Source organism: Cygnus olor, chromosome Z, assembly GCF_009769625.2.
Source record: "Cygnus olor isolate bCygOlo1 chromosome Z, bCygOlo1.pri.v2, whole genome shotgun sequence".
Taxonomy (NCBI): domain Eukaryota; kingdom Metazoa; phylum Chordata; class Aves; order Anseriformes; family Anatidae; genus Cygnus; species Cygnus olor.
This window is the reverse complement of record NC_049198.1, coordinates 15722961-15867139: the sequence shown is the minus strand read 5'-3', so window position 1 is coordinate 15867139 and position 144179 is coordinate 15722961. Positions and strand designations below refer to the sequence as shown.

At 36.5% G+C, this 144179-nt stretch overlaps 1 protein-coding gene across 6 annotated transcripts; it reads left to right on the top strand.

Moving 5' to 3' along the window:
• Nucleotides 1–64224: 64224 nt before the first annotated feature.
• FGF10 (fibroblast growth factor 10) lies at nt 64225–129448 on the top strand. 6 transcript variants are annotated; one of them, XM_040541011.1, is made up of 6 exons: nt 64256–64497; nt 64926–65000; nt 65099–65662; nt 122675–122778; nt 126632–126768; nt 127121–129448. In XM_040541011.1, the coding sequence occupies exons 3-6, from the start codon at nt 65326–65328 to the stop codon at nt 127146–127148; spliced, it is 606 nt and encodes a 201-aa protein (XP_040396945.1). In that variant the 5' UTR covers nt 64256–64497; nt 64926–65000; nt 65099–65325; the 3' UTR covers nt 127149–129448. The 6 variants fall into 6 exon arrangements, with proteins under 6 accessions (XP_040396942.1, XP_040396939.1, XP_040396945.1 ...); XM_040541008.1 differs by lacking the exon at nt 126632–126768 and having other exon boundaries at nt 64225–64497; XM_040541005.1 differs by lacking the exon at nt 126632–126768 and having other exon boundaries at nt 64246–64463.
• The last annotated feature ends 14731 nt before the right edge of the window (nt 129449–144179 follow it).

The following is a 144179-nucleotide window of genomic DNA, read 5'->3' as shown; positions in this document are numbered from 1 at the left end:
CATTTTTACTTATACCTCTGTTTCTTACATCTTCCTACAGAAAATGATTTTTTTTGATCCACAGGAAAAGCTGCAAAAACATATGAAATTATCTTTACCATCTCTAGACAGCTGACCATTTTCGCAGATACTGCATCAGCTCCCTAACTTGTGAAAGAGTAAAAGATACTCAGATTTCAAACTTTTTAATGTCAATTTGGTTAAATTAAGCAGTATATCTGTTACCCCCACAAGGCCAATCTAGAATTTCAAATTATTTTCCAATTACGTATATCATTTCCTTCTCGAATGTGAAACAGAACCAAGTGGAGTAGGTCAACAGTCAAATTATTATTTCTTGAGAAAGACCAATTCCTTGTCATCCAACCTAACCATTAAAGAAAGTAGCTGAATGCACTTCATGAATTATTTCACTACCTTTCTATATAAATTTATTTTATTTTTCAATGTTTCACTTGCGAAATACAGACTCTAGGATCTTGGTTTCCTCTCCCACCTTCCTTTAAATCCCTATATGCTTCCAGAGTAATAAGTATATCTGGTACAATCAGATGTAGCTATAACTTCCTGCAAACAATATTGTAGAGTGTACCTTATTACAGAAAATCAGATTTGCTTGAATTTTCCAATCACTACAAATAGAGTCTTCTATGAAACACAAAATACTTCAGAGATGCTGCCTAAATAATTGCTTTAAACCTATATATTCATTATTAAATTCATATACAACAAGATCTTTGGTCATAATAATTCTGTATCTTGTCCTAGACAAAACAAAACCCAGGAATTTATATCCTCATTAAACTTTCTGTATGGCTGAAGGCATAAAGCTATTATATCACTGCAGAAGGCCATGTGGGTCATGTTCTTCCTTTCAGTTTAATCCAAACTGATTTGAACAAACAGAAAAGTCTGCAATAAGCCATTTGTAAGCCAAGTCATTCACTGGGGTTTGGACTGATATGGATTCGAGAGTAAAGAGGAAATCCTGAGACATCTAGTACAAGTTTTCTTAGAAAGTGATATCTAAGAACCTTTAATTTATTTGGGTTAGAGCACATAGTACAAGATTGCTTACTGTTTAGATTACAGGGAAAAGGTAACCTCTCTAAATTTTTTTATACTTTGCAAACAACTGAAAATAGGCAAGTATTGAAACCTGGCTGAAAAAAAAAAAATAATAAAAAAAATAAAAAAATGTTGGGAGCCAGAAAACAGAGGTTCTCTGATGGTTCTCCATTAACTTGCAGTTTGTCATAAATAATGAAGGGTCTCTCAGGAATAGAAGAGTTTTGTCTTCTGAGACTCTTCACAGACTTTTTCTTCACCAGCATTTTTAACACAAAGTTAAAACAATTCTCATTACAATTCTCATTCATATAGCTTGACAATTATCAAATATTTAGCTAACAAATCCAGTACCACTTTTAGCGTGTATTTTATGTACTTGTGAGTGCACACATTTTCATACAGACTCAAGAGAAATTATTAAGTCCTGGATCTAAGCCAATCCTGGTACATATCCATGGAAATACTTTAGATCAGGCATGGACTTAGCCCTCTCAATATACTAGATTTAAGATGTTAAGAAGAGTCTATCCTAAGTTTAGGACACATTACTTTGCTTGTCATAGCTACTATATCAACCTGAGTAGGGACAGATTCTCCAAAATAGGAATTGAAGTAAGCATTATTTTCAACTCCGCTAACCCAGGCCTGTAGGCAAGCTTGTTTGGGAAGATGAATTCTACTAACTGAGTCATAACTAAAGAAAAAGCAGTTGTCAACTTAATCTGAGTCAGCCTGGGTAGAAGTGACAGAATTCTTCTATGATATAAAATTTTGACTGTGTTTTCCTCTTTTCCCCAGATTCACAAGGTTGTCATGTCAACGAACCAAGACATCACACCATAATGGTAAGTACATTTTAGTTAATTCAGAAGCCACACAGAACTTGAGGATTGAGAACTTGTATTATGCACTAAACATCTTAAAGCACTTGTGTAAACAAGGGCTTTTAGGATATAAGTAATAAAGAGAGGAGTTAAGTATTTAATTCACAAGTGCATTAATCTGTTGTTCCCTTTAAGCTGTAACATTCAGAAGCACAGTGATTTTATTTCAGCTTATGCTAATTCTACTCACAAAGAATTAAATCTCCTTTTCTTCTGAAAGAGGTCACAGCTAGCAGGTAAATCCATTAGTATTTTGTGCATTACTCTGGTTGATTAATCCTAACTTTTTCCTGTATAGACTAGGTTGAACATCATTTTTGGCCTCCTAATCAGGTACATGACTCATGTACCTGATCACTATGTTGATTTCTTGGCATACCTGTAACTTGGAGGAGTCCCAGAAAAATGAAACATTTCTAGGAAAGGTGATTATAGAGCTGTCCTCCACAAGATATCTTTTCCATTCCTGCAGCAATGGCATAAAATGTAACTCCATGAACTGTAATAGGATACCAATCTTAGGTCTGCTTAGAATAACAGCAAAATACGTATCTGTCAGCAATATGTTTTGCATTACATTGGACAGAACATAAAACTAGAAAAACAACATAAATCACTGTATGACATAAGAGGCATTGTAACAATGCTATAATTTATATCTGTTTTTCACAGTGCTTGACTTCAGTCCTGCTAGCCTTCATTTTCTTTTCTCTGTGGTCCACATTCTGCTTTGGATACACCTTACTAATTTTAATAGCAATTTCACAATTAACACCAGAGAGAGAGAAATGGCAGCAAGATGCATAAGAGAAGAGCTATGGGATGGCAACAATGAGGTAAGCCAGAAGAGAAAAGAACAAATGTTGATGGACAAAGTTAGGAAATATCAATCTCTTTTGTTTTTGTCAATCTCCCCTAGCGAAGGAGAGATGATAAGGAAAGCAATGAAGAAAGAAACATGAATAGAGTCATGGAGTGGGGCAGAACATTCTGATTTTGATAAGGCTGCGTGTTAGAACTGCACCCATAATTTAAAATTGTTAAGTTTGATCTATCAATCAAGTGAAGGACAAACAATAATCCTAGCAAAAAAGTCCGGTTTAAAAACGGGAATACGTTTTCTTCAGGGATGCTATTTCTTGCAGTTTCTATCCCCATTGGGTTTTCTGTTTTCATTCACCTTATAGTAGCACTTAGAGATAGGAATGCAATTGTATCACAAAAGAGGAGAAGTTCTGTGACAAATAATATGGCCTTCAGTTTACTTTGGAGTTACACATGTATCAGGCAAAAAGAAAAAGAAAGAAAGAAAAAAAAAAAAACGGAACAAAAGAATTAAATGTCTAAATATCTAAAGCAGACATTTAATTTATAGTTTGGTCACACAGAAGTCAATTCCAATCATAGACAATAAAGATATGGTTCTTTTCTAAAACTCTCCAGGATATACTCTGTGCCTTTCTTTGAATTATTCTTAGAGATTCTTTTAACAACTAGAAACTAGCATTTCCTTACACATTGTTATTTTCCCAATGACAAGTAAATTTTCACCTTTTTTATATGTTTAACATACATAGCTAAACTTGAACTGTCCTGGTTTTTTCTAAGGTTGCTTCTTGACATTACATCTAAACTCATCAAACCATAAACTTCTGTCAAAAGAAGCAATTTTGCTTTCTCTCCTCTCCCACCAGGAATTTACTACCACTTCTTCCTTCCTTCCTCCCTTCCTCTCTCTCCTTTCTTTCTTCCTCTTACATTTTCTCTTTCTTTTCCTTCTTCCTTTTCTTCGCTCCTCCTTTCCTTCGTTTTCTCTTCCTCTCACACTCTCCCTTTCTCCCTTCTGCTTCAAGGACCTCAGCAGGGCTGGGATGAGAGGCAGTGTCAGTGCATGAGGAGAAGGAAGAGCACTTTGCGAGCCCTGGCCTGGCTCCTCACCAGATGAACTACAATGCAGCAGCCTGGTTGTCGTTGCCGGCAGAGGGAGCGCACAGCATTGCTTCTGTGGGGCCCTCTGGTGAAACTACCTTTTGGAAGTTCAGAAAGTGATGGAGTAATACATGTAGTAAGAATAGGATTGCATGTGAAAGTCCTTTCCCATCTATTACGACATCAAAACTGAGATTTAAAATAAAAAATAGCTTAAATTGAATATCAGTTTTCCCCATTTCCTTGTAACAGGTTTCATACTCATCAATTAGAATAATTACTTTTTATTCAACTATTTGGTCAGAATTCAAATGTAGGATTTGCCGTAAACACACATGAAATCACTTCAAAAGAACAGGGAGGTAACTGAGTAACAGCTTTGGGAGAGCCAAAAGTAGCATTGCAGCTCTTACAACTTCCATAAAGCAAGTAAATTTATGTAAGAAGATGCATACAACCTTACGTGGATAATGCAACATGCACTCAAAAGTCAGGAAAGCCAAATATTAAGCTTTAACTTCCTCAGTTTTAACTCTTCACATTGTATATCCTGTAGTTTTTATGGTAGACCATAAATAACAAAATGATACATTAAGATTTCCATTTAATAAGGAAACCAGGAATAGAAAATAACACGTGTACAACTTGGCCAAGCAAACACTGTGGAAACAGTCTTAAATTTTAGTGTTTCCTGAGTCTGGATTGAGGATGTTTTAGACCCACATCTGGATCAAATGATGTGACTTGAGTCCTTCTCAGATATGAAACCATGGCATAAGAGAGATTTTTGTACTAAGATAACTCAGCTGCAATGGTTTAGACATTTTCTCAAGTTTGGCAAATTTTGGCATATTTAGACTTAAAAACAACAGTTATACATTTCACCTCCAAAGTAATTCATTTGGAAAAATTGCAATCCACTGGAAAAGGAGCGAGAAAATCAAGAGAAAACATCCTGTACTCAGAGAAGTTGTGCTTCTTGAGATATCCACGTTTAAACAAGTCTGTGCAGTAAATTGCAGCTGATAAGGACCTGTCCTGCATGAAATTGCAACAGCACTACTACATTACTTGCAAGTTAGTTGTTCCTGATTTACACAAGTACAAGTGAGATTAAAACAAGACTTTTGATTATATTTCAAATAGGATGCCATACTTTCCAAGAGCCAACCTCTTTGACAATAACATCTGCTCTGCCTTCATGGTACTCATAGCAGAAATCTTCCATAGTGAACTCTAGTTCTGTCTTTATTTGTATAAAATAGCTTTATCTTTTCTAGGACGCAGCTAAAGTCTCTGGAATGTGCACCTCTTGTTTGGTTCAGAGCTGTAACTTTTAAAGTATCTACAGTCAAATTTAAAGAAAGAGCAATATAGGTGCACATAAGCATAAGTACAGATGAATAATTGGAGTACATTTTTGTGACCCATGATAACGTAAAAAAAAATTAGAATGTATCTGGTATACTGTAAGTACACTGTAACATATCCTACACAAGTAACAGTCTTCAAGGGCTGCAGAATCCCTGAAAAAGAGTCAGAATCAGTTTTGAACCATTAGACACACAGAATAGGCACTGTAACAGTGATGGTTTCAGACATTATCACAACCACCTCTGCACATCATACTTTCCTCAAAGAGGAGGACTTAATAGGATTAGAAGGAAATGTATTTTTCAGCTTCCCAATCCTTTCCCACCTGGATACCAGATGGCCTCCAGGGGCCTAGTGGGTGTTTAAAGTTACACCAGCTTATATCATAAAGTCTAGTACATCATGTGAGGAATCAAGTGTATATCTTTGGTCATTCCAGCTGCCAGAGCTATTGGCTATTTTTGTTCTAAGACAATGAACTCTAAACAAGAGGTATATTCCACAGAGCCCACAAGATTTGCACCTTTAGAACACTGTGATTTGTTTCCTGACAGTCTGAAGACTGTCCAATTCCAGATTACATGTCCTTAATTTGAGCCACTTGCTCTAAAGTTCAGTCACTCACACCTTTGCTCAGATATTTTCCATGGAGGCCAAAGACATTTCCCACATATCCCACATTTCAAAACAAAGGTTTTACTCCTGTTGATCCAGAATCAAAGAGCGCTAGAGAGTTTCATTTGTGTAGTGGACCAGGAGCTTGGAAACATCAATGCTTTTGCCTCTGAAATATTTGAATTAAAGTTCTGACTACTTAGTTTCTGAAAGAAATCTGTTTGATAGTTATGAATAACAAGGAGTGTACAAAGCTAAGAAATAGTCACCTCTGAAGTTCACTTGGATCTTTAATTTGTTCTGGAAAGAACAGTTGCAAGTGTTCAATAAAATTAGCTATTTATTTGACATATTTTGACACCTCTCTCTGTCAGAACCCTAAGGACCTAAGGAATGTCTCGTCTAGAACGAGGATGGGACATGCTCAGAGGTGTCTTTCTGAAAGGAGCACCAAGTGCTAGCAGCTTCTTTAGGCCAAAATATTTGCACACGACTTCCCAAATACCAAGATGCCCTATTACATCACTATGTGCAATCCTAAGATATGGTCTGCTGAAAACAAGACTCACACACAGCAGACTGCACAGCATTGTCCAGCTCCTATGTGTCCAGCTGGCACAAGCAAAAGCTCCTTCAAAAATCTTCCTGTAAAAGACCACAAATGCAGCCTTAATTTGTTCTCTGTATACACAGACACACACAGCACACAGATCTTGCCCCCCTTCAGTAAAAGGATCCCAGAGACCTCTGGAAAACTGCTATCATTTATGTAAAAGTCATGAACAACAATAATAACAACATTATTTTTCTCTCTTTATTCATTTCTGTTCTAATCAGATATTCTCAGTGATTACTTCCTTTTCTTATCACCACAAAAATTGAAAGGTCCTTGCCAACCTGTCAGCTTGTTGCCCTTTTGCATTTTTCAAACCAACATGTCATTCTGATACAAATCAAAACTTCATTAACATTTCATGTAAATTCTCTCTAGAGACAGCAGATGTTTTCAGGTGGTTCTATTTCTAAACTATTGATCCATATAAAACACATCTGTGGTCATGCCTGCCAGAGCTTTGTAACTTAATGTGTAAGCACCACTTATACACACTAAAGTTTCCTAAGTGTGCTGTTGGCAGATTACAAGTACAGAGATTTTAACCAAGATTTTGTAGTGTTTTGGCAAAGAAAATATTTGTCTGGTGGATTTATTACACTCTATATTTCTTGCATATACTTTTATTTTCCTATATGTTCTGGCAGGGTTCGCAAACTTTCATACAAATTCATAAGGAAAACTAGAATACTTTTAAATGTGGAAATACTGCTTATTTGTTCCTTTCTTAAAGTACAACACTCAAAATGACAGCATAGGGGAACTTCCATGTAGAGGTTCTCACTGAATAATTCTACCGATAATTTTTATTCTACTGATAATAGCTGATGCTGTGTGAGTTTGATCCAAAGGGAGAGGATTGTCAAGGAAGAGACACAGACTGTGAAGAACTTTATACTTTGATGAGGTTTTTGTATGAACTCTATGGAGCCAGGAATGTGCAGTGCATGTCAGGTGTCATTGGTCTGAAGTTCTTTTTTTCCCACCCTGCATGGATTTTTCCTTCACTTCCCCCCAATAGCATGCTTTTTTTTTTTTTTTTTGTGTGTGTGTGTATGTGTGTGTGTTTGTGTGTGTGTTGTTGTTCTCAAGCCCGTGAGGGCTTATCCCTTGTGTATGAGCCCCTGCAGGAAAACGCCCAGAAGGAAACGGGGACGAGAAAAAGTGGTGACTCTGTACCACAAAGCCCAGATATTTCTCCACAGTTGCACATGGGGCAGCAGCAGATGTAAGCCCTTGTATGTGGGATACTCTGAGATGAACTTAGCTATTAGCTGTCTCCCATCCCCATGTATCCACTAAGAGGCAGCAGAAACTCAGCATTTTTGAAGGTCTTTGAGTTTTCTGTATCTCTTCAGGAAGCCTATTGCCTCAGCTGAAATCCCTCAGAACTGCCTCATGGCTGCTGCAGCTCCATAGATGCCTGCCCTGCTTCCCCCACACTGGGGGAGCCATATAGGATGTGCCCTAACAACTAGACATATAACTTTCTTGCCTTCTCTTCCCTTTTCTCTCCCTGGTGTGTTTCTCATGGTGTGGCTGCAGCTTGCCAGAATGCTTATGCCCTGCAGTTTTCCACCTTCAGGTACAGGATTGCTGAGCCCATTAGGTAGGTCTCATGCATTGTTTCTAGATGCTCCTGGGTGCTCTCACACAGCCCAACAGGGAGCACAAGTGCAGAGATACATCTGAACTCCACATCACTTTCCACATATCACTTTGAGCTGAGCCAGGTAAAGGTGACCTTTCCCTTTCAGTATCTGAGAACTACCTCATCAGTCATGTGCAACATAACCCCCTGAACAATTCTGTAGGATGGTCCCCAAAGTTCTCCACAGCTCCCCTTCCCTCCTCCAGAAAAAAAAACAAATAAATAAGTAAATAAATACATTAAATCAATAAATAAATAAAATTAAATAATTATTAAGTGTCAGCTTCACAAACAATCCAGTTCAAAACAATCTCTTAGTTAATTTGGAAATATTCAAGTTATCACTGAGATGCCTTAAAGATTTCACTTGCTGTCAGTAGGTAATTGTTATAGCTACAGTTAGAGGATGATGAGTGTGCTAATATATAGAAACATCAAATGCTCATAAAATGTTGTGGAGAAGGAAAAGAACACAGTTTCTGTTAGCCAGAAAGAGCAGCAGGCTAAAACAACATCAAGGAATTTCAGATTACGTGTTAGAAAGCACTTTCTCACAATAAAGTGTTACAGAACATGTTCCCTGGAGCCTCCAGTAGCAGCATGGAGAAGCAGATGAGACAGATACTTCTAGGATAGACAGAGATCTTGTCTGAGTTGGTGAGCTGCCTCTCTGCTATTTTCAGAGCTGCTTTCTCTGTCTGGAGGGCAGTACCTACAAAGAGAACCCAGCAGACCTATTGCTACTAAATCTTGCTTTCCAGGTTATATGCATTAGTATAAATTCTATTTTATGGGGTCTTTTTGTATTATTTTTAGTGTATATTTATTTTGTTTTCTGCAGTTTTAATATAGCAGAGGGAGTAATCAGTGTAAAATAGACATGTCCAACTCCATTCTTTCAAGTTAGCTGCGGTATGAATGGTTGTCTAGTTATTCAGTATGGCCTGATTTACCTTGCTGCTCTGGTGGGTTAAGTCTATTCAGAACAAACATATAGGAAGAGTCTGTAATTTATTTCTATTTGAAAATGGATTGGGAATCATTAACACATACTTAGCATTGTTTTCTGTACAATACTAATGAGGTTGCATTCTTTGTAAAGTTTTCTGAAAAATCTTGAAAAGTTAAAACTGGCTTGTTCAGCAAAACAGCAAGTGGAAGGCAGAAGGAAAGGGAGTATTTTAAATATACCATTGCTTCAGCGCTCCCTAGTGCCAGTGTTTTGGAAACATACTCTGCATTACACTCTCTCTATCCAATAAAAATTGGTGAGAATCCAAAACTCCAATCTTTTGTTTTTGAAAAGTATGCTCCTGTTAGAGCATTTTAGGTAATGAAAAGTTTAAACATTTAATAATAAGAAGTGTCTCTTTTAGAAGTCTCTCTCTCTCTCTCTTTTTTTTTTTTTTTTTTGCCACAGACACAGGGGTACATGGGACTTTTAAGGCCCCAGTTGCACACTTTTCAATCAGTGGATTTCTGCATCTATCCCAGGAATAATAATAATAAAGAAAAAAAAAGGCAGAAGCAGAAAAATATTACAGGTATGGAGTCTTGCAAGAGAAGCTGTCAATTCTGATGGCCAGTTTTTGGTGGGCTTCAGGTAGGGCATGAATAATATACACAACATAACTAGAATACGAAACATGAAATACAGGACAATGTTAAGTCAGGAAATAAAAATTATGCTTACTGCAGTAAAAATAATCTGTGCTGTGGGTAGAAGGTTATTAATGTGGAGAAGGACCTGGGGATCCTGCTGGACGACAGGTTGGCCATGAGCCAGCAGTGTGCCTGGTGGCCAAGAAGGCCAATTGGATCCTGGCATGCATAAAAAGGAGTGTGGCCAGCAGGTCAAGGGAGGTGATCCTCCCCCTCTACTCTGCCCTGGTCAGGCCTCACCTGGAGTACAGTATCCAGTTCTGGGCTCCCCAGTACAAAAAAGACAGGGATCTCCTAGAAAGAGTCCAGCGGAGGGCAACAAATATGATACGGGGCCTGGAACATCTTCACTATGAGGAAAGGCTGAGAGACCTGGGTCTGTTCAGCCTGGAGAAAAGAAGACTGAGGGGATCTTATCAATGTTTATAAATACCTGAAGTGTGGGAGACAGAGGGATTTGGCCAACCTCTTTTCAGTGGTTTGTGGGGACAGGACAAGGGGCCATGGCCACAAAATGGATCACAGGAGGTTCTGCACCAGCATGCAAAAGAACTTCTTCACGGTGAGGGTGACGGAGCATTGGAACAGGCTGCCCAGGGAGGTTGTGGAGTCTCCTTCTCTGGAGATATTCAAGGCCCATCTGGATGCCTACCTGGGCAGCGTGCTCTAGGGAACCTGCTTTGGCAGTGGGGTTGGACCCGATGATCTCTTGAGGTCCCTTCTGACCCCTACAATTCTGTGATTCTGTGAATGCTTTTGGAGTTGGTTCATATATTTAAAATTCAGCTAGCACAACAGAGTGGGAGAGTGAACTTACTGCTGGGAACAGAAAGGAGGAAAGTGTTAACCACAGCATTAGAGTAAGGCTCTCAATTTCAGGAGTCAGAGAAGTGGGCAGGGTCTAAAGCATTTTGAAGTCCTTTCTCATTCTTGCCAGTCCAGCAAATATTCACCTATACTGTCACAGATATATTTCACAATTAGAAAAAGAAGGGCTGGTAAGAGCCCCTCAGTGTGGATAGAGGGGAAGTGTTTTTCATTATCAGTTTTTACCTGTCTTGGATGTTGGTAACATTCATGATCATTTCTCAACATTATTTCAATCACACCATTACAGCACCCCAGAAAATTCAGTGATGCCAACTGTCAGGAAGGGTGAGATGAAGTGGAAAATTTCCATTCCTGTCATCACAAAGGAGCTGGGATCAAATACTGCAACAGGTTTATAATCTTCAGGCACTTAGTATTTTACTGTATCTAACATGGGGTTGGTAACTCCATTAAAAGCACAGTTTTTTATGGGAGGATATGTCCCCTCCCTTTTATGACTGAACTAAAAAGTGATAAATCTCTTTTAGGTTTGCTTTGCCTGAGATGTGAATATGGCAAGTCTCATCACGTTTTATGCAATGAACATGTAAAAACAAAAAATTCTGTCTGTTCCAAGTTTGCATCTTAAGAAAATATAGCTTTTAGTGCTGAGCATTTTTAGAGTGTAAAATAATGCAATTAGTTATTCTGGACTTACTGTGAATAGTCATAATATAACTGCTTCTGCCAGAATCCACTCTCAAATTGCTACTTTGACCAAATACATAAATAAATAATACTTTGCCTCTGAAGTTCTTCCTGTACAAAGCTCTCTTAGAGGCATACCGTACCCACTTTTTACAAGACAGATCCCTAGAGAAAATGAGAGGAAATTTCAAAAGCACTTTATTTCAACAGTTGGCTCATCATAAGCAATTGTCTTTAGTACAATTATTTGAGTTATCTGAAATCCAGAATCTTAGTAAACAGGAAAGAAAAGAAAAAAAATAATAAAGAAAAAGATATAGCAAAGCTTATATTAAAGCTTCTTTATTGTAGAATTATGGTCTATTTCTAAGCCTGGCATATCACGTAACTGCTGGATGATTACCCTAGAGAACCGGTCATTAACCTGAATATTTCTACATTCACTTTTTCATTCTTTTATGCCAAAACCCTGATTCTGAATCTAACTAAACTTGTAGGAGTGCCTTTTGAGGAATAGATTAACTCATTTTTACTCCTGCTTAATACATTTGTCCTAACCTGTTATGACTGTGAAGGTAAATAAAATTGCCCAAACCAGTATCAGGTTCACCACAGGGTTCATTCCTTGACAGCTACCCAGAGTGTTTGGCAGCAAAATCATTACTTTTTTGTCCAACTCCTTAATAAAGTTGGAGTTTTCAGTCTGTATTCTCACATTATGTTTTGGCTAAAGGACAAGCACACATTTTGCTCTATTGGGTGGCTTTTGTAGCAATACAAAGTTAGATCAGGAGTCCATAAAGAGCAAAAGCAGAACCAACAATAAATAGGAAAGGTATCATTTATCTCTTTCAGAGTAATTTTGACAAATTAATTTAAAGAGTGGTTGCTGGAACATGAATTAATTACTGGAGAGGCTCTTTCCTGTAATTTATGAGCTACAACTCTATAGTGGCTGAACACACTGCTCTTGGTGGAGGAGCTGTACTTGGAGCACGAGCTATTCCTCAGAAAAAACTTCAGTGCTCCCCACACCCTCAGGAAGTGGGGAGAGGGACACCAAAGCCATCTCCTCAACTTTCTTTCTGAGCTACTGACAATGATCAACTTCACTGGTCGCCCTGCTGAAAAGGAGACAAACAAGTAAATATTTCTTCCAGAGCAACCATCAATTGTAGCCCTTCTTTTCTAATCTGCCCTGTCAAATCTGCAATCCACATGCCTTTGTATGGCCAGAGCTGTTGTTGAAGCTATCTGCCCAGTTCAAATGCCAAGTTCAAATGGTAGTATCGTGCTTTCCATACTACTGCTTAGTTTTGCTGCTTGTTAGAGGTGGTAAGCTATATTAGATTATCCATTAGATGGTTTTGAGGAATTTGATGATTGGAAGAAGAATACATGATGGTGAAGGCAAAATAGTAGTAGTAGTAGTAGTAGTAGTAGTAGTAGTAGAGTAGGAGTAGTAATTTTCCATCTGGTTTGTTGTCTGCTATATTTTCATTGTTTAAAAGAACTGCATATTAACAGAATTTTGGAAAATGAATGTATTTTAAAACTATTGTTCCTAGATACTATTTTAGAAACGTAAATATTTTAAAATACAGTTTTGTTTATAAATATCTTACTAATTTATACTATAAAAAATATTACATATTACAACATGTTATCAATTGTCATTTATCTTTATTAAATTATATATAATATAAAATTATTTTAAAAGATGTCCTTCCAACATCGTTAGTAATTCCTTCTCATAATATGATCCTTCCTGGAAAAGTTTATGCCATGCAAATCTCATATTTTATTCTATTATATTTATTCAGTGTCACTAAAAGCACAGAGTGGGAGATATTAACATATTAATTAATTATATTCCTTGTATATAAGTGCAGAAGTGGTTTTTTTAATTTTTCTAACAACAACAACAAAAAAACCTGTCTAACTTTTTGAAAATATTCTGCGATTTTTATCCACCACATTACTGTTTGGCAACTGAGCAGACAAGGGCAACTTAGTAACCAGGAAAATATCATAGTAACATTTTAAGCAATTGTGTTTATGACAATTAATATTTTCATTATTAATAGGAATGTAATCATGAAATTGCAGATATTAAACTATTTATGTGGCCTTTAAATTTTTCAGAAAGATCTTGCCAGTGGTCAGGATTTCACAATCACTATCTAATAATTTCTTACACAACTAGATAAAGCTGATCCAAGACATAGCACTATTGCTGTTGAGCGCTGAACCATCATTTGGAGCCAGGTATATGTTATTCCACCAACAAAATCATAATTAACTCTTTCCTGTGCTGGGTTCCCTCTTGGACTATTCATCTTCCTGTGGATGTCAGATGCTACTCCTTGGAAATCATTAGAACAAATGAAATCTTGTTGTACTGTAACATTTAGGGTAGATATGCTGAGTAACACAAATTTTCACCAGGTATAGACAGTCACCTCTGGAATTTAATGACAGAGAGCTAATGGCTTTCAGTCATTTTCAGAGTGAAAATCGTCAGCTGATGCAGGTTAAATAGTCCCTGTTTCCCAAGCTATGGCCCAAAGTGATGGGTCTGAACTGCTTCCAAACAAAAAGTTGTCTCCAATAGAAGACCAATATCTATCTCCAATAGAAGAATAGAAGAGAGGTACTTGTGAAGAGGAATTTATTAAAGCTGGTTTGGAATTTTTGATTTTTTTTTTTCCAAGCAGAAAATTCTATTTTCTTAATAAAATAAAATTAAAATAAAATAAAATAAAATAATAAAAATAAAATAAAATAAAAATAAAAATAAAATAAAATAAATAAAATAAAATAAAATAAAATAAAATAAAATAAAATAAAATAAAATAAGAAATAAAACGTTTTCAGAGATAACTTGTGTGTGTGTGTGTGTGTGACTTGGGACAAAAACTTAGTTTCTCAATCCAGATCTAATTTTAATTAGCTCTAAAAGGCGTGGCACTGTCTTATTTCAATAAAAATGTTGAGTAACACTTGAATTTTACTCCTACCTATTCATTCATATGCTTGACTATACTCCTAAAAAGTTATTAGATTTTGTGCCATGCATATGTAGCAAAAAATAAAAGTATATGCTTTTCTTATAGAAAACATAACAAAGACCCATTTTTGTTAACCTGAAGCCATAAGTTAGTCACCATATAGAAAACGTGTGTGGGAGGCATTCAGTTAATCTATTTAGATACAAGGACAAGTACTTGATCTCAGGAAATTTTAGGCATGACTGAAAGAAAAAAAAAAACAACAGAAACATCTATTATATTAATAGAAGGAACCTGGGAAAAAATGGATGAAGAGCTGCTAGTACAGGACATGAAACCAGAGATGGCAGAAATAACAAACAGCTACTGTAACTGAAAAGCAAGCGTAGGATTTAGAGGAACAGACAAACACAATGATGAAAGTGCCAAATTGTACACAAGTGATGACAGAAATCAGTGAATAAGTGAATAAGATCTAATATAAATGAAACAAAATTGAACTGAGTCAAAAATTCAGTCTTTGATGAATAATGATAGTGCAAATTTATTGGAATTAACTTCTGTTAAAATAAATAAATTTATGTGAATCCTTTAGATTAGATTTCGATATAAACACAGATCTTGGTAACATTATTTTAGACATACTATTGCAAATTTACATCATTGTGGGAGACTATCACATTGGGTATCCAGCCTATTAATAACATAGTGCCTATTTAGTACTAGATGGGATACGGTATGTCCAGGGCAGTCGCCTGACAATCAGCAGCATCCATGAGAGGTGAGACTCTTTTAGACTTTGTTCTGGCAAGTACTCAAGTACAAAATAAATGATGATGAGTTGCTTTACTTTAAACAAATAAAAGTAGAAATACAATGAAGACTCTCAATTTCAGATGGGTGAAATGCAAAATTCTGTGAGCTAGTTAATGAAGATAAATGGACTAAAAATATAAGGAACTACATAGGAGACCTGAAATAAATAAAAACAGAGAAGCAGTTATTATTCATGACTTTTATCACAGACAGAAAAACACACTTTTAGGAAGTAGTGTTAAATTGTAATCCAGTAAATAAAGAGCTGAAAAGGGATATATTTTTCTGTTTGTGGGGAAGAATGTGGGGAAAAAACTTGCCAAAATAAGTTCAAATTTCAGAATTTTGAATTATTGAAATAAAGCAAGAAATATCAGAAGTCTGCAAACTACTTCAGAGAAGACTAATACAAATCACAGGAAGTTCTCTAGAGACATTAATGAAAATGAAACAAAAACAGAGTAGAACTGATATGACAAAAGATACAAAATAACATAAAATAACTATATTACAGCTCCAAAATTAAACAGATACTTCCCCTCAGTTTCCAGTAAAAGTTTTGATGTTGAATACCAGGAAAAAAAAGAAAAAAAAAAAAAAAAAGTATGACCAAAATGGAGGACTGAGAATGAAAAGGATCACATCCAAAGCAATTTGAAAAAAAAAATAATAGACTTTAGCATCTTACTTATGGGGAACAAGTAATAAACCTCACAGAATTCTAAAACTGAAATAAAACAAATGTTTTAATTCAAAAAGCTGCTGAGGCAGGATGTATCACCAGTCCTCCAGGCATTAAAGCTCTATCCAAAATATGAAGTACTTTGATGTATGTCTCTGCTTTGTATGAGCAAATTTGAAGCTGATTATATGAGTTCATTAGACCGTGTTCCACGATCACGGAATCATGAGGTATTATGGCTTGGAGATAAATGATAGCTCCAGTCCCTCATTTCCTTTTCCATGGTCAATAAGAGACTTCAAAATGAATTTAGTTTCCATTTTTGGACTTCTAGTGGAATTTGTTGAGTGGAAAGTATTTTGAACCATAAATGTTGCTAAGTTTTAATAAAACTAGTCCTCAATGCTTTCCGCGTCTTATCAACTGACAATGTCTAACTGTGTAATTCTAACCATACTTTGACATATATGTTGTACTTAAAAAGTTGTGATTAATGTTGGGAATCTCCGTGAATCCTTTAGATTAGATGAGATGTGGTATTTATAAAATTCACTTGTAAACCTAGAAATATGTAATCTTTATATGTCAATGGGAATTTGAAGGCCCAGCTTAGTTTGCTGTTGAATGATATGGTAAAATTCAGTTTGAAGGCTCCTAGTTCTAGATCAAAGATCCAGCAGCCATGAGTTACAAGGAGTTGTTGTAATATAAAATCACCCAACAGTTCAGGTACATTTCAAAAATATTGCTGAATTAACTTGTTACCTGTATATTTTATGTTAAATGCTGTCTTTCCTCAACTAGCATAAAAACAGAAGGTCAACATATATTTTGAACCTGAGTTGACAGCAAGATTCTGTGCCTGATCTAGAACTTATTTATATTTCTAGGAATTGAATGGTAAAGGCCTAGTGTTGATGCTGAAAAAAGTATACAGAATGACTGGAACAAGTTATGATGTAAGCCAACATTTATATATATTAAAAAAAAAAATACTGTGGCAAAAATCTCGATACAAATGATAGTCAAATCTAAGATAGTACAACCAAGCCTTCCTTTTTCATTTTATCTGATTCAGAAAGATTTGGTGCCTATTCACTATGCAGAGGTTCCCTGGCAGGTATTTTGATTCTCATTAGCTCTTTGCAGTGTACTGCTGACAGAACACTTGAAAGGATCCTAAGTGCAGGTGACTGACTGTTGAGACATTCATGACATTGCATCACCAAGTTGCTGTAGATATTAGTTTCCAGCATTGTATTTACAGCTGAACTGGAAAAGCCGTTCAGAGTTTTCCATCCCAGGAACAGTGACTGGCAACTTACACAGAAATGTTTATAGGTCTAAATTAGAAAATAAGAGAAATCAGAACTGACATAAGGAAATCCTTGTTGGAATTCCATTTAAACTCAAGTTTATTTGTGATTTTCAGATTTGAAAGAACATTAGGCTCCTCAAGTAGTTCAAGGAACTCTCATTGTAGAAAATTAAATGCCTTGATACCTCAACTTAAAAAAAAAAAAAAATTAATAATAATTCAGTTTTCTACTTTCTAATATTTTATTTTGCATTATGTCTGGAACCCAATGAGATAAATCAATAGTATCAAATCCCATGGAAACCCAAGTAGAATATACTGTACGAGATGTTATTATAAGCCAGCTGCAGAAGCAGACCAAACATCTATTTTGTCAAAATTTGTTGGAGCAGTAGCTTTCAGCAGTTTATTTAATCCAGTAGGATTTATCAAGACATGCTTCAGCAAAAGCTACTTATGAGTAGCACAAGTTGTTCATTCTAGCATTCTTCAGCCAAGCTAGTATTAATATCCATCTGATGGTATAATGTGGAGAAGCACTGCTGCCACTGAATAAGATGGTTTCATAAATATCTCAGTGGCAATCATACATATATATATGCATATACGCCCTTCCAGCTTCTAAACTCATTGTCTGTCAGTCTGCTGATTAAAGTAAAAGGGTTAGAAGCATGCAGCCTTTCCTTCCAGCCAGACTGCAGTCTCCCTGAACTAGATAAGAGTTTCTGGGTTTTGCAAAGTATAAGCCAGGTTCTGAACTCTCTTCTCATGGCTAAAATCTAGTATTAACACTACGATAAACATGGTGTCAATGACTTCAGAGAGAAATAGGTGGTGCAGCTAGTCTGTAAAAACATGTCTCTTCCACTAAATATCTCTTCAGCAGAAGCCAACAAACTGTCTCTTGTCTCCCACTTAACTGCTGTGGTGACTGTTATGAGAAACTGTTAGGAAGACAATTCAGAAATGAGATTACATTTGCCTCTTAATGTATTTAAAATGGTAATTGGAAAACTTGAGCTGTAAAGAGTTGAACTAGCTTCTGATTATAAACTATTTGTTCTGTTCTGCTTATTATCCATGATGGCACAATAATTGAGATGATGAGTTCTCCTATGATTAAGAAATCCAAGGAATGTTTTCACCACACAATTGTCAGATTTAATTTAGTGTAGCTCTTAAAAAAAAGGGGGGGGGGGGGGGCACTTTTTTTTCAGCTAGCTGGACACTAGCTGTTTCAAATATACTTGCACTCTTGTAAATCATCTTCTGCCATTTTTTGTTGTTGTTATTGGTGTTAGGAGCATCATGAGCTCATAAATCAGTGGATTTCTCACATTTTTAGGATTATCTCTAGAAAATCTTTATAACCCTAAAGATGACTCCCACAAAAGTATTTACCACACTTCATTTCATCATAAGATGTCTTATGGGATAGTCTGCCTGCACACATTTACATGACATGGCCAACCACTTCAAATGTGCATTAGAGAAATCCTTGATGCATTTGTTCTTACTAGGATCTCAGTGTCTGCTGTCTCCTGCCACCAGAGAATTTTCATGGTCTTTGAGGCAACTTAAAGAGAAGTGAGAGTTTCTTAATGTGGCTGTGTGACAACATGCTGGAGATGTTACAACATTGTCTTGCAGGACTTAAGTTTTGTTCCTAGTTTGATGCCTCTTCTCTCCACAGTCTCATCCAGAGTCTTCTGAAGCTATTAAAGCCTTTGATAATCTGTGGTTTATTTCATCATGTGGGTGTGCATCCTATAAATTGTGCTTCTTAGTGAATGACTTCATCTAGTGCAGACAGCAAATATCTAATGGTGATGTTAGCTAGCATCAACAGGAACTGGTTCATAACTTTTATCTATTTTTTCCTTTTTAAAATAAAGAATAAAAAGAAAGTTATCTCAAGCCCTATGGACCTTACAGCTACTAACAGTATATATATTTTTTTGCTCTTATACCAAATTATCAGAAAAGGAGGAGCTTAATGCTTAGCTCATGAGAGAGCACTGTTAGTATAAAAAAAAAAATTAAAAAATTGGTCTTCAGAGGAATTAATGAAAGATCCTGGGCTGAAAAAACTTTCTGGAAGTGGAGACTAGACAAAGAAAATTACACAGTTATTTCCCCATTTGGGGGAAGAGTGAATAAATGAAAGACAGTAAGACAGTTCATAACATACGAAGAAGGGTAGGATAATTGAAGGTAGTTAAAATGAAAAATTTCCCTCCTTAAATATTATGACTTAGATCAATGAAATTCTTATTCCTGATAGACAACTTGCAGTCTAAAAAGCTTTTAATTGTCCTTGATGAAATTAAGGGTGATGGTCTTTTGCTAAATTCTGAGTTTCAGCCATGGTTTATGTAAGTTGTTCACATTACTCACCCTATAATGATGTACTTGGCTTCATCGATTGTGATCTGGTTCTCATTTGTCTGGCATTACATTCTAAGATTGCAGTGACTCAGATTTCCTTTTGTTTTACAGCAGAAAGCACTAGCATGTATTGCATTAGACATCTCATATTTAATCACTTCTTTGTGGTCATCTTGTGTAGGGTTCTCAAGCAGGTGTATCCAGACACATAATTCTGCATTTTGAGGATAAATAGGAACTCCTTGTTGTAGTGTCACTATAGTGAATCTTTTGCTATATAAAGACTGACTTATATTTGAAGTTTTCCATGTAAATTGAAAAAAAATCAGACTGGAATGTTCCTGAGAAATGATTTAATCCTTTATTTTTAATAAAGATTAAGATCCATGTAGTTCTTTTAGAGCTTTTTCTTATAAAAGGCATGGAAGAGAAAGCCATGCTCATACTATACTATGTAGGAAAAAGAAAAAAAAAAGTACATAAACAATTTGTCAGTGCTTTCAGCAAACCTTGCTTAACCTTTATTTAGACAAAGCACTGCTAAAGCTGTTAGGTCTTTTACCCAGAGGAGGAAGGCAGGAGTTAGCTACTGTGGTGCTGCACAGTGTTTTCAGTTATTTATTAGAAACAAACAAAGAAACAAACAAAACCTATACTTTTTAATCAGCTTTAAATCAATTAGTATTTTCATTATAATCAATACAAAAGGCTACCCAAATCTTCATGCTGATAAAGTGAAATGGATTCAGGAATTATAATAGACTATGAGTTATGACTTCTATGTATACTCAGACAGTGTAAACAACCGTGTGAACTTCAGTGTATGCTAACCAAAGCATGTACTCAAATTTATTCAATAACCTATATTTTTACTGTTTTTCCATGCCTGTGGCTTCATTGTTATCGGGTTCACCCAGTATAAATAAAATTAAAAAAAAAAAATTAAACAATTATTTAAACTATAAAAATAAATTTATTTAAATTAACTCTGTGAATCATGTATGGTATTATCTCACCTTCCCTTTGTCACCCATGCACACCATCATAATACATGTCCAGTAGGAATAAGCCTTAAGAAAAAGGATGAACTGCAAACAGGTGCAGAAATTTTGGAAAAACTGCACGATCAGTTTCTCTGCTGGTCCTGGAAATGAGACAGAACTTGAAGAAATCTTGAATTTAATTCCTGGGCTCTATACTCCTATGCATATTCCTTCAGGCCTATGATTCCAAACTGATGAGCAGGGAAGGGAGAATGGAATGAGATATTGAAAGAAAACACATAATTTCTGAAAGAAGATTGCATGTTTTTCTGTCTTGGATGGAGAATATTCCTAGGACTGCAGAAACCCATCTCTTCAACAATCAATAAGACTTAATTAATAGGCTGAGCTCAGAGGCACTGTATAATAAATACAGAAGACTCTGGCTTTGACACTATGAGAAGTAACCCAATGGTAATTACCAAAATTACATTTTAGTAATAAATAGATTTTCTTTGTGCTTGAAAAGACTCAGTCATGTACTAGCTTTAGTTCTATGCATAATTTAACTAGAGTACTTAATTAGTCTGTTATGTTCAGCTCTAAATACAAATAAAATAAATAAAATAAAAATAAATAATAAAATAAATAAAATAATAGAATAGAATAAAATAACATAAAATAATAAACAGAATAAAATAAAATATAAAAAATAAAATAATAAAAGAAAAATATGATACAAGATTACCTTAATACTGCTCCTGATTTAGCAGCAGTTTGAGGCAGAGAGCAAAAATATTTTGATCAGGAACTGCAACAGCTCACCTTCAGTGGATAAGTAAATGTATAAACCTACTCAAAATACTTTCCAGGAAGTTTTGAAAAAAGAATGTTTTGAAACAACTCTATCTAGACAGTAACATTTGTTAAGCAAATTTTCATAGCTACACATGGACAGATCATCGACAGCAGGAATTCAAGATAATCTGTAAGATGATCTAATGAACTTTTCATCAAAAAAGACAATTTTAGGCATTTTCACGTTCTCTGATTATAGCAATGGTTTTAATAGAAGTTGTGTATTTCTTCAAATATCGAAGCATATGATCTTCCTGTACTGGCCAAAAAAAGCAAGTAGAAAATTGTAAGTCCTGCTGACCATGGAGAAGTTTATGTGTATGCCTGCAAGCTGTTGTTGGCTTATTCTGTTCTTTTTCTTCTGATACTCTCAGCACCGACCCCTAAAACCAAGTGCACACATACACACATAAACACACACACACACACACACACCAAAAAAATCAACAAAAACACACTCATTTTTCTTTCATTAAATGGTTAGTAACAAAAATAAACATAGTAGACATGATGGCCATTGCTCTGATTCATTTTGGCAGTTCATATAATCCTTTGTAAAATTCAGTTGGTTCCTAGAGTTTGACTGTACATCATTATTGATGTGTTTCCTGGGGTCCTGGCTTGAATTCAGTCAATCAACCCCTTAGGCATCTAATCTCCAAGCATTCCAAATCTCTTCTGTGGGGCACACTGATCTAAAACCAGTGTATTTTTTTTTTTTTTTGTCAGATATTGTTTTAGTGACATACCAAAAAGAACTTTACATCCTCACACATGAATTTGTAACATAGTGGATCACAGAATTTCAATGGACATTGCAAAGTGATGGTGATGAAAGCAATCAACTTTCAATTTTTTCAAATATAAAACATAATGGATCTGTAGCCAATGGAAAGTCTTACCCTTCTCTTTCCAAGGTCACTTTAGTTGGCTTTGGATTAGGCATCATGATTATTATTTTCCCATGAGGACAGAGGAAGGTCTGCATTCCTGATTCCATTATGCAATTCACCTTGACATGCTTTTGGCATTTGAAACTGTCCCAAAAATGTAAAATATGATAGTCTTGTAACATAGATGTTTTATCTTCAGAACAGCATTAACAGGAACACTAGAGTTTCAGGAAGAGCAATAAAAGTAAAAACACAGATTACATAATGTAGTTTTAAGAACCTGCAAAGAATTAGTTGGAGCTGTAAATACATTCAGATAGACTGTAGTAATTTTGAATCAGAAGATCACTAAAACTCAAATTTCATATGGGCAAAACTATTTTCCTAACTGAAATGAAAAGCCCTACAGGAGCCAGTGAACCAAGAGATAAGTAATTTTGTTATGCAGAACTTACAGAGAAAAGAACCATTTCCATGCTATTTCTTCTTAAGACAGACGTAAAAGCTGTCCTTCCAATGGTGATTATTTAGAATCACATCTGAACCTGTTTCCTTCTAATGCTGATTGATTTGCAGTAGCAGTGAACAAAAATGGTGAAAATTGAATGGGAAGGACCATCAGTTTTCCCAGACAGAACCATGGGATTAGGAAGATTCATCCTATGTGATGCAGCATCTCCACCTTTGTGCAAAGGCCGGTCCCAAAGGCAGTGACACCACATGGTAACACAGTACTATTGTTCTTTTGTATCTCTATATTCTACTACATACAAAATCAAGGCTGTAAAAGGCTATAACTTACCCTTGATTACATGTACCTTTACATACAGGACAGGATCCGATGTGTTTAAGTGTGTCTAAAATTCACTTAATGTGCAGTCTCCACCCATGGCTAGTTTGGCTCATTTGAGAGGAAGCCATTGTAAAATTCAGATGTGAAGCCTGACTTCAATCTTAAACTATGGAATTTGAAAAAAAGAAACTTAGTAATTAAGGATACTTTATGTTCCATTCCCATAACTTTAAAGAGGTGTCATATTATACAGAATTCTAACTATTAGCAGCTTGCAGACATTTTTTCTAAACTGTATCATTTAAAAAGTTTTCTTTTCCTCTATAACACCAAATAAAAGCATGTAATTTTAATAAACCCTATTACTCTACATCTCTTCCAGCTAGTACCACAAAGAACCATTTTTAAGATTAAGAATGAATAGAAATATTCCTTTATGAATATTATTGAACATATTTTTTTTGTATGAATAAAAATATGATCTGAGTCCATCAAGATAATTTCAAAAAAATATTCTCTTTACCGTATTCTGTACCAAGGAGTCAAAGTAATTATTCAATTAAATCCTCATTAAAGTTTATGATATTAAATACACAATCACCAATAAAAAATAATATATATAGAGAGAGAGAATACCCCCAGAACAGAATAACAAAATAATGAAAACTATCAAAATAACCTGCTATCCTCTCTTCATGTTATATTCACTAATATAATCTGACCTACTCTTCAGAGGGAAGTAGTGGTGTACTCTGGTGGTCTCTATAATGCATGATCAATTTTTGCATTGTCCCACTCCTTACCCCTATAATTTGGGCTAGGATAATTAACACCAGGCTTCACCATTTCTTCCTGTACAAGGCAGCTAAAGAGATGGACTGTGCACCTTCCACAGCCAAACTTCTCAACCGTCACACTGAGGGGGAGAACAGGCAAGAGTGTATCCTCATGAACAGACATCAGAGGCCATCCCTCAGTCCAACCAATTTCAAAAGTCAGTGGAAAGGCCAAAGCCACACTTACAGCAACCATTCTTGGCTGCAGGTCTCTGAGCATCACCTGCAGCACATTCATACTTGAAATCCCCTCTTTAACAAGAGCACCTATTGCAAGACAGAGGAGGTATGAGACCAGATTAGTCTAGTCCAGAATGCTGAAAAAGACAGTATGAGCTGTTCTTTGGACGAAGCTTCAGGAACACAGAGAAATCTCAGGAATGGCCTAAGCAGGCAAAAGAAAGAGCAAAAGAACAAATAAAGAAGGAACAAATGAAAGAAAGAAAAAGAAAAAAAAAATGAATGAATAAACAAATGAAAGAAAGAAAAAACAAAAGAAAAGAACACATGGAAGGAAGGAAGGAGGGAAGGAAGGAAGGAAGGAAGGAAGGGAGGAAGGGAGGAAGGGAGGAAGGGAGGAAGGGAGGAAGGGAGGAAGGGAGGAAGGGAGGAAGGGAGGAAGAAAGAAAGAAAGAAAAAGAAAGAAAGAAAAAGAGAAAGAAAGGAGAGAAAGAGAAAGAGAGGAGAGAAAGAGAGAGAGAGAAAAGAAAGAAAGAAAGAAAGAAAGAAAGAAAGAAAGAAAGAAAGAAAGAAAGAAAGAAAGAAAGAAAGAAAGAAAGAAAAGGAAGGAAGGAAGGAAGGAAGGAAGGAAGGAAGGAAGGAAGGAAGAGAGAAAGGAAGGAAGAGAGAAAGAAAGAAAGGAAGAAAGGAAGAAAGAAAGAAAGAAAGAAAGAAAGAAAGAAAGAAAGAAAGAAAGAAAGAAAGAAAGAAAGAAAGAAAGAAAGAAAAAGAAAAGAAGACAACATGTGAAAAACATCTCTCCTGGCGCCTTCTGTCCTCAAAACTAAGCATCGTCCAATGAGAAAACAAAGACAAGTAAAGATGATCTTGGAACGTAACACACCTGTGTCAGAAACAGATTACAGAAGTTGCGATTTCTTCCCAGAGAAACACACATAAGAAGTAGTCTCTCTCTAATATACATTTTGCAGCAGAAATAACAAGACCAACATATTATGACATCTGTAAGTTTTCAATATGAATGCTGGTCTTCTCTTTGACCTCTATTTTTCTCTAGAGGGAAATTCTTAGTGACGAGAAGCAGTGCATTATAGAAATACAACTGAAGAGGTCTGTCTAAAATAGAATGAAATAGAGTGGCACCATAAAGCTGAGCAATCATAGGCATGAATGTTCACAAGGCATTTCAACCACCTTTTTAAGTCTAACCACTTCTCTGAGTTCTAAGCCAAGTCTGGTTATGGCTTAGGCTATCAGATTTGTCTTTTTTTACTTTCCGGTTTTTAAAAAAAAACAGAAGTTTTAAGAGAAAACTTTTTTTTTTTTTTTTTTAATATAATGAGAAACTAATGTAGCTTCAAAAGCAGTTTTGATTAAATTTGTTCACAAAGCTCTTGGAATGATTCTAGCTGGAATCCAGATCTCTAAGTTTTTGGCCCAGAAGAGAGAACCCATGCTTGCTTTTGTAGCATTTGCTTGTACGGTCTGATCAGAGTTTAGTTTGTAGGATCCAAACACAATTGAGGAACATTTGATTATGATTATTTTATTTGATTTTCTGAAGTATTTGCACAAGATTATTGTTGCTTTGAAGATACCTCACTTCAAGCTGTTCAGCTTTTATTCAAAAAAGCCAAACATAATTTCTTTTTATGAAACACTGTAAATATAGAAAGCTGTAAATTAAGTTGCTTTGGAACAGAGAAAGCAATTTTATGAAATGTCAAGTGATATATCTAGCTTTGAAATCACTCTCCAGAGAAAGGAACAGGACGGACTTTCCTTATATTCCTGCCACAACGGGAAGCAAAAAGGCTAATTCAATTTCAGTCCAAAAGAAAGAAAATAACTGTGTTTACATTATAACACATACCAGTGGAAGAGATACTTGGGAAAAGAAGAATGGTGTTCATGACCACACAACGTATGTGTAGCATAAGTATTATCAGTGCACTCAATTTTTAAAGTTATGAATCAGTTACTGTTATACTACTTATTAGAATGTAAACACCAGAGTATTTCTGGAACTGTCTTAATAAAACTAAGTGATTAAATAATTATTCAAGAAAGCACATATATTACAGCAGTGTTATGAATGGGTCTGTTAAAGATGCAAACTATTCTTACTTTTAATATACCTTTCATACACTGAATCATCTAGCCAGTGCACTCTAGATATACATAAAAACTATTCTTCTGTATGAGCTGGTACCTATTAAAGCCTTAAAATGAGCAAAGATTTTGGAGCAGAGTTCTCCAAACTATGTTGCTGAGCAGAATTTGCAGAATTCCCCAGACAACGATGATAGATTACCTGATTTGAAGCACTTCTACACAAGCAGTTCCAGCTGATCCATGTTAATTCACTGCTGTGTGCTGCAGAGGTCACCTGTGCTTGGACCTGCTCTTCAGATCCAGTGTATGGGAGCAGAGCCAAGGAAAGCCAGCCTGCTTGGAGGCGGGAGCTGAGATGCTGTATAGAATCAAGGGTACAATAGCCTGGGCAAGGAAGCTGAGTGGATGGCAATGCACACAGAGAAGACAGGACCTTTGCAGTGGGGTTTGCAGGAAAAAGGTGGTGAGAAAGGCAGGGAGATGTTAGACTTCCAGTTCACACACAAAACCTGCATAAAACAGAAATGAGTAGATTTTTAAAAAGCCATCTGGTAAGGAAAAGATACAAGGCCAGTTTGGGAATATATGTAAAATGTTACATGTCCAAAACAAGTTGTAAAACAGTCACAGTGTGCTGGTCAAGTGGGTGAATTGCTGAAAGATAACAGCCTTAGAAAACCTGTACCTTATTCCCACAAAACTTCCAAATGAAGTTTTATTCTTCTAGGCTTGTCATTACAGGTTAGGTCAGTGGCAGGTACCTGCACAATAAGTTAAATTACCCTGAAAATTTAGTAAGAAATTGTGCCCAGAAGTTGAAAGAGATTTCTGAGAATGCAGCTACATAGACCATAATGAATATGATTCTGCTGTCTACTACACAGAGAAGTTCCTGTGGGGTTATATTACTTTCATCCCTGGTATTATTCATTGTGCTTTGGATCCTTCTTAACAAGATTTTTTTTTTTATTTGAGGGGAGTGGAGGGGTAGGCATGGGCAATATAAAACAGATAGTGTTCAATTTAAACAGCTATACAGTAAGAGTCAGTGATTTATACAGTAAGATTTATACAGTAAGAGTCAGTGATATACAGTAAGAGTCAGCTATACAGTAAGAGTCAGAGCAAGAGCATTATACCAAGGCAACCTTGGAAGTTATCTCCTAATCCCTGTATGAGCCTTGATGATCAGTCCTTTGACAGTCAAGCATGAAACCTATAACTGTTTACTATTACAGCCACATAGTATAGTTTTTCTATTCAAATGAAATAACTCATTAAGACATTACAGATAAACATCCCACTAGCACAAGCCGAATTTAATCTCCTTCCACCCAATCTTAATAGAAAAAAAGACATACTATGAAAGATGACAATGTTAGACAGCTAGATTTTGATACCTAAACTTCTGATTACAACTCCTTTTTCTACCACCCCTCCCTTTCATTTAATGATGATTATCTACAGAAGTTTTAATTTTATTGAAACTCTTGAAATCCAAATAGTTTCTCTCCTGAGTAACTTTTCTGTTCATTTGTTGCTAAATTTCTGCCAAAGAGCATTGGCTTTTCTTTGGTTGAGATTATCAGAAACTCTTAGCCAGATAATCAGCTGCAAGGAGACCTCTAATGTCCTGAGCAATTTCTCCTCTACAAGCCATTTCCAATTATGCATAAAAAATTTCTGGGATTGTTCCAAACTCCCTCTCATTCCCCCTGGGATGTTTCTCTGCACCAGGTCCTGAAGAACAACAAAGGGATGAGTTTTTGGTTTTGGAATCAACATGAATAAACAGTTTAGTTTCTTAATTATTGGGCTAGACTCTATCCAAAAGGGACTAAGTTTGGAATTCTTTTCCTGGCTACTTTTTCTAATCAAGAGCCAAGTGTTTGCTGCTCCCTGTATGGGTGCATAATTCTCTTCATTTCTTTTGGGCTTGTAGTGTCTTTACTTCCAGCTCAAAACTACCTTATAGTCAGGAATACTATGCTTAAAGCACAGATATAACACTGTGACAACCACGTAGAGAGGACTCGATTTTCTGTGCCTTCTGTTAAGGCACAGGAAAGCAGAAGTGCAAAAATAAGCTCTGAGAAATAATGGATAATAGAGCACTAGCAAAGACCACAAATGTTACTTTTTTATTCTAACATTTATAGTCTTCACCAAGACTTTAAGTGTTTAATTTGCAGCCTCCTCACTCCGCACCAATCAAGCTCAATTTATTCAAGTGCAAATCCCACAGCAACTTTTAACATTGCAAAAAAGTAATTTCCCATACAGAAGTTGCAAGTGACTAGGATCAATTTGGAAATTTAAATACAATCTAGTTCATAAAAATCCTTTCTTCACCAATTCAAACCCTTTTTGCTATTCCTCTGTCAAAAGTCACTTAATTATTTGTTACTACAATGGCATTGCCCGCTCATCAAAACTGCATACAAGTCTTCTGTACTCTCAAACCAATGAATTTTTTCCAGTCTTTAAGCTATTTCCTAGGCTTTTCTAATCGTCAGTTCTGTAATGGGAGCTGGAGAAGCACAGTTACAAATTACTTTACCTTAAACTTGCCTTGCGTTCCTGTGTTAAGGTGTGAACTCTAAATTGGGAACACACATTTGGATAGCTTCAGGATTCTTCCAGTTCCCACCTAACTTCCCTTCTCTATTTCATATAAGCAATTGAAATTTTCTAAGTATTTGAGAATGTCTTCCATGCCCAAAAACTTGGATTAGATTCACAGCTCATCTGTGAATCCAAAGAGCATTCCATAGAATTAAAGTTAGAACCATAGAATATCCCAGGTTGGAAGGGACCCACAAGGATCATCGAGTCCAACTCCTGGCACCAAACAGGTCTACCCAAAAATTCAGACCATATGACTAAGAGCATAGTCCAAAGGCTTCTTAAACTCTGACAGGCTTGTTGCTGTGACTGTGCCCCTGGGGAGCTTGTTCCAGTGCGTGACCACCCTGTCAGTGAAGAACCTCTCCCTGATATCCAGCCTGAACCTCCCCTGTCACTGCTTGACACCATTCTCACGGGTTCTGTCACTGGTCACTAAAGAGAACAGATTAGCACTTGCCCCTCTGCTCCCCCTAGTGAGGAAGCTGTAGACTGTGATGAGGTCTCCCCCCAGCCTCCTCTTTTCCACGCTGAACAGGCCAAGTGACCTCAGCCACTCCTCATACGTCTTCCCCTCTAGGCCCTTCACCATCTTAGTAGCACTTCTCTGGACACTCTCCAACAGTTTCACACCTTTCTTGTACTGTGATGCCCCAAACTGCAGACAGTACTCAAGGTAAGGCTGCACCAGCACAGAGCAGAGCAAGAGAGTTGTCCATGGTGAGTTTTTAATCAATCTTTACGTGCTACTTATAGCCAGAAACTGTATATTTTGTTTCTGTTTTCTGTTTTTTCTCCTGATGTTTTATACTATCAGCTTTATATTTTAAGTGTCTGCTACAGGAGAAAGCTATTAAGTATCTTGAACTAGCTGGGTATTAGGGATCAGGGTCATCATATGTCCTCCAGATTCTGCTATAATTTTAAAATTATTAGTGCAAAGGATGTCTAATCAGCTTGTTGTTTAGTTTTTTTTATCTTTAGGTAATACACCAAAAAATCCTATATGGTAACTTTCTGACAATAACACTGTAAACCAATGTTAACATACTGGATCCAGTGTTAACATGCTGGATTAAATTTCCCAGATTTTCTCTTACTTTGGAGAATATACTAGCAGATATTGAGAACTGTAGTTACAGTTGCTGTTACTTGCTTTTCCGGCTCCTGACTCCAAGGCGACCTCTAGATCTCTGATTCACAGCTGTTTCACTGCTCTTGTTCTCTTGCAATTAACCTTGCAGAACAAGGTATAGTGAACCCAATATCCTTGGTTTGGTTTCTCAGGGACTGATTCTTGGTCACCCTCAGTGTTCTTAACCATACACAACTCAGGAGTATAACTCTCCTCTGTAGTGCAAAGATGTTCGTTTCAAATGCCAATGAATTCACTGCCACAATCTAATGCCAATTTTATACGTTTGCACTTCTATTTCATTTACTTTGGTTCAAAAAGCCCTCTCACATTGAATTGGCCTTTTACAAAGTAGTCCCACTGACCTTGGAGGATCATTTTCCCATAGTTAGCAGTATTCTGTATGTGTAATGGCTGCAGAATTCACCCCTGACATGATCACCACGTCCTTTTCCCCCATGGGTTTTCTTTTACTCCTCACACACTCTGTAAACTACTGAGCTGTCAGTCTGTGCAGAACAAAAGAGTCAGTACTGAACAGAAGTATTTCACATGTACTTGAAGCTTCAAAAGGCTACAACATGATGAAGCAATATTAAAATGATCAGACAAATGATAAGATTTATGAACATCATTGATTAATTCAGAACTAGACAGGAAAGGACAAACAGGAACTGCATGAAAGCAACCGCTAGATCAATCCAAAACTAAAAACCCTAGGTAGGTAGTTTCACATCACTGTTTTTATTTGGATTAATCAAATCTGAAAAAAATATCAGCAAACAGTAGAAAGACAGGAAGAAATTTAGATAATTTAAAATTAGTATTATCATTGATTTATCTTCTAGAAATCTTTCTTGCTCAAAGAAATTAGGTTGTTAGATCTGAGCAAAGGAAAGAAAAATCTTGTTCCAAGACTTCATCAGGGTACTGTTTTTGAAAAGATCTTTGAGTTGCATGCATCAAGCACTTTAAGCACTTGATTTAGGTAGGCTAGAGCCAGTGAGAGTGTTCTCTGTCAAAGAAAGGCATTTTGACCATTAACATTTCCCAAGTCCTAAGAGATTTACAAGTTAAGATTTTTCCTAGAAAATAAAATGCTTTTACAAAAGCATCCTGTGTTTACAAACTCAGTTTTCTATGAACTATGAATACGACCAAAACCACTTGATCACTTCTGGTTGGACACATGGTGACATGTAATGAATTTCTTTCTAAAGTCTTCTAATGTTTCGCATTGCTATCCTGATGGAATTTGTAGATATTATTAACAAATAAATCTAGGCAAGGCTTAAAATATGTTTCTTAAAAGATGTAGAAATATTAACAGGACAATATCGAATTCTCAATGACAAAGAGAAGACTGTTTCTGGGCATTGCTCTGCAAGGGGAAAAATTTCAAATACTCTCTGAAGCAACTACAAGGATCATACTTAGGAAAACTATGCACTCACTGTATTTAATGTATGAAGTCATCATTTATTCAGAAACAGAAGCAAAGTAATCCCATGTCAGAAAGTTTAATCTCTTCTCTAATTTTCTCTTCACTGAAGCACTAAGAGGGTGTTTTATTGTGTTTAATAGCTGTATTACAGGTGTATCCAGCACGACAACTTCAACTTAAGTTTTAGTGTGCTTGGTGCTGCACAAACTTCAACAAAAATACAGTTCCCTTCACAGTCCTACAGTTTCATAATTTGGATAAGATCCTAAGAATACAATTCCCATTTAATTCAATGGTAAGCACATAACTAAAACCCTGTGCAAGGCATTGAACATTTAGCACAGTATTCACTAAGTAGATCCAGATGATGGGCCAAATCCAGCTCTGATGTAGGTGGGCAAAATGCCATTGAAATCATTTGAGTTGCGACACTAGAGTTGAATTTGACCTTATATTTTTTGAACATGATGCCAAATGACTGCAGAAACAATGTAGTTTTTACTCAAGTGCAAATGAATGCGGTGGTTTCATCCTAGCCCCTGGAGGACATGTATTCAGAGCACAAAAGCATTACACAGTTTGGCACAGCTTGTAACTGCTTTTCCGCAAAGATCCAGGACTCGAGCATTCAGGGCGTTGCAGGTCATGAGCAAAGGAGGCGAAGCAGAATAGCTGCATTGACATGGCTGCACACTGTTTGCCTCTTGCTAACCTCTTGCCAGCACTCGTTTCCTCATTTTCATCATTCACTTTAATGTTTCAAGAACAACAACAGCAATTTGAATTATTCTGAAGTCTCAATGGATGCACATTGTTCCTCCCCAGGGCCTACTGAAAGGCAACACTATAACTTTGTATTTATGCTGATAGAACTACAAGCTGAATTTGTCTTAGTGTGACTATTAACACTTGGCCTGTGTAATGTCTTACCTTCAAAGATGTCAAGGGTCTTTCTGAAGGCAAAATTATAGAAGACTGTGATAAATGGGAACAGTATTTTTAACACATGTACTTGTTAGCCGTTCATATTTTCATATTTAGACTTTGGCTTCCAGAATTACTAAGCATAAGGAAATGTTTTTTTTAGCTTCCTTGTGAACTGTATTCATCCTATGCCTCTAGGGGCCTAAATCAGGATATAAATCCAAGCCTTTAAAGTTGGCCTTCAAGTCAGTAGGAACATCTTTAATTAGCACAAATAATCATAAGACAGATAACAAACAAAAACAAACAGAAAAAAATAATACAAAAAAAAATATATACATATATATAGCCTGCAAAAACATTGCTTGGCTCATGAGATCCAGCAACTAAATATCGTGAATATAGTAAAGAAGGGCTCAAAATTCTGCCTTAAACTTGTGCCTTCCCACTGCTTTATGTAAGAATGCTTAGTAAATTTAGCACCAATGTTCCCAGTTGCTGCTTTTCTTATTCACCTTTTCTATTTTGAAGGTAATTAGAAAGCTGAAAGCTTTCCATGGAAAAGAAAATAATGGTGCGTGCGCGCACACACGCGCACACACACACACACACAAACAATCATGTCTTGGGGGAAATTTCCTCATTTAAATACAGCGGAGAGATTGGTGTCTAATAAGTTCAATATTCAATAAATAGAAGAAGAAGAGGCAAGCTTTCCGCTTTTGCTGGTATTTCATAAGAACAACTTTTGTTTTGCTATTTGTTCATCTCATTTGTACTCTTCAAACACTACTGTCACCAAAGAGACTTCCCTGAAAAAAATCACAAGGATAACACCCCAGGGCCACAGAATAGCTGAACAAATAATCTGCAGTATTGCTTGTTCTCTTCTCACATAGGAAATGTGAAAGATAATTTCTCCCTCACAGCCTTCTCCTCCGCTCTCTTAACAGTTTTTATCACCAACTTGATTCTTCCTTCCAGCATTTTCTAATCTGTCCAAATGAGATGTTACAGCAGTGTATAGATCTCATACTACTTCAACCTGCAAAATCAATCTACAAAGTAAGCTAAAAAACTGAAGTAAACCCAAAGCAGGTGTCAATGTGAAGTGAACATATGCAGCTCTTCGGTCATCTAGCTAGACTGTTAGGGTTTAATAATGAAAAACACAAGTGGAAGCTGAGCGTTTGTCAGGAACTTTCCCATAAGCAAAAAGTGAAATTAAAAGTCTAACATCATTAACCCAGTTTTGATCACCTTGACTTACTGCTTTTCAGACTTGACTTGGGAATTTTGATTTTAATACAGAATACATGCCATTCAGTATTTTCCAAGATATTGTAGAAAAGAAAGATTCAGATCTCAGAATTCAGAGTTAAATACTTTTCAAATAATCTACCCAACCAAATGCACATGTTTTTACATATTTTACATAGTTTGTCTGGTTACAATGACATTAGAATTAGATTATTCACAAGAACATTTAAACTCCTGTTGAATAAATATTTTAGATTTATCTTAAGATAGGTGGAAGATATATTCTTTCTTGCCCATTTCACTCCAAGTACCAGAAAAATGATACAGAAAACATCATTGAAAACAAGCAAAATATTTCTTCATGAGCCAAAACCCAGACTTTCAAAATAATAAGATGTGCAGCATAGTTCTTTTAAAAATGTACTTGATTATTTTTTCTCCTCTAACTCATTCTTTTTCTTACAGCTGGGATGTCTGGAAAACTCTAGTAAACTGGTTTCCAATTCCAGTAAGCCGCCCTAGGAAAGCAGCTTTCAGTTCCAGGAGAAAATTTTTACTTAGTGGCTAAAAGACTTCCAAGTTCATGATCCACACAGGCCAACAGCACTTAAAAGTCAACAACATCATAAATTAGCTAAGTAAAACTAAAGTACTTAAGTATCTGAGGTTGATTTGGTGGATATCAAATCAGAATTTAACTCAGATCTCCAACCCCTATTTAATATTCTTATAGAAATTATGTCTCAAAAACAATTTGTACCAGAATAATACCACATCCCACAAAAACCACCACTGAAACCTTGAACAGGCTTTTGTATTAAAAAGGCCAAACTTTTTTTTTCTTTTTTTTTTTTTTCCCTTGACCATTTCTTTTCTGAATCAGACTTTAAATAGAGAGTTTTCTGGGAGGAATTAAGAAACACACACAAACTGACCCCATTTTAGATGTACTTTGACATTTTATAAGGAAGTTAGAGCTAAGTCTAGCCAGATTTTAGGTGGATGACTTCCAACCCAGGATTCTGCAGAGCGTAAGGCTGGTCACATTCTTTCCTCCAGCCATTTAAACTGATGTCCTAATATGGTGATAGGTGGCGCTGTGTTGTGAACAGTCTTTTCACATAAATAAATAAATGCAACCCTTCATCACTAAATGCCACTGCACTTTTTGACAAAAGAATGCTGTTAACCCATTCCTTGGAAAAGCCAAGGCATGAGCTACTTTAGTCCCAAGCCTTTTCAACCAGCTGGCTCTGTAAGATCTGTTTAGATTTGTATGAAGAATTATGACAAAAATTAAGATCACTTTGCCTTATGCTATAGGTATTCCAGACTCATGCTGCCTTACTCCCTAATCTGCTGATGGCTGTAGGAGTATATGGATGATCTTTTCTTTGCACTGCACCTTTCATACCACCTGTTCCCTTCTTTCCTTTTGGTATCACTGCTGTACAAGAATCCATGAACAAGGATTCACTGAGATGGGACACTTGTTTATTTAGGGGACTGAAAACCTGAAACTTGGATTGCAGTAACAATTCTACCATTTATATTCTGTGAGAGCTTTAATCTGTGTGCCTCAGTTTCACCTAGAAGAAAATTGAGTTTATGGCAATATTTACCCATGTTTATGAAACATCAGTCATAACTGAACTGTGGGGTCCAAGTGTATCTTGCTATCCTTCCCCCTTTCCACAGATAAATAAAGTCCATATAAGCAAGCAGATTTCCTCTCCAAGAAATATAAAGCAGCAATAGAGAGGAGGGAAAAAAAATCACTTCCTTATCAAGTGATCTTCTAGGATTTCATTTGTCTTGATTTTGCAGTAGTTTAATGTAGTATCACATTCAGATAACACTTCTATTTGTTGTCACTTATAATTTCTGTGCCTTCCTGAGAAGACTCTTGAGGATACCAATCCTCAAACTCAACTTCTTACCATAGTCCAAGATTTCTAAAGAGCAAAGCTGTGAACCCCTAATAGAAGAGGAGACATTTTATTTTATTTTATTTTATTTTATTTTATTTTATTTTATTTTATTTTATTTGCCATCCATTCTTACAGCCAATCTGATGACATTCTGAAAATATTTGGCATTAGACAAGCAATGCAGTTGGTCTAATTAAGAATGATTTTCTTAAGTACCACATATGGAGGAACATCCTCCAATAACAGACAACCTGTTTTCATGAGAGACAAGGTCTTAGAACTCTGTAGTCACTACCAATGTATTTTCCAAATCATTTCAGGTTCAGTTTATTATAATAGGTTAATGTCAGGATATAATAAGATAATAGTTGATGCTGCATTCCCAAGTTTAGACCATCTTTATAAAAAGTGTAACACATTAAAATAGAAAGGTATCAGATTTATCACAACCACCTTTCATGGAAATGTGTTCTCTGTAATAATGGGAGGGATAAATACTTCAAAATCTTTTTTTTTGTTTTGTTTTGCTCTTTTCCTACCCTCTTCTATCTTTCCAGTTTGACTGTTTTCTTATGCATCCATCCTGTGGGAGGACATTTACCATTCCTCTTCCCTGGTCTCCAATTTGTCCATCTTGCATGAAGCACAGCAAGAAGGGGCCAGGTAACAAAGGGCAGAGCTCAGTGAGATTAAGGCCGCAGGAAGAATCACGGGCACCAAGCCATGCTTCCCTCCACAAGCCCTGCAGGATGCTCAGCTTTGCCTTCCTCTCCTGGGGGCAGGTTATGGCCAGGAGGAGGGGCAGCCCCCAAGTGATGCACTTTCACACTCCAGTCAATTTACAGACATCAAATGGCTCCACAGGGTTGTTGTGCTTATACTACCCCATTTGTTGTCATCTTAGGCTCTGGAGAAAACTTTTGAGTAACGCCGAGTTTATTTAGCTGCAGAAAGTTTGGTGAACTCCAGCTCATTCCATGGCCTGTTAACAGCAGGAAAAGTCCAGCCTACAGCTACAGAGGATTCACTGCTTGATGACATTAATAAGATGCAGATTCAAGAGGTAGAGACAGCTGTGATCTTCTGTATCCTCTGTCCTGCAGGGTGAGTATGCTAAAGATTTTCATCCCGTTTATAAAGTTCCCTCTCCCCACTCAAGTGCCAAGGGTGAGGGCAAAACAAGAGAAGCCGAAAGAAAATAGCACCCTAATTTTGCTTTAGCAGGAATTAGTAAACCACCACTATGCAGACAAAGCTTAGTGAGCCTGCTGTAAAGGTACTCCAACACCACCAACTTTTTAAACAGATATAGTCATTAAAACAGAGAAACAGCAACTTTCTACAGAGGGCAAACCCAGAAGATAGATAAAGATAAACATGAGCATAAGGAGTGTGAAACTGGGGTTCTTTGATAAAGTCAAGATTTTGGAAATAAAATAAAAAACATAAAATGACGGGGATGACAATTTCTGAATATACTTCAGAGATGACATTCCTGTGTCTACATTTTGTATTACATTAAAAATGCATTTCAAATGAACAGACACGTATTAACACAATTTTTAATGAAATGTCTTTGTATTTTTACATATCAGCATCATCGCTGAAAGGTATAATAAATGTATCTGAGGCAAAAATAAAACACTATGGCTCTTCAGCTTTTCTTAGCTTTATCTTTTCAAAAACTTCTTCCCTTTCTCATGTTATCAACTACATTAATGGCAATAGTTTGCTTAGTGTTACATATAATTTACATAAGTGTTATATATGAAGAAACTGCATGTCACAAACTATTCAGACTAAACAATTTACATTCTCTTCTCAGAAAACAGAGGTTCCAGTTCTAAAAGCCATGGTTCTTGGGTTGTTCATCTAAACAGAGGTTAGCAGGATTAAGTCCTAATCTGTGCACCTGACACCAAATCTTCCAGAAAAATCCACTCAGACAACAGTGTCTATCCTAAAGTTTAGCAGTGAGACAAAAGCCATATCAGAGAAAACACAAGAGACATTTTGAACTGTATTTATTATTGTGATGTAATATATACCTTTTATCTCATGTAATGTAATATATATTTAATTATATCTAATTTGAACAGGTGAAACAGTAAGAAATAGTTCCGTTAATAGTTTAATTTCAGGTGACATTGCTATAGTTAAAGGGAATATCAGCAGAAAGACCAGGAGATAAAATGAACATGTCATAAGTGACTGAAAGATAATAGTTATTGCTTTAGATCAGTTGCTTCCAGCAAAATATTTCTTTGGTTATTGATAGGTGTAAAACTAGTATCACTGAAACTTTCTAGTAAGATGTTGCCTTACTATCATTGTAAACACAATTAGTGATCCAGTTTCAAATAACTTTCATGGAATACAAAGATTTTACTGTATAAAATAAGTTCAGAAGGAACAACATAATTTAAACTAGCACACATTGTGTGATTTTTGTCTCCCTTCAGCATGTGTATTTCCAAAATGGGCATGAGCTACCAGGAATTTCAGTAGTTGTGTAATTCAAAGTTGTATCCATGTCTCTCTTTGACTTTAATCATCTGAGCAGTGAGCCATTAACATTTGTTGGGTGTCTGCATCATGCCATAGAGTTGGCATCTCATTTAGGTGTTGCATCGTTAACTTTGGTAAAGAGCATTGCTTTCAGAATGAAAGCAAAACCATAAATAAGGATTTGAATGTGAAGAAAGTTCAAATGTTGCGGATGGTTCTTGTCAAAAGACTGATATCTGGATATAGCTTTATTGGAAAGCTAAATATTTATAAAATAATTTGGGTTTGTATTTAAAGATCATCTCATTAAACAAATAAGTGACATTAAGTTAGTCACAAATGTTACTAAAATATTGTTGTTGCCATTTACATTTAGCCAATAGAAAGTTGAGTCATACTTCTCACATCTGACTGTTATTTTTTATTTTTAAAGCAATATAAGGTTTTGAGCTGTATCGGGCTACTAATATTTAAACAGGAATTGAGAATTGACTTTGAGTCATATTTGGCATGATGTTGTACTTTTCCTCCCAGTGGTAAAAATTATTGCTAAATTCCGTATGAACTTTCACAGCAATGTTCTTTGGACAGAACTGGACAAATTTTACCCAGATTTGCATTCTGTGGAATCCAAGCAAAGCCAATAGGGATGCAAAATACAGCCCAGCAGCTATCTGCCAAAAGGTGACATGCTGTGATGTGTCTGTTTGCCATCAGGATACTGCTGTGGTAAAAACTAATATTACAGTTATTGCAAACACCTTTTCAAAGCCACTACTCTTACTTTGAACGTTTAAGGCAATGTTTACTTCAGAGAAACACTAGTATGAATGTATGAAGAGTTAATTTGATCCCTGCGAATTAGCACTTTTGTAGTACAACATTTGTAAAGGAACAGATAACTTAGTGGCTTCAGAGGAAGGATTTTAATGAGATGGAGGGGAGCAGGGGGGGAAGGGTATTTTTCTTTTTTAAAGATGGTACCAGTTGTATCTAATCATTGTAGTACCCTGTATCCTTTTGTTGGTGTTGACAATTGTTTTTTCAGCTGTATTTAATACCTTCTTTATTTTTGCTATAGAGAGAGTAATTACATAGTCCTGTACTAAAGTGTTTGTCTATTAGTTAAATGTTGTGAATGTGGCCAACAAGCTATTACAAATTTTTAGCCTGATACAGCAACGTTTTATAAATTCTGAAGAGCATGGCTCTGGCAGGATGATACACACCAATTTCACTTTGTAGAGTTATTTTTCCTTCATAACACTATATGAAGGAAACCTGGCATATGTTCCTCTTGAGTTTGCAATGCTCACATCTAGCATCTTCAACAGGGTTTATTTTGATCTAAACTGACTTCAGTATGGAGGCCATTTTTGTTAGCATAGAACAGAATCAATAAAATCTGAATTATAATTGATTCTTCTTTTCCATTCTTGTCATAGCTCTGCTCCATAAATATATATATACATATATATATATACATGTGCCCAAATCTTTTTCTGTAGCACATGCCAGATAGTAATACATGGATTCCGGCTCCTGCTTCAATGGTAGTCTGCAGGAAAATTCCCATGGGTACAAAACCACATTGCATGGTATCCACTTGACACTATATAGCAATATCCAAGCATGCTTAATACTCTACATAATATATTTCAACATCTGAGCCACAATTTTTTTAGACATTTGATTCTCTAAGCCTTCCTATGTTATTGTAAGGACACTTCAGCCATATCATCCCCCGCCCTAAAGTAAGCTGGAATAATGCTTTGTAAGAGCTCAGAACTCATTACAGAGCAGAATTGAAGATTGCCATCAATTCCAGCAACCTACGGAGTTCCTCCTACTAGTGACATGCAGAAAGATGCTAAGATTTTCTGTCTGATACAAACTTAATAGCCTTAAAATATTTCTAAAGGTGAATTGGAGTGCTACTGTAATTTATCTATTTTATACACATTAAAATTCAAGTGGGACAGCAAAATGCCTGCCTCAGCTTTGTCTCCTTCTTTTAAGGATTTCAGTTCTTCCCCAATTAAAGGAAATTGCAAAACTCCTGCCCATTTCACTGGGAGAGGAATCAGATCTTTTCACATCTTTACCAGGGACAACACCCCTTTATGCATGTTTCCACATGAAAATCATCCATATCACCCAAAGTTACTTTTGCAATGGGAATTCATATCAAAAATGAGGCCCATAACACAGAATGCAAAGCAGCCAGTCACTATCATTTTCTCAACCTCTAACGTCTGGTCATCTTGTTCAGTCCCAACAGGCTTCCATTTCATAAGCTTCAGAATGTAGGAAAGATCCAACAGTCAACAAGATTTAGCTGGGGGGGAAAAAGCAACAACAACTATGTGAGTGAAGCAGGGTGTCTCACTTCCTTCATTAACAAACCTTAAACATATGTATTCTTATGTGAGTGTGATTCTCAATAACACTGTAGAGCATCGTAGTAACCAAGCTGCTCTCACCATAGATGCTTATCATCGTTGTCCTTATTAGTATGCTAGCCCTTCATCCCTGTAAAAATAGTCAAATTCTGCACTTAGGAACACCTTACAAAATACTGAAGTCTTGGTGTGCAACCATTTCTAACACTTCCATAATTAGCTTTCGCTCTTAGAGGGGCCTGGGGAAGGAGCAGGAGGAGAGAAAAAGCTTTGTGTTAAATATTGTAAGACTTCCGCCTTTTTATATGTAACATCATAAAGAGAGAACTTCTGCATAAGGTTGTTCTTATGGTTTTCATTATCGCATATAGTTAATCGAAAACACTTCAACCCCGGGCAACCATCACACTGCAAAGAGAATATTAAGAGGGTATAAAAGCGTCCTACTCACTTGGAAACTAATTAACTTTGTTAAAAATGAAACAGTTTTTTAAAAAGTACTGTAGCGTCAGTAAGGACTTGTTGATACCTCAGATTTACTATGTGTGCACACAAATGAAAGCCAATTTTGCTTTAGTTGAAGGTAATGGCAGTGGTTTCTTTGACTCCATTGCAGACAGATCAGGCATTTTGTACTACATCTGCATCTTTAAAGAAATAGGATAGCCTTTTATGTATTTATATTTTCAATATACTCTATGGATCTCGAACCTCAAAAATCCCACTTTAAGGATATCTCAGTTTCAGACCTATATATTTGCTCAGTTTTGTCATTGTAGCTGTTTTGTTGATTTTTTTTTGTTTTGTCATGTTTTGTTGTTGTTGTTATTTGTTTGTTTTTATAAGTAGCATTTAGGTTCCTGATGCTGGCTAAATAGCAATATAGATACTCAGTTCCAGAATAATAGCCCTGAAAATCCTTCAACAGCTTCCTGCACTTTGTAGGTGCTTCTACTATTGTAAATAGCTATTTTCATCTTCAGCACAGACTAAGTGGATTTTCTTAAAAAAAAAAAAAAAAGTTACACTGCTCCCTGCTTAGCAGTTTTCCATAGCAAGATATACACCCAAAGTTCTGGAACCAAGATCCTTCCATTGAACTGCAAGCTTTCATTCTCTGATCACCTTACTGAACACCAGCTGAAAGAGGATCTTGCAATATAACGCATTTAGAAGATGCTTGGAAGAACAATCCTCCCTTTTACACCAAGAGATCATAGCACACATGCAGATCATGAAAGAATAATTTTCTGCCTCAGAACATTTGAGTTCACATCCCCAAGAATGCCTACGCCCTCTAGGTTCTAGCTACCCTGATGACTGTCCAGTACTTGATGCTTTCAGACCCACTTGATGAAGTTGTTCCACTAAACAACAACAAAAAATAATAATCAAAACATATTGAAATGTTAAGAAAACAGCAAGGAGGATCAAGGCTCTAATGTTTTACAGATCTCATTTTGCAGCAAGGAGTACAAAACCCCGCTCTCCCAAGCAGACTCAAGAAGTGGGTTAATGCATCCTATCTTTTCTGCAGAAAACCAGCCCCTCAGCACAAGCCCACAATCCCACCTCTCATGAGATGGCCATAGCTGAGTGTCCAACCCACCTTGCAGCCCATGAGGTTTCCAAACTGAGATCCCTCCCTGCAATCCTGAGACACTTAAGAACATAACAAAACCCACCTCTGTTCACTGCATTTCACCCAGAATAGCTGAAGTGACTAATCTACTGGTTTGAATTCCATTTTGAGTTTTTTCTCTGTATGGAATTGGTATTAATTCTGGATCATTTTCCATTCACCAGTTTCGTAAGAGTGCAGCTTCCTGAAAGTGTGCTTAGCCTCTGCCAATTTCAGTCCTGAACTGGCACTGAAGTCTTCCTGGCTAAACCCTGTAGCTATATGGGAAATCAATGAAATTCTCAGCAAGTACCTTAATATGCTATGGGAGTCTATGAAGAGCAGAGGCCGTAATTTGAAATTCTCTCTGACATGGGTCAAAATTAGACTAAGCAAAGTAAATAAATATTTCTGTGAGAAATCAAATACTACGTTAGTGTATTTTTAGATATAACATCACAATGATTTAAACAATGATCTCAAAAGTTTAGGACCGAAAGGGTAATAAGTCCTTAAAATTGCTACTGATGTCTATGGAGTTCTGGGATATTTTAAGAGTTATTCTGTTGCACTGATTAATAATAAATAGAGAACATTAGAGTGGTTTTATTTACTCAGCTTTCTCTCACATGAAACTAATCCACACATGCATTATTGATAAATACTGTGCACCTCTCCAGTTCACAGTATCTAAATTATGCAGAATTAGGAACAGCTGACAAACCAATACACGTAACTGTTTATCCTAGAAGATATCACTATATTTGCTGCCAACATACTTAATGAACTGCAATTTTGAGTAAATCCTATGGAGGTGGACTTTTTCCCACAGATGCTACAATATTTGGCATTCAGGTTAAAACCATTCTCATTACTGTCGCTCAGATAAGATATAACAGAATTAACTTAAATATATACAGAAGCATAATTGAAAACAATAATACAATTTAATATTTTTGGTCAGGCTAATAAAAATCAAAAGTTCTGCAGTATTTTAGAGTATATTAACCTGCAGGTGTTTCAACACTTCATTTCACTATAGTTGTTTCATCACAATAAGTTATATCCTTCTACCAATGTTCACCTCTGACTTGTTTTTCTAATGCAGTTTATTTTCACCTAGGAACTAAACACAATATTGTCAAGCAACATCTCTCAACAGTCATGAAATATTTAGCACAATATTCACCTGAGAGCATCATCTAGCACAGATTTTTCAAAGCAATAATCTTAGGTTACATTTGCATTGAGTTTCCAAGAGGAAGTATGAGTTTTCTAATGCAAATACACAAGGCCAAATTCACCTCATCAGCTCACTTAATTCATGTCTGGAATAAATTTGGGCTATTCTCCGTTCAACTGTGTTCAATTAGACTTTGAATCTTCAGTTTTATTTAGATGGAAGTAATTACCTGAGAAAAGCCCTACAGAATATTCAACAGAAATATATTAGGGATGTTTCGCTTAAAATGTGGCAGAACCTACACTAAATGTTCTGCCCAAATTATAATTGGAAAACTTTAGTGAAAAATTCATAGGGCCAACTATGTACATTGTGGGGTTTGGGGCTTTTTTGATCACTGGGGCAATACAAATATGAGACGAAAGCTGAAAACCCTAAAAGCAAACCATTCTTCAAATACTGAAATCTAAATCCTATTTTATTATTCTGTCAATGAACTGCTGAGATTCTCCCTTGCTTGTTAACATGATAGCAGACAGATGAGAAGAAATAAAAAGTACTGGCCTGTGAAAGGCAAATCAAAAGGGAAGTTGAAGGGATTTCTCAAGTTACTCAGGTGAGTCTTTACGCCCCAGCCAGTGACCCAGCCAATGGTCAGAAGGGTGCAGGTTCCATTTGGTTGCCCTGAACGCTCAGACATGGGATCCAACTGTATGCCCAAAAAGGCTGAGAATTTGCAGTTTCTTTGTAAGCTTACTGCACAATAAACAAAAGAAGGGAATTTAATACTAACTAAACAGAGAGAGGATAGTCAATAACATTGTATAAACTTTTTCAAGTCACAAATCTTTATGCAGCAGGGACAACTTCATTACTGGATTATTTTGTATTTTTTTATTTTTTTGGTCCCTCCCCTCAGTTTTCAAGTGTAAAATGTATTTTTTCAAAATGAAACCTTCACCTGTTAGCAGATAGCTGCATCAAATTCCTAACATATGTAAGAGAAAGGTAAAGCATAGATTAAATGGAAGTTAAAGTGAATGAAGGAAATGGGAGAGCACTATGACTACAGAGATATTTAAATATTTTTCAGATCTGCAAAATAATCGTTTTATGTCTTTCATCATGGGTGGCATAATGTTTGTAAAATAAAAGATTCCAGTTTAAAAAATTAAATAAATAAAAAAGTATGTTTTTCCATTGTTGTATCTGTAATTCTTAAATTTAAAAAGGTATTTAAAGTACCCCAATCAACATTTTGGATAAAAAGTAAAATATGTTACAAGTTCTATGCTATCATAACAACTATTAAATGAGGTAGCATGTGAAAAATACAGGACAAAATGCAAACACAATGATATTTGTACAACAATTTTAAGTGCAGTCAACCAGAGTTTATAGACCTAAACCTGAATTCTCTTATGATGGAAACATTATTTTAATGTATCATGGTGTATATTTCTCAGAATGAGTTAGCTGTCAAGTTTAAGTAATACCTTACATGCCCTTTTCATAACTTGCAGAATTAGCTTTATGAAACCCAGCTGTTCAAAGTAAAGCCTGGACTAGCAGTGCCATCTAGCATCTTCAAAAAAAACTCAACAACAACAAAATCCCTGTGCACTTACAGAATTGGTAGGTTAGCATTTATTAAGACTATCAATCTTTGTAATAGATCTATGCATCAAGTTGTAACCCTCAAGTGAGCAACAGGACATGTTTTGATAATCAGTGTATTACCAAATACAACATCTGTACACGTCACAAACCATCTGGACAATAAAAGTGTCAGACAAAACCCTTTAGCCTTTGAAAGAGCTGAACCAAGACTGGGGAAAAGAGGGCTGCTCTTATTCATTCAGTGTTGGGTTATTGCACATTGATAGTGTGAACCTGTGATAGAGTGGGAGTAAGGAAGGGCAAGAGGTTTTCTTCCCCAAGCAATCTAGAATATGTAGACCACTTTAGATTACCAGAAAAAATATTTGCTTATAGGAGTAAAGAGAAACATCTGCTTCACGTGGCTTAATAAATTAACCCCCATTCTGAAACCTAGCAGACTTCTGCTCTGCACAGGGATATATTGACATGTAGCAATGCACATGAAATATATTCATTTGCTCCTCACTATATGCAGTTAAAAGGCTTAAGATTTGCAAAAGTATAACAGTGAGCAAAATTTCACCCACTTTTATTGTTTGTTGAACAGAATGAATTGCTTGGCATTGCATAAGACAAAACATGAAAACAAATACTGCCTCTCAGAGCCTACAGTATAGAAGACAGGCTCTGAAATGACAGGATGTACTGGGAAGACTTGAAACACGGTCATTAATTATCATCATTGTTAGAAGCAAGCCTTTAGAAAGAACTTGAGTGCAAACAAGGATGAAAAGACACTGTAGCATAAGGAGCTGCAGAGGAAGAAGTGAGATGAATTATTACAAGCTTAGCCATAGCAGTCCTTTAGCACAATGGTTCAGAGATGTAGATACAGGCACACACATTTCCTCCGTCGCTAAGAATCGGTTCTTTGAAGAGAAATAAATATCACAGTCACGGTAATTATATTATGAATCTTTCAGTTGAAGGTCCCTGAAGAACCTTATGTTATGAAAAATTATGAATGCCTTGGTGACTTTCAAACAGATTTCATTTTCTACTGTTTTCCCCAATTTCTGTGCATTTTTATGTGGACATTTCCCAAGAAAAGTTTTCAATGATTACAGCTATAATTTTAAGATATAGCTTGCAAAACTCCAGGTTATTCCATTCCTGAAAAAAATTATCCCCCACCTGAAAAGGTTTGATTCTCCTTTACGGAACAAGTGCCTTTTACCCATCAAGAGCCCCGCTCTAGTATTACCTACTTATTACTACTGGTATTACTTAAGATTTTGAGTTTCGGCTATAGCACAGCATTCAGCTGCATTAGATACAAACACTAAACACATATCTATGATATTCTCATTTTTCATATCAGGACTTGGACCATTTTTTACTGATATCTTAATTGTCTACTTCCCTGAAATATTTTTTCCGTAGTATGACTAGCTACTGCCCTGTAAGAGTAGTTATTTTTAAAATATATCATGTTTGCAGTACTTTCAAAGAGACCCACAGGGTTCACAGGGAACAGGAAAAGCAAACTGTCAATGCTTTAGTCTTGATAAAGTGTTCCTACACTTGTAAAGAAATACACAAATGGCAGCATGCCGTGTGTTTTCCAGCACAATCACCCTAACTTCAGACCTACCAACAGAAAGGAACAACACGCACTTTGAGAGAGTCTAAAGGAAACGTGAGAATGGAGACCTGGCAGATGTTTTACAGAGCCCCTTTCTGCCTTCAGTTGCTCATGTCAGGTTTGCTGGAAATGTTATGAAATGGTAACCCAGAGAATGTCTTCTTCTCAAACTCTTTTCAACTTCCCATTTAAATGTGAGTTTGCATCTTACTTTTTGTGTTTTAGTTAAGAAAGCTTCATTTTTCCCTCCTTATTTTTCATCTTTTGGGAATTCATTCTGGGAGAGTCTCTGCTTATAAACCAAAGGAGGCAAGATATACTAGTGTAGCTATTTATGCAGGTCATATGCATGTATTCAGATGACTAATCACATCCCTGCAGAGGCTCGGTGCTCGATATGAGAGTGCTCCCATTTGTTAAGCATTGCCCATTCGTGCTTAAAGTGTAAGAATGCTTCCAAAGGAAAAAATCAGCAAAAAATAAAATTCCACTCACCCACCTTAAAAAAAAAAAAAAAGGAAAAAACAAATCTAACTAGACTCATTCAAACTCAAACACAAAACAAACCCAGCACCACAAGGCTGATTAGCTGCCTAAGGCCACCGAAACCATAGGCACAGGATGTTTTTCTAAAGGGAGGAGGGGTTAGCTTGACCTTTTAATTTATAAAGGGAAACCACACACCCAGGTGTTGCAGCTCTGCTCTGTAGGAGCAATTAGGACATAATCTGGGTTGTTTATTTTGTTGGGTTCAGAGGTCCATGCTGAAAGATCAAAAAAGACTTATAGACACTCAGTAAACTCCATGCATGTGATGTTTTTCAACTGGCTTTTGTGTTGGTACTGTTTAGTTATTTGTTTATTTGGAGAGGGGAAAAAAAGAAAAAAAAAATCCTACTCTTTAAGTAGGAAATCCCACTTGGGCTCGTCTGCTCCAATGAGGCAAATTGCCCCTTCATGTTGAAGTTGGATTTTAAAAGTGAAGAAACTTGAAAGGAAATCTGTGTCTGTACAGTGAACAGCAACCCTTCAGTCAAAGGTGTATCCTTAACACTGGTAACAGATACTCTGTTCCTGATGAATATGCTTTTACTGAGTAGTTTGTGACTTAGGGTATACAGTTATAACTAAATTTAGTAAAGACACATATTTTAAACCAGTAGCAGTTTACAGAGGCTAGAATAATTCTATTTGCTATTAAAAGAGAAGTATAAAAGAAAGCACATAAGCCATCAAATTACAACAGGTGTTTTAAGAGACCCTTCTGGACAGCAGTAACACCATTGTCACAGCCAAAGTTGCACAATTACCCCTGCTTCTTCCCTAGAATGAGAGTCAAGCTTGCATGGTTCTTCTGACCAAGACTGTGCCAGCCTGGCAAAGGAAGTTGGGCAGTATTTCAAACAAGCAATAGAAAATGTTTCTGAGGCTGTCAGCACAGAACCAATAGTGAGAGAAATAGAATATATTGTGGTGTTCTCAACCTCTGGTACCTTGATTCTCTTCAAAGTCCTGCAGGTGCTGTCCCAGCAGTGCTTCCTTTTAGAATCATCTCAGGTTTCCTTAAAATGGTAATGCAGAGTAGATGTGCACAGTAGACCATTTGGCTGTGATGTTAATTCAAGGAGAAATCTGACTGCAGCAGCTGAAGACACCATTTTTTTTTTTTTTAAGTCCCTCTGTGGGACAAGACCTATCATTTATTATATGGATATGTAATATTTAACATAGTGTAAGGTCTTGGACAATCTTCAAGCAAGAAAGAGATTCTTCCCCTCTACTAAAGCGCTTGGTAGTTGATCTGTCATCAACTACCCACAAGAGAGTAGGAGGGTAAAAATAGCCATTCTTCACAACAAATTCTTTTCCAAATCTTTCAGATTCCCTGTCAGTGCCTTTTCTGTGGCTACTGTTCTTGCAGCTAAAGGGAACCCTGGCCAACAGGATGGCAGGCCAATCATACAGTGGAAACTCTGTGAAATCTTGATATTGGCACAAAAACATCTCAAAATTTGCCAACAGAGTTACATTACTGCAAGGACTAGCAGGCTGGGATACTGCAATCTACAAAGCCTTGCAAAGACTTGTACTCCATCTCAAATTAGCACGCTATTAGCCTGATCCAGAAGACACTGATGTTACTGTAGACCATTTCCCAGCCCATGTCATAGACCTTTGGATCAAAAATTGTGAATAGACAGGTTTGTGTGGGTAGGGCTTCCTCCAATGTGTGAATTTTGATTGTGAACCTTCTGATGGCAGCAACTACCTGGGACATTTTGGGATATGGCAGTCTACCAAGGAATTGATAGAGGATGCTTTTGTTCTTGAAATACCCTATTTATTTCTAATGTTTGTGGACATTTAATCTTACGTCAATAGGAAACTTAAAAAAAAAGATAAACTGACTGCTTAGACTTGTCTTCATTATTCAGAATTTTCCTTTCTAAGCTTTTCACAGAAATAAAAGAAAAAAAAAATTGAAAAAAAAATCACAAATCTAACATCCCAAGCTTCTAAAACAACCTATAAACCTAGACATGTCAATTTCTCTCTCGCTAGCTTTTTTTTTTTTTTTTCCTACAAAAATGAAGCGTGTTTTTCTAAAGGACATGGCATATGAAAAATTTAGCACTGTAAGATCTGATTCACTGCAACATCTTCTTCTATTCCATTCTGACTAACACAAAGACCAGTGATGTAGAAATGTCAACCCTCATTTTATATGACATTAATATTTTCCAAAGCTTTGATGTTTTGAAACAAAAATTACAACAGAATCAGTTCTGCTATCTTTAGATTTAATGAGGAAAAAATTCAGCATTCTATAAGATACACACAACTTTTTTTTCCTTTCATCAGAGCTAAAAGATTATTTGCCATGGCACAAAAAGGAAAGAGAGAGAGTATCTATTTTTGAATGCATCTGTTGATTATGATCATAAATTAAGCTGACTTTTTGTTCTTTAAAACTGATGGAAAAGTTTAAAATCTCAAAAATACAGTAAGAGCAGGAAAAAAATATGGCAGTTTCTTCAAAATTTCATCCAAAAATAAATGTCCTAAACTTAGAAACCAATTGCTTTGCTTTCATATGACTGGAATATCTTTCCATTGCTTCAGTTTTGATTTTTGGGGGGTACGGCTATTGTACTGATTTGTGAATTTCTAGTCCATAAGCCAGTGGATGTCATACCTGGGGCTTGTGCCTCATCACATTACTGATTCCACATTACTGTTGGAGGCTTCTAGAAAGTTCTTTTAGCCACCAGTTATTGGACTAGCTGCAAGAACTGTGTGCAAAATAGATACATGAAAGAGGAGCTTTTGGTACCCTACGTTAGAAAGAAAGTTAGATCTGATAGCCATTAGAGTTTATTCTTAGCCCTAATATTTATGAATAAAATAAAATAAAATAAAATAAAATAAAATAAAATAAAATAAAATAAAATAAAATAAAATCTTTATTGATTACGGATGTAAATTTTAATCCATATTTTAAAGAAATCCCAGCATATTCAAAGTTACAGATCTACAAAACTGGCAGTAATTTAAAAGGAAAGGCAAGATGTAATTGAGAAATAAAGAAGCAAATTCAATGGTTTATTTCTTAAAATTTTAAACTACATTAGATGAGCAAATTAACAAATGAACAAATAGCTGATGAGCATAACCTTATTTTGTCAGCTATTTTACAATTCAAAGTTAATGGACACTATGTGGGAAAGAGCTTGATGCATAGACGGAGTACCAGATGAGTAATCTGGAAATTTGGCTCTTACCCCTGCTACTGGACTTCCAGATAGCCTTTGGCAAGTCATTTCCATAGCTTGTACCTCTATTTCCTGGTATTTTCATAAACATGGATTTTCACTGAGATCTCCATTTTGAGATCTCTCGGTAATGCTCTCATAGTTCACTTGTATTGTTTTCATATTTTCCTGTGATTTTATCCTTTCTGAAAGCAAAATGTAGTCTGGGCATGTGGGATATAATTTATCCCACAGCACTACCCTCAAGGAAATAATGTTAACCCACAGCTATTTGAGGAACCTAAAATGGGGTGTAAGACAGGCTTATGCATCTAATTCTGAACTTTCAAAAACCTTTGCTCAAAGATTGTTTAAAGTTCATAGGTGTCTCAGGCATCAAAAAAGCCAGAAATCAACTTCTATCGTGTATAAAAGCACCTGAGCACCTAAAATTAAACAGGACCACACAACTCAGCACACCAGTGTATGTACACTCACTCATGTATCACAGAGCAGAGAGAGCACGTGTCATGCTGGAATCCTGAAACTAAATCTCCTTATCTCAGTGAGAGATTCAATCCAGTGAGTGTTAACAACTGTACCTGTGAAAAGAGAGACTTAAATTTCGGTGCTTGCTTGAACTGCTGCTTATTTATGTTGCATTAGACAGTCATAAAACACATAAACAGACCATGGAGCAGCAACTGAAACCCAGATCTTTATTTTAAAAACAATGTTTTAACCCTGAGTTACAGTGTTAGAATTGGTGTTTTTTCTGGACAACAGTCCATGCAAAGTGGAATAGCAACGTTATAATCAAGTAAGAAGAAAATGTCATTATTTTGACTAACATGGCTTATGCACTTTAATGGATTGAGATTTGAATCTAAATCTTCTTCAGGCAGAAGGATTAGAACTGAAAAGTCCCATCACATTAGTAATAACCTGGGGATGAAAGATCACCGCTTGTCCATTCACCTCTGTTTCACAGTTCTGATTCCTGCTTCATTTGACTGAAGATTTACCTGAAGTGTCTATAAATTCAAAGAAGAAAATGACGTTTCTCTTAGGTATATAGACAACAATGCATGTGCAAGATGCTATACCTTCTTCACCAGCAGTGAAGCATGCGGTACTTATGGAACGTGATGACAAACACCACAATGCCAAAATCCTTCATCATGATCAGATTATCATAGTAGTTATATTGCACAGAAACAGGCAGGAGCTCACATGTAGAAATGACCATGTCTACAGTCACTCTGCAATTTCTGGAAGCTCTGACAGTGATTCAGTTCTGATTCCAACTTTATAACATGCTTTTTCTAATAGAAATATATGGGAAGAATATTTAGATATCTTGCACTTACCAGTAAGAAATGACAGTATGATAGCCACATAAAGGCATAATCAGGTACTATTCTGACATGAGTAAAACATTGTCTCTGTTCAGGTCTATGTTCAGGTCCTTCTAGTTCAGGTCAGCTAAAAAATAAGATAATAATATTGTTAATAATAATAATAAAAAAACTACTACAATATTTGTTACAGCTAATTTCAAGAACATTGCAAAAAGCCATTTGTGAAACAGGGGATGTGTGTGTGTGTGTGTGTGTGTATGCACACACATTTCTGAAGAGGCTGATTCAGTCAGGATCTGTAGCAGCATAAATTACAACTTCCTGAGTTTTTATTACTGAGTTATTTGTTTGAAAGCCAACTATCTGAGGATATGACTCTTGATATAATTCCCTGATTTTCATAACTTTTATCTATACAGAAAATTCCACAAAGGCTGACTCAATAAAAGACAAAGACAAGACTACTTGAAACTGATGGAGTACTTACCTTTTTGACACAATTTTAAAGCCAGCAGGAGCTCTAAGAGTAAGCAAGCTGAAGAATTGGTCTAGGACCTGGATTTTAACTTAGCCTTGGCGTAGGGTGACAAATAAACATCATTATGACAGAAGAAGTCCTTGTGAGTCAGATCGGCTCTCTGACTTTCTCCCTTTCTGTTACAGTTGATAATATCACCAGCAAAATATCCCTTCCTCTAACTCAGCACCAGCAGAGTAAGAAGACCTTAGTCTACCCATTCTCTGTTACCAGCATCCCCAGCTAAATACCTTATTGAGCCAAGCACACCTCTTACTGCTGTCAAAGCAGACCAATGTCCAAGGCACTAGAAAAGGGGTAATTGAAGTCCTCTTTTTCTCAGCTGCAAAGATGCATTCTTCAGACTAATTGGTTACAAACGTTCACTTAACAAACAAAGTTATTCATATGTTACAGTAATGCAATAGTGAGTCTTGAAGACCTTAAATGTTGTTCACTTGTTTTCCTACATCAAAATCACACAGCAATTATTATAGGGAGAGAAAAAAAAAAAAAAAAAAAAAAGAAAAGAAAAAAAAAAAGCAGTGCTTAAATGAAATGTCATTTTTAATATGTGGGAAATTTTTATCCCAGAATTTAATGATTTTTGTTTGTTTGTTTGTTTGTTTGTTTTACCAGAGAGCAAAACCTCTATATGAATGAGTAGTATAGCTACAAAAAATAAAAAATAAATTTTAAAAAAATCAAGGATTAGAAATTAAATTAGAAGCCTTTTTCTGCTATGCTCTTGATTTTTTCTCTCAGTTGTGATCAAGCACTCATACTGTCTGACAGGTATTCATGCACTATATAAAAAAAGCTGCTACGTCAAGATCCTGGTGGATGTGCACACATGACACACGTACTACATTGCAAAATCTATAGGCAGGATGAAAAAAACTCAATGCAGGATGAAGGAGCATTAATTACTGTCTTCCTTAGTCTGCACTGGGAATTTCCAGGGAATTTCTAGAATTGCCACGCCCTGATATATTTTCTGCAATTTGGTCAGCGCAGGAAAACCACATAGAATCTGTTGAAGTCAGCTGCCCAGAATCAACTGAAATTTGAGTCCTGTTTATTCTCTAAGTTTTGCAGAATTAGAGTTTTAGAGAGAAAAGATCCTCATAAAAAAGAAATGGAAAATAAATTATTGTGAAAGGATGAGAGCTTGCCCTGTTCTTGCTTATGCTGTAGTTTCACAGATGTCACTTAGTAATGCAACTATTTTGTTAAGCTTTAAACAAGAGTTATTTGGCTACTTCAAAATCGTGAAAACTATAGAAAAGGAATTTAGTGATCACCTAAATTGACCCCTGCACTAGACCTGGTCCACCTAGAAAAACCTATCTAGAATCTTTGTTACTTTCTTTTAAATCTTCCCATGAAAAAGATCATATAACTTACCAGTTCTTTGTAAAGCTCATCAAAAGTAACAAACATTGTATCATAATAATGATCGTCTCCTGGGAGGATATATAACAGTTACTTTGGTACTAGTCTTTCAAGTTATGAAAATGTAAGTATCTTTCAGACTTGAAAATGTGTCATGCAAAAGTTGTCTTCTCACACTTTGGGTTGTTTTTAATCCCTCAAAAATCTTTATAATCTCACTCCTGATACCCAAAATTCTAGAAGAGAAATCCCACACCTAAGCTGGCTGAAAGTCTTAGTAAGCAAAGCTGAAAAACCCTGCCTTAGGAGTACTTAAACACACACTTAGTTTTTAGCATATATATGATCATCTTGAAATGTATTGAAATATTCAAATGATTAAACACCTGCTTAAGAAATTGACTGGTTGGCTGGCAAAGGGCTCAAAGTTCAGGGCCAAGCCCAGTTTTCTTTGAAGACCTGATAGATTAGAGCATCTTATTTATGGACAGTGCTTTCTATGTAATTTTACTAGGCAGAACACATTATGATTTGGTGAATGGACTTGCATTTGTTCCCCTCACATTCTTAGCCTCAGTAATTATCTCTTCATAGTAATGACATGCACATTGCTCCTGTTGAAGAAGACATTTTTACATATTAACTGACATTGATTGATCTGATTTTCCCAGAAATCCAGGATGAGCACAGTCATTCTCAGTGCCAGGACACTCCCTACCCCCAAACCTTCACTATTCAGAAAGATCTACACTTATCAGCCATCAATCAGTAAACTGGGGAGAGGACGTCCGAACCATCATTCATCCACTTCTCTGCAGATGCTCCATGTTGTGAATAGGATAGGCTGTTTTACAGGGTCCACCATACTATGCATATCTGACCAGATCTCAGATATACTAAATGGACAATTTTGCATTCTGTGGGAGGTATGGCTTCTCTCTAGCTCCCATTTGAGGATATTAAGCGATTGCAAGAGAAATGGAATGGAAAGGTAATCTTCCTGAAGACCAGTAGGGAACAAATTGTACAGTGGAGCAGCAAAGCAGGTCACAGTTTTAGACTGATGGAAGAGGACATTTTACTGCAAATTGCTGAGATAAAAAGACATTTATTCCCCTCACCCCTACACCCACAGCTCAGAAAGTAATCCTTTTCCTTTTGGCTGTGAGAGAAGAAAGATCTGACTTGTGGTGGTTTATCTGAGGATGTCATTTGCTGACAAATTTAAATGCATGTCCATAGGGAACCAAGACCAAAAAGACTGTTTTGTAATGAAATTGTATGGTCTAAGTAATATGTTATTTGTAAATGCTTTTTGATTTTTACTGAGTTATCACTATTGAGATGTCATGAATCTAACTAGCCTAAACTCATGCCTAGAGCTTTTTGTAAAGAATATTTTTTGACTCTTCAATAATTTACTAACTAATACAATTGTTAATTAATTGAACAGTTTGTCTGCCTTTAGGTGTACATCTGACACAAGCACCAATAAGTCACACTAACATGAGGCAAGCTGAAGAAAAGGTCACCACAGTTTTGTTAAATCATTTGTACAACAGATTCATAAAACTTTAGAAAGCATTAAAAGAACTAGTGTTGATGTAATTTTATACCTGCATAATCTGTGGAAATTGTATATTTCCACAAATATTTTATGTAGGTTTATCTGTTCAGCCCTTCCGTATGCTCTCCTCAGCTTTTTCTATTACATAGTACTTTTCCACGGAAGAGAGTCAACATTTGCTAGAGTTAAGTAACTTGCTCTTTTCTGTTTATATTTCTATCATTCAGATACACAATAAAGGTTCCAAGATGATATTCTTTTCCCAGTAATCACATGAATAGGGTAACTTGGTGATTCAGGGCTGGAAGTATTACCCGAAGCAAGGCAGCATCACAAGCACAGTAGAAGAGCAAGAAAGGGAGTGCCTCTCCTTTTTTGACCTCCCCTCTTCATTCTTTGGCTGCAAGATGCCCTTCTACGCTTTTGAAAGCTGTTCAGAATAAGCGTATACCATATACACAGGCTTCTGCTGCTTGTTATGATCAGTGACATCTCTTGGTTTGGCAGATTCCAGCCTTTTTTTAGGGGCTTGTATTCCTGAGCTGCACTGAAAAAAAATGCAGCAGGTTTTTTGTTTGTTTGTTTGTTTGTTTTAATATTTTAATATACAAGGAGGGTATTTTACCAGTTACTGGCATACAATAAAAGTGTCATTTTCAAAGATCTTCACTTTTAACTGCATGTACAGCACATGAAACATGATGCCATTTTTTGAGAATCTGACATTTAGGAGCTAATTATTATCATCAGTGACTGTCAGCTTGGTTAAAATCTGAAATAATTTGGATCTGTGTGGCCAGTTGTTACCCACATGTCATAAAGAAAAATAATTTCTTTAAGCTTGGCAGAATGGATGACTGCTCTTCAGAGCTGCTTAAAACTTTAACATGCTGTAAACATTTTAAATAATGCTAGAAGGAAGATACCATATTGTTTTCCTTTGACTCTGTGTTTTGATCCTCATAAAAAGCTAAACAATCTACTAATAAATATAGATCTAATTAAGCTGGATTTCCAAAACCATAATCAGCTATTGAAGAGTACTTTCTAATAGAAGAAAATCATCCTTAAAAAAATCACAACTCTGGAATATGCTACCTTTGAGGGACTCGTTTTTTAATAGAGAAAACAGCAGTAAAGCCCGTCTGTTCTTTCTGAACTCCAGGACTAAATAATAAGACTGCACACAGCTGAGAAATTATACCTTAGTCATGGTGTTCTTAGTAATGACATTAAGGGTACTAGGATACCCTACCCTAAGCTATGGCATGCTTTGGAAAAAAAATCCCACAGACTTCAACTGACTCAATTTAAATTTATTTCTTTTCTTCACGGTATCTTCAGTGAGACTCATTTGTCTGATAAGTACGTGAAAGAGGTATGGTTAAAGTCTTTGGAAAAGTGGTATCCAAATCTGCACAGATGGGATGTGCCCCAGTAAGCCACATTATGCCAGATATCTTCCAGGTTATAGCACACATAGGAAGGCTGACAGGTGCCCAGCCTAGCTGGTGGTGTCTCCAGTGCTGCCCGCTAAGCCAGAGGGGAATCAGGAGCTGTCTGTTGCTTTCGAGCGCCACTGAGCACTGCCCAGCTAGTGGAGGGCTTGCTTCCATCACCCTTCCTCACGCTGAGAGGTGCTTACTCACAGAAGTAATTCCAGTGACTGCTACAAATTAACTGACAAAGAAGAGGCAATGTGTGAGCTCCCCCTGCAATGTGTGAGCTATTAACTAGCTCAGAGGGAGCCCAGCTGGCTACCCTGGTTGCCTGTGGTGAGGCAAGCATGTTCAGCTGTTGGGCTGATGTTCCTAGCTGTCAGCTCTGTTTCAAATAGCTCCACAAGCAATGCCTAGAAGTGACTTCTTCACTCCCTTCCAGTAGCACTGAAGAAGGATGGAGCCTAGCAGAGCTGCAGATTTTTGGTTTGGCTTTGTTGTCTGTGTAAAAGGGATCTAGGTTGGATCCAGAAAGAGTACTGATAGTTAGCACCTTTCAGAATACACAATTCTGTTTAAAAAAAAAAAATATATATATATATATATAACTTTTTTTCATTTTGTCTCAGTTACGTCCCATATAAACACCTGTTCTGGTAAATTAAGAAATACAATACAAAGACATGAAGGTGGTTTTACACATTTAAGTACAAAATTGTCCATTTTTCTGGAAAGCTTCCTCCAAGGAACAGGAGCTTCAATATCATAAATAAGCCAACACCTTGTTTCAGTTGAAGATTTGGATCTTGTGAAGCCGTAGTGAAATGTTTACAGTGTATCTTCAGAAGTTGTATAAACAGCTAGAATAACCAGGTTGGAGGGATAAATTCACCAGTATCCCACTTTTATCCACATAAAAGGTCAGCTTGTCTTTTCCAAGTATTAACGCTGCACACAAGTTCATTTCAAATAATAATTTTGATTCAAGTCTAGGCACACCAAAACAGCTGAGGTCTGAAAACAGTGTGAGAGACTGCTATCAGGAAAAGGATAATAAAATCACACAGAGATTCGGTGACTAAATGTGGTAGCAATATCAATTACAAGGAAAACCCATGGGTGTATTGGCTTATGTGTAGAGAGTGACTATCAGAAGGCACAAAGTATTTCCTCAGCCATCATTGGTTTTCCAATGGAAAATTTAGATGAGACTGGGGAGGGGGCGGCGGGGGTGGGAGAAGAGTAAGGAAGGAAGGAGGGAAGGAGGGAGGGAAGGTGGGAAGGAGGGAGGGAAGGAAGGAGGGAGGGAAGGAGGGAAGGAAAGGAGGAGGGAAGGGGGGAGGGAAAGGGGGAAGGAAGGGGGGAAGGAAGGGGGAAGAGAGGGAGAGAGAGAGAATTCTGCAGACCTCACTGGCATTTGCCCCTTCCTGGCAGTTTCTTATGGTTTTGTTCTCAATCGCTCATATTTACAGACAATATTTAAGTGGCCTGTATTCTTGGTAGTTCTGTATGAAACTAGAAAGAAAAACAATCCTTTCCTTGAAAATATTGCCTTTTTAATTATTTTTCTTCTGCAAAGTAAAACTGGCTGCCAGCAGACCATTACTAAACACAGTCAGTGTCTAACCCGTGCACATAGCTGCTACTGCAGCTCAATGTCTGGGATCTCTAGTCTCCTCTAGATGACCTCTGTAGAATGCATGTTTTTACTTTTTTCTTTTTTAAGCTGTATTTATCAAACACAAATCACACAGATATTTTCAACCATCACACATACATTATTTACAGATCTCTTTATAATATATTTGCCAGGCATAGCATAACTATAAACATACTCCAAGAGAATAGCCATAATTAACATTTTAAGAAGAATAAACAGTTTTCTTAATCGTCTGCTTGAAGTGCATCATTCAGACAGCTTTTCCAATACATTAATGAGTGAAAAACACATCTTACTAATCTAAGTAATGAGGTAAATCACATTTACCAAATTCTGCTCGTCCCACAATTCATACATCTGTTCAGAAGAATATGACCCATGCAGTCCTAAGAGTTGCCATATTTTGATTCTGTGTTAAAACATGAGACAGTATGTGCTAGATGATCATTACCTATTGCCAGTGGCAGTGCTAGCCCAGCCAACCCTATGTGCTTCTACCAGATCTCTGAGACTAAGCACCATCCTGAGGACTATTAACAGCGTGGGCAAGGCACTTGACCATTCTCAGCAGTGATTCTGTATGCTCAGGGGGAACCAGGTTTACCTGAGCTAAATTCTGTTTATCTCAGGTTCTTTTTGCATTTGTCTACTGTTATGTCTGACCTAGAAATGCAAATGGTTTTGAAATAAAAAATAAATGCTGACATGTCCGTTTTATTAACCTCTGCGTAAACTCTGCTGGAGTTCTTTCCAGTTTGGATGCTTAGCTTGAAAGGAATGTGCACAAAGGAGCTCAGCCATGTATTCCACACACTACAAAATCCCACTACAGGCAGCTAAAATAGTATGCTGTCTTTGGATATCTTATTCCAGTTTCATATGGCATATGGATGAGGCTTATGGCATAACGTTGTCCCAATTTTCAAGAAGGGTAAGAAAGAAGACCCTAGCAATTACAGGCCTGTCAGTCTCACGTCAGTGCCTGGTAAAATTACAGAGAGGATGATTCTTGAAGTTATTGAGGCGCACCTGGGGGACAATGTAGTCATTGGTCCCAGCCAACATGGGTTCATGAGGGGTAGGTCCTGCCTAACAAATTTGATTTCCTTTTATGATAAGATCACCCATCTAGCTGACCAAGGGAAGCCAGTTCATGTGATCTTTTTGGACTTCAGCAAGGCTTTTGACATGGTTTCCCATAGGATCCTACTGGACAAAATGTCCAGTATACAACTTAACAAAACCATCATACGATGGGTGAGCAATTGGCTGATGGGCAGGGCTCAAAGGGTTGTGGTAAATGGGGCCACATCTGGCTGGCAGATGGTCACTAGTGGGGTCCCTCGAGGCTCCATTTTAGGGCCAGTCCTCTTCAATGTCTTCATAAATGATTTGGATGTAGGACTAGACAGTTTTTGAGCAAATTTGCCGACGACACCAAACTTGGAGGAGTTGTGGACTCAGATGAAGGTGGAAAGGCCTTGCAGAGAGATCTGGACAGATTGGAGAGCTGGGCAATCACCAACCACATGAAGTTTAGCAAAGGCGAGTGCCAGGTCCTGCACCTGGGACAGGGCAACCCTGGCTATATGTACAGACTGGGCAATGAGACGCTGGAGAGCAGCCCCGCAGAGAGTGATCTGGGGGTTGTGGTTGACAGCAAGTTGAATATGAGCCAGCAGTGTGCCCAGGCAGCCAGGATGGCCAACCGTATCCTGGGATGCATCAAGCACGGCATCGCTAGTCGGTCAAGGGAGGTGATTGTCCTGCTCTACTCTGCGCTGGTGTGGCCTCACCTTGAGTACTGTGTGCAGTTCTGGGCACCACAGTACAAGAAGGACATTAAACTGTCGGAGAGTGTCCAGAGGAGGGCGAAGAAGATGGTGAAGGGCCTAGAGGGGAAGACATATGAGGAGCGGCTGAGGGCACTGGGCCTGTTCAGCCTGGAGAAGAGGAGGCTGAGGGGGGACCTCATCACGGTCTACAACTTCCTCGCGAAGGGGAGTGGAGAGGCACGTGACCTATTCACTGTAAACACCAGTGATAGGACCCGCGGGAATGGTGTTAAGATGAGGCGGGGGAAGTTTAGGCTGCACATCAGGAAGAGGTTCTTCACCAAGAGGGTGGTCGCACACTGGAACAGGCTCCCCAGGGACGTAGTCACTGCACCAAGCCTGTCTGAATTTAAAAAGCGATTGGACTATGCACTTAGTCACATGGTCTAAACTTTGGGCAGACCTGTGCGGTGCCAAGAGTTGGACTAGATGATCCTTATGGGTCCCTTCCAACTCGGGATATTCTATGATTCTATGATTCTATATGGCATACACCTCCTTCAGTCTTTCTCTTTGACAATTTAAGGGATTATTTTATACCTTGTTCTATATGTAAAATTAGAATAATATTAGTATTTGGATACTTCTTAAACGGCATAGAGGTATGCTATGAGGTGAAAAAGGAAGACAAATATAATAATGATGATTCTGCAGATTTCTCAGAAGAAAAAAACTGTAATGATGATTTCTTTCAAGCTTCATGACATAGTTACCTTCAAGCTTTAAGGCACAGTTAATTCAGATGAAATGCTATGGCCTTTAATCTCTGCTGTAGCTGGCCACAAACTCTTTACCCAATGTAAAGATTTCATCAAACAGCATTGCAACCTGAATCAAATGGCTTGTCTCATTGCTGGCTGGCAACTGTGGACATCATGTGCTACTGCCTTTTCTTCACAACTGCGATTAGCATTTCACAACACAGCCAAGTTCAGCAGTTAGTCATATAGATGGAGGCATCTGAACCATCACTGTCATTTGGCATTCCTTGCCTCATTTCCAACAGGACTGTCTCTCTGTCGGTCATGTTCCTAGCCCAGATCTCTCTCAATGGAAACATTGGCAAATTTCCCAACACCTTGAATAAGAACAGAACTGGGTCCCATGACCAGAAGATGCATGTGCATCTCTCATCACACTGTAAGCAGCAAATGGTCATGATTGCTATCTAACCTAAGGGGCTGGTAATATCTGAGAGTTGATTATATTAACACTCAAAGGCATACACAGAACTTATTTACAACACCAGAAAAGATAAAGACTTGCCTAAGGGAAATCATATAAGGCAAAATCTATTCCAGCTACCTTAAAATACTCCTTGGATTCAAGTCAATTACTTACCATAGGAAAGAAAAACAACAACAACAAAATCCCCCCTTGCTGATCAAAAGCCAAAAACATGACATAATTGCTACAAGTATCAAAAAAATATTGTGTTGAGACTATTTTTCATTAAAATTTACCTGTGCAATTCATTTCCCTGAACATTCCTTGACAAGAAAAAAGCCCAAAAGGAAAATGCTTAAACCACATTTTCTACTTTTTTCACATTTTTTTTAGAAAGGTGTTTTCTTTATTTCATTCCCGGTGGGTCAAAATTATTCAGCATTTCTAAAATTGCAGAAGAGGAAACTTTTCACCAAATCTTAGAGAGTAGAAGTCAAAACAGAAGCACTGTTTTAGAAGCAGCAGGTACCATTTCTAGTCTAGGACACAGACTGAAGGTAGCTGCTTTTCAAACTTAGCAATGGAACAATTAATAAAGGAACCCATTAAGGTCTGATTGTTGCTGCTAAAAAGGAAGGTTGAATTTCAGTCCTTTGAAGTAACTGAGAATGATTCAGGCCTCATTACAGAGATATAATCTACATTCATACATTTATGTTAGTGATTCAAATCTATTGGGACAGATTGAATTCTGTTAAATAGTGCATCTTTCCTGTGGAACTTTTCTCAGGCTTTCTCAGGCTAACCTAAGAGGTGACCTAACAATACAAAGTAGTGGGGTATTTAGGGATTCAACTGTGCTGTAAAAGAAAGGGTATACAGAAAGTAGAAAAAAAAAGAATGAGACATAATCTAAAAAGCTATGTCAGCTTTTCATTCGGACTCCATTTTGTAAATGCCCTCCCTGTCATCACACAGGATAGAAACGCATTCCCTTATGCGTTGAAGTAGTTTTAAGTACTGCTCTGAATATTGCACTTGCCAGAAGCAAATTTAATATGAAATTCTGGACATGTAACTTTTGTATTTAACCATAAGATCTTAAAATCAATATACAACCCATCACAAGCTAGAAATAGGTCTAAGCAGACCTCTTCTTGAGAGGAATAAATTCAAGATAGTACCTGTTTTCAGAGGAGTAGGGGTTAAATATGTCTGTTTGACCTTGCTATTTTCTCTTGCCACCAGAGATCCTAAAATGCCAATTCACTGCATTTTTCAGCTTTTGACAGAAGAAAAACAAAAATTAGAGGTTTCTTCAAATGTATAATTTTAAGACATTATGGTGTTTATTTATTTTTTAATCTGCTGGAATGAAAAGCACTTCAGTTTTAGAGATAATATATTGTATTCATGACCTGGACAGCAAGTGAACATTGACAGTAGCTTTGCAGACATACACGTAAGCTGTCAGGCATTCACCAAGGAGTAGGCTTTTGCTTTTCATTTAGTTTTTATTTCTTTTTTTATTAGTTGCTACAAAAGAAAAGCCTAAGTCAGATTCACCAAAAATTTTCTGCATTGCTCTGCACTCACTGCAAATACGTGCAGAATAAATACTCTGAAGTACCATAAACAACATCATAAAACATATTGATTCTAACATTAAATGGTTTCATTTTTAAGGCTGTTTAAATGTCACCCCCAGAAGCTGAGAACATAAATTTAAGAGCTAACTCTCTCCAGAATAAACACCATAATTGGAGAAAATCATTTCTAATTTCTGTTGTGAAGTTAACAATATATTTAACATCCTAATCTAATGAATCAGTCTAATTTTAGAACTATTTGTTCTTTTCTGGATTTTCTGTTGTTTAAATTAAGACTGACTCCAAATGCCACATGTAATTGCACAGGCGGTTTTCCATTGCATTCCACTGATCTGCATTATTAAACTGCCTCTATTTCAAAAAAGTTCTGGTTTTACATATTGAGTAACTCCCTGTGTTTCTGCACCGGTTCACTTCTCCGCTGCTCTGTCCTCTTAGCGAATGTTCCACCTACTTGCATTCCAAAACAGTTATTTTACAATACTGAATAATGAACCAACATTCAACATCTAGCATGCTCGCCCATATCCTGTCAGTTCCTGATCCCGTGTTAAAAGATAGTACATCATATGGAAGATGCCTGTTAATTACTGGGAAAGTTGACAGTTCGGTGACGGGATAGAAATATGAATCTGTCATAACATTCAGTATGTGAAATGACAAATCCATTAGGAGAGACAGAATCAAAGGAAAAACCAACAACATATGCCCCTCCAGGAAAATAATAGCTTGAAAAATCGCTTTAAAATAGCCTTGAAAATGGAAAATGTGTTTCTTTCTGGCAAAGGAAACTACATTAGTTAATTAAAAAAAAAAAAAAAAAAAAAGACAGCAAAACATTCAGACAGATTTTATGGGGAAACCTTTGCAATCCCAATAAAGCCCCTTTTGCTTTGAAGTCAGACGCGTGATTCGGTAAATGACTCATGTTAGCAATTAGAAAATGGTCATTTAGGGCCCCAATTTCTTTTGAGACAAGGAGGGTGAGGGTGGGGAGAGAGACACAATAAATCTTGAGAGGCTTAAAAGGAATAGCAGGCTAAAGTGTGAACTTTTTATTTCAGCAACGGAAGCGAGAAATCAGTGATTCATTAAAGGAGGGAGAAAGACCTCCATGGAAGCTGGCAAAGAAGAAGGAAAAGGAGCTAATTATGTCTCTTCCCTTTTTACTCTCTCCGACCAGCATATAATCTGCTTTTCCAGGGTCTGCCTGTAGTATATACTTCTTTCCAGCCCCTCCACCAACCCCTCCTCCAGCAGGGGGGAGGGGGAGATCTAGCAGGCAACAAGCTCCAGGTGGCTTTCTCAAGCACTTCACTGCCAAAAAAATAAAATAAAATCCTTCGCTAGAAAACAAGTTTGTTTTTTTTGTTTTTTTTTTTCTTTCTTCCCTTGGAAGCGGGGGGCGAGGGGGGAAGGTAGCCTCCCTGGAGGGGATTGGTTCAGCCTGTAAGACAGGGAAATTAGTAAGGCATGAGTCTCCAAGCCATGCTGGTGGCCAGCACTCCGAGGAGAAGAACGCTTTAGGAGCAATTAGCAGCGAGCTGAAGGCAGCGGCGGCTGCTGCTGCCGCTGCCGCCCGGAGGAAGCCAGGGCAGCTCCCGAGGCTCCCTTCGCAGCAGGCACTGCTCGCTCCAACTGCAAAAGGGTTTCAGATGTCCCACCGCTGCTTGACCCCCTGCAAATAAGGGTTGACCACCAGAGGCACATCCCACCTCTGACTTGTAATCGCTGACATTTAGGCTACAGCTTCCAACCTGTTTACAACCAAAGGGGGAGGGAAGGGAAGGGAAAAGGAAAGGGAAGGGAAGGGAAGGGGGGGGGAGACAAGTTGGGATTTTTCCCTCTCTTTCTTTCTTTCTCTCTCTGGATTTTTTTTTTTTTTTAATACTGTTCTGGAGAATTCAAAGCAAAACAAAGAAACTGCCTCCTCTGGGGTTGTCAGTGAGAAAGGACGAGTTGTGCAACTGGTTTGGGATTTGCAAAAAGGCAAGGGGGTGGGGATCAGAAGAAGGTGCAAAGCCACAAAGTGTGAGTGCGAGTGTGTGTGTAAAGGGGTGTGTGTGAAAAATCCCTTCCAGCACCCCTTTCCGCTGGTTATTATTTATTTTTGTTGTTGTTGTTGTTCACTTTGCTGTCATCTATTTTTCAGACCTTTCTGCATCTAAGATGGTGAAGAAAGGAGTGAGGAAGAGAACAAAATAACTACTGGGAAGTCTCAAACCAGGTTGGGGAGTGTGTGTGTATGTGGTGGGGGGGGTGGGGAGGGGAAGAGAAAAAGGAAAGAGGATTAACCACAGCAACCCCCCCAAAAAAAACCAACAGCTCTTTTTTCTGAGGGAGGACTCGAAGGATTAAAAGGCAGCAACTTCTGAGGCGATTTGTCCCCTGAGTTATGGATGTTGGTGCACTTACTTCAGGCCAGATCAGAGCTCAGAGGGATCTAACCAGAAGCAGCAACCACCGGCTCTCCACTTGCCTTTTACCAGGTTTTACCCTTCCAGTATGTTTCTTTTGATAAGACATTTTCCAGCGCCCAGAGTTTCAGTACAATGTGCAAATGGATACTGACAAATGGTGCCTCAGCCTTTTCCCACCTGCCTTGTTGCTGCTTGCTGCTGCTCTTCTTGGTGTCTTCTGTGCCTGTCACCTGCCATGACCTCAGCCAGGACATGCTGTCCCCGGAGGCCACCAACTCTTCTTCTTCATCATCCTCCTCCTTCCCCTCGTCCTTCTCCTCTCCTTCCAGTGCGGGGAGACACGTGCGGAGCTACAATCACCTCCAAGGCGACGTGCGCAAGAGGAAGCTCTACTCTTACAACAAGTACTTTCTCAAGATCGAGAAGAACGGCAAGGTCAGCGGCACCAAGAAGGAGAACTGCCCCTTCAGTAAGTACGGCTCCGACGCCGGACCCCGGCTCCCCCGGCCGCGGATCCCCCGGACCCTGCGCCCGAGGCCCCGGCTGGGGAAGGGCCGGGGAGGGGGCTCGGGGCGGAGGTGGGGTGAGCTCCGCCGGGACCCCGCTGCCCGCCCGTCTCTGCCGCGCTCTCCGGCAGGCATTTGCTTTGCAAATGGCTTCGCCGAGCGCCGCTCGCTCCGCTGCCTGGCAGAAGAGCAAATTAGAAAATATTTGCAAAGGATGTGGCGCGGAGCGTGTGGGGGGGCGAGGGATGGAGGGTGGGTTGGCGGGACATTGTCTCCCGAGTCTGAAAATCATTATCCCCTGTCATTAACGTGCCTCGACGAGAACGCTATATTAAAACAATGCACCCATCTCCCCCCGTGCACACACGCTCTTCGCTCTCTGAGCCCCAACGTGGCCGCCTGCCCCGCGCCCCCCCGTCCCCGATCCCGGGGAAGGGGCTTTTCCTCCCGCCGCCGCTCCGCTGACACCCGCGCCGCACTCGGGTTCGCAGCAGCCTCGGTGCTGCTCCGCGCCCCATTGTAAACATCTGGGGCTGGACTCGCGCAGACCTCACACACATTTCATTGTCATTTTTTTTTTTTTTCGTCTTGAAGAAATGATTTCAAAGTAAAAGCCGTATGGCTGTTTCCATGGCTGTACTTTCCAGCTTTTCTGTGGTACTAATTAGGCTTTTAGTAATAGCGTGCTTCTGGTAATGTATTTCTGGCTGTCAGTGCTAGAAATGTAACATTTATTCGGTTTTCTTGCCTGTGCAGTCTCAAACTGAAGCAACTGTAGTAAATCACAATATATTGCATTGTAACTCTTAAGTGACTGCATCCCACTATAGGGACGTGCTGCAAAAGTAAGCTCTCTTACGCAAGTGTTGGAGTACCGCTCCTTGGTTCTTGGGTTGTTTTTCATAAATCCAGATAAACCTGAGGATAAATCTCCCATTAATTTAAAACAACTTAAAGTGACTTAAGTAGCTCCCCTGCTAGCTAATGTGTAAAGTACGGAATACTTGAGCAGGTTGCCCTGCTGTAGGATAGGCATTACTGTTAATTCCACTCTATTTCTATTAAATACCCATAATACAGGCGTACAAGAAGGGAGGAGAGGGCTGATGTATCATATGTTGCTGTTTCACTTGCTTCACCTAGCAAGTTCATACTTTATCATATGCTTAACGTTTGTAAAGGGTTTAGATGTCAAGGCAGCCGAATCTTACCACTTCCCTTTTATATTTCATAGGAAGCCAAATTCTTGAAAGAAAGAGCTATGATGAAGGTTTCACTTCAATGAGTGTGTGTGGAACTAGGTCCTAGCCTAGCCCTATTTCTCTGATAACTTGTATTTGCAGATGAGGATAGCGTGATTCCCCTCAAATGGGATTCTGCAAACATTGTGTGCATCACAGAAAACACAAAGGCATGCTGTGTAGAATATTCCTGCAGCACAGTCTTTTAGGGGCCAAATTGACAACGGTATATTCAGAGAAGTAAATGCTCGCCTGAGCAGCCCCACTTAGCCTGCAGAACTGTTTAGCGAGTAAAGTTGCAGACATGCATGAGTTTCTGCAAAATCTTGCCAAGAAGAGGTAGCATAATCTGCAATGTACATTACATCTTTCTACTCTTGGTCTATGTGCATCAACAACTCCCTGTAACTCTGGGATGTGATTCCTTTTTCCTAGAGTTCTAGCCAGTGTATCAGAAACAGAACTGGCATTCTGGGTGATGTCCTGGTTATTTTTCACATCTGCAGAATATTTATTTAAGGGGTGAAGAATGTTTTGTTTTGTTTTGTTTTTTTCATGTAAATGCTAACCAATGGTTGTGTCACACATAGACGTATCCTGTTTCTCGAGTTTACAAGTAGTGAAGAAAGGACTCCCATCGTCCTAGGGCATGTAACTTGCTAACCCCACAGTGTGATACAACAACATCTTCAAACACGAAATGATTACACTTTAGCTAGCAGAAGACAAGTCAAACAGTTATATCTTCCTGTTTAACACACACTATAACTTGCAGTGTGAAATTGTGTTTTCTGTAAGAGCACATAGGCTGAGACCATTCATGTAGACATTTACCATGTCTTAATTTCAAGGGTGTCTGTGTAGCAAAATGTTGCAAGTGACTCACTAAATCTGTGCTTTTCATCACTTCCACGTAGCTGTGTAATCAGAGTGCTGCCATAATCTCCAGCTGGACTGATTCCATGCAAATATGTGGTATCATTAAGATAGTCTAAAATGTGTAATTACATGTGAACAAATTTCTGCCATGCATAAGGGGCTAGTCAGCCAACCCACTAAATTGTAGCCTGTTTAACGTTAAAGGCTATCTAATCTTTAATAGAAGTTCCTCCTTCAAAATCATGCTTTCCTAAACAAATAACAGTGACTATTGACACACAAGACTTTGTTTGAAATCTAATTTGGAGGCTAATTTTCTTTTTCTCATATGCTAATGTTTAAAGTCCATTTATGCTGCAGTAAAGCCTTATCTGTAGGTCTCTAAGATCATGATATGTTGTGTAATTAGACAACAGCTTTCATGGCTGGCTGCCAATTAAGCACTGTCAAGTAAGAAGAACAGTGGGAGAAAGTCAGAATAAACATTCAGAAAATAGAACTTAGTCCCCAGACTTTAAAATGGCTCAAACAGCATCCTTAGATTTTCTCTATAAATATTGTGTAAAGTGCACTAAATAAAAGTTTACTTTGGCAAACATTTTCCAACTTGATTGCTTGGAACTTTTCCATCAGCCTTTCTCTACCTATAGGGTAATGGGAACAGAGGTGGCTTCTGAACACACCATCAGGAAGCTAGGAGAACTTGCAGCATTTAGGAGAGCTGGAGTGTGTGTATCTCCAGATAAAAGCAGGACCCTTTTTAGGTCTTGTTTTATTGTTCCTTGCAACTGGAGTTTTTTTCTCAAAGAGTAACATTATAGTGATAGCTTGTCCCTCAGCACCACAGCTGTGAAATCCCTTGCCTTGGTAGAGTCATTTGTGTATATGAACAAGGACAGCTGCACTGCTTTCTGGAGTCTTAAGTATTTTGGTGGGGGAAAAAAAATAAAATTCTGAAGTGTAATTAAAAAAAATAAATTGCTGTAACTTGACATCTGGGAAGACCAACAATAGCTTTATCCATATGTAAACTTGGAGAGAGAACTGCATGGTGCAGATTCTGACCTGATTTTCACCTAGATAGCTTTCCTGAAGATGGTGAGTCTTTGGGTTTAATGGTCGTCATGCACTGGGCTGCATAGTACTTATGATAAACTGCTTCTACGAAACTTGAACACACTTTTGAGTGTTATGTTATTTTTAATCGACTTTTCAGGCAACCGTAAATAGTGCTAAGAGGCACATGGGCTTCAAATTTACAGTACAGATCTTAGTAGGTGAAGAGTGGTAACACAGTAAGCAATGGTTAATTAGCAGCAGCTAACGTGCAGGCTGTAGTGGCAGTTCTGCCTGAGCGAGGATTACAGGGTAAAGCCGTTATTGAGGTAGATGTTTAGGGAGTGTAGTTTATGTCATTGAGACTGCCCATTCGAGGGAAGAATTACTGGACCGATTCCTGCGTTTTGGACCAAGCAGTGCTATGCAAAACCTACGGTAGATGGCGGCACAGACACTGTCTGGTGTCACCTCTGCTCAAAGTAGGTGGACAAGGGGCTGGGTCCTCAGTTCTGTGGGCTGGTTTAGCTCAAGCAAAGCTAAAAGGTCTTACACCAGGTGGGAGGCTATTAATTGGCCTTCTGAGCATCCAAAGTGGATTAATCCAAACAGTGCAAAAGCACTGCAGTTGCAGAACAAGAGTTTTCACTGAGAGAGCTAGCAAGAAATAATTAGCTACTGCTCACAAGCTAACCTACTCCAGGCTTTTCCCCTGAGTATGCAATTATCTTTTATGAATGGCTTTAATATCTCCTGAAGTCCTTGGAAGTCTTTGGTTTTGCTATAGTCAGTGTGGGATCAGATTAGCAATATAGTGAATAATAGCAAGAAAGTTTCAAGGCTTGCTCTGTAGGCCAAAAAAATTGTAGACAATGACTCTAATTGCTAGAAACGCTGAACATTGCTAATGAGGGTTTTAAGTGTATGCATGACATGTAAATACAGATTTATAGTATGTATTGAATTGTGTACACACAACAACAAAAGTGTTCTGATTAAGTATACTCAGTTTGATACTCATTTTTTTAAGTATACCTCAAATGTTTTTTGGTACATTAATCTCAGATGTACAGTTCAAAACAGGTTAGAATACTTGGTAAAATACATTCTTTTGCTTCCGGACATGCTTAAGCTAGCTGTTTGGGTTTATCAACTCTTCACAAGCTGGTGTTTGTAAATTAACCTGAGAACTTTTCTCTATTTTTCTAAAGACTAATTAGTAGTCATATGTGTTTTGTTGTTTTACTCTATAAGAGATGTTTTATTTTGTTACCAATTAAAATGACTTAAAATATGAAATAATGCTGTCTCAGTGAAGTAAGTTGAATCTTGTTTTTCTTTTTCTTTAGTATGAAATTTATGTTTTTATGGAGATGATTTCTCACTTTAGGTTTCTTTTTTTTTCCCCTGCAGAACTCAGTTACATAATTTATAACCAGCAGTGTACAACCTTAGGCACTTAGGATTTATGAATGTGGAAAGAATTGTACTATTTAATGTCTACATGACACTCTCCTGTTACCCTTACTGCATTCCTGCCTTGCAGACCCTACATGCTGATACTGTAGCCCTGTCATAAATCTGTTCAAAATATACAGCTGTAAGAAGTCTTTTTGTCTTCATAAATCTAACTTATAACCTCTTGGGGAAAAAAAAAAAAATGGGGCAATTGAAAGTTTGTCCTTAAAACCTCAGAAGAGTGAGAGCAAGATGCATACAGGGTCAGAGATGCCATGTTGCTGTTTTAATGGGATGATTCTTAGGTATGACTCAGTCAAAACTTCCCTTGAAGATGGTGGTAGTTGAGTGAGCGCTATAGAATGTGCTTACACTTTTGAAACATCTTGGATGCATTCACTCATAGGATAAGATCCTCTGTTTTGAAATAAAGTATGTTAAGATGACTTTCAGATGTCTTTGAGCTGTGTGTGTGAATCGGGGTCTTTTCACTTCAAATGGGAGTTCAGTCAGATTCTGCAATAGGGGAGTTTTCATTTCTTCCACAGAGCCTCTCATTTCAGAAAGGGAAAAACCATCCTGTTAGCAAATCTTGTTAACCTGTGTGTCTTAAGTTAAAAACAGTGGGTACTTATATGAGCATAGAGCAGCATCTCCTCTCATGGAGGTTTCCTGACCTTTCCTCTGAGTGAGTAATAAAATCACATTGGGAAGGTTCTTAATGGGAAAAAATGATCCTTTTAAACAGTATTGCATTTTTATTCATAAGGCTGATATTTGGATGATAGCAATAGCATCATTAAATAATTCAGTCAGCTTGGGACTTGTTCTAATGCTCCTTTCATGTCTTGTTTTTGTTTGTTTTCTCAGTTTTCTGAAGTTTTCTGAATGAAGGTCTTAGAGTTCTTTCCTTCCCAAAACAGCACTGAGTTGACATTTCAGTTTGCGCACCTTGGCACCATTCCTCGCAGTTGCCGTAAGACAATGAACTGTCTTATCCTAATATTCTGTGGTTTATCATCTAGTGACTTCTGACACTTTGAACAGCATAAATAGTTTGAAGGTTTATCAACATTAACAGCCAATGTCAGCTTGATGAGACTCTATGGAAGTAAGCTTTGCTTATTTGGGCTAAGGAAAGCTAAATATCAGATCAGAAATGGAGATGCATTGAGCAATATGAGTACATATATGTGTCTTGGTCACTAGGTATGTAGAAGTACACTAGTCTAAATGCATGTATTTATTTAAAAAAAAAAAAAAACCTTCCTTTACTTCAACAACTTATTTTGATGCAATGCTTTCACATCTTGCAGCCTTTCATTGTTCAGATACCTTGAACACAAAGAATTCATAATGGTACTTGCAAGCATAAGGTTTGTGACCTGAAAAGACTCTTTCCTATCTGCATTAATTGTTTTTGTTGCTAGGGCCAATTTGTTGTAAAACATCTCTGTCAGTTACTACATAGTAAAAGGGAGACAGGAAACACTGTTACATGAAGTTTTGAAAATCCTGCATGGGAAAGCTCTCTGTTTTTATGAAGAAAATAAATATCTTCAAGGGGAGGTGTATGAGGAAAAAATAGTTTATATTTTAATCACTGGATGGATATTAATTCATTAGCTGAATGCATTATTAAAACTGGTTTTGCTACTTCATACACACAGTGCAACAAATGGAAGTTGCAGGGGAATGAAATGGTTGCAAGTAAGCCTGGTCACACGCTACATAATAGCTTTAAAGGCACTCTTTGCTTTAAATTAGGTTACTTGTGTTCTTTCTTTGAACATTCAGTTCTAATTGCAACAGTAAATCAAAGAATACACTCAAAGTAGATTCCCATGTAAGGTGGACAACTGGACAGTGCCTTTTTACTGCTACTAACACGTGCATCCAATTACTGGGTTGATATACTCACAGTGTCAGCTGTAAAGCATTCCCATATTTTATAGTTAGCCTAAAGAATTATTAGCCTGTCCCCTTTCACATTTACCTCTAAATAATCTGTCAGTAGTGTATATCTTTTACAGTTAAAGAGGAATTTTCACACGCATTGAGGCTGACTTTCAAGAAAAAGGAAATGTTGAAATTACACCAAAAAGTTTCATTCCTTCCACCCCCAACCCCCCTTCTGAAATTTCTGATATTGTGCAAGAGAGGAAAAGGCTATACTATAAACATGAGTGCTCATAAATTTTATATAAAAACAAAGATCAGATCTTTCATAAACCTTGATTTAGTAAAGCAATATGATGCCTGCTCCTTTCATGGTGGAAAACATGTGAAAGACAAAGTTGGTTGTTTTTTGCAGTTCCTGATTCCTCCTACATAGGGAGCAGAGGTGAAAACGGGGGACCTGACGGGTCTAGTTTTTCTTCCTTCTTCTGCCACTGATAGTAGAGGTTCAAAACATAGCATAGAAATAAAAGGAATGTAAATTTTCTTTCAGGTTCCTAATGCACATCTGTGCAAGCTGCAGTCAGTGTACGTGGGAGTTGGGGAGGGGACACTAAAGCATTTTGGAAGCATTCAGGGTACTCTTTAGTTGCAATTAAGTTGTGGTGCTAAGTGGAAGTTGGGAATAAATCAATGATACCATGCCAGCATTAGAGGAAGGGGAAGGGAATTGTGATGAGTGCCAGAGCAACACTAGAAAGGATGACAAGAAAGAAATAGGGGTAGCATATGTTCCACGTGGGAGACAGGAACGTGGCCTACCCATTCTGGCAGTAGTGAAGCCATTGAATTGCCCCATCTTATCTCACTGCATCATCAGTTTTCTCACTTCCTGAACCTATGAAGCTGCAAATTCATCAAGGTGCCTGTTGAATTTGTTTAAAAGTGTGCAATCAATGTTGAGTTATAAAATCTCCCCACTCCTACCCCCACTTCCATTGTATCTTCACTAACCCTATTCTGTCAATATGATTTGGTATGTGCTCTGGCATTCTCTTCTTCAGATTATCCTCTTCAAGAGGATTAGTAGCATGCATTATTCCTAGTGTCAAAATCAGTGCTGACTACTTGCAAGCAGAAAGGTGATCATACTTTGCCCTCGGGAGTAAGAAAAGCAGCCACAAACAAACCTGTGTTAAAGAAGAAAAAACTGGGGTTTTGGTGTGTTTGTTTGTTTGTTTTTTTTTTTTTCACTATGCTAGTTTTTCACTATCCACTACATTTGGTATGAGAAACATACACCTGAAGGACACCTATACATCCGTAGACTTCTAAGTGTTTTAATTTGGGAGGGATGGAATAGGTTATTTTTTATGACTGATATGTTTAGTGTTATCAAGTATGTCATCTTTTGTAAGCTTATCTTTAAGATTTGAAGTAGTTACATAGTTACAAGCTCATATATCCAATAACTGTTACTACAGTGACGATAGGAATATATGCTCTGTGAAAGAACACAGAATGACTGTATTTAACATGAAGTAGGTTTTATAGGACTATAGTTTTACTGCCACATTTTCAGATGTTTTTAACAACATTTTAGGAGATGCTAAGCCTCCTGATACTCACTGAAACTGTCTTTGACTTCAACAGAACAAGGTTTGTTCACTGCATATTTCCCAGATAATCATTTTTTCTCTATGGATTTGCATGGGGGTAAACATTAAAAAGGGTAAACCATGTTGATCTGGAAGTACCTCTCCCACCCACGTGAAGAATCTAAAACCTTTGGCAACTTTAACCTTAGTTAATATCACTGTGTCCTTCTCCCCTTTCTCAAGGAAAGCAATGCGGTGGACATGGCCCATATCTTGATGACAGGACACGTTTCCTTTGTCAAAATGCTACTGCTAGTAACCACAATACAGAGATTAATTGTGTGCTCACTGAGAATTTATAGCTGCAAAGCTAATGGTAACATGAAAAGAAGCAACAGAAAGAGACTAGAGCTAACTGTCTGAGCTGAGCGGTGGCCACTTGTTACTAGTCTGCCTCAAGGTCTGTATCTGGATGCTCACCTGGCTCTTCAGAAGCTGAAATGATAATTTCCTCCTGGAAGAGATATACATGCAGTTTTGCTGCTACCCTTACTGGGTATCTGGGGCAGAAGTAGTTAATTTGTTCAAGGGACTCAACCATGTGTAAATTGGAGTGGAATGTTCATACAAACTGAGTTTCACCAGGTGATCTGAGGTACAGACATCCTAAACATTCCAAGCTCTTCAAAACTAGTAGTTTACCTGCTTCTGACAGAAATATCTCGGAAAGTGAGCAGCATGTAACTAATAGAAGGAAATGAGCATTTCAGCCTTTATACTTACACGTGAAGATACTGGATGAAGGCACATATTGTGCAAGTATGCAAATTATTATGAACAGAAACATTTACTGTCATGTCTATTACTTTTTATTTCCAGAACAGCATTACTTCTGCTTCCTATAACTCATGAGCTCACACAAAAAATAGCTCACTTCTTAGGGCAATGCACAGTTTAAATTGCTTAAGGAACCATAACAAAATTTACTAAAGTTAGCAGTGGGAGCTGCAAATCATGCCCTTTCTGAGCCCCAGAATGGATTCAATTCAAGCAATTTTGCTGCTTCTCTTGGATTTTGCTTTGTGGCCAGCCACAATCCTAGGCCAAGGAAGATGGAGGGAGATGCTGAGATCATGCAGACTAGCAATCTATCAATCCTGGCAATGACAATGTTTCCTATAGTCAAAACACTGTGGGAGATAGTGCAGGATAGGGAAGGGGAACAATACTAACAATAATCTCTTCTCCGAGTACTATGTGGAGAAATGTGCCATTTCTCTCACAGCTTCACATGTGCAAATGACCTTGAGGGTGGGAATTGCAACCCCACTCTGTACATTTCATGGGAGTTAGTAGTACTGTTTGGTACTTTCTTTTTTCATATTCCATAAACCAGTCAAGAACAGTGATTGCCAATTACTTCACAGCTGGAGAAAGTTGTATATTAAGGAGCTACAAGATTGAACCCAGTGATGTTGCTAAAAATATTGCTAAAAATATTGCTAAAACATTTTAAGATCATTATATGAAAGACATAGAAAGATTACTACTAGTAACGCAAGTGTAAAATACCTCATTATAAGAGGTTTGGGATGAGGAAATTCATTTCAGGTGGAGAACAGCTACTACCTGAAGTTTGCAAATAAACTGGCTGGAAGAAAAGGTCCAGCACCAGCATTCTTTGATGAAGCAAATTTTCGTGCAAAATTTAGAAACATTCTTTAAGACTATGATGGAATTTTAAATCATAACAAGGCTGAAAAGCATATGTACTGGAATAATGACATGGACATGTGAAGAACTAAAGGCTCACATCCTTCAGCACAAGAGGTGAAGATAGCCAAGGCATAAAGGGATCTGGGGGTGTTTTCTGATTTCTCCAAGCTTCCCTAGCTGATAGCCAAGCAACACAGAGGAGGAATCCGTTTACTTCAAAGGGAAAGGGAAGAAGACTGGACAATTTGGTACAAGGATAGTCTACAGGAAGTAAAACTTGAGTTTGTGAAGTGTAATAGAGTGTTAGCGATTGTGAAATATCAGGTCCCGTATATGATTTTTGTCCATTGTACCCCAAAATTTATACATATATTTGTTTCTTGTCTCTCTTTGGCTCCTTGCTGTTTATAAAATCAAGGTAGTAATACTTCTTCCATGAGCAAGGGTGTTATGAAAACACATTATTTATGAAACACACCTGTAACATGGCGATGAGTGCCAGGAAAAAAAAAAAAAAAAAAAAAAAAAGCCCACCAGGAAGGTAATGATTCTCTTTTTACAGAAATGCTTGGTTATAAGGAATAGGAAGGGCAGTTTTGTCCTCTTTATAGAAGGGAAAGAGTAAGCTACTAAGCTACTTCTTAACTCCAGCAGACTTAGGTGTTTGTCCTTTGATCAGCAAAAACTTAAGCTTCCACTGGAAAAGAAACATTCCATAGCTTCTCTTGCAAGCACTGTCAAGATTACTCAACAAACGCTGTATAGCGTAATAGAAAAGTTAATGGCAAAATAGCTTCTGAAAAAACATGGGTGTAGGCACAAATTGGATCTGCCCTTCTGTCATGCTGATCTGAGATCTGGTTGTGCTGCATGACCATTATGATCTTAAGGAATATCAACCTTGATCTTATTTTAAAGGTCTAAACATTAGGATGTTTCAGCTCAAGGATCTATATAATCCCCATGATTAAATAGTTAAAATAGTGATTTATTTCACTTTCTTCTTCTTACTGTTAGGCCTACCAGTCAAAGGAATTTGAGCATGATTTCTGCCTAATAATTTTCATATTTGGTCCTATTATGCAGTTTTGGCACTGCCTTAATTTCTCTGAAATGTTGCCTAGGTCTCGGAGTAAAGCTACAGGATTTTTAATATTATTATTATTTTATTTCTTTTCCTACCTTTCTTTTTATTGTAGATATCTCCTCTTTGGTGTCACAGACATTACTCTTTCAGTTTAATTTATTACAGTTACTTTTACATGTCACAACTTCTCTTTGAAATGACAGCCATCCAAGTTAAAGTCTTTTCAACTCTAGTGAAAACACATATAATGAGGCTGACACTTGGCTCATGTGGTATTAATCTGGTCTCTTGGTCATTTCTTCTGTGTCTCCTGCTGCAGTCTGCTCTGAAAAAGACATATCTGCAGCTGGGGAGTACATAAGATTAACTTCCGCCTCTCTGTGGCTTCTTGCCTCAGACCACACACCAAATAATTCCTCAAAGCATTATCCAGATTTGCTCAAAATTCACCATGCTTGCTTTATTCCTTCAGTTCTGCCACACATGCATTTGTGGACTTGCTTGCAGCTGATTCTGCTTATGAAACAGGAAACGTTTTGCAAAGATGAGGATTTGGGGACAAACACTATTGTAAAATATCTATAATATTTTTTCTGTGGAACTCTTTCCTTTTAGGTTTGCTGGTTTTATTAATGTACACAGTAGATCAGAAAGGTCAGCAAAATGTAACCTTTTTGGTTTTCAACAGTACTCAGGGCATAACAAACCCTATCTAGTCATCCAATACAAACTAAATTATAGTAACTGCTGTGTCCAAAATGAAATAAATAAATAAATAAATGAAAGCAAATAATGGTGCTTATATTGAGAAAGATCTTCAGTGTTGCCTGATCTATTAAATTCAGTAATGTTGTAAAAAAAAAGTTGTTGCTGGGTTGATGGGAGAAATGTTAGCTCTCCTATCCAGGGACCTTTAAATCTTAATCACCATTTAAAATCCTTGAAAAGGGAGCAACAGATGTAAGGGATATGTGTATTTGTGCTCACACACCAATGCAGACTCAAAAAGTATCTGTAATGATGAGCAGGAAAAACAATACCTGAAAACTTCTTACTGCTTTCTGTTACCTTGTGGTCAATACAAGAAGTTATAGCTGAGGTTACCAGATACTTCTCATTAAGTCCATACGGGGATGGGAACATATTTTTCGTGTTTGAGTAAACTTCAGTCTGACATCTTCTAATATTAATGTTGCTCACTTTTCAACTAACTATCTTGTATTAGTAGTTTCAGAATCTTTCTTCCTACCAGTGCATGAGATCTAATCATTTTCAGATATAGTTTACTGTAAGACCAACAGCCACATCACACTTTCTGTTTTTCACAGTAGTCAAACATAAACATATACATGACCTTTTCATTTATAGATGTTTTGTGTCCCAAGCTATGGCTGTTCTACCTGCAAAACTCCTGTTTTACACTCAGACACATACTGATAATACAAAAGTAGATTGCATGATGATGCAACTAATGTTCTTCACAAGATAAGTTTCCAAAGAATCTGTAAAGGCCCTAATGAGCACTCATTTTCACATCTAATCCTTCAGTACCTATTGCTGTAAGAACCTCCAAGAGCTTGCTCTATCAAGTTTATGACGTAAAAACTTTCACATTGTGAAACATCTTGTGAATAAGTAGAAATCTGTATTATTTCATTATTTGGACATGTGAGATTAATGCCTCCAGAAGGACCATAGCATATGTTTTACCCAAGCAGAGGATGACAAATGTTAGAAACTTCTAGATATCTAATAATAATCTTAGAGTTTAGTCAGTTAAAGAACTTATGTCATTCTCTTGTTCCAATAAATACCTTCCTAATAAATTCTAGTTAACATGACCTTGTAGTAGCAGAGTTTCTTGGTTTGTGATTTTATTATTATTATTATTATTATTATTATTATTATTATTATTATTATTCCTCATCCAAATAGTAGATTTGTTTTCTGGTTTTGAAGGAGAGCTTATACTCACAAGTCATATGTCACAAGCCACTAAAAGTGTCAAAATCTTACAGCAGGCCCTTGGTGGCTTGTTAATCTCTCCTTTTTTTCCCCCTTCTTTTTTAAAGGAAACAGACTAATTCACTTAAACATAATGAGAGACATGCCTGCTATAGCCTATGTTTTAAAAGTGTCAGCCCAAGCAAGATCTGTCTTATTTCTTCACCCTTTTTCTTGGATCCAACAATTAAACACAAAGCTGAAAAATACAGGTTTTTAAGGCAGAGATATTTAATATGTCAAATGAGAAACGGAAGTCTTTTTCATAACAGAAAAATATGTAAGTGTTAGGGTGGAGTTTTTCTTCTTTGGGCCCGTCCTTCCAAATGATCATCAGCAACATGCAAAAGATAAACCTCTATGTTAAACAGGGAGACCAGATATATGTCTAACCTCTTGCCCCCATTTTTCTAATTGGCTTCCATTAGGAACAAAAAGTTAAAATACCTCTAAACCAAAATAACGATATGGTAAGGTGAACTTTTCAACTGCTTAAGAACTTTTCATAAAGTGATAGTATTACAAAGTCCTGTTTTAGGCCAAAAGACTGTTCTACTGTAGTGATATTTCTATACTTGGACCAATAGCTCCATGTTTACTTTTGAAAAGTAATGGCCAGAAGCTGCATGAGTTGCAGCAAAAATGAAAGTAACAAGTAGTAAAATTCTTACTTGTTAAAGAAAAACTACAAATACCATGCTTTAGAACCTAGGTTTCCTGTCCAGTGTTGGGCTTTTTCATTCTATAGACATTAGCTAGCCAAATCTTGAAATATAGCTATGTTATTTCCTCTTTTTATAGACACAGAGACTGAGGCAGTGTTTAAAGACCTGGATTTTTTCTTTTTTTAATTTTATTCAAGCTTATTCCATGCTAAATAATGGACTGATGATTCTACTCTGTTCCTTATTTTGAGTTCACAATACAAGGGATAATGTTCATGTTCTTAATAGAAATGGGATTTAAGGTGTGAAGTGTAATTGTTCAGTTTTTATAGCAGAGTATGTCTCCAACATAGATGTATACATATGAAAGATTAAATGATGACTTTAATGCTAGTTAGAGATATAGAAAGTAAAAGAAAAGTTTAGAGAAGGGATTGAAAACAGATAAACTATTCTAATGACAGAGACATTGTAAGGTAGCTTCTCTTGCTAAGCATACCCTTGAACCAGTGTAGATGAGAAAACTGAAAATATTTGAAAAAAAATTGACCTTAATGAGTAAAGCTAGGAGCTATTGGTAATCCGTAAACTGTCTTTTGGAAGATCTGGATTTGGGAACTTACTTTGTTTTACAATGAAAAATAAATATTTTAAGTATTTGCTAAAGTATTCACTACTGATAACAGCTGAAGAGAGATACTACTGATACTAGAGAGATACTAGCTGAAGAGATTCACTACTGATAACAGCTCCAGGAGAGCAGAGTCTGAAAGCCAGCATATTTTGCATACGGATTCCAAATTCATAATTTTAATTGCTTCCTTCTCATGTTGTTGAGCTTTACAGAGGAGTTAGTGTTGGAGAGATTTAACTGAAGAAAAGGTATTCATCCAGGAACAAAAGAAACTTGCCTACAGAAAGGCAGGAGGAACAGGTCTGATATTTTAAAAAATGAAGAGACTATTGCAAGCAGGCATTCAGGGATTCGAGTGGTTAATTGCAAAGACACAAACCTAAGGCTGTGGGCAGCCTCTACTAGAAGTAAGTAGACGAGAAGTCCTCCAGCAATTTGTTAAATTGCTCTGCTGGAGTTTACTAAATCTCATCAGCTCATGTGAGCATTCCATAACTTCCATCATGAAAAATCACCCAGAAATCACCCAGTTTAACTTTACTGGCTTAAATGCAAGATATTATCTAAAGCAAGTGTGTCCACTGGAATGTTTGGAGATCAGCTAAGCTCCATCTGGGATTGGTGATGAGCAGCTGGAGACGGGAGTTTTTCCTGCCAGTGTAGGAAAGAATGTTTTCACTCCTACTGAAATCAGTGATACTGGAATTTCTGGATTTCTCAACAGTTGACATCAAAAAGTGTCTAGTGACACTGAGATCAGACTTCATCAAGGCATAGACAGGAAGAATTTTATAGTAGAGATTATCATTACTTTGAAATATCCAGTATTGACACTGAGAGAGGTAGGACATGAAACCACATCAAGACTGACTTCATGATTCATAGCAGAGAACCAGGATGCTTTAGAATGAAAAAAGTAAAGGGAGTGCTAACAGGAGTGTCATTTGATATAAAATCACCAAAATCATTTAGACTTTCAACAGAGAGGGTGGAGTTTTGACCCTGTACCTAAGTGCAGCAGTCCAGGATCTCAGTTATGCATTCCTCACATTTCTTTCAAATTGGCAATGCAAAATAGCCAATGTTTTTCACACTAGGATTTCAATTTCTATCAGGAGTATCATTTCAGCACCTTATAAAAGTAATAGAACCACCTTAGAATCTAGTCCAGGAGAAAATACCAATAGATTTTATGGGTTGTGCCAATCCTGGAAAAGGTTACCAATGTCGATTTTGCAGAAGGCTGAAGTAGCCAAAGGAGAAGGTCAGTTGTGGGATAAAAGGAAAAAGGAAATTAAAACAGAATTCTTTGTTCTTCAAGCTGCAGAATAACCAGTGGGGAGGCAGAAGCACTCTGAAACTGCACGATAAACTTCTCATCTTTTTTGTGCCCTGCATCTACCTTAAAAATTCTGTCTTTTCTTTATCTGCATAAACTTCAAAGCTAAAACACTAATGCTGGAACAATTCTTACTAGATAGCTTCAGCAGACAATTTCTGTGAAAAAGCAGTCTGAATGGTATCAGCAAAGTATTTGTTACCTCTCCAGAGCACTAACTCATTCCCAGGATGGGCACTTCCAGGTGGCTTCTCCCACTTACAAACATCAAGGTTTTGGCAGTTTGAGACATGTAGGTAGGCAAGGAGCAGTTATGTGGCTCTTGGCCTAGAACAGGGAAGTCCTGCAAAGACGTGTAATATGTAACCAGTAAGTTTATGGTACCAAAAAAAAAAAAAATAAATAAATAAATAAAAAATCTGTACTCATCTTTCTCTGGCACCCTTTTTACATCAGCTTTTGGTGGAACACTTTAAAAGTGGTTGGACAGTCCAGTGTTCCAGGATCAAGGTTCAGCCAGCATTGTTGCATGCCTTATGATGACTGAGGTGTTCTACTGCAAGCACAGCCTTACCATGGGCATTCATTACACTTGGTCAGTGTGTATCCATTAATTAAAAACTTGTAAAGGCACAGGACTTAAAAAAAGACTCTTGGGAATTCTACTATGGTCCCTGTTATTGCTAATACTTGCCATATAAATTTGTTCAGAAGCTTACTGAGTTCAATTAACAACAGATAGGTTCTTCTCATCATACTCTTTAGCTAAAGGCTGTTGCACAATCTCCCTCCTTTACATGTTACAATTAGTTCTTATTTTCAGTCAGAGTACATTCACAGTCACTACTGCTCCTCCTGCTCTTTTGACAGCAGGTTTCTTCACTGCCTTTTCCTCTCTAAAGCTCACTCTAAAGCTTACTACCACAATGTATATACAGGGAGCTGATACACTTTTTTTTTTTTTTTTTTTTTTCTCATCTGCTAAACTTAATATGTCAAGTTCATTGCTAAAGAGAGCCCAGTGTGCTGAGCAATACCCTCACCATATTCCTGCTGGTCCTGGCCATGAAGCACTGTAGCTAAATCCATATGGACTAATAAGCTATGCATCTTAGTGGATCATGTTAATTCATGTGTTGTACCCTGAAAGCATATCTGTCTTGCTTTCCCAGTTTAGTATCTTTACTGGGGCAGCTTAGTTTGAAGTATTTCTTTTCTGGATATGTTTCTAGCCCTGGATGGTTTTGTGTAGACATGCCCTTTTCTTGTAAGCTAATGCTTTCATTTTCCTGTCTTGTAGAGCTGCTTCTAGGTGCCTGGTCTTAAACTAAAATTGCACACCATGTCCCAGGCCAGGTTCTGCCCTCAGTGCTCAGGACTCACACTATTAATTTCTCAGAGCCAGCGGAAATGAGTAGTAAGAAGATTTCTAATATTGCCAAAACTAACAAACCCCCAAACAGACCTTACACCTGTCACATGCCCAATAAATAAAAGAAATGTAAGAATAGAAATGGAGCTAGCTTACAATATATTTAACAGGACAAAATGTTGGAAAATTTGAAGTCATCCATTAAGAGCGATGGTCAGAATACAGCTGATATAGGCGAAGATGAATTGAAGCTATTTATCACATAGTGTTTTACTCTCATTGATTTGGCACATAAGGCTTCTCTTTAAATTTAGAAGTGGAGAATTGGTTTATGGGTGTTTTAGGGGAGGAACTCATTTTTCCCACTTTCTGAAAGATATTGAAATGCCACAGTATTTACCATTCAGTGAATATGAAATATTGAAATAGACTCTCCTATAAAATCAAAGTCCAGAATAATGTCAGTTTATATTAAACACAGCATTTTATGGAAATTAATTTAAAATATATTTTAAAAACTGCCAAAATTGAAATTTATTTTTTGCTATAGTGAGTTTAAATTACAAACAAAAATGTTTTTTCTTTGTAAAAGTATAAAAAATAAATTGTATGATAATTTTTAGAAAGTTAAATTGAAAATCTTGTTGAAACCCATTATTTCTATGGGAAAATGAAATGAATGAACAGTCATACTTTCAAATAAGGTAATGGTTGGTCATAAAGTTTCTATATATACTTCAGGATATATACTTCTATATGTAGCTTCAGAATAAGAAAGGAATTGGAGAGTAAACAGATAAAAGCTGAGAAGAGAGTTCTAATATTCTTTGTCATATAACCAGGCTCATCACTAGAATTAAGCTAAACACAAAGAATGATTATATTATGTCTTGCACAGGCTTTTGTCCAAGTCCTGACACCAGGCGAGGAGTCTGATTGGCCATTAAATGTCTTAGCTGGTGTTTGAGGCTCAAGGTACTGATTTCTGTACAACTGAAGGAATAGAGTTCCTGCCAGTCCTTAGGTAGCTCTGGTCCCTAAGAGGTATTGGATCATTGAATTAGAAATACCAGAGAACTAGGGGGCATACCACTAATACTGGGACCTAATACTGTGCACAGAACTCTTGGTTTCCATGCAGAAACCTGTCCACAGGTTATCATCTTTTTTTTATAGATGGAGAAGGGTAGAAGCAAAGCTGTATCTTTACTTCCTTGGCTTCATTCCATTGTATTTATCAATGGTTTTAAGGCAAACATTAGGAAATATGCTTGTTTTCTCCTCCTGACATTTTTCAGGAGTGGCAAGACAACTGCCATAAATTCTGGATACAGTACAAGCTGAGGAACCAGGATGTTTTTCATGAAGTTGTGTCTTTTATAGAAAATACATATTTGCATTTAGAAAAACACTTTAGGAAACAATGTGCTTTATGTGGCTGTGTATTTGCACTGAATATAATTCATAGTGGTCTCTTACTTCCATGTTGAGGAGGGATGAGGACAATGTGCTTTTTTTTTTTTTTTAAATCTTGTGACAGAGCTTTTCACAATAGTATTTCCTGAAACATTTAGGTATAATTTCACTTGTTTCTGACATTCTAAGTTAGATATATCAACCAAGACTACTCTTAGCACTTCCTTGATGCATCAAGATGTCACAGAAGACGTGTGGACTGTTGCATGTAATGTAAGGAGATAATGGGCACCACATGATTATTTTTTTTTCATGTTTTCTTTTTCTTCTACTATCTGTATGTCTGGCTTTAATCAGTGACTTCTCTGTGAAATGTTGCAATTGGGCCTGAACAAGCTTTTTGCTCTTCTCTGATATGGAACTGTGGATTATAGGTGAAACTGCATTAAGAGGCTACAGAGGTTAACTATGCCTGAAAGTTTCCAGTACCATCCACATCACTTGACACTCTCAGCACACTACATAAACAATCTGGGAGAAGCTATCAGAGCTGCAGTTGCCCATCCCCTGCTCTATCTGCTTTAATTTTGAAAATTTCACACATGGTGGTGTATTTTGGATTGATTAATTTAATCATTCAGCTAAGATGGTTGGTCAGCTGCACATACTATGTATGGTATTTCTTTCACACATACAAGGAAAAAGGTTCTTACATATCTTCAAACTAAAGAGTCTTCCTTTCCATCTAAAAGGTCTCCTTTAACTTGAAGTACCTAATCTTCTTTTTAAGAATAGTTTGAAGTAATTTAGGTAGACACCTGCATACGTTGTGCTTGTCAATAATTTTGAGGCTCTGTAATCACATTTAGCTAGTTTAAAACCTTTTTTTTTTTTTCTCTGTTGTCCCATGAAAATTTTATATAGACCCAGAAGCTGGCTTTCATTGGGAAAACTGATTAAACAAAAGTGTTGTCAAGATCATAGTGTAAACATACTGATAAAAGTTGCTCTTTTAAACAGAATCCTTGCAGGTGTTCAGTTAAAAACAGAAATCATAAGGTTTTTAAACAAAAAGCAGTCCTCAGAACACTCATGTCTCATTTAAGATTATTTTGTTTCAACCCAAACTCTGTGAAATCAATTATCTCCTATGTAAAACAGAGAAATGAATGTACAAGTACCTGCTTCCCTCCATCTCTTGTTATGATGTTTTTTTTACATTCTAACACCATATTCTTTAATCTTTTTGAAGAAAAGAGGCAGCTTTATGCTTTGGAGTATGCAGGAACAAGTTGAGGAAGGGTTGGAAGGTCAGCGAGAGAGCTTAAAGCGTGGCAATTCACTTCTGTCTCACCTCATTCTTGCTTCTTCAGAGCAGCAGCGCAATAAGCTTTTAAATCTGTTTGATATGGCTCATATGCTTGAAGCAACTTGGACACTGTTTGCATAGGAGCTGCCTTGAATTTGCCTATATGAGATCACAGCTAAAAAAAATCATAGGACACTCAAGGAATTCTCCAGGTTGCTAGATTTAATTACCAGAATTTCTAAGGAATTCTTTTGTACCAAAAATAATTGGATCATCATTTTTTTAAGTGGATTAGATACAAAAATATGATGTAAAACAACCATTACATTGAGATATGATGTGGGACATTTTTAGCTGTCAAAATGTTCTTAGAAATGTATAACAAATGCCAGCATGATACTGTGAATTGTGAAAAGGATAAGACACAAGTTCTGCTGTTTGCTGTTCCCAGTAAATGTCTACTTTTGTTTAGACATTGTTACTACAAAAACCAAGATAAGACTGTGATTTGCCAAATGTTGAATTGTAGTGTCCAACTAGGGCTTTGAATTAAAATGCACATAAGCCAAAAATTACCTTTATATCATCTAGTGTGTTGTGTAACAAAAGAGTGTTAGGTAGTCCAGTTAATGAAATTATTAAATTTTGGCCATGGTGTTAAATTGAATTTATATTCAATGTTGTTTTGAGGGAGAGTGGATGGAAGGAAAGTTAAATTGTAGTTCATATTAATTGAAAAGATTAAGCTGTTGTTGATATAATAAAGTCTGTAAACAACAATTAGGTGCTATCTGATAGTTGTTTTTTCTAAAAAGAAAAGTTGGAAAGAGTGTGCTTTAGAACAGAATAGTCGAAAGTGAAGTTTTTATTCCATGTAAGCAATAATCTGTGTCACCAGCTGCCTTTTTGTACAGGTGAGACTTTGCTGGTATTAGGAGAACTGTGCACTGAGAAAAAGGTCTTTTAGCCCATAATGCAAGTCAAAATATAACAGCTAAATATTCAGTGGCATAAGGTAGCCCATGGGAATTAACATACCTCATTATCTTCTGTCAAATAAAACACTGGATATCAAAATTAGTATGGCCTTTTCCATTGTTTTGTAAAGTAGACAGAATGTACAATTTAAAGGATCTCATTCTTTATATCAAAACACTATTGTAGTCACTTGGATAATTTTCTTGAAGATAAATATCACTTGAATGGAGAAGTCTTCAGGATTGGCTTTGGTCTTCTTGCAAGTTGCCAAGGCAGTTTCAGTTGGACAAAATCTGCACACCCCAGCTTTTATGAGTTATGTTTGTTGTTTATTTTTCCATTATCAAGATGACCAGTCATATGTTTCATAAATAGTATTTTGATTGAGAGTGTGGCAAACAAGCTCCATTTGTCCCTTGTTTGGTTTGACACCATTCATAGATGCTAACACTTAATTCGTCATTGTCCGATCCAAGGAATTTGAGTAGCTCATTGCTTTTCTTTGTTTATTCCATCCCATCAGTAAGTAGAGTAGTGCAAGATGTATCTTGAAACAGAACGTGATGTGAAATGTCCATGTTGAAAAATTGCTCGTTATGGGTAACAGAATTTAAGCCGTTGCACCGTTCTGCAATTCGTGCAATGATAGACAACACGCGTCTAAATTACATATCAGAAAAATAGAGAGATGATTGGAAACCATAGCTAGGAATATCTCTGAGGCTTGAAGGTGAAATTAAACTATCATCAAGAAAAAGAGAAACTAGACCGAAATTTGAAAATATAATGTATTTAGGTCCGTTTCAAATAAAGCTGTATGAAAATCAACAACTGTAGTTGTAAAGGGCTCATGCAATTGTTGTGATGTCAGTCTAGATGTACACCACCCATTCTTCCAAGTACTAGCTTTCTAGTTTGAGTTTCACTGAATAAAATTGTTCAAAGAAAGTTCAAGTTTTAGAAAGATTTCCACATAGACAAAAATACCAGCCCTGTTCCCTTTTGAATGATTTGTATAAACATTTGCAACAACTCAATCCTGAAATGTTCATTAAAGTCAAGGTCTGCTAAGCTTCACAGTTTTTGGTTTTACTGGGAGTATTTCCAGTTGTTGCATGATACGTAAAGTTTTTTCCCCTTTTATTTAGCATATTTTGCTGTATCAATAAGCAAGGAGGCAGGTAAAGATCCTTTAAGGCACCACTTTTTTTGGATCAACTCAAGCCAAACCTTTACTGCTTATATTTGTATGAAATCTTTCCCTTTATCTGTATTTTAAGTTAAAATAAATTTAAAATCTTTGATGCTAGAAGCTAAGCCTTTGGGTATCCCCTGATAGTGTCTGAATGTGCATAGTTTTTCACACATTCAAGCAATTCAAGCATTTACAGCTGCTGTCCAGAAAGATATGCCAAATAACTTAATTCTCTTCGTATATATCAGGAAAAAAAAAATAGAAAAGGTGAGACAGGGCCCAGAACAATAAATAAGAGATGAGAGATCTGGTTATTTAAAATTACAAACAAAAATGTCATTGTTGACGTACATCGCCTGATTGTTTTCTTAGCAGAATTATTTGTATAAGATGATTAGGACTGACTGACTGCCTAGCTGTAGGAGAGTATTAGGTGACATGTAGTTTTACAGGTGTAGTAGTGAAACCATGAGTATCAAAGTGTGTGTGTGAGTTTGTGTGTGTGCACGTACATAAAAAGAACAGATTAAATAACATATTATCTTGCTATCTTACTCAAGGTAGTTTGCTGCAAAACATTTTTTTAATTATTTTTATTATTTTTACTAATTAATCCTTTGGCTTGTTATCTAGCTGCTTGGTTTTGTTCTTGTGGCTGCAGTTGTTTTGCCTAGACAAACACATACATGAATATACATTGAAGGGGATTTGGAGGAAGGATTTACAGTAATTTACATAAGTTAGCCACATAAAAAAAAAAAAAAAAAAAAAAAAAAAAAAAAAAAAAGCAAGGGCATTCCCGTTAGAAACTTGGCCTCAGCTAGTGTCTGCCTAAGCACGGTTCAGTCTAATGAATGGCAATGAAGCCTACTATTACGAAGTGCAGGGAATCATCAAAGGTAATAAAATTGAGATCAGACCAAAGCAGCATCTGGGAGTGAAGTTTTAAGTAGCAGACAGGAATGTGTACTAATTATTGGATTGTTAATATGTTGCATGTGTTGGTTGAGTAGAGATGGTGTGACTAAGGGCAGGCAGTAGCAGAGCCAGTAGCCCTGGATTTTATCCATCACAGATTCTGTATTAAATCTCCAGCTGCTTTGTAACTTTCCTAATAAAGCATATTCCCATGCACAACCTGTCTGTCCAGCTGAGCACACCACTTCTTCCAGATGTCACCAAATTTATGTAACAGCCTTGGACCATTTGGCTTCCTGCTAAACTGGATCGAAAGCTTAGAAGAGACAGCTGGACAATGTTTCACTGCTACTAAAATATTTCCATTGTATACATCAGACACTCAAGTTCATCAACGTGCTTTGATGGCTTCTTTCCTATATATACAGGAGGAACATTTAGTTGAGATGATATTGCAGCATTGCCTTCAAACACAGCGTTCCAAGATGTCTTTTATCCTTACATAAGATTGCTCTTGATTATGTTCTTCCTTTTTAAAGATCAGGCGGCTGTGGAGAAAGTATTATTTTCTTTTCTATCAAAGGTTTGCCCAAGAAATAAGGAGCAAATACACTTCACCAGCCAAAAAAAAAAAAAAAAAAAAAAAAAAAAAACTTCCAAGTTCCAACGCTATAGCAACATGGGTTAATTAATTTTCTGGAAACACAGGAAGCAATAAAAGTCCTGTAGTGCTTGGCATGTGATGTCCCAGGATAATATAATCAGCTTACATGTCTGCAGGAGAAATATTCTTGAATATTAACTGGAGTAATAGTGCAGTCAGTGAAGCCATCATTTTTTCTCTGTGAAGTCTTCCAAATTTCAGGTTTTTGCCATCAATAACTGTTTAAAATGCAGAAAGTTCACCTATTATCATCATTACTGTTTGTGTCATTCTCAGTTTATGTTCTGTTCTGATCCCAAACTTCCTCTGGCTATCTGTTATCAATGAAAAATCATAGGGTTATACTACATATAAAGGGAATTTCTCTCTCACACCTAGAAGCTTTATGAAGCTCTTATGAAGCTTTACATTTCTTGTGTTAGTCTGAATGTTATGTTCATGTTAGGGAAACACTTCAATGCTTTTTCAGTTGTAAGAAATGGAAATTGGCTACCAGGTGTTTTTGTAGGATGCAGGTTCAAATTCTTCATGGAGAGCCTGCCATTAGCAGACTGTAGTTTTCAGTCCATGATGAAAAGTTTTGGTTCGAGCGAGCAAAAAGTAGAGAGGCAATGGAAATTCCATGGAAATGGAATTGCATTTGTGATTTGATCAAGGGTGTGTGTCAGGAACACTTATGTCTTGTGCCCCATCACAGGCCACCAGCTTGCTTATGGTGGCCTGGATAAGGCCCACAGTACTTGAGATTCTCTCCCCTCAGTCTTAAGTGATTCAATGACCAGATGGTCATTCACATAAAGAATTTACGTTTGAAAAGAGAAATCGAAGTATGCTGTAGCTCTTCCAAGCTCTGTCCACTGTCCTCTACTCTATTTTTGCCAGGCTGCTAGGACTGATTGGGTTTTTCCTGTTCTCATTTTATTTGCAGACTCCAGTAGTGGTAAGCCTGAAATTTCTTTATTTTTTCCAGCTCTGTGGATTTTGAAACATATCTTCTCACTGTCTGTTTTTTTTTTATAATATATTTCACTTTGGACACAAATACCCTCCCATCTGACTCCACTGGTAGCAGTGGCTTGGTCAGCCTCCTTGGTGCAGAACAAAAACACTTTTGAAATCTTGAAATGTTTCCTGAGCTAGAGAGATGGTTTCCCACCCAGCTCTTGCTAGCAGTCACATATTTATCCATGGAATCCCCATATGGCTTTGTGGGTGGTAATGTGTATAGGGCAGCTTTCCCACCACAGCAGTTTTCCTCAGTACAGATTTATTTCTCTTTTGCTCTGCAGAGTTTTCAATCTTAATCACTGCTAAACTTAGGCCTGGTGTTTGTAGGCCAATATTAACTGTACGAGGAAATAGCCTATATTGAACCTCACGGCTCCTTGGATACCCATTTGTTACTTTTTGTCTTTAAAATTGGATAATTATTTTGAAAGTTTCCTCATCCTGACTAGAGGCAGAATAGAATGTACAAAATCCTGGCACCAAGACTTTCATTACAAACTCCAGCCTGGAGGCAAATTGGTGACTCTCTGAGGGTTGAAAACCTCAGCCATGCAGAAAGCAGAAGAGAACCAACAAAAGCAGAGTCCTCTGGCTGACTCCTGTAGATGAGAGCGCTGCAGTGTTCTGTGTACATAGCAGGGGGTAGGCAGAAGTCAACTTTTGGCATCTTTGTCAGCTCTGAAGCCTGAATTCTTCAGTAATTCAAGGCACAAAAGTATGAGAGCAACAGGGTCACCCTGAAATTGATAAACAGCAGCTTGAAAATGTCTTCCATTATATAAAGATTGGCTGGAACCAGATAGAGTGTCACATATCTTGCCCTCTTAACTTGTTAGCTGAAACCAGGATTTTGAGATGTGTACCTGTCTTTTGTTATTAATATGCTCCAAGGGGCTGAAAAGCCTTTTGGTCCCAGTCCAGTAGTTACAGACCTTAGCTCAGTTAGAAGATCTTTCTGGCAAAACATGACTTATTCTCTTACTTGGAGGAAATGTTGTTCCTGCATTGTCTGGGAAAAAGGAAATATAAGGTATAGTTCATATATGCTGTCCCCAGCTGAGACCTAGGGTGTGAGAGGCATTTAACACACACCATGGCTCTCTAGTGCAGTCTGGTATAATGGAAATAACAGGGAATCATCTCTCCTTCTCTTCTAATACGCACTGAGTACCACTACATCTCTTCTATCATACTAATGGAACCTAAGTAGACTGTAGGCATCAACAGGTTAAGAGTTTTTCATCATTTAATTTCATAGAGGGTTCATCCCCAAAAGAGAAAATTCTTTTCAAAATTCTAGTTTTTAACAATATCAGATGATGATGAAATGTAAAATCTGTTAGATGTTGGGGTGTTCATGCAAAAACCTAACAATGAAACACCAATGTGTATGATCTGGCACAAGATTGGATTTTTGTTTTTAATTGTAAGATTGCATTCAAAGTATTTTTTCTCTTTTAATGGCTTAAAATTGAAAGAACTAAACTGGCATCTCACCATATTTTGTTATTTCATAAATGCTACTGCCTAGAATGAAAGTACAAACAAAACAGGAAGAAAGACTGATTGAGTCTAAACTCTCTATTGAAGTGCTAAACACTGCCATTCAGATACTGCCATTCATCTTTGGTGGACAACATAAGAAAAATAAACAATAAAGTTTATTGTTGTTTATTTATTGGCAGTTAGAAATTTACACCAAAGCAAATCAATTAGTTGTAATTCATAATTCTCTGTTTTGGTTCAAGTCAATAAATTATCCTAACAGTTACAAGCATTAGAAAACTGAAGTTGTGAATTAAAACTACTTGCAAGTATGTATGTAACGAAGCACCTAGTGAATGAAACTTATTTTTCATAATAAAATCACAAGGAAAATAATTCACATTTCTGCTGTTGTAATTGATAAAAAAGATTGCCCTAAACAGTGGATGCTGTTTGCAATCTAGGGAACATCAGATATATTCTCTTTTACAGTAACATTATCCTGATTTAGTGTTCTCTTGAAAAGAAGTCCTGAAAGAAAACCTAAAAGATGCCAGGCTGTTCTTTCATTTTTTTTTTTTTTTTCTAGTTATTAGGTGTGTGGTTTTTTTAATAGATATTATTTGTATGAAGTTGAATTATGAGACCACAAGAGTTGCTTTGCAAGGTGCTGTACAAGCACTTCAGAAAGCGTAGTGGCAGCACATGATGTCATTTACTTGTGTCTTTGGAAGCAAAGAGGAAAAGAGGGACAGAAAGAGGCCATGTTGGTAAGATGAGACATTTCCTCCTGTTTTAGGAACAGCAAAAGGTTTCCATCTTCAGTTATAGTTTAAAGAAGATTGGGTAGAGTAACTGCAGCCTGCTCTGGAGCAAGCTGTGTCCTTGGCACACTTGCTGAGTTGGATGAAAGGCATAAGAAGAGACTGCCCTGGTGCAAACTCAGAGAATTAGACTGAACTTAGGGCACTGAGCACTGAAAGGCACTAGAAAGGGACCTTCCCATTGATTTGCTTGAATAATTTAGTGGTAGGATATTAGAAAGCACAACTCTGATTACAAGGGAAATGGGAAGTTCAGACATTAACACTTCTGTACCTGTCAGAGCCTCTTGTTTAGAAGGGAGATTCTCAGAATAAATCTTAAAAGAGAACTTTGTTTGTTTGTTTTTTACTTCAGATAGTTTGCATAGTTCTGATTTACCCTGGTTTCTAGAACTAAAGAAATCTTGCTTAAATGCAAGGCAACCTTTTTCTTTAGAATATAAATCAAAAATATTTTCAAATGGCACTGCAGTGCAATCTCTTATCAGTGATAGATTTAAAGTAACAAAATATGTTGCATTCTTTTTTTTTTCCTAAATTGGCAAAAGTTATTTTTCGGACAGAGACAAAGTCAGTATCACATCCTCAGGGGATTTTGTGCATTTGTTCTTTGTATTACACCATAGCAAGAAAGTAGGAGCTGGAATTGCTGTTCTTCTTCAAATCAGCAGTAGTTTTGCCATTAAATTAATTGGCAGAAGAGCCAGTTTACATTTCACTGGAGTAGAAACCACTGATTCCTGAAAAAGAACGGTATTTCTGAAGCAGTCCTTGAGCTACCTTTAAGTGTTCATGTCATACAGATTTTATCTCATACAAAATAACTTTTTGAAAAAAATGCTACCCTAGATAAAACTCATTGGCAAGGTATTCCCAAAGGTCTTCTTGGTGTGTAGTGGATCTTAGTAGACAAAATACTTCATTAGCAGCATTAGTTTTTTATGTTAAAGTTGTATTTTATTTTATTCAGTTTAATAGTATCAGAGCTGTGTGCAAACTAACAATTTAAGACAGATTCTTGGGTGCTATAGCTCCAGGTTTATTTATCTCTGTTGGAATTGACAAATTTCAATTTTTTTTTTTTATTTTTTTTGTCACAGAGAGAAATAAAGAAATAAATAATAATAAAAACATTTTCTGGGCATGGGTTCTTTGTGGACTTCTAGCAGTGATCAGTGGGTGACAAAAACTCTGGGCATTTGAAAGTCACTAAATCACCAAAATTCCAGAAATGAACAACTTCATTAGGTTATTATGTAACACCAATGTCTTTACATATGATCCCACTCGCAAAATCCAAATAATCGGATTTCCAAGAAGCTTATTAAAAGGTTGTATGCGACCCAAATAAGACCACACTGAGGCGCAAAAGAGGTCACTCAATTGATTCCAGTGGAGCAGCTTCTCCATAAAGTAGCTGAGAGCTCGGTCTTATTATTCTGAGTTACACAGGTTTTTGCTAGTCTGAGTGGGAAAATCTTGATAGTATTTTTGGTTTTGCTTTTTTTGATATTCAATATTTCCCTTTAAAGGGCCAAATAGGAAATGAATGCCACCTTGCATATGTTAGCTAAGAGCTGTTGATAGAGTGATTATAATTACTGTTTTCTTGAAGAAAAAATCTGTCCTTTATTGTAGATTGATAAAAAACAACTGTTAACTGTATCTGGCACAGACATAGCTGATGAGCAACATACATTAATATGTTATTTTAGTATGTTTTATTTTACAGAAGTTTTTTTGTGTTGTGTGTATATTTTCAGATTGTGATAAAGTAATATCTATCCTGATCAAGAGTTGAGTTTGAGTTGCGAGGAAATGGACTTCACTGAGATATGTGCAATTAAGGGATCCAGACTGAAGTTCATGGAAGTGTTGCCACTGACTCCAGTGAACTTAAAATCTTGTCCCTAATGAATGTAAAATTAAAGATGCCTTATTTTCTTAGATTACTCAAACGTATGCCCTGCAATTTTAGTTAATAACTGGCAGATATCAACAGTTAGTTTCAACACAACAATGTCAGTTCTCCTGTGTAAATCAATACTTTATAAGAGGGGTTAGTCCCTATGCTGTTAAAACATAGGGTTAAAAGTAGGAAATTCTTTATGACCAGCTGTAACCTTTATTAGAAAGTAAAGCTTCCAAACATACAGTTGACTGTGGGGTTTTTTTGTTCATTTGTTTTTGTTGTTATTGTTTTTTAACCATCTTGTCTTCAAGTTCTACTCTCTACCTTAAATTTTAAATGGCAATTTTTAAATCAGGTTTAAATCTAGTTCCAGATAAATCAATTTCTAATATGCTGTCCTGGCAGAATATTTGTTTTTTGTTTTTTGTAGAGCTAAAAATTAAAATGTGTTTTAGCTTAGATAAAAAGTTTGGAAAGGCCAGAGATTATTTTATTCCTCTTTCTCAAAGTACCCAAAAGATTCCCATTATATATTCCAAACTTTAATGATCCATAAAAATTACTGTATGCTTGGGATGGATGACAAAGTATCCAATTTCTCGCTTTGCCTCAGAGACAAGCATGCATCCTCCTGAAAAATTATCCTGGATAGCAATTTCAACATGACTTTGAACTCATCCTTGACAGCATCTTATTCTGAATACAGTTCTGTCTCAAAGAGCCCTACTGGACACATGGCTGCCCTCGAAGATTCAGGTCTCATTGACATCTGGAGATGATCTCACTGTGATCGGTCTCTCTCATCTCCCACCAATCTTCCCTCAAACAATTTCCAACTCATTTTTCTCACACAGGCATTATTATGCCCAGAATTCATCTTTGTAGTATTTTTATCTGCACAAAGAAATGGTAATAGTACAAAGCTATGACTCACTGAACAAAGTCTGTCAGTATGAATTCTGAAAACTGTTCTCTTCAGAAAGCCTTTTTTGGATTCTGCTAACCAAGTTAGTCTTTACTGACCGTTACTCCACCCTTGCTAGATGCCCTTGCTATTTATTGTCTTCTCCTTCTCACCTTTCTCAGACTTTTCAAAAACTCTGTAAAAGCCATTATATCACTCCTACCAGCCTCTGTTTTCCATTTGTAGATCATAATATAAACAGAAACTGTTGCTAATTGATTTTATCACATGGTCACAATGCTAACTTATGTTTGTTTATCCTATTTGTTGTATCCTCACAATATATCTTTAGAATGGAAGCTTTGGGGATAGGGATCATTTCAAGAATGAGTGTGAATAAAGAACTCTGCAAAATGGGAAAGTAGATCGTGAATGAGACCTCCAAGCAGCATTGCAGCTAAACAAAAATACCTCATCTTTTTGTGTACACACACCTACACACATAGCTCAGGCGTTCCATGTTAGGAAAAACCTTCTTGTTTTTGTAAAGTAGCAAAGCACATGGTTTTGATGGTTTGTGCAGGACAATGTAGAAATATGGTTATAGACAAAGATTTCGTGTAATTCACTCCCATGTACAAAGCCTGGTGTGTGTGTGTTAAGTTCAGTTTAAGTTGATTTATAAATTAAGAAGAATCCTTTTGTCTTTTTTTTCTCTTTTTCACTCCCCAATTTGCATGTGCTTTCTTTAATTATATGAAGAGAGCAAGGTGGTAATTTTACTTCCACTTGTTTTCAAACAAGGAGAGACTGTGATTCTTTACAGTGCACTCCTGTTTGTGTAATGCATCAACTATCTTTTTTTTTTTTTTTTCCATTTTTTTTTTCAGGAAAGCACCCACTTGGTGAGCTGTTTTTCAAAGGACATAAAATCTTAAAGACAGGTTTCATCAAAAAAGAGAGCAGCTCTCATAAGACGACACATGTAGATCATCGTACAGACTTCTGTCTATGATAGCTGGCTGACTGAACCAATCCATTACATATTCTTTACCGAGCCATCAAAAATAGAAATTGAATGATTTGTCACTGGCTATTTTCGGGCAGAAAAACTCAGCAATCTTGGGGTTTATTGCTGATTCAACAGGAAGAAGACTGCTCTTTGTGATTCTGTTTGTTTGTTTGTTTGTTTGTTTTTCCTTTTGGCCCATCCACAAAACTGAAAATCAGATTATCTAAAAATCGTGCAATGTAACTGTTCTCTTCTTCAACATTTGCTTTAAATGCATGGAAATAAATGGAAAACAGAATAAAATTCAACATGGATTTTCCAAAAGGGCATCATGTAAGTGTAATCTGATGTCTTTCTTTGATGATTGTTTTTTCTGGACAAGCAAAATAAATGAGATCTCATCTATCTGGCTAGACATCAGAAGAGTTAATATGTTTTCAATGCTTTTAGTAGTAACTTGGACAGCTAAAATTAAATTTGGTGGTGTGACATCGGAAAACCTTGAAAATATAAAGCAGTAGTAGTATGGGAAGTAGTAGTAATATGGGAAGTATTTGGTGAGATTGATAAGTGGAAAGGTGGGCGAGAATTCAACAGTATAAAAAGGAAAACAAACTATTTTGAGATAATAACACGAACATATATTGTATGCAACTATTGATTAATCTTCAAGCGAGACTTCAGCAGACCACTTTATCACAGAATGAGTACGAATTTCTAATGTGATTCAGCTATAAGAAATGTAAGTGCAAGCATCTTACATTCTGTAATAGATGTATCTTGAAGTGGAGGGAAAATTGTGATTTCATTCTACGAATCACTGTTAGACCTCAAATGAAATAAAATGTATTATTCTAGTCAAGAAAAAAAAAAAAAAAAAAAAAAGGTATGTGGAGTAGGCGAGAATCTGTGGGTAACTCTGTAGTGGACATGCACAGTTTTACCAGGGAGTCTGAAAAACACCTGACTTGTTTAACCAGGAAAAAGAAAGGCTGAAAGAAGATATAAGAGTTCTCCATTAATGTATCTAAGCAGGAAGATAAAGAGCAACCCCATATGTAAGGAAAGAGACAAGATGACTGCTTATACTAAAAGAGAATGATACAGAAGTGTGAGAAAAAAAGAGGCAAAAATGATCCTTTAGAAAAAAAAATCTGGAATTTATATTTTTTAACTCTACAATACAGATTTTTGAAATGTACTTTGAAAAAAAAAATCTAAGCAAGAATTAAGGTTTATCAGTTTACGAACTGAACATATGATGCAGTTGCTTCATATAGCAAGTAACTTAACTCAGTTTTACTACCCTACTTCATATTATCATGATTTAAAACACCAACAGAAATATTTAATTTAAAAACAATTGTTTTGTATTTGTTGGTTTTAGTCATTTTGTTGATTCTCACTGCTTGGTACTGTTCAACACTCCTCTTTGCTAACCACAAAGTATCTGCAGATTTTTCTATGTGTAGTTATATGGCTTAATGAACAGTTATTCAGATTCTTATTTTTTCTTTTTGGTTTTGCTAGAAAATGGTGGATGATAAGTTAGTTATTTACAAGATAATCATTTACATATGGCTTTTGTCAAGCCACATTTGAAAAGAAATTAGCATGTAACTAAAAAAATTCAAAAAACAATTTAACATTGTTTTGCTAGTTAAATTACATGAAATGACATTGTGTTGGAAGCATAAAGAGTAATTTGTCAAAACATGCTTTGCATTTAGTATGAACTAATTTGTTAAGCAAAAGACTGTATGTATTTAGTATACTGAACTGATTGTTTCTAGTTACTATGTCCTTTAGGTTTTTAAAAGTAGTGGAACTCATCTTCTGACGCCTTGTTTGTAATCACTGATTTCTTTCTTGTTAAAAATTTTACTTTTTTTGAAAGTCCCAATCACTTCTTAACTTTGAATGGATGACATACTGACATGAATAAGTTAAATAAATCATAATGAAGAAGATATTTTCTCTATTAAAACTCTGAAGCAAGGTATTTCATCTAAGTGGTTTGACTTCTACATTATTTGCAAAAGTACTACTTCATTTCATATCATAATTTTAGTGTCAAATTTAATAAAGCTTAACTATCTCATTAAATAATATTTATAAAATAAAAAATAAAATATATGAGATTTGTTTTAATCAAAAATAATCAAATTTAATGCTACAGATTAGTATTTTTCCAATTACACAAAAGAGAGACATGATTGACATTTTAATAATGGGGAGTGCTGTAACATTGCCTATAATAATTACTTAAGCAACTTCCGTGATTCAGAACTATTTTATTCAGTTTTTTTTGTACAACCCGCTGCAATCAAAATAATACCTGTTTATTTATCTAAGACATCCTCAGTGCACGGCATAGATTGAATCTCATAAGCACATTCTTGATAAAGCCATGTTTGAGAGACAACTTCTCCCATCATAGCCCACAGCATTTTGCATTTGCATAGGGAGAAGTTGCTGGTAATAAGGTGAGCTGAAGCTAGGAATACGTCACATACTTTAACTTACATCAGTGAAAAACAGCATCTGCTTGTTGTTATTGATGTTACGTGTAACTCCTAATTTGGCAGAGCAAAATAAAGTGATGTATAAATCACCCTTGGAAAGTTACTCAGCACCTGATACATTCAGTGAGTCCTTTAAGGCCAATTGCTCCACCAATAGGTACTGAGGAAGCTATTACAGGGGAATAGGCGGATGTAGGGTTGAAAGAAATTTAACATCAATTTTAATGAAAGCAATGTTAGCACAAGAATAAATTGATTAGATTTAGGCTAATCTTAAATGTCACAATGTATTCATCTTATTTGCCCACTCTATGGGCAAAAATAAAATATTACTGCTATAAACAAGGCAAAATAATATTGTCTTGGAAGTTGTATGATGAACTGTAAATATTCTCATGTATTGTAATTACTACTTCTGCAATGTTTACTAAACTCTGATTTTTATTATCCATGATGTTTTCAGTGACCTGAGCCTTTTTTTCATGCAGTAGATTATTTCCAGCATTGGCAAGACTTCCGGGCTGTACAGTGAAAATATTTTATGTGGAGAAGTCAGAGAGCAAACGTGAGACTTGACTATAGCTGACACATCTTGACTAAAACTGCTGTCACCACTTGTATTTGCCAACCCTAACTATGTCTCACAGGAAGAAAAGCTATAAACTCCAGCCATTTTGTACACCCACTTTCAGACACTACATTTCATAGTTTCATTTCACAATTCCTTTTCGGCAAAGCCAGCCAAATGTTTCATTGTGATCTCTTCTTTATTAATGAAGTGTCCCTATACAGACCAATTTTTTGATGACGCATTTGTGATGTATCTGCAGTCACTCTGTGTGCATGCAGCATGAATACACTTCAGTCCTATACTAAAGCACACACTGTATTGTAGTCCATCAGTTTCAGTTTTCATCATTTAATCTCTTTATTGTCATTTGATGATGTTTCTTCTTACTTAGAGGATTATGGAAAAGTCATGCATTGGGATGTCTTGCATAAAATATCTGTGGCATGGAGAGTAATATTCACACCTGTAGTAATGATCTTAGTATTGATTAATTAGATTATTAATAGTGGATATTAGTATCTGTGAATGTAAATATACCTGTTATCTGATGTCACCAAAAACAAAATGTAGATGTTTGCTAAGTATTGACTAAACACAGCTAAGCTGAAAAGATACTCATAACTAGTGAAGAGTTTCAATTACCTTCTAAACAATGTTTTTCTCTGATTCTAGCTGTTATTTCTTTTGTTTGGCCTGCCTCCAGATGGGAAATAGTTTAGACCAGGTATATCTATTAGACAACATCGACGTCTGTGTTGAGGGTAGAAATATAAGAAGGGAAGATGAATGGTGTCTCATTTCTCTGCTGAAATATATCAAATTTTAAGAGAAGCAAATTCACCCTGTGCCCTTGGACTGCATGAAGTATTTACAAGAGGTCACTATAATTTTACTTGAATGTATGATCCTGTGTTTGATGTATGATCCATGTATGACGTATGTTCTTTTTCTAAATCATTTTCTGTACAAGAAATATCACTTCTAGCTAGTGCAATTTATACAAGTTCAATATAATTTGAAAGTATTCGATAGCTATGCAACAATTTGGTTTCTGGTGAGAAATATATCAGGAATAAGGAACTGGATTTCACATCCAGTTAGAGGTATTTCAAAGTTTAGGAATACATTTCTAAATTACATGTGAATTGTTCAATATATATAAGAAGCAGTATTTCATATATATATTCATACATATGTATTTAAATATATAAACAGTATTTCAGAAGATAACAGTCATATGGTTGGATCTATTATGTTTACATCATAGGCATAATGACGTGCATATATTTATACATATATATATAGTGATATGTATGTATGCTTAGTACATATGCACAAATATGTGAGTGGGAAAAGAAATCCTGTAATTAACAAGATGATTCAGGTGCAAAGTCAGATAAAGATTTGACCTCTGTCAGTTGAGTTTTGTTGCTGAAAAAAGAAGTCATTTGTTTTTCTGGTTGTTCTTAAGTAAAGGGCTATGTAAAACTGTTCATGGCAAATTAGTCTTTACAGCCAGATATCAGTTTATAAATACCATCTGAAGACATGATAACATAGGAGAAAAACTGGAAAGATCATTGGTTGCCTGGACCAATGGCCCCCAAAAATACAGCATCTAAGACAGTACAATGACTAAGGGCAGGTAAATCAGAAAGAGTCAGACAGAAAGGGTGACATTTATTCTGCAGAGGAGACAACATATTTCTTCACCACAGTATTACAGAGTTGTTCAGACTAGCTTTATGCCAGCTAGCCTGAGTACCAATAGCAGTCAAGCCACTGGGCAGAATCACCCTGCCCAACTATGGATTGTGTGCTGAACACTTAGAAATCTGTGATGCTAATCCAATTATGCTAAGGACTATATAAAATCATAGAATCATTAAGGTTGGAAAAGACCTTCAAGATCATCTGGTCCAACCATCCCCCGCCACCAATGTCACCCATTAAACCATGTCCCTAAGCACCATGTCCAACCTTTCCCTAAACACCCCCAGGGATGTTGATTTGACTTCACCACTTCCCTGGGCAATCCAATCCAATGCCTGACTGCTCTTTCTGAGAAGAAATATCTCCTCATTTCCAACCTAAACCTCCCCTGACAAAACTTGAGGTCATTAAAATAAAATATAAATAAAATATAAATAAAATATAATGTAAATACAATAAAATATAAATACAATAAAATATAAATACAATAAATAAAATATAAATACATATAAATACAAAATAGGAGACAGTTCCACTGAACAATGTGATGGATGAGATTATTTACTTATGTTTTCTGTTTGATCAGATACATTATAATGCCTCTTAAGGTGCTATATTCAAATCAAATAATTTGGATATATATGTGAGTAGGAGTTTCTTGCACACACAGTGTTGTTTTCTCAGATTCTGAGCTGTTCTAACAAACATGGCAAGAGATGTCAAAACACAATTACTTTCTAAAAGTGCTCTGTACTGCCTCAACTGTTGCAAAACCTCTCTAGCGTAGTTTTAGTTGTTCTGGTAATCGACATTACCCAAGTTACTCTAGTCACAAACTCTAGTGAATTCCAAGGATTTCAGAAGATCTGTTTTCAGTTTACACTGCAGTATTTTCCTTCCTCTTCAGCATGCAAACTCTTATCTCCTCTACCTTTACATGCAATTTTACATGTTTCTACACATCATATGTATGAATTACTTTGAATTTTATTTTCTCAGATATTCAAAATCAGTATTTTAATCCAGTGCCTGTTAGAAGGAAACAAATGCCAAAGTTATGTTAAGTGCAAGCCAGTGTTCACTATCTTAGCCTTGTGTACAAAGAAATAATTGCAGATGTGTTGCTTTGTCAGTTTACAGTACTGATTTTTCCTGTAGTTTCAGGCAAAGCAACACAAGGAGAATGTAGGAGACTCTTAATGGGTAAAGATGGCAGAATTAGGCACACTCTATATTTATCTTAAAGGAGCAAACATGTAAATTTAAATATTAAAATTAAAGATTATACTGACTAGACATATCTGGTAAGTTATCAATTAACACAAGTAGCTTAAAAATATCTTTGTTTGGCAGGGAAGGAGACTATGAAAATGCCTTGCCTCTTGGATTTTGAAAGTTGTATTGTTTCTTCTCCCTCCACCTTCTTTTGGGTGGTGACATTTGATAGTGGCTTCAATTCTTTGTATCTATATCTAGGCTTTCTGGATTGTTACCTACCTTCACTAGTTCCTTCATACTGAGTTAGGTATATCTCTTTTGTGAAAAGCAATGATATTCAAACCCAGCTGTAGGTAAAATAATTATTTTTATCTTGAAACAACTTTACGTACTTAGGGTTTTCTGCTTCCTTCCATCTAAATTTGCCTGTTACATTTGATTTATAGAACTAAATTTTTCACAATAAAACATATAGCCAGTATACACCCTGTTTACTCCTGATGCCCCCAAGCACCTATACTTTTTTTCTACCACATGCAATGATTTGTCCTGTGGTAGATAAATGGTCAACAACTAACAGAAATTATTTAGTAACCTTAGCTCATATTGTGTCATTTCTTATAAAGTTATATAAAAACTTCATGTGGCAGTTCAAAGCTACTAGGAAGCTTTTTGTTACAATTCAGACTTTTCAGAATTGTTTGTCCACTGCAATGTGGAAGATGAGGAAAAGGCTCTACTGATATTTGAAACATATCAAAGAAACTAATAGTGTGAGACAGATACTAACCAATGTTAAATCTCATTTCACCATCTTTAGTAACATATACAGATCTATGATTTGGGAGCATTACTGTTTTTCTGCTTATTGATGTGAAAAATTGTTGCAGTAGAAAACATTTATTTCTGGAAGGAAATCTCATTTTTTACAACAACTCTAACCTGCAAGTATATCTTTGGGGGAAAAAAAAAAAAAAGAGAGAGAGAGAGAGAGAGAGAGACCATAAATTACAAATATACAACATTTTTTAGAGTTCTTAATTGTATAGAAGGATTCATAGCATGTAGTCTAACTGCATATATCACAGCCTATTTCATTTCCCAGTGTTAATGATGCAGAGAGAATAGGAACTTGCATTTCAAACATAACTAATATCTGGCTAATCATATATCCAAGAAATGCGTTAGTCTTGGTTTAGACACACCAATATATGGAGAATCTTCATGTTTGTTTGATAGATAGTACCAAAGCCTGACCAAAAATTGTCATTAAAATGTTGTGCTTGCTTTCTTAATGAATCTTCTTGGCTTCAGCTTCTACAAATTGATCTCTGCTCGGTCTCCAGGTATTTTTCTCTAGGCAGCCATTGTTTTTATAAAAAATGAACAGAAACCTCAACACAGAAATAATCCTAGAAGTAAAAAATTTCTGCCAGTATGACTGTAACAGCAAATCCTTCTTAACATAGGTTCAACTTTAGACTTGGGTTGTAATGATGGTTGGAAACAGAAGGGAAAAGGGAGTTTGGATCTCTCCAGTCCTGCATGTGGAATGTCCCAGCTGCTCTCCCCCTCCAAATCCTATATGTAGCAGTATCTGACTTCCAATATTTTTTCTTGGAGCAAAACAATAATGATGGTGATGATAATCTAATAAATTGGCTAGTAGATATGAAATAAATTGGCTAATGAAGGCTGCCCTCTACTGCATAGTCTCTGGGTTATGCATAGGACCAGCCTCCTTACAATTAAAGACAATTCTTCCTAAATTCAAGACACAGGGCTGTTAGAGTGGGAAGATCTGGGTCCTATCCCCACTTCTGCTTTATAACCACAAATTTGTTACAGTTCTTTACATATACTGCTTTTCATTTGTAGACCTCATTGAAAATACTCATCTCTAAATATTCCCAGCTTTCCCCCTCTTTCAGAATATGATATACCACTGGGATTTCCTTATCTTGTTTTAACTGAAAATGGGCATGGACTAAGACTGTCAGTTTGGGTTTATTCCATTATAGTTAAAGTAGCAGCCTTTAATCATTACCAGCAATATTAGTGGCACAACAGTGTTTACATCTCAAATATGCTTCTAATTTTCCCAGTCAAAGGCAAATTGTTGGTGATATCTTAATGTTTTTTTAGGTAGCTAATGCCAAAATGCAAGGTTATGATCTTGATCTGAATATTTCCCAGATGTGTGGTAAGGTGAAAGGTGGAACAGCTAACAGAATTTAACTTCCTATGCATGTTAGTCTAAGTTAAGTGAATTCTAAGTCAGGCGTAATTAGAGAATGAGACCCCCAGAAACATTCACCTTCACAACTGTTTGAGATGAAAGCTTAGTGCTTGGGTGGATGTAACATAATCCACATGTTGGAAGAGAAATCAAAATCAGCTGCCACTGTCTTCTTGCACGTGTTTTACAGTGTCCCATTAGCCACCTTCTTGTCTAAAGTCAGTGATCTTCTCCAAGCTTAATGCTTCTAATTCATTTACAGTGGAATCAGCACCAGATTCTGAATCTGCTGCCAGTTCTACCCAACTGTCTTCCACTGAGGTTTCACTTTGCATATGGCAGATCCAGTTCTGGAAGAGATTGCTGATAAAAATGGAGGTAAAGGATCCTCAGTTATGGAAGTTACTTAACTCTTCTCCAGGACAGTCACATGAGAGATAACACAGATGCCACAAAGAAGAAATAGAGCAACTTAATGAAACTTAAATTGGCCTTGTTCTGAGAGGAGGGGTTGGAGCAGATGACCTCCAGAGGCCATTCCAACTTAAATTGTTGTATGAATCAAAAAGGCATCCAGAAGTCCTTTCTGTGACCCACAACACTGGAATTGTTAAGGTGGGAATCAGAGGTTGATACTTGAAACAGCTGAGATAATTAGAAAAGTTTGCTCCCAATAAATGTTGTTGTCTCACTCAATAAAACATTAAAAAGGTTCAAGCTTTGCTATTATCCTGCTAAGTGAGTACTGAAAAAGTCTCCTGAACCAACAAAAGTTACTGGTTTCTAAACCTGATCTTACTAGCTACAATGCCTAATGATACTGGAATAAGGGTCACACACTTTCAGGAATATTGTAATATGTATACTTTTGCATCTGTTGAAATTTTTTATTCTGAGACAATACTGATTATTGATTCTACAAATCATCCAGTAGGTAAGACAAACATATAAAGTTTCGTAAATTAGAGCATGCTGTTCACGAGAATTTTTCTGTTTCTGATTTGAGATGTTTTCAAAGAAACAACAGTGAAGCAGCAGAGAACTGTACCAGCCCACTCATTTATCGATTGGCCTGGCATCTCCTGATGAAATGGGATTTAAGGAGGAAGGAAAGACATAAGTCTATAGGTCAGCCTTCAGAATCTCCCAGTCTTTCTGACTGTGGTTATTTTGCCTTGATTTGGAAATCTGCCCATGTATCTTCCTTTTATGTGTTCCACAACACTGGAATTTTATGTTGGAAATCAGAGATTGCTATTCAAAAAGTTAAGATCAATTGAAAGGGCTGGAAGACATGTCCTGTGAGGAGAGGCTGAGGACACTTGGATTGTCCAGTCTGGAGAAAAGGAGGCTCAGAGGTGGCCTCATTGCTCTCTGCAACTTCCTGAGGAGGGGAAGGTGAAAGGGAGGTGCTGGTCTCTGCTGCCTGGGAACTGATCACAGGATTTGTGGGAACAGCACAAAGCTGCACCAGGGGAGGTACAGGCTAAATATTGTGAAAATTTTCTTTACAGTGAGGGTGGTAAAACACTGGAATAGGCTTCCTAGAGAGCTGGTTGATGCCCCGTGCCTGTCAGTGTTTGAGACATTTAGATAATGCCCTCAATAATGTGCTTTAATATTTGGTTAGCCCTGAAGTTGTTGGACTTGATCTTTGAAGGTCCCTTCCAACTGAGCTTTTCTATTCTATTCTAATTAGAAAGTTCTAAGTGATTGCTGAGGTCAGTGACATTTGCAGTAGCGGCATTGACAGCTTTGACATCCTTCAGGCAACTTTCTAGAACTACTTGTACCAGAACTATTACTCTTTGATACTAGAGAATGGAGAAGGTGTTTTGCCAAACTGGGATTTCTTAATCTCTGTTTTATAAGAGATTTTACGGGACACTAGTTGTTGATCAGTATGTACACGAAACATATGGGACACGGAAATTAGATAACTTGGAAATAGTGTCAGTAATATAGTGAAGTTTCTCTATTGTATAAAGGAAACATTATATTGGAATCATATCAATATACCAAAATATGCAACATAATTTCTATCCTGTTACAAAAATTCCTTTTTTCCTTTTCTACCAGAGGTTAGTTTTGCTATCTTCTGCTTTCTCTGGGGGCTTCATTTTTTTTTTCTTTTTTTTTTTTTTGACAGCTGACTATGCAACTGAAGGGACTGAGTGGGTCAGGCAGTCTGATTGCTTTGTAGTGGCATGGAAGTGAATTATAATTGTGAAGACGCATGACAATAGATTTAGCAGTGTCTTGTAACTGCTGATTATTTTGTTATTTTATACACAGCAAGGAGCTCCCAGAGCGTGGTCTTGGCACACACAGATTTCAAAACAGCAAAATAAATAAAGTTAATAAATAGACTGACAGTTTAAAGGCAGCCACTGTGATTCTCAGTTGTATGCTTTAACTTACTCTTTTTCTATCAAGCTGTTTTGTTAGTGGCTACAACAAGGAGAGAGAAGGAGACAGTGCAGGTTTGAGGGGAAAAAGAGGCCCTACAGAAATGGTGAATAAAAAGAAATTAATTCACCAGAGATGATCAGAGGAACAGGGACATTAATATTTTCAGAAGTGGTTCTGTGAACTTTGTGTCTTACTTGGTAGAACAGTTCCTGTCTATGAATCTGATTTTTGAAAGGAGTCCCTTCTACATCTTGTAGGAATTATCGTTGGTAGTCCAGCTTTCAGATGCTGAATCCCATGTTCTCTAAGATTTACCATTATGCACACTCAGTGTTTATTTTTTAAAGTAAATATCTGTTCTAATGTCAGTATAACAGACCTACCACTATTGCCATAATTACACTTTTCATTACAGAAATAAATAGGTTCCTTCCTTCTAAACACCACTGATTGCAGCAGTGGGGCCGTTTCTGATAAAGCAAAAAAGAGTTATGGCTGGTATTGCATTTAATAAGACATCAGCTAGGATCAGTTAATAAGTACAAACCTGCAAATGAAGAACATGAGATGAAGTTCACTGTTAAGTTCACAATTTAGAGGCAAGATCTTCGAAGAGTATATAGCACCTGTAAAGTCTAGTAATTATGCAAGTATTTATGGTCTTCAAGTTTTCATGAGAGAAAGCTAAATTATCACAGTCCTACTCTCACCTGCAGCAGCCATGTATCTCAACTGACCTCTTCTGCCCGGGGTTTTCAATTATTGTTTGCATTTCTTTTGGAATTCCAATGCCTTGATCAGAAATATCATATATGATATCAGTAGTTCTGAATGGCCTTTGCATAACTGAAAATTCTGAATATTTCAAAAGGTCACCTGCACACTATGCACACTCTCTGTGCATTTGTGGGAGCGTTGGACTTCCTATGCAAGTACTGTGCAGAATTCTGCTGTGTAGAGTGCAAGTGCAACATTTTAAGAAAGGTTTGATTGACATCTTGTATGTAGAAACACAGCTTTCTATGACACGCAGAAATCTCAAGAGATCATGTGGCAGATCCACCTCTCCTACAATGTACATATGGATGATACCTACTATCAACTCCAGTAGACACTTTTGTCATCTTTCTTGAAGACGACACATACTCCAAAGCATTCTGTTGAGCCTATTATTTCTGATCCCTCTCGCATAGAGTATACCTCAACTTTTTTTTGTAAGTGTTTGAAAGTTAATTATATGCTTATTCTTTTCAAATCTCTTCTTCTTAAGGAAAAAAAAGAACAAAACTTATTTCACTTTACATTGCAAACCATATTTTCTAAACATATGGTAATGCTAGTTCTTTTTTAGACACATCTTGAGGTGAGAATAGAGTGCAGTTTATGCCTTCCAACTGCTGGATGAAAAGGCAAGATTTTCTTTTGCTTCACACTCTATATTCGTGTTTAAATGTGTTAGGAAGATGTTTGTTTTTCATGCTATTCACTGTAGCCCAGGTTGTGGAAAACTAGCCACCCAGAGAGTTTTCTGCAAAATGGATACCTCATTCTTCTCCACCCTATATTTGCATTTCCTCAATACCTCGTTCATTTTTGGCAATAAATTATTGAGAATGATTTTCTTAATACACTTTTCTAGCCTGTTTTTCATCACACTCAAAATACAGTTTTGTACATACCTAGTGTATTTAAGATAATGTAATGTGATAATGTCAAAAGCCTAACTGCTGAGCTCTTTCCATGATATGAACAGTTACATTGCCATAAAATGAAATTAAGTTTGACAGATTTTTCTCTTGACAAATTCATGTTGGCTACTTCTCCGGTTTCTTCCATTTCCCTATATGAAAGGATGTATGTTTAAGAATCAAAGGGCAACCCCACCACTTTAGACTAAAGGTCAATTTACTTTCCTGTCTTTGGAAGCAACAGAAGCCTGAAGAGGAGAAGAGAACAAGCATATAGTGATAACTGCCTATTATGCTTTCCTAGTTTCTATCAATATTCAGTTCAGAGACTAATGATGGTATCCTTGTGCTAGGACTATATTTTTTTAACTAATTCTTCTGATTGATTTTCATGTAAACTGACATCCCACCAATGACTGTTGCAAGCTAATGAGCAGAATGTGAAAAGAAAAAAAATTTTTGTTATGTTTTGTTTTTTTTGAACATTTAGCCAATACTTCGATTTTAGATACAGGGAATAATTCTTCCTACTTCACTTTCTCAAGGTTGCCCACAATTTTACAGAATCCCTCTCCTCAAGCCATTTCTGTTCCACCCTGCAAAGCCCTGAGTTTTAGTGATTTCTCAAAAAATAGTTAATCCTTATTTCAGGCATGTGTTCTTTCATGTAGTTTTTCCAGTTCTACTCCACCTTCTACATGTTGAGAGGCTAGGCCAGCCTGCATGTTCAAAATGAAGCACCAATGGATTTAAATATTGTTGCTATATATTATTTCCTAAACACTCCCTATTCCTCTCCTGTACTTTCCTATCTTTTTCTTTCTACTATTTATTATATGACTGAGAATTGATAGCTGTACCACAAGCAATTCTGCAACACATTCCATGTTTATAAAATTAACAATATTCTCCCCATGTGCATTACTTCACAACATTCATCTACTTCAAATTTCATCTGGTATTTTACTGCTCTTTCAGCTGGAATCTTGAGAAAGCTCTGCATTTATTTCCAGCTTCTTTTCAGATTTACTACCCTGACTATTTCAATATAATCAGCAGGGTTCATCATGTGAGTATCCACCCATTATGGTGGATCACTAATGAATACATTGAGTATAAACAATGCAAAGAATTTACTGATTTCTTTCATTGCAAGGACAACTCCTGAGAGGGAATATGGACAAGGCCAAGCCTGGTTTGGTTCTTTTGGTCTTATAAACTCTCATGCCAGGCTCTACAAGAGGATGTCTAGATGACTTTGGCATCAAAATATAAAAAGCACACTTGTGGGATGCCACAGTCTTCACAACACTCAGAACTGAAAACAGACCTGTCAGTGGGCTACGGGTAAAGTCTCCAGAGGTCATCACAGGAAATTTGAACCAAGTACTCTCATGGACGCACCAGACTACCCTAAAAGGTGTGAACATGATTGCCAGACAATTTTGAACAGCCAGCCAAGGGGGCAGGTGCTCTTTGCAATGTTAGGCAGTAGTGTAAGTGAAGGTATCACTGAGCCTGACATAAAAGTAGGTAGAGAAGACAGGAGGTGCCCGTACTTTACATATTCCCTTCTGTATTCTATTGTCCGTTAACTGTCCCAAGCATAGTTTTGTGAGTATTTGCACAGAAGTCTTGTGCATTTCAAGGAAAGGGAAAAAAAAAAAAACAGACTGCATGTGCAATTAGATCACATAATCCTGTGGGCTAACATGCTTGTTAGCATGACATCTGAGGATGTCAGCATGCGAGATGGGAAACAATATAAAAAGAGACTTGAAGGTAATGAAAGCAGAAGGGTGTGAAGTGATTGTGCTCTGCAGATCAGCCTTTTAAGTTTCTGTGCAAGACTGACGATTTTGTCATCCTGCTTTTTGATGAGGTGTTGAATGAATGTTTAAGAAGACAGCACATATCACTGCTCATCAGAGTTTAAAAAAAAAAAAAAAACTGTTTGTACTAGAAGAATGAAGATACTAGGTCCAGCCAGGTTAGGAGACAGTCAAGTATTAAAGATGAAAACACTGTGAAAGACATATATCAGGTGCTTGCATTGTAGCAGGCAATAGTTTACATCTGTGTGCAAGAGTACAGACCTTGTTACTTGTTTTAGTGTTTCACCATACCTTTGATGATGAAGAAAGTGTACAAGACAGGTAAGCCAGAGTACAAATCTAACATTAAAAATGAGAAGCTGATCACATAGCATTATAACGAGAATGATATATGCAGTGATTGAATGGTGTCTTTTCAATTGTTTGCAACTTAGGACGAATTAAGTACCCAGATTGTTTATGTCAGAAAAAAAAAAAAAAATATTCAGAGCAATGAACTGATGGTCAGAGGTCATCTAGTTATTTTCACTTATTAAACTATTGGCTTTAACATCATCTGCAGTATGAACTCACAATCAATTTCTCACTCCATTCATTTTGTCTCTTTATTTACTCCAAGATTATGCAATAACAACATTGTCTTTTTCAATAAACATTTTGTCTGAAAAACTTTAGAGAGTAGTTTGTTGGCAAAAAACCCCCCAGGGTTATGAGCTACTCACAACCTATGGCAATCTTAAATTATACACAGTATTGATACAAACTATGTAAATAAGAATACTGGAGTCGCAGGTCTGTCTTTTATTTGATCACATGCAACTCAGTCAAGAAAAGAATCTGAGGAAGAAAAATGCTGCAAGGGACAAACAACAGTCTGTAATTTTAAGATATACTGAAATACTGTTTGCAAACATTTTCTTAATACTGATCACCTTTACTGCACATCTTCCCTAGTCTACACTTCCAAAATGTTCATTATATCCCCACAATCCTTATGAGGTTTCCTTAAAATAGTGATTATTTTGACCAAGCTATATTAGGAATATTTGTGCTATTAAGGAATAAAATTGCTGAAAATGTTTATAAGTAACTGCCACCTAAGGTAATTATGTGAAAAAGAGTGATCATTATAGCTGTCCAGGGGTAGTCCTGCATTATGAACACGTGGATCCCACATTTTAAAATACCATGGATTCCTTTCTCCTGTGTGAGGCAAAACCAGATATAAATCATTAGGAACAACTAATTAATGTGGTGGATTAGTGCATTTGGCAAGTTTCTGATTTGCATGGAAAACACTAAAACACCCTTTTCCTCATAGAAACACAGTAGTATTGGGATACTGCTGGGAATTGTATTTAGCCATGGTCCCTTGAAACTGTAGAACTTTTTGTTTTACCCCAAAACTAGGTCATTGTGCCCATACAGATTTAGAAGGGGATCTTACTTTCCACTGGCAGTGTGCAATGTAAATTCCCAGTTTTTGTGGTATAGTTATGCAATGAGTTTCCTTCTGTCTCCCACCTTACACAAGAAGGTAAATATTTGAAACTAGCAAATAAGAGAGCTTATTTTTCCAGTCCTGTTGTCTGCATAAAAAGGAGTCAAGCTGAGATCTATGAGGCCTCAAATTAAATATAACTGTTGAATGAAACTGTTCTCTCATTTCAACGTGCAGCTGAGTAGTATATGTGAGACAATCCCTGTAGGAGGCAACAGACCTGTCACTAGGATAAAGGCTGCTGAGATAAAAGCAGCAGAGGCCATCTGCAACACACTGTAAGTGATACAACTTACATATGACATCTGATACACCTGTACATTTTCTTCATCTATTTGTACATACTCTGGCAGCTTTAGCACCCAGACTGACTTCCATGTGCTTGTACCTGTCAGTTACTAAGTAGTGATTGGCACTAATTATAATTTGTACCCCATTTGTGAATATATATACTATATCTGCTACGAACTTCTGACTGAGCAGCACTTGACTGCCTTAGCAGTGAAGGTCTGCCTTTCCTGAGACCACAAGTAATGAACTGCTTCTCCTAGCAGTCACCATGCATTTTGACTTTTTCTTCTGCAGTGCCGCTGTCTATATATTATTCTTCTCTTGTGTGTTAGGCTGGGCAATAAATGGAACAGCCTTAATTCCATATGATTTCATCCAATTTGCTCTCTTATTCATGTTGAAATTTGTACAAATATTAAAATGCAGGAGGTGAACATAATGATCCTGAATGTAAAAGATAACGTGGGATTCCACCCAGGTTACAAATAGGCAGCTCCATACACCCCTGAGGAAATTTACTGAACTATATTGGTCTCTTAGAAGCTTTCCATCATCCTACGTATGTTGGTGGAGACCTAGAAATTTAAGATTTGGCAGAACTCCTGAGTTCCTGGTCCTGTCTACTAAATGGAAACATATATGGTCTGCCAAGTTTCGATTAGAATTTGGATTGGGATACAAGTTTCCTTATAAACACATGAAGTAATCTTTCTGCTCTATTCAGTACCCATCAGAGCTTAGTTAGAACACTAGTCCAGTCTTGGGCACCCCACTTCAAAAAAATTAGCCAATTGGAAAGACACCAGAAAGAAAGCAATAGGAGGTCTAGAAAACATATACTACTAGGAATGACTGCAAAAACTTGGATTGTTTAGTCCTTAGGGTTTTAGGTTGATTTGTTTTCTATTGAGAGTTTATTTTCAAGCTAGATCATTCCAACGATTTTGTTTATAGTGCTGCTTCGCAAACAGTTATATTTGAAGGGTTGGTGAACTTCAGCACAGAGGCATGATAAAGTATCTGGGGGAAGGGAGGGCTTAAACTCCTTAAGTTGCCTTTGTCAACAGAGCTAACAAATCAGGTAACTACAACCCTGTATCTATATATATAGATCATATGTTCTAAGTTGGGGTGTTTTGTTTTCCCTTTTTTCCTTCTGGCATGTGAATTGCTACTACTCCTTGGGTGATTTGAGTTGTCACCTGTAACTTCTCCATCCCAGAAACAGTTCAGATAATGAATTCTGACATTCTGTCTGTGTCTAATCTGCATATTATCAAATCTCGCAATGTTGGGGTCAAGCATGTTGAGATCTTCAGACCCTTACATTTTCCACCAACATTCACATAGCTGGCTGTACCTCTTCCTGTCTTGGCTCAAAGTATGGAGCTCAAGAAATCTGGGCTCTGATTAACAGAGCTAGGTAGAGTTGGCTCTACCTGTAGCCATTCCATCTCCACAGCATGAATTAAATCCATGTGAAGGAAGTGAGACTGTTTATCATCTTCCCTCCCCCAAGACAATTCCAGCACTTAGGCTAAATCTGATGACATGTTAGCATGTAAGTGATGAAAGTAATGGGGAAGGCGTCCTTAAGGACAGATCTGAATACATCTTAACTGACAGCATAGATGTATCCTTAAAGTCACTTCTTGTATTTCCTTTGCTTAAGTTTAACCCGTCTAACTTCAGTCATTTAGCAGAGGAAGTGGCAATGTTCAGAACTGTCCTTTGGAGCTGCATATCTCACTCCACACACTAGAAGGGAAAATTAATTTTTAGTTACATGTCAGTATTATGTGTTCATGCAGCATAAATTTCTTCCTGACATTTTTGTAGCTAAACTTAAACTTCTCCTCTACTAGCCAATAGATCTCACTATTGCATCACTAATAGGATTCCCTCTTCCTATGTACCATACTTCTGCCAACCTTCCATGTATTTGATGTTACAGAGTTGGTTGAGTGGTCTTTGCTCTGCTCTGAAATCAAACTCATAAAAGCAGCGGATAAGGAAAGGAGAAGCAGCTTATCTTCTCTTATTCCCTCTGATTGTCTGACAAAGGGCTCTAATAATTAGTGTTTTTTATTGTTGTGCACAATGGAGATTTCACATCTTATGCTGATACTGTGCTCATGCAGGATGGCTCTGAAGTCCTGTTCCCACAGTCTTCCAGAAGTTTGGATATTTATCTCAGGCTTATCAAAATGCATTAGATGTGGGAGAGCTCATAGAACATTCACATTTTGGCTATTGTTGATCTAAACTGTGACATATTAACAACTTTCTTTGTGGTATTTCAGTATCTTTATAACTAGTTTAGAGCAGGAAGGCTGGAGGTCTCAGCAAATATTAAAGAATAATAAAAAGCACCAAACTGATTTTAACTTCATATAAAATTTTGGTTTTAAGTCAAAGCTTGGTTTATGCTTCAGGTTGGGTCTTATTTCAGATTTCTGTACATAACTGTTATCTTGAGTTGTGGGATTTGTATTTGAAGTAGAGTTCATAGACAGCCACTAAATTCAGAAGATTGCATTTTAGTGGAACTACTTTGATTCGTTGAAAGTCCTTCCAAAGGCAAGCCTTGCTTACCCCATTTTCAGTTTCTAGGTTTGTTTTATTTTCTGTTCTACCATCTTTCTCTTCCTGATGTCAGCAATTCTTATGCAAAACAAATAAAAAACAGGAGGTGTTCGATGCCAGGTTCAATGCCCAAAACCATGGGCAACCTGACCTAGTGGGTGGCATCCCTGTCCATGGCAGTGGGTTTGAAACTAGATGATCTTCAATGTCCCTTCCAACCCAAGCCATTCTATGATTCTATGGTATGATTGATAACAGTATACATTCTGACTTGGGGATGTTTTCAACTCACTCTGCACCAGTGTAAGTGGTGAAACAGAGTGGGAACAGACTCAATGACCCCATATTCCTTAGTACTTCACTCTTGTCTTTCATGACCACATCCAACCAATCTTCTCACTTCCTCAAACAAGCCTTTTTCAAATCACCTACTAAGAGCAGCTTTTTGAATTGTGAAATCTTTAACATGATGCTTTATCAACTTTGTTTGGCCCAAGACACTGCCAGTCAAAGAAACCCTTCTAGAGATGCTCCCTGCAGGATGATCTAAAATAAAGTTCTGAAAACTTAGTTTAAATGTATGTTGCAAAGTTCCCCCTCTCCTCCCTCCCATTACCCACTTGCTACCTGCCTTCACAGGCCCAGCACCTTCTTGTCAACATTTCAGAAACTGGAAAGTTTCAGAAACTCTCAGTCATTATCACATTCTGTCCAGATGAACTCAGTCTTATTCTGTGGTGCAGACGCAAGAAAAGGCAAGGGAGGGAAGGACTGCCTGTGGATTGTCATGTATATGGATGGCATCATCTCTGAAATGCAAAGTCTCTGAATTGGGGAGTATAAAAGATAGTCCCATTCCTTTACATTAAGACTAGGGTTACGGACATGTAAAGTACATTTTAAGAACTTACTATATAAATGACACTACAGAAAAACAGTCACTGCCTCACACTACATAGAATTTGATTCCAGAATCAGGTGGTTCTCATTGCAGGGTATGGGTTTTTTTTCGGTCCATTGTAATACAGACTTGATAATGTACCTGGAACTCTGTCACGTCTGCTTCATAGCAAATTGCTTGACATAATTTCACACAAGTACTAGGATATTCTGTAATTTTTTGAATTAGTGTACAGAATTATGTAAGAGCGTTTTTTGTTTTTTGTTTTTTTGTTTTTTTGTTTTTTTTTTTGTTTGTTTTTTTTTGTTTGTTTGTTTTTTTTTTGTTTTTGTTTTTTGTTTTTTGTTTTTTTTTTCTTTGGATTTTAAACAGTCCCTCTTTGTGGAACAAGATAGCCAGTCAGCTTTCTGTTGCCTTCTCATTTATATAATGATCACTTTTATAAACCATAAAAATACAGTTTTTTTAAGTTAAATATATTTGGTTTCAATTGGAAGTATGTTTCGAGCCTTTGGGACCTGTAAAGAGGGCATATGCATGGCTACAGGGCACATCTCAAGACGATATTTAAAATGTTTCTAATTATATTGAGCTGGAAATGGTTTGGGTATTGAAAACCATGCTTTTATAGTGGATGTGGTCAATGGGGATTAGTTGTAATTGTTGGAGTTTACAAAATTATGGCTGTAAAATAAGTGTGCTATCTGTTTTAAAACCATAATGGAGGCCACAGCATTTTTTTATTTTCTTCTTCTTTTTTTTTTAATTTTCTTTTCTTTTCCAAGTTTCTAAAGAACATAGAACTGGAAATGAGTAACTAGTGATGAGAATTTCCCCCCCAAGAACATTATTTTTGTACAGCTTATTATCAAGCCTAGTTACAAGTCAAATTATACCATAGTAATTATTTATTTTATTCATTTTGTTGAAGTGATTATTTTTTAACAATGCAAATGACTGAGCCCAAGCCATGGCATAAAATTAGATACTAGAAATATATTAGGTAGTATTTGAAGTACCTTTTTTGTTTCAGTCTCCATAGAAAAATAACACAAGCTCCAACCAATGGTAACTAACACAGGTTAGAACAGAAAAAAAACATGATAATAAATATAATACTTATCTTTAAAAAAGGAAAAACAAAAGACCTAGAGACAAGTCAGCATATCTAGAGAAAAAGTATGGGGCAAATAATTTTTAAATATATGCTTATAAGCACCTAAGAAATCATAAACCAAAATAATTGATAGTAATACCAAACCATATCAAATTTTTATCAGTGATGGGCTAAAAACTTTGTGTACAGGAGAGAAGCAGTAGGTATCATAAATTTGGGAAAGATTTTTGAAATCAATATATCAGAATATTCTCTTAAACAAGAGAAACAAAAAAAATCTAAGTGACAGTCTTACAGCATAGAAAGACTTTACCATTTTTTCCCTGTCAATCTTAACAGAGGCATCAAGTTTTACAAGTTTCCTCGAAGTGTCTCCTAATCAAAAATCCATTAACAATTCGAGTGAAAACATTGAAAATATAGTTATAAAAGTTGCAGAAATATGAAACTTGGAATAGTTGCAAGTGTTTTGGAAGACTGAATAAGATCTCAACATGAAAAATTAGAGAAATTATAAAGTAAATGAGGCCACCTAACTGAGGTTTGTGTAAAGTATGATATTTAATTAGGAGTAATCAAATTCACAACTATATGATGAGGAGTGACTGCTTATATTTCTTCCATGTATTCAGGATAGTGAATCACAAGTTGAACATGGAAAAAAAAAAGAAGTATGCATAAATGTGTGAATATGCATATATCCTTTGCAGGAAATGTTTCTTCATGTATCAACACAGATAAGATTTGATAAGAGCATTACACCTGTGCTGTGGGGACATGGAACAGGAGTGCTGAAGGTCTAGAAAATCTGAAATCTTTAAGGAAAACATCGAATATCTGTGTTTAGAAAGCATAAGTTGGTAGATAGATAGGTAGATGTGATAATAATTCCTGAATATGTAAAAGGTTTCTGTAAAGAAAACAAATAAATCTCTTTTTCATGTCACTTTAAACAGGAAATAATGGGCGTAAATTGCAACAAGGCCATTTTTATCAGATACCAGAAAATCTTCCTAGCGTAGACAGTGTATATATAGTTCACCTGGGAGGTCACATATCATTTTTCGAAAGTGTTTAAGAACAATTCATCTGCCAAGAATAGTTTTCCTGACTAAAGCCAGGGAGTACCCTCACTCTGGCATCCTTTTAGCCATATTGTCTTTGACGATATAGAGATTCTTACCTTCAAGCCTGTTTACTCTTGAGAGCCAATGGAAATTATCTATATTTTTTATTTCAGTAACGTAGAAGCCCAGTCATGCCACATAGCTCTACTATAGAAACCTTGAGGAAAATACAAAAAAATTTGGGTCCTCAAAGAAGTCAGTTTCGTTAGGTGGTGAAAACACTGCAGTTTTATGCTTCATACTGTATGTTTCAATTGCTTTACTTTACACATTCCTGCTGAATTTAATAATGACTCAAGAATAATCAAATACATATTTTCCCCCTTAGATCAAAGGCACTTGATTTAAATCCAGTCTATTTCAAAGTTCTGGAAAGTCCTTATGACTTCTGCTTGTAGATCTGTGTCAGATGAGCTGATGCTCTCATCCTGACCTCTGGAATTTGTGTCTACATCACAGACACCTACAAAAAGATTTCCATTACCTTCAACAGATTTCTATCAAATACACAAGACAACCTCCTCCATAGCAAATGTGTAAATGATGCTGAATCATTTGCAATCTAGACAAAAGATAGTTCTGTGCTTGTAATGAGCATGTAACTCCAGTGAAGTCTCCAGGGCATACAGCTAGTAACAGGGCAGATGTTACCAAACTAGACCCCTGCTACCCAAGGAACAACAGATCAAGAGTACTACATTTATATGAAAGAAAAACATCCATTAAAATTTATACTTCTCTCCTCAAAATATTGCAGAGGTTAAAATATGCAAAATTTTCATTGAAAATTATACAACATTTTTCAACTCAAAAAAAAAAAAAAAAAAAAAAACACACCCAATGAAAATAAATCCAGGATCACTGGTCATGAGATCAAACTGATAATAGTTCAGACGAATTCAGCTACATTTGGTTGCAGTTAAATAGCATAACTGGGTACAATCAAGCTAGTTACTCTTATATATAATGTTAACATAATAATATTTCTCCTCATTACTTCCCTTTAGCTGCCTGATTGGGGGTATAATGGCATATGAGATAGTGACCAAACTTTACCAGAAAAATTTTCATGATTTATGTAAATGCTTCTGTTGTTTTAACTTGGGTATTGTAGTGAAGAGCAGTGTATCACCATTAAAATGGGTTAATGTAGTGCAAGTTTCATATTTAAGCACTGTTCTCCTTCAGCTGCACTCAGAAATTTCACAAGTGCAATAGTCTGTTAAGTTAATCCAATATGGTGTTATTACAAGGATACTATGACAAACTATAAGTCAGTTTAATCCATTTCAACATACATTAATTAATAATGCTACATATTATGCCAGTATCAGATTTTCTTTTTGTTGTTACTGGTGTTAGAGACAGACCCAGTCTAGTTTTACTGGTGACGCTTGGGTTACGGCTATTAATTTCTACACTAAAATTCTTCTGACTAAATTCTTCTCATCAGTTTTTGGCATGGAAAAGACCTGAAAACATGTTTCTCGCACAGAAAGAGAGGGGTGTTGTAGCAACATTCACAACACAGTCTTACCCTCTTATAGGCTGTCATCTACATAACTTGAAGCATTCCACTTAACTGCTCTTGATTTTGGGTACAAATACTGTAGAAGATGACCCATGGTAGAGAAATATTAAAGACCACTGTTCTGTATTAATGCTTTTGCAGAAAATCAAGAAGACAACTTTGGCTTTTCTTTGCAGTGAAAATGAGCAACATTATAAGAGCAACAAAAACATAATAGGCCTTGGCTGGTATAGGCTTACTGATCTGCTTGTGCCAATGGCACAACACTGGTAATATATGAGCTGGCTAACAAGACCTAGTTAAGGAACCCTGACAACTTTACTTGAGATTAGAGATTATAATTCTCTTCATCTTACTTATGGAAAAGGATACAGAGCTCCTTTGTAACTGCAGTCAAATTAGTCTTAAAAGTAGGTTGTGGGTCTTACCTCACTCTTCCTGAACACATTCTGGAACTTCCCAGATTACTAATTTACTAATTTTACTAATTGACTAATTTCCCCCAATTTACGTCTCCTCTTATTTCCACCTAGGACCAAGCTCACATTCGCAAGCTCACATTGCATATAGGTAACTAATGGAAGTTATGTTTTGATTTTTCATTTATCTAACTGGGCATATCTTTTTCTACCTGGCAGTGGAAAAAGACAGCTCTAGATATATCAGAGGCGCCTTTAGTGCTACTGAATTGGATACACTTCTGATGATGGAATGAGCTGATTTGGGAAATTGTTTTTCTTACCCCCTCACGGGTAGCAGACTTGCAATGCCATATGTAACTATGCTTTCATTGTTTATTTAAACCCACTGGGTTTCAAGCTCAAGAGGTAATTAGCACAGAACTGTTCTCATGCAGCTGTAAGAAACTCAGTGGATATTCAGCCCTGTAAGTGACATTTTTTAGTATATATGTGCAACACAATCTTTAGGAGTGTTGATTTTTCATGCTGTAAAGAAACTTACAATTAAATTCTTACAAGAGAAGGTTTTATCACTGCTTTTATTTAACAATACATGATAAACTATGCCTATCAACACTTACATTTACATATTGAAATCAGTATTTGTAGCTTAAGGCACTCGTAAAGAAATTAAAACAAAATAACTCTCCTCCTTGAGCTCTTTATAGGTTTGGACAGGAAATGTATTGTGTATATATACATATATACACATATACAACATATATATATATTTCTGGTTTAACATGGTCCATTTTTTGGAGAGCTTTACTAGATCCTAGACCTCTTGTTGTTTATTGTTGCAGTTCTCACTGAAGTCTTTCTAATATGCAATCACTATAGACCTTGTAGCTCTGGCCAGCCTACTGCTTCCTGTTAAATAAATACAAAGTCTCTGGTAATTACACTATAATTTACATATACTTTTATAAAAATTTAGGTAATTTATATAAATTCAGAATATATATATACTATATATATACACATATATATGTATATTAAAAAATGCAGTCAGAAAAGTCCATCTCTTCTTTCGTGGCAATAAAAGGAAGTTTTTCCTGTTATATTGCCTAGGTTTACGTTTCTTTTATTTTTCATGTCCATAACCTATATCATCAGTTTTCTTCCTACTAAAAATCAGATATTGTTTTGTCGTGCTTGATTCAAAGCCACTGTCTAGCTAACATCAAAGCTTCTACGTCAAGTCACAGAACAAGTAACAACCTCAGTCATCTGTTAATCCTCACTTATACAGACCAGCAGCACAATGGCCATATAGCTTGACTTTTCCATTGTACCTAAAGCAGCCATTATTAATATATATATATATATATATATATATATATATATATATGCAGTGAAGGAGCTTCCTACAAACCTCCACTGCAAACTAAACTGCACATGCTTACACAGTCTGCACAGACTGCATACAGTTTTCATGGACAGAAAATCAGTATTTCCAGACAAAGCACTGAATAACAAGCTACACTCAGATTCAGTTGGTGTGTGGTTACCATAAGGAATTTTAAGTAAATGAAAAAAAAAAAAAAAAAACATACAAATTTTCCAGTCTTTCTCTGCTCAGACAAAAAGTGTTGGACATATTTAGGAGCAAATTATTGCAGGCTCCTTTTCTTTAAGTAGTTGGCAACTCGTCAATGTTGTTCCAGCTGATCTATTCGTCATATTATTTGTTGGCTTCGTGTAGGATGTTTTTTCTCTAAGATTTCCCAATACTTTGGCCCTCCAGTAATTTCCCCAGTGGTAGCCCCTTTGTGACCTCCAAGTCAGAATTTTTTTTCCCACCACTACTACTACTTTAATGTCAGTAAAAAGGTTGGAGTATACTGCCTGGATAAACCATTTAGAAGATATTTGTTTGGAACGATATTTATCCTATATTAAAGCATATGCAATAAAACAACAGAGACATCCAGTTGCTCTAGTAATAGCTGAAAATAGACCTCTGAAGCCACTCCCTATGTAAGTGGTACTAACTGCTAGTCCCAAATCAGTATGCTCTTGGACAGAAAATACAGAGATGAAAAGTTCTGTGTCCCATTACCGGCCCCTTGAGCCATCCGGTATCCCAGAAATAGTTTGTTTTAAAGAAAAAAAAAAAAAGTTAAAAGTTAATCATATTTATTACAAACAGAGCAAAATGTTACAAACAGAGCAAAATGTTTCTGATATCCGAAAGGCAAAGATAATGTGGCCGTTAGGGTTAGTCTTACTATATCCCAAAATGTCAACACACTTGCCAAAAATGAATTTATCATCTCCGTGCAGCCAAGAGATTTAGTTTATCTAAATGTCCTACAAGGAATAAATAGTTTACCACTGGTTTTGAAGATTGGGATAAATCTGACATTCTATTGACATATGCTATAGATTTAATTTAATGCTGTGGTTCAGATGTCTCTTCTGATAAATTTTAGAAAAATCTGTGCTAAGAAGAATGAAGCTGTTTCAGTATTTATGGGGTTTAAAATGCAGGGTTTGCAAAGGAAACGTTAATTGAAACAATATTTGTTTATATTCTTGCAATGGTTTGGAGAATGTTACTGAAGTCTATTGGTCAGTTCATTCTGAATATTAGAAGCTTAGTATTTTGGGGGGGTTATTGCTCTTTCTATAGTGAGAAAATCCTCTAATGAAGTGATTAAATAGTTGAATTTTTATTTTTTAGGCATATTGGAGATAACATCCGTTGAAATTGGAGTCGTGGCAGTTAAGTCCATTAAAAGCAACTATTATTTAGCCATGAACAAGAAAGGAAAAGTCTATGGCTCTGTAAGTACATTTTTACCTTCCAAACAGATGGCAGTAGTCAGTGTATTTCCCTCTCTTACCTACTGAAAACCCCACTTGTCTGTGTATTACTACTAATTAGAGCTAAAATTAGCTGTTCATCAAAATTTCACCCTCTGGTAAACCAGCAGCCCCCCCAGCCACAAGCTTCTTGTAGCTGGGATTTATTATGTTCACTGCTTCAGTCACATTTCTTACTAACTAGTGGCTGATTGAAAGGATCTACAAAATGTAATCTTTAAGGCTCTTTTTCCATATTTTTCACAGAATCACGGAATCATCTAGGTTGGAAGAGACCTCCAAGATCACCTAGTCCAACCTCTGATCTAACACTAACATGTCCTCCACTAAACCATATCACTAAGCTCTACATCTGAACATCTCTTAAAGACCTCCAGGGATGGTGACTCAACCACTTCCCTGGGCAGCCTATTCCAATGCCTAACAACCCTTTCAGTAAAGTTCTTCCTAATATCCAACCTAAACCTCCCCTGGCACAACTTTAGCCCATTCCCCCTCATCCTGTCACCAGGCACGTGGGAGAATAGACCAACCCACACCTCGCTACAGCCTCCTTTAAGGTACCTGTAGAGTGCTATAAGGTCGCACCTGAGCCTCCTCTTTTCCAGACTGAACAATCCCAGCTCCCTCAGCCACTCTTCATAAGACTTGTTCTCCAGACCCCTCACCAGCTTCATTGCCCGTTTCTGGACTCTCTCGAGCACCTCGCTGTCCTTCTTGTAGCGAGGGGCCCAAAACTGAACACAGTACTCAAGGTGCGGCCTCACCAGAGCCGAGTTTCTGCAGTACTGACGCACTAATTAGTGATTCTGAGGAAATAAAGTGTACTTAAAATGTTGTAAACTTCAGCTGATGGAGAAGGCACACCAGATTATCAAAGTATGAGTGTTGAGAAGATTTCTGGAGCAGTTAGCTATAAATTGACTATAGTAATTAACACACAAGCTTATAGACAGGACAAAGAGACAGAGATTTTGACTGAGAAGAATTTGGGTATCATCATTTGAAAATTGTGCTATTTGCATTTCTGTAAGTTTGGGTTTACTGATATTTCTAGTTTAAAAAATATATAATAATAAAATAAAATTGAAATAAAATAAAATAAAATAAAATAAAATAAAATAAAATAAAATAAAATAAAATAAAATAAAATAAAATAAAATAAATTCTTAATAGGAAGCAGTATAATCTAGAAATCTGACTACTAAATTCAAGTTTATACCCACACATCCACATGATGGCATAGACACCAGATTGTTCTGTTATTACATAACAGTTGGTCTGTAATTTTGCAACTTTTTATCCAGTTTGAACCCACATAAGTGTAAACTTATTCAGGTCATGTACAAAGGTGATGAGCCAATCTTCAGATTGCTCTGGATTCAGAACATCCATAGGCTTTAAAGGGGGTAACGTAGTTAAGCCCACTTCTGCTGAAAACTAAAGTATTGCCAGTCTGAGACTACTGATTACATCAACTGAGACTCAAGGGGGTTGATGTCATTTGGCCCTTTTTTTCTAAGTAAGCATTTCTGTCGGGTGCATTTAGTTCATATAAACTTCATAAACTGTCTTCCCTTGTCTGCACTGTTACTAGTCACTCCTAGTTTATGAGGTTACTTCTGACCTCCTCAGCTCCTGGACAGTGTTGAAGAATTGCATTAGGGATAGAAAGACCTGAACAGAGAAATTTTTCCTAAGCCCCCATAACTGTAGATTTTAAGTTATAAAATTACACTGGTGAGATATAACAGACAATCAGTGGTCAGCCCTGCACCATTGAGAGCCATAAGGGTATACTGAGTGGCTGACAATGTTACCTTTTGTCAATTAAGCTCCGTTGCTTTATTGATTACAGGAATACTTCTGGACATAAGTGAATACATTAGCCTAAATCACTGTAGTCAATACACATCTTGGTTAATGTTATTAACTTAGTCGTTTGTGATGATCTGTCCCAAAACCTAAGATAAGGTTTCCTACCCAACTTGTTAGCCATTGCTGGTGTGGCAAGAGTTCATCCAACCCTACTGATACACAAAAGAAGGCAAAGCAGCTTTCTTGTACCGTAGGTGGAAACTGCTGCCATAAGATTCAGTAATTCACAGTGTATTAGAAACAGTGTTGACAGGAGGATACGAATGAGGAAAGCTGTTTTTTCAATTCCAACTGAGATAATTTTTTCAATATTCACATCATAAAATCACAATATAATGACTTATCAAAACCTATTCCATAATACTTCAGAGATTTCAAGAATGCTTCTGTTATTATTTTTCCCATCCTCCTAAGACTTGCAGTTAGACTCATATTACTGCAGAGTGGCAGCTTGCAGATGGATATGAAAAACAGAACCAATAAAAATTTTAAAAACGCTCTTAAGCATGTGCACAATAGACATTCATTCACCATACAGGTGCAGGGCTATACTGAAATTTGGTTGGAATGAACAAAGCAGTGATGGGCTAACACTCAGACCCCTGCCAATAAGACTTCTTAGCCACTTCACAACATCATTTGTTCTCTCTGTATTATCTAATAGGGAAAAAAAAAGAAAAAAGAAAAAAAAAAAAGTTTGGATTCTAGTATGGTTCTATATCTGGAAAAACAGGTAAAGTAAGACTGTTTCTCTGTTTATCAAATATGTTACCATTTGACTGACAGGTTAGAGGGAGCCAAGGAAGACTCATTATTTGGTTTCTTTAACAAATTAACATTCTGTCAGATAGGAAAAATTACTGTGGTTTAGAACTATAATTGATAGTCACCTGCCTTCTTAATACCTTGACACAGGAAGTGGCAAATTACTACAGCAAGTAGAAGTTAAATGATCTGTATGTTACCTTATGAATACAGGCAGCATTAATGGTTGTTTTGCATAGCGTTTTCTCCTGGCAGTGTATTCCCCAACACTTATTGTTCCACTAACTACTAATCCAAAAATTGAGCCAAATTATGTTTGCATATATGCAATTGTATTAAAACAAGCATTAAGCATGTGTTCTGTGGTCTTAAAAGCAAGTAAAACATTAATAAGACACCAGAAACTTCCTACTGTATTGAAGTACTGAACATTAACTAGTTTAAAAATTCTAGTTTAAATTAATAGGAATAGAAAAAAATATGTATTTGCCCTGTGTTACTTTAAAAAAATGTAATTCAGCTAAATAATGTCTATTTTATTAATGCAGATACTTTCTATATATTTTTTTACCTGAATATCTACAGATTTTGGTCATAATCAAAAAATCCCTGAAATTATTATCCCATTAAAAATGTTTTATTATTCATACAAATTTGTTATCTTATTCATAAACACCTTAAGAATGCTACGTGTAATTAGTGTATCATACTCTAAGATTCTAACATGCTTCTGTTTGAGCTGTACAATAACATCTTGCTTTTTTAAATGCAGAAACAGCAAAATATTAATATTTGGTTGATGTTTTAGTATGTTGTAAATTTTATACTTTCAAAAGCTTTCTATATGGAATATAAGTAATTTGATCTGACTTTTTTATATGTAGTAACTACTTGTTTGTGAAAACAAGGCTTTCTTGTCTACTATAGAGAAGCAGATCCAAGTAAAAGTGCATTTAACATTATAGAAAAAAAACAGTCTCTACTTGCTTCCTCATGCTTGTATTTTTTATCCTTTATAGCAGACTGGCAGCTGGTTCTCCTTTAAAAATAGAAAACATTAATCCCTGGTACCCTACCCAAAATTGCTCTGAATTTTACTGTGAATATCTTCTCAATAAGATATAGGCTCATATATGAATCATGCAGGCTCATCCATGAATCTTTTTTTTAGGCCAAGCCCCTCTTCAAAACAGCAAGTAAACAGGCTTCACATCTATTCTATCAACAGCATGACAGTGATTTGCACCCACCCAAAAAAGCACTTTTTCATGGCCAGTGTGGTGTAAAGGATCTTACTTTCAATACAAAGTAGGCCTATGCCGTTGTTTAACATATGGTATCAATAATCTGGTTCAAGATATTTAAGGGTTGTATTTGTTAGGACTGAAATATGATGAATGATTCCAAGAGTACTACCTCATACTTTGAGTTTATTGTTGAGAATATGATTTAATATTGTTCCTGTATTCCAATACAGAGAAGTTGCATTTCAACTCTGGCTGAATTATATCATTTTATTGTTATAATTATTATTATATTATTATATTAATTTATTTTTTTATTTCACTTTTTGTAATCTAAGTGATGTTGCTTTAAATGCTACGGACTCAGTGAAATTTGTTTATTCTGAGTTGATGTACTTGTTTTCTTCTTTTTACAGAAGGAGTTTAACAGTGATTGCAAATTGAAGGAAAGAATAGAAGAAAATGGATATAACACATATGCATCCTTAAATTGGAAGCACAATGGAAGGCAAATGTTTGTGGCTCTGAATGGAAGGGGAGCCACAAAGAGAGGACAGAAAACAAGAAGGAAAAACACTTCAGCTCACTTTCTTCCAATGGTAGTAATGTCATAGATGAAGGAACTATATTATCAATTCAGTTGAAACAAAGGCTCTTATGTCAAGCATAATTTGTAGTCCTCTTGAAGAGTAAATGCAAAGAAATAGCGCAGATATCTGCTTGTTTGAAAAGAGCAGGGGAAGCCTCTGAAGGTTTTGAACTCATTGCTGGCAGATCAATATTTACTTATATTTAGTTCAGTGTCATATCTTAAAATCAAGATACAAGCTGGATGAAATGGGATGGAAGTTATTGCCAGTGTGAACAATTTTATTATTTTTTTTTAATTTCTGCGACGGATTTTAAGGGATGAGAGACAATCTATTGAATGATCTTCATGGGGAAAGTTATTTATGGAATACTAACTTGTATCAAAGACTTTAATTGCTCTTTCAAGCCTAATGATCCAATGAACAGTTAGACACGCAAGCATTTACTGGAAGCACTTGGGTCATATGTACAAGCAAAGATGTTTCTAGAGAAGCCCTGTGGAAGAACGGATAGGATTAAGGAATATAAGCAAAGTAGTGTAAAACTATTCTAACAAAACAGATAGTATGGTTTGCTTGTATGTTCTAACTTCATTTCTTTTTATTTCTCTCTAAGTTATTTATTTAATAGGATGTTAAATATCTTTTTGGTTTGAAATGTTTTCCTCATTTGCTTGTTGTTTTCCCTTTTTCTCAGTACTTTACACAGAGGTTGATAAGTTCAAGTGTCAAAACCTCGTAAGTACACTGAGAATAGGTAATGGACATGGCTTTAAAGGCAGAATTTAATGTGTATAATCCATTTTTTTTTCTTAAACTGTCTTGCACTTAAGCAAAAAGACCAAACAAGCAGTGCTTGAATTTATGGTATTGGGTGTTTATGTTGGAGAGGTTTTTTTACTTCTCAACACTCAAGAACAAACTTCAAGAAATACTTTGTTCAAAGGGTCTTTCTGCTGTTTTTAAATTGAGAGGAGGGGCCACCTCTGTACTTGGGTGTCAATGCATCTCTGTGTATATATGTCTGACTTGGATTTCAATGGGGATCAAAGATGCATTGCAATCAGTGAGAAACTTTGCGGCAAGCATTGGGCTGGAACCTAGATGTGGACAGCCCAGTTAAAATCACTGAGACTGCACATATTAAAAGTAAAGAGTATGTAATTCCCAAGTGTAAAATTTGGTCTCTGAAAGGTAAGTAAGAAGGCAACACAGTCCTGCACTCCTTATTCATTTAATATGCCCATTCAGCACATTTGTCCTTGTTACCAGCTTGTAGAATCACAGGCATATACTGGGAGCAATACCTAAATAAGGACTGAGGGATAGGGGATTCAAAATCATGCTCATGCATTTATCAGAGACTATTACTCACATGTATATTATATATGAGAGCCAACCAAAAAGCTGTGCTGGTATCCAGCTTTAGCATGCCTTTCATATCCATCATAGTAACTGAAGGCTCAAAATGCATAATATCCAGCACATTTTTATAAAGTGTTACTAGTCCCATGGCTTAACTTGAGCAACTGCAGTATAACAAAGTTAAGCGTGATATGAAATCTGTTCAATTAAAGGTACATAAGGTTTGTTTTATGTTTTGCTTTACTCTGTAATTTTAGAGAGCTCTGGATAGCTCACCAATATAACCATATTGAGATTCATTTTGTTAGAGCAGATAAATAGAAAACAGTACATCAAACAATTTGTACCACTGTCTTCACATTGTATTCCACTAAATAAATAAATAAGCCTTTGCAGTGTCTGTAGTAAGAAACAAAAGTAGTATAATATTATTTTGTTCTAAATACTTTAAGTGATAACTATGAGATTATATTGATGCTGCAGTTTTATCTTCAATATTTCTTGTTGTGAAAAAGTTGGTTTTATTTTTATTGTTTGGAAACTGTATTTTGGTACAAAGGAGAGCCTTGCTTAATGTGTCTTTTTGAGAATGTTTAACCTCTAAAAAGTCTGGTGTTGGAGTCTTCTATAACTTATTTAAGTCAATGTTTAACCAGCACTTCAATCTTAACCTGTTATTTAAATATTAGCTGTTTTTTTTTTTAAAAAAAAAGCAAAAAATAATAGCCTTCCCACAAAAAAACAAAATGGTCAGATTGTATTTCCTGTCCTTAAATAAAGTCAATTGTTTTAAAACCAGAAAGTCATTTGAGACAAAACATTTTAGCCGATAGCTAACATTACATTTCACGGAACTTTATCTCCAGCTTGCTTCTTCACAAATGTTACTTTTCTAGAAAGGGAAATAATAATTTCAGATTTTAAATGTACACACAGATGATCGGCAAACTTAACTACCATAGTAGAAGTGAGGTTTTGTTGTTTAAAATTTGTAATCAATAACTAATACTGACAAGACATAATGGACCACCCACAGTGAACATTCAATGTTAGCCTGGGCAATTGCAGTATTGGCTGACCACTTGAAGAACATGTAGGGTACAAATGAGGTTCTCTTTTTACAGAATTACCTAGTTTACTTGGTCAGGGAAGGGATTATGCATAAACTTTATCATAGTACTCAAAACACTATGCTGCTCAGAGGCCAAAATCAGAAAATATCACGTTTCCAAAGTGAGTCAGGAGCCATTTATGACATGAATAGTTGTTTCTGAGAATTAACCAAAGCAAAATGACCTTGAAGGAATCAATGATTCCTGCATTATTAACATATTGTAATACCCACTGTGGTGGAAGCAAACTGCAGACACTCTAGAGTATCACAGTTCTTCAACCATAAGCTCTGTTTTCTGTCAACATAACAGACTCCTGAGCAAAAGGAAAACAGGGGAGGGATTTAAAAATAAAATAAAAACAAAAATCACTGAGCAACAATGTATAGCATGTTATATTTAAATAAAAATAATAAAATCTGGGGAATAGAGAATAAGAGTATTGTCCTTGTTTATTTTATTAACCTGAAGTGATATTGCACAATAAAAATAAAAAGGGAAAAGGTCTGTTGTACTACAGGATGTGGTTTGGTGCTGTATAGTCCCAAAACAAAACAAAACTCACTAGGACATTTGTAAAGTTTCTTTAATTTTTTGCATGTTGAGTCAGCTATCTCCACGCTAATAACAACCAAATGCTTTAGATTCTTCCCGTAAGTATTCAGATCCACCTAGTTTATACAGTGGAAAAAGTAATGAATTTAAAGCAAGCACCTTTAATGAAAGAATGAAGGGTTTTAGGAAGAACATGTACTTACATTTTTAAAGTAAACTTCAGAGATAGAAAAGTAGTCACATTTCATACAAGATTTCATTCAAGACATTTTATGTTATAAAGTTCACTAGAGGTTAGTAAACTTTAATAATATGAGTGTATGAGTACGTTATAATTCATGTCCCTGCTGAAACTGATTGTCTCTATTCCTACAGTCCTAACTGCTTCAATCAGTAATCCACAAGCTAATTGAGGAAGACATTGCCTATTTTAAAGTGTCATTATTAACCCTCTTAAATTAGATTTGTGAATCTGAATTCATTCTCCTTATTCTCTATTGAGTTGGAGAAAGAAGAGCACAACACACAAACATGTTCCGATGCAGCTAGTCGGTGTATGATTACTGATGGTGTTTTCAGAAAAAGCTCATCGAGTGAAACAATTCCAGTGCAACTGCAAGTAACAGACAAACACACGCAAAAGGTTGTTTCCCATCACGTTATGTGCAAAAAAAAAAAAAAAAAAAAAGAAGAAGAAAAATTAGTTTGCTTCATACTTATCAGATTAAAATTCATAGTTATGTCTACCTACTCGAAATATTAAAATATAAAATATAATATATAAAATATATCATATCAAAATATAAAATTTGAACCTCATGTTTAACTATATGGAGCTTTCTCAGACTGTGTTGGGATTAACTATTTGGGACTACCATTTTCTAATAAAGCACAGTGAATCTCATATGCTAATGTTGACATCAGAAATACATGTCCATTGTCCAAATATTAGGTTATACACATCTCAATACCAGAAAACAACAACAACAACACAGGAAGTATCTTAGTGTATAGTTCTATGTGAAATATTTAGGGTATTGATGGTATATAGACAGTATACTGCAGTGAAAAAACAGGGTCTATCATTACATCAAAGGTCAGACTGGTGATGATTATCTTGAGATAATGTAGTAAATGAAGAATCAAAATACTACAGCTTCTTTATTACTGCTGCAAGTATAATGTGTGTTCATCTTCAGTATAGCTATTCATCCAAGCTCAAGATGTACGCTATTCCACCATCTAAATTACTATGGCTCCATTTAAATGATGCTATAGTTTTTTTTTTTATTATTATTATTATTATTTTTATGATGAAACTGTTTTTTTAGTTAGTAAAAGAACTTCATTAACTCTTTTCTCTGTTAACAGTCTTCAGAGAAGTCTGGGAAAAGGTCAAATACTCATCTACAATTTAATCTGCAATTTTGTCTAGCTATAAACAACTGAAAAACAGGTTGCCTTCAGTTAATGACATGCAGGAACTTGTGTTATTAAAATATGGCAGTCGCAAAATGTTCTCTCTGATTCATTTATTCATGTTTTTCCTGATGTCCAGCTAATTTATATACTTTCTGCATTAGAAATAGTCAAGTCTCACATTGTTCCCACATTTCCAAAATTTATGCCACAAAACTGTATAAGCACTTCAGCCTTCTCTTTGCTCTCTTTTCTTTTTAACGAGTTGAGACAGCGCCCAGAGAAGGATCTGCCTTATCAAGAGCCCACACATACAATTTAACATTCTTTCAAATTGTAGTGGACCAATCCATTCAGAACAATCAAAATGTTTCGAGAATGGTCTTCTAGTATCAGGTACAATTAAGTGCCTGAAAAAGCCTAGCTTTTTTATACTTAATTACAGGAACAGTAGAATTTTGTAGAAAACTTAGTAAGTACCTTCTATATGGTAGGGCCAACGGACTGGGATCTTTCAAGCAGTACTTCTAACAAACCAGAACAAATGAAGGTATTAGGTATAAATTAAAAACACAACATAAATGTTCCCATTGGACATTTTAAATTTTGCACTAAAAATGTGAAAATATAGTTTCTTTGTGCCATAGCTCTAAAAACATATTTTTCATTAAATCTTTTTGAAAAATACTGTTTTCAGTTTGCTCTAATGTTACTATAGGCAGTATATATCTTGTCCAATTGTTGTACAGTAGTTTTCTATGATTTCTCCCTTATTTTACATGTCATGACGCCCCCAAGCAACAAGATGCATAAATGCTTCACTGAGGGATTACTGATGTTTGTGGTACTCTGTCATTAGCAGTACAAACTTAAGATGCTCATTTTTGGTTCCATGTAGAACATGATACAGAGATCTGGTGATGCTGTTTTGTTTTGTTAACCTTTGGCTCCTCTGAATAAAAATCCATACATTTAACAGTAAACATGTAAATACCAATTCAAAAGTTAAATACGCTTTGCAAGAATAGCTTGGCTTTTCTAACAACCACCATGCACAAGGTATGTTGCAAATTAAAATGTATTTTGCTACTGCTTTCCCTTTTCATGTTCACTCGAAATCGGAACAGAAGAAAAAAATGTTGTTATTTACAGTCTTCATTGTTTTTCTTAACTGGTAGTAAATACATGTCCTATTCTGGTCTTTGACTAGATCTTATTTTGGTGATGAAATAGAACAGAGATACCAGTGATCCTGAAGGGTCATCCTCTGTCTCTTCGTTTTGATCAGCCAGTTTGACCTACTAAGTTCTACTGATAGACCATACAGTTCATGTTCACTTAAATACGGATTAAGCTAAAAGACTTTAGAAGAGATATGGCTCTGCTTATTCTATTAAATTAGTACTGTATCCTTTGCCTGACAGAGATGGAAAAGATTTAATTTATTTGTCTGTTTAACTGATTGCTAGTTAAATGCTCTGAGGTGAATGATGAAGTGTGAGCAAAAAGTCTTGCTGATAGTACATTTCTGTGGTAGTTGGGGGGTGCAGTGGGAAGATGCTGTGTCAGGAAAATTAAAGTACTTTGACACAAAACCCTGCGGGAAGGTTCAGCCTATATTCATACTGAAAGCCATCATCAAGTTGTAAATGAATGGCTGGGCCTCTGGACTGAGGAAGTTAGCTATCCACAAATAAGTAACCTCTCTACTCTGCTGACTTGCTCTAGTGTCATAACCATCTTCCACAAGTGAAGTCACAACAAACTTGACTCTGATTATGTGTATAGATGCAAAATGTGAGGCAAATTCTACTCAGAATCTGAAAATGACAACGGCTGAGCTTAAGTCACCTGTGGTAATGAGTTTCTTCCCCGTTACTCTGTTAACATATTCCCTGAGCCTGACTCCTGACACAAATACAGTTCTTCATTGCACTTGAAATGCAATACAGCATGAGGTCTTATGTATATCAAGTACTAAGGACAAAAATTCATTTATGGGAAAAAAAATCAAGTGAAAAATTTTGGGTGGAACCTTGCAAGCACTAATGTAGCTGAAAGTTGGCTGTAACACAGGGGACCAGACATAAGAACAGACTACTCAGCACTTATGTGATGACTGTTCTGCATTGGGTTAAGCCTTATATCAGATTATATCAGATTTTCCCCAAACTTGCCATATGTTTTGCCAAAAAAGACTTCAGTGAGTTTCAAAGAGCTCTCTTAGCTTGTCCACTGAGGACTATCAATATAAGATAGCAGGTTTTGGCCCACAAAGTCCTGATAACCTCAGTATTAGACTTGGGAAGGGTACCTAAGGAAATACTAAAAAAATTACTCCATTCTTGTGCTCATCTCACTTGCTATATATTTACGCTCACTGAGACAGAACATTTTAGAGGATAGTTTTTAGTCTGGCACACATACACATGTGTATGAACACATACACAGTACTGCAGTAGGTGGACATGCCAACCAACTACGTGTACATGAATAATTTGTGAAACATAGACGTACTACATACAACATGCCCCAGAAAGCCAAACCCTCAGTGTCTAATTTACGTGATGTCCAAGAAAGACATTAGACACTAATCTACATGTGTCCAAGAAAAACAAGATACTGTGGCACCAGATTAGAAATACTGAAACATTTCTGCCCCAAAATTTTATATTAAATTACTAAATTAAACTGCTGTGAAAGAGGTATCCAGTAAAAAATTATTCAAAATAATCCTGAATTGATAACCCTAGAGAATGAGCTCTTTTCAAAAGCTTGTGACCATCATACGACAGTATTTCCATACCTCCCTGTAACAGAGATATCATATGACTTCAAAGTAGAATACCATTACTGAGGAAGCCATTCACTTTCCAGAACAATTAGATTAGTTCTTCAAATGTGCTGGAACCACTTAGAACCTGATTTTGATACCATTTCAGCTGGGCTACTCTGTTATTTTGAGGAATGCTCAGTGCTTGAGAGAAGCCATGGTAACTACCTTGAAATATATACAGATGTAAAAGAATTCTACAAATAGGAAAGGATCACTATATTCACCACAGATAGTTTAAAAACAAAATGATCAAACTGAAGTAAGGGAAGTTTAAGTTTAAATATTTGTAAAACACTTCTTAGCACTAAGGGCTCTGAAGAAATTGATTAGGAAGATTGTACTTTCAAAGTTCTAAGCATATGATAGACATCAGGAATGGCTTAGGTATTTGATTCTACCATAGACAGGAGAATGGACTATCTCTTATCCAAAATCCCTTACAGCAATATTTTCCCCCTATGAAAACCTTGACTAAACCTATATAAAACACTAGGCAGTAAGACAGTTATAATTTTCAATCAGTATTAACAGGCTCAAGCTCAGGCTCAAGCTAGTAACGTGGAGATCCTATAAAAAATCCCCAGAGCCACCCAGTCCCCCCATGTATAGTTACTTTCCACAAGTGTGTTTGCAGTGTTGGACAGGAAGCAAAAACAAGTAGCTAAAATCTTTCTAACTAAAAGAAATCAGAGTGGTTAAAAGCAAGTGTAGTTTTTCAGCAGAGCATGAACTTGTCCAGGAAATGACAGCAAGATGATATTATAGAGAGATGTAATCTGGGTCTGACTCAAGCCTCCATTGCACACTGACTGCAGGAAACAAGACTGACCCAGGCAGTTACAATATGCAAAGGTCAATGTCCACCTCCTTTTGATATTCGGTAAGTTGTCCCAAAAATAAAATAAAATAAAAAATTTCACAAGCAATTACTGTATTTTTCAGTGGTCCTTGAAAGAATAATGCCAAAATGATTAAATCACTCCACCAATTTACTCCTCCTCAGAATGTTCCCTAACCTAATATCAGCTGACCAGTGGATACTGTCCAAGAACCTTTATTTATTTCAGCTGCCACTAACAGCACTATAAGTTAACCAGTAGACAAATTTGCTCTATTTAATGTGAATGTTTGATCAGTTGACAGCTTAATAATTAATAGTGCTTGCTTCATGTTTATTTTCTTTTATTCATTTTTAAAGTAAGTGTGGTATCAAATGAAAGACTGACTCTGCATTACATATAGCCCTCAATTTATACTGGGGAAAGATCAGCCACTCAGCTTCTTCCTGTACACTGTGTTACTATTTTAGATAGGCCCTAAAAAGAAGGGCCATTCTAGGGAAGAGAAAAATATGCAGTTTCCATGATTATTCTGTTACTGCTTAGACTCTGGGAGCGTGGCAAGGGATCAGAATAATAAAAATACAGGTAGAAGAGGGTAGGATTATTCTTCTAGTTAATTGTAGCTCTAACAAGGCATAGATGTATCATAAAATACAGCATGTTACACATCCCAAACTCAATTTTCTTAAATTAATCCTATGGTAATGTATATAAGATGTAAAAACATTTATACCCTACAGTCATAAATACCACACATGCATACAGACATATACCACTGGCAGTTTCTTACCAAACTCACTGTATTGTTTTCTGGTTTTCACCCCATAAGAGCATTGATGTTATCCCCTGCTGTTACTTTCTATAACCTGGGTAGGAAGTTAGCTTAATCAGCCTCCTTGAAAGATAATGTTCGTATCTAATGTTCACAGCTCTTTTAAATCTATATGACAAGTCTTGTATCTCAAAGTAATTACAGCAGGTGTTCTACTTCTCTGTGTCTTTGGCAGCTATCTGCTCTTCATCACAATCATACAATTGTTAGCTACAGCTACTGCTGTTATCAAAACTCCATTGTTTAGGTACAAAGCAAAAAAAAGGTAAGAGAGAAGATGTTGCTACTCCAATATAATTATAGCTCCCTTGTCTGATATGGTGGAATATGACAGAGACCAATAAATAAATGAGAGTGTTATCACAAAAGTATAAGTATCATGGGCTTTAAGGAGTGATTTATGAGAAAATAAAGTAGAAAACTGCAGATTTTCATGTGAAGGATTTTTTTTTTCCTCTGTCCAATGGAAGGAACATGAAAACAAAACAAAACAAAACAAAACAAAAACAAAACAAAACAAAAAAAAAACACAACAGAGGCAACAATCACAGTATCATGAAACTAGTAAATCACGTAAGGCATATCAGGGAAAGCCTCAATGGAGTCCTTTTCTTTAAGGGTGGTCGAAGAAAGAGACTGAAAGGATGCCAAGCACTGTGACATTAGGATGATGTTAGCAACAGTTTGCTTAATAGTCATATTAAGGTCTTATGGAAGCCTTCTAGTAGAATCACAGAATCAGAGAATGCTGTAAATCTTAAAGCCACTATTCCTTGTCCCTATCAATATACTCCCTGACAAAGCGTCCCTCCACTGCTTTTTTTGTAGGCTTCCTATAAGTACTGAGCTGGAGCACCTCTCCTACAAAGATGCATTGAGGGAGTTGGGGTGGAAAAGAGAAGGCTTCAGGGAGACTTTACAGTGGCCTTCTAGTAACTAAAGGGAGCCTATAGAAAAGCTGGTGAGGGACTCTTTGTCAGGGAGTGGAGTGATAGGACAAGGGGGAATGGCTTTAAACTAAAAGAGCGTAGATTTAGATTAGATATTAGGAAGAAGTTCTTTACTCAGAGGGTGGTGAGGCACTGGAACAGGTTGCCCAGAGAAACTGTGGATGCCCCATCCCTGAAGGTGTTCAAGGCCAGGTTGGATGGGGCTTTGAGCAACCTGGTGTTGTGGTTTAACCCGCCGGCAGCTAAACAAAACACAGTCTTTCACTCACCCTCCCCCCTCACTCTCTGGGATGGGGGAGAGAAACAAGAAAAAATGAAGCCTGTGGGTTGAGATAGAGGCAGTTTATTAGGGCAGAAAATAAAATAATAAAATAAAATAAAATAAAATAAAATAAATAAAATAAAATAAAATAAAATAAAATAAAAAATAAAATAATAATAATAATAATAATAATAATATGTACAAAACAAGTGATGCACAATGCAATTGCTCACCACCCACTGACCGATGCCCAGCCTATCCCTGAGCAGCCGGCCCCCCACCCTGGCTAGGCACCCCTATATATTGTTTAGCATGACGGCAGATGGTATGGAATATCCCTTTGGCCAGTTTGGGTCAGCTGTCCTGGGTCTGTCCCCTCCCAACTCCTGCTGCACCCGCAGCCTGCCCACTGGCAGAAAAGAGCGAGAAGCTGAAAAGTCCTTGGCTTAATGTAGGCACTGCTCTACAACAATTAAAACATCAGTGTGTTATCAACATTATTCTCATCCTAAATCCAAAGCATAGCACCCTACCAGCTACTAGGAGGAAAATTAACTCTATCCTAGCTAAAACCAGGACACCTGGTCTGATGGGAGGTGTCCATGTCCATGGCAGGGGGGTTGAAAACATGATCTTTAATGTCCCATTCAACCCAAACCATTTTGTGGTTCTATGATTCTATAATGAGGGGACTCAGCATAGCATATGAGACAAACAGGAATAGGACACAATCCTTGAAGTATGTGATCATGATGGTCTTCTCACAGCAAGACACATCTTTCTCACTTAATAATGTCGGGAAGAAAATAGTAATTAATTTATGTTTATTTGTTGGAAATACAACATCTAAACAGGACTTCATTATTTTAGCTTCCAGAACAAAGTTACTGAGAAAAACACAGTAATCATGCAAATACAGTCTTGCTTTGGAGTAAAATACTACATATGTTTCAGAGAAGCATAAACTGAACTTTGTGAATGCACTGTAATAACCAACATAATGCTCGGTGTGTTATTCACATGTATAACAGTCAACTGACTCAAATAAGAGATGCAGGAAAGGAAGGGGAGACTGGATAGATCTAGGGCCACACATGGACATTTTATTGAAAATGTTTACTTCTAGTCACTTCTTTAAACAAGTAGCTAGATCACTGCTATAATATTACAGAACAGTAAAATGGATCATACCAGTATTGTAAAGAAAAATTACAGCTTTAATCTTCATTGAAAAGGTATGTCCTAAATCTAGCAAACTGATATAGCTGGGGCTTCATGCCAAGGGATGAGTGCAAGATACTGCTAGGCAAATACATGCATCAAAAGCAGTGAGGAACCTAAGTGTAGCTAGACCAGGAAGCACAGAAATGGAAAAAAGGGATATTGAGAAGAATGAGTTAAATTAATTTTGCAGAACCTTACAGAAAAGGTTCATTTTAAGTTTTGGGCAATGCCTGATCCTGAGGGAGAAGTTCAAATGTTCTTCAAACCCAGTCCTAGAAGCAAGTTTCTATTTGGTTCTAATTATTAAATTAGATATGATTTTTGTTTGTTTCAGTCCCTCCCAGATCGTCTATGTTGTAAACATTTTACTGGTAACATTATTGTGTTTTACATAAATATGCAGAATTTTCTTAACTTGAGCCAGATCACATTTAAAACAGCACCATGTAACAAGGACGGCCCCAATTAAACAGAGCACAGCTGGCAGTACTATTTCAATACGTAGAAACCTTGTGCCTTTTTCTGTCTGTTTTTTTATTGAGCATGAAATCCGCAACAGATTTCTTGCCACCTAGGTAGAACTGAACAAAATACACTCTCTCTTATTTTTCCCTGCAGATGCATGTAGCCAGTATGTATGGAGCCACAGCTCTGACTGTGGTACTGTGCAGCAGTCTATGCCTCCACAGGCACATGAAATGAAGCCCATGCCAACCCAGGTGCTTCTGCAGCAGATGTTGTTTAGCCAGCACAGTAAACCAGAGCTCTGTCATAGAACATGATTTAGAAAATCCATTAGGGAAGAAGCTTTTCACTTTGGCAGCTGTTCTCAGCTAACACATCAGACTGCTCTTTGGAAGAATAACAATGTAGAGCAAGAATGGAAGTAGTTTACATGGTAGAAAAAGGGCAAATAGAGCTGATGTAGTCAGTGTTTTATGTCACATGTTCAGGTGAGGAATCCACCCTGCTTTGAATATTGTTTGCTATAAAGACCAATATGTGCAAGAGGATAGAGACAAATCAGAAAACAATAATAATAATGAAGTCATGACACGAGAGTAAAAAGACTGTAAGCAGAAAATGCAGGAAGCCGGCTGTACAGTGTGCTGGAAGACCTGCGTTGGTGCAATTACCAGTACTTCAACACACAGTCTGCAGTGAACAAAGGAACTCCATCAATACAATAAATGATTTAATCATTCATGGCAGATACTTGACATTGTTTAATGAGCTGCAGCTTCTACCGTCCACTGTGCGCCTCTGACCATGAGTAATTATTGCTTAGTTTAAATACTTATTTGGATTTATATTTTTTCATTAACTGCTCTTGCAAACAAGACATCTTGTTCATCTTTCTCTCATGTACCCAAAGAGCATAAAACTAGAAGAGAATATCACTTCACCTTCACAAATTTCTTATTAATATCCATATTTGACTTAATCAGTTTCTAACTGACTACAGCCTAGGAATACCTAAAGAGAGAGTGAGTCCAGTTTTGCCCCATTTATGTATTTTATTTAAAATTTGTGTTTGTCTGTCTTCAATGTTAATCTTAGTCTCAATTCTAACTTTTTCCACGTTAGCTAAAAGCTAGCGATAACCACTGTTTTATTCTCTGTGAAGGACGTGAATCAAATCACTGTCAGTATTCTGAAGAGCTACCCAAACAGAATTTTTTTGGTTGCCCAGCATAAGGCACATCGTTCTGATAATGTTCTGATAAAGACTCCTTTTTGTATGGCAGCATCTATATTGTCTACAGTACTGTACTATGCACAAGAAAAATAAAACTTTCTAGTTTTTTCACCCCTGTTTATAAGTCTGAGGATGACATTAATCCATCTTTTGTCACTATTTCTTTTTTGTGGATTAAATTCACATGGTTATGTAACAAGTGTACGTTTATTTCCAGATCACTGATTAAAACTTTGATAGGCACCAGGCCACATACATATTCCTGGAACTCCTGTCTAAACTCTCTATTCAATAGTTTTTCTTTGACTGCTATTTTTTGCCCATTGATATATCATTTAACATGTGTTTTACTGCTATTTTGTAGTGTTAATTTTTGTAACTTATGATGCTAAATGGAAAGTTTATAAAAAAGTAGTATATCTACATTGTTACTTTTATGTATCAAAATTGTTATCTTATTAAAGAAAATCTAATTTACTTCTTAAGGTCAAAATCTCCCTTGAGTCCTATTAGCTATTCCTATGTTTTCATTCTCTGTCTTAAAAGTGCTGAAGCAGAAATTATATAATGCTGGCTGGCTTATATACTCATAAGTTATCCCACATGCCTTTCTGATGATAATCGCAATTTTGTATTTTATGTATAAGGAATCTGATTTACTTCAATAATTTTCCATGTACTCTGGGTAGATGGAGCCCAAGGAGTCCAAAGAATGAAGAGAAACAAAATTATCGCTACTACATCTGATTTGCTGAACATAAATTCATATCTCATTTTCCCCTGAAATTGTGAATGGTCTGATAATTATACAGCTAATTATTAAGACAGTGGCTTGCGGTAGGAACATAACAAATTAGACAGTCCATGCTTTTTTTGTTGCTTACGAATCATTAATAATGAGTTGCAATATGGCAGCTTATCCAGTAAAACAACCAAGCAATGAATTACTGAATCTCTCTGAAAATGTACAGTTAACTTTCCTTTTCCCTAACACCTATTACTTCTATTAGCAAAGCTGCAGGTATAAAATTGATCACAATTTTTCTCTATTCCAGCCCTTTTGCCTAAAATAGAATCCATTACGTGGAGTTTCCCTGACAGAAGTTTATCCAACTGTTTTAATATATCTGTTTATGGAAATTCTGCTGCTTCCTCAAATAGTCTGAGTGTTGAACTGGCCTTTTGATGTGAAAGGTTTGTCTAATATCCAATAAAAATTGTCCTTGCTACAAATTTATCTAATTATTTCATATTCTATCTTCTGCAGGGATGAAAACAATTGATCACCATCTTCTTTGTAATAACCTTTTATGCATCTGAAGCCTGTTATCATAGCCTTTTCATTCTCGTCTTTTCAGACTAAACAAACTACATTCTTTCATACTTGCTTTGGAGGTCATGTTTTCTAATCTGCTTATCACCCTTATTATTCACAATAAATTGTCTCCAATTTTGTCTTTCAGAAAATGCATCTACTCCCCAGTAAGTGCTTACCAATACCAGGTAGCATGAAACAAACACACCCTCACTCCATCAAGTGATACACATTTAATAACATTCTGGAATGCCATTTGACTCTTTTATAAATGAACATTCACTTCCATCTGTGTCCCCATCTAGTTTCCTGCATTTGCCAACTCCACATGTGCATTCAAGTAGTCAGCGAAGAATAGTTAAGATGGCTTTCAACCAGCTGTGACTTTATATTAGTTTCACTGAGACCATATGTCCCTACTTTTCTCAAGAATGGCACAGAAGACTGCATGAAAAGCACCCAACCACTGCAGATAAGTATTAACGCAGACTCTGACAATTACCATCCAGAGCCAAAATTCATATAAACTGAGAGTCTCCTCTTTCAGCCTTCCACCCTTATTTTCTACAGATTCCTGTCTACCAACTCCAACTACTGCTCTGGGACTTTAGTTAACAGTTTTGCTTCTTGAGATCCAGAAAGTAAGAGTCAAGCTAAATTGGCTGGGTTTTCATATAAACCTCATATAGGCAAGTGTTTACTTTAGTTAGTTTACTCTAACATTTAACACGTGTAACTTGTTTACTTTATTCTAACACTTGCCAAGACTGAGTGTCTAACAAACAGCCAACTGCATCTATAATAATCCAAAGCAAACCGATGCATCCCAGGTATCGTGTTTTACATGTCTGGAAATAACTAGTTAGCTTGTGTCTAGTAACAGGTCATTTTCTGATAATTACACCCAATATTATATCATATAAAAAATGAAATCAGGAACATCTGTTATAGTCATGAGTAACAGTTAATTGAGGTCAGCACTAGAAAGGCCTTTAGGCTTTTGCTTCTCTGCCTTCAGACAGGACTGATCAGGATGCAGCACATCTGTGAAATGCACCCCATACAGCTTGTGAGCATGCCCACAGTTGTTCTTATGTTTAATAAGAAAACACAAATCACAGGACTTAAAATTCCAGCAATAATTCCACTTCGATCTCATCAAAGAAACAGAAATTTCAAGATGGAAAAAAAAAAAATGAGAGCAAACAGCTGTACATGGTCAGACCAAAAAAAGTCCTTTTTGGAAACACGGTTACATCATATCATACCAGTGCTGTACAGCAATTGAATCTCATTTTTCACAGGTTTGTCATAAAGGCACAACTTCCCCTCTACCATATGCATGTTGTTCTCCTCCACTCTTACAATATTTTCCTTTTATCTACTAGTCCTACTTGCCAGTACAACTGCATTAATTTGCCTTTTAAGGTTCTTCCAGAAACTTTTTAATAAAAAACCAAAGCACCAGATCTGCAAGCTTCCAATGTTCTGGCACCAATGCTGTTTGAAACAAGTGGCTACACCATCCAGTTTGTCCGTAAGAAATGTCATGTCTCAGTCTCAAGAAACATGTAACTGCTGGCTCATCCTGAAAAATTGTTCTATTTATTCCATCAATTTATTATAAACTCTTTTTACTGACAATTCAACCTGAGAAACTCCAACAGAGTTTACCCTGTCAAGAAAGGTGTACACTTGGGTACTTACCTTGAGCTCCACAGAGAATATGCACACACACAAAAAAAATCATCACTGAATACCACTGGAAAATTTTGTTTGAGAACAATTTTTTCTCTGCTAAATTTTTTATCAAAAGGCAAATAACCTTTCATTAGATTTAGTAAACAAGAAGTCAGATGTCAGAAGTGAAAAAGAACATTGTTCAAACAATATTGCTCATTAAAAACACACAGGCATTACAGCAGCTTACTTTGAGCACTACTATGTTTTGAAGAAAGGATCTGGCAGTAGGCAAGAATTTTGAATTTCATTCTGCCATTCTCTTTATGAAAATATGCCCAACTTGGATGAATTTATAGCTGTTATTTATGCTTACATCGTATGACTGTAAGTGTAAAGAATGTTCTGGAACCACGGAGCAGAACCTGAGACACTTTCTGTCCCTTAAAACTTTGTTATCCTTGGATACAAGTGTCTGCATGCTTCCTTCCTCTCTAGCCACAATACTTTGGCCCCTTAGCTCTACAACAGCAATCCTCATGGTGAGAGGTGGGATAATTGCAACCTCCTTCATACCTTCTGCACTGATGGTAAGAGCTCTTCTTAGGAATCAGAGGATGGCAAATAGCCTTGGATTCACAAAAGGTGACTGGTCTGGCTCTTTTCCTCCCTGTCAGAGTCTTAAAAGAAAAAGTAGACCCAAAGCCAATGACATTTGAAATATGAAGCACTTAGCCAAACTCTGACCCTATCTATAAGGGACTGGACCGACCCTGTGAACCCTACTTTTCCAC

Coding starts and splice junctions, on each gene's coding strand:
- FGF10 (XM_040541008.1), top strand. CDS start 65,326: ATGTGCAAATGGATACTGACAAATGGTGCCTCAGCCTTTTCCCACCTG. Junction 65,663..122,674: donor GAAGGAGAACTGCCCCTTCA/GTAAGTACGGCT, acceptor TTTATTTTTTAG/GCATATTGGAGATAACATCC. Junction 122,779..127,120: donor AAGGAAAAGTCTATGGCTCT/GTAAGTACATTT, acceptor TTCTTTTTACAG/AAGGAGTTTAACAGTGATTG.